At 41.3% G+C, this 144,179-nt stretch overlaps 3 protein-coding genes across 3 annotated transcripts; 1 reads left to right on the forward strand and 2 right to left on the reverse strand.

Annotated features, from left to right (window-relative positions):
- The first annotated feature begins 5,831 nt into the window (after positions 1-5,831).
- On the forward strand, positions 5,832-21,944 carry fh (fumarate hydratase). Its single transcript, XM_071898983.2, has 10 exons — positions 5,832-5,964; positions 7,312-7,443; positions 8,251-8,361; positions 8,542-8,718; positions 10,625-10,807; positions 12,804-12,969; positions 13,652-13,855; positions 15,718-15,845; positions 20,176-20,329; positions 20,922-21,944. The coding sequence occupies exons 1-10, from the start codon at positions 5,866-5,868 to the stop codon at positions 21,062-21,064; spliced, it is 1,497 nt and encodes a 498-aa protein (XP_071755084.1). The 5' UTR covers positions 5,832-5,865; the 3' UTR covers positions 21,065-21,944.
- A 14,184-nt stretch (positions 21,945-36,128) lies between these two features.
- On the reverse strand, positions 36,129-95,811 carry fmn2b (formin 2b). Its single transcript, XM_071901680.2, has 22 exons — positions 94,617-95,811; positions 94,124-94,565; positions 93,512-93,768; positions 87,708-87,895; positions 85,719-85,869; positions 84,194-84,205; positions 82,765-82,826; positions 79,729-80,118; positions 79,166-79,626; positions 78,340-78,484; positions 76,269-76,356; positions 62,412-62,473; positions 60,761-60,852; positions 60,410-60,539; positions 57,300-57,446; positions 56,668-56,727; positions 55,816-55,936; positions 54,642-54,734; positions 44,692-44,743; positions 39,987-40,136; positions 38,597-38,678; positions 36,129-36,189 (listed from the first exon to the last, which is right to left on the reverse strand). Exons 1-22 carry the CDS (start codon positions 95,809-95,811, stop codon positions 36,163-36,165), a joined length of 4,407 nt encoding a protein of 1,468 aa, XP_071757781.2. The 3' UTR covers positions 36,129-36,162.
- A 19,205-nt stretch (positions 95,812-115,016) lies between these two features.
- On the reverse strand, positions 115,017-127,437 carry chrm3b (cholinergic receptor, muscarinic 3b). Its single transcript, XM_071901681.1, has 5 exons — positions 127,332-127,437; positions 126,552-126,724; positions 120,905-121,200; positions 115,692-116,542; positions 115,017-115,534 (listed from the first exon to the last, which is right to left on the reverse strand). Exons 1-5 carry the CDS (start codon positions 127,435-127,437, stop codon positions 115,017-115,019), a joined length of 1,944 nt encoding a protein of 647 aa, XP_071757782.1.
- Positions 127,438-144,179: the final 16,742 nt, after the last annotated feature.

The following is a 144,179-nucleotide window of genomic DNA, read 5'->3' on the forward strand; positions in this document are numbered from 1 at the left end:
CTTTTTAAAAATGACAAACCATCGCGACCCAATTCACAATAGGCCTTATCTATAAATCGACTGCCATCACCTTATCTTATCTTGAATAGGTAAACCAGCCATTTCGAAGAGATATACGTTTGATAAATCACAACTTTGTTTTATGCATGTGTTATTGAAAGCATATACACGTTAAATACTTCATAAATGAGATCAAATAAATGCATTTAGGCGGAGTTAACAGGCTATCTCATTGTTTTTATTTCCTATCATCAGTAAAACAATATACACATTTTAACTTTATAAATGAGACAAAATAAGTGCATTTAGGCGGAGTTAACAGGCTCTCGTTTTTTTCCTCTCATCAGTAAAACAAACAATGTACGCTAGCCTTTCATATTAGATTCAATGTTATAAGTACAATTATCAGAACAATACGAACATTCAGTACTATCAAAAACATGCTTGTTGTTGAAAGTTTTTTGAAATGCTCATGCCTATTATCAGAACAAGTAGGCTTGTGTTTAAGTGCAGCTATTGTTATCAAACAGTCAATCAATCAATTCGAACAATCAACAATCAATTCGTTAACCACATCAGGTCTATTCCACGTCAAATCTCATTAGGCCCATTATGTGCTATTTACCTTGCTAATGTGATAACTGGGCCTGCTTGCTTTTTAGTATTGCATTCCAGTCCGGTGTACAAGAGGAGAGCGCAACGCGCATATCGGGTGCAGCGTTCAGTCTATTTCTGTCATCAATGGGTTGAATGTGACCGGTAGCAGGGGTCGGTTCACGTTCATCCTCATGCTGACTTCCCTCACGGGCGGTAGTTTGGCTAACGTTAGCTGTAGTCTGGTCTTTAGCTGGGCCTTTCTTTTTTATTAGCCAAGCATCCATTTCTTATGGCTGGCTGCAGAATCTGGTGGAAACCGTGAGTGTGGTAGAAATACCAACAAGCTCAAGGTGTACTGCAGATATAAATCTTAAATAAAAGCAAAGCAAAGCAAATTTATTTGGCCACCCAAATAAAATCTCCTGCGACCCACCTGTGGGTCGCGACCCAGTCTTTGGGAATGACTGATCTAGCCTATATTATTAGCTAGCACACACATAAGTCATGATGACAACGATTAAGCTAGAGAGGCTGTAACATTTGCTATCACTCACCAACACCGCAGCTCCCTGACTGAAAAAATAAAGCACGTTCTTCAAACCCTGTCTGTTTCTTTTACACCTTCACGAGGATTATTTCTTACTAACGTTTTTAACGGTTTAAAAACCGGACGTCTCAACAGAGCAGATGGCGATCCCATTCACCTCAATGTCGGCCGAACTGAAAGTTTTCACACTTGGCACCAATGCGCGTTCACGCGCTACGCAGTGACATAATGACCCTTCCTTCTTTTATAGTTTCCTTGGTTTCCGAGGAGAAGCGGAGGGTCGATGTCGGCAGCGGAGCCTCGTCCCTCCTCGTCCTCCAAACTTTGTGAACTCTGTGAAACTTGTGTGTTATGACCGGTGAGCTTAGATAACCTGTGCTTGTTAGTTTGCTGTTAGCTTCAGTGTTAACGCCAATGCTTTTAACCTTTGCTTGTTGGTTTGCTGTTAGCCTTAGCTGCAGTGCTAACCTTTTTCTCATATACTGTGTAAATAGTCCAGACCTTGTATATTGCTTAGCACGAAGCAGTAGGGGTGAATCGCCATTTTCTTTCATATACTGTTTTTCCCTTGTTTTTGTTTAGTTTAGGGAGTTAGGTTTAGTAAATGTCTTTTGTTTGTTTCTTTTGTTCACTCAGGGATTAGACAGAACTCTGGTCGCGAAGATAGTTTGGTTTTGTTTATTATTTTGGCCTTTGGTTCACCCTGAAGTCCAGCTTCATAGACTGTAGGAAAAATAACGTGCAGTCTAGCTTCACTGTCTGTAAATAACGCTCACTGTGTGTAGCAATAAATTGCTCACTTTTTGCATTCCTATTCGCTCTCCGTTTCTTGTCCTTATGTTGCGCTCTCTTTCCCCTAGACCGGGGCGTAACAGCAGGGCACATAATTCAATGGCAGTTATTTGGTTTTGTCATTCTTTCAGGTGAGGGTCTGTGGGATCTGTTGGACAGCCGTGTGGTGGAAACCAGACGAGCCACTGTCGAGGTTCGAGGTTTAATTCCAGTGATGACCCCGGTTCAGTTGCACAAGTACCTCCACTCCCCATTTAATAAAATGTTCACTGCCCAGTTCACAAGCACTTACACTCCCCAGTCTACAAGCACTTTCACTGTCCAATTCATCAAGGACTATCACTTCAACAAGCACTACCAAGCACTTAATTCTTGATTTAGAGTTCATATATGAAGCCTACATGAGCCTTGCCTATGAAATAATGGGTAAAGGACAATTAAGGCTAAATATGAATAAGCCTATGTGTGTTTCAGTCAGCAGGTTCACTATAAATACTAGATGTAGGCTATTCTAGAATTATAAGATGATGCTATTTATTTATTCATCTATTATTATTATTATTATGTTAAGTAATACACCCAAACGGCATGATTAGCGTTACTAGTGTAGCAGGGAACACTGTTTCTGACTTCACTTTACCATATATGGTAAAGTGACAACTCCTCCCATTAGCCAATTTTTCAATCAGTGCAGGTAGAGGGGGCTAGTTTGGTAGCTGGCATGCACTCTTAACTCCCCCTGCTCTGGTCTTTCTGTTTCATTCCTCACCTTGAGGTAGGTAGGAAGCTAGTTAATCATGCTACTTGTTGTTTTGTGTTCAATTCCTTTAACCTTTTCTTTGTAGACTGGTAGCTTTCCTGATGGTGGCCATTGCCGATGTCTGCTTTGAGTAGTAGCAGACGATATCTGTAGGCTGAGTGAACGCTGGCTGGTGCTTCATTCAGCTGAGGTAACAATTCTGGTTGTAATCTGCCCATGAAAGTCAGACTTGGTAAGTAGGGTGCTTTAAGTGCCTGAGGTAACATTTTGGTCTATGGTTGGCATGGAACCTTATTAATGGTATGTCTCTTTATAGGTCCCTGCCACCGCTGCTGTTTTGCCTGAGTTTAATTGCTGTACGAATTGTAACTGTCTGTAAACCAACTGATATAATATTTCCCCCTGGGGCATGTGTTTTGGATATTTTAGTACGATTCTACAGTGGAGCTGAGTGCTGCCCTGGTGGGGATTAGTCACCCTGGTGAGGTCCCTTCACTGTATGCTGAGTATGAGCACTGGGCACCTTGTAAAGTTTTGCTGTGGTTGTACGAATGAGTATTGCACCCCCTGGGCATCCGCCCTCATAGTCTACCCCCCCTTCAGTGGCCCTCACCCACTCTTGTGATTTACTATCATGCTGTAGTTTTAATAATTGTAGTTCTAGTTTTATCCAGAGACTGGAAGTAGTTTTAACTAAAAGAAGATACTGTGGCGGACTCTATGGACATTATTCACCATAATCTGTGGTTTGGGTATGTTTAACACACGCAGTTATATTGTGTGCTTCTCAGGGTTAAAGACGAGATGAAATGAAAAATGCCTTTTTAACCCTTTTAGATCACATCCCCGGTCATACTGTGCACCTATTTAACAATATATGCCAAAAAAAATACCAAAAATCAATTTCATTGTATTCTTATATCAAAATTCAATCATGTTTTCTTCCTGTAAAACAAAATATGCCGTGTGCTTACGTAAGCATGCCCGTAACTAATTTCAACCAATAATATCATGACATCCACCCATCAATCAATCTTCAACTTTTAGCGCACAGAGCTAAGAGGCTAAGATTCATTAGTTAGCTAGCTAGCAACAGCATGGTACTTCGGTGTGTCTTCGGGTGTTATGACACATCCACTTTTCAACGTTCAAATCAAATTCCTCCCAACGTTATGTCCCGCCTGTCTTTCCTGTTTCACTCGGAAATACGTCACGATACGGAAGTTAGATACTCTCGAAATGCCGTTTCATCTCGACTTTAAGGAGACACGGTCCCTTTAAGAAAGTCTGGTTTTCTGAGTCTGACGTCAACTTGACGTATGTTGTGTTTTTGAGTGCGAAGGAAATTGTCTTGCTCTGTGGTAAAAAATAAATGACACACAAGTTGGTGTCTAGTTTAATACATCCATGGTTGGTGTAGTCAACTAGAGAAGTTGTCCGTCTCAACTTTCCTGCCACTTCTACAGTTTGTTCCCTCTACAGGTGGAGCTTCAATCTATAGAGAGCCTAAGTCCCTCCCCTTCCGCTGTCCCCCATGGGACCTTATTTCGGAAAAAATATGTACGGTAGTCAACGGCGAGAGACAAATAATTGTTTGATCCCGTTTGAATTGTGCCATGACTTACACATATGATATTTTGTCAATTTAAAAGATAATTTTGCAAGTCAAGAAAGTCGCAGTTTGTTGTAAAACAGTACAGTAACGTTTAGTTTTGTGTGAAACCGCTCAGTGAACTACATCTCTCGTCTCGCACAATATACGTCACCAACACCAACATGGAACGAAACATAGGAAACACACACAGGCATCGCGTTAACGTTAGCCCCCACTGTACTAAAACTATCCTAAACCAGTTTAAATCCATTCTTACTGTCTACCTTCCAGGTTGTGTATAATACTCCTGCTATCTGAGAGGGACTTAGCTTCAGCGGCTCTGGGTAGTTTGTGGAGAGAGGAAGTTACGTCACTTGCGTGACTTTTGGGTGTGTAGTCTTTCTAATTACGTATTTTTACAGTCTTATAGTTCAACAGTTTTACGACAAACTGCGACTTTCTTGACTTGCAAAATTATCATTTAAATTGACAAAACATCATATGTGTAATTCATGGCACAATTCAAACGGGATCAAACAATTATTTGTCTCTCGCCGTTGACTACCGTACATATTTTTTCCGAAATAAGGTCCCATGGTGGTCCACCGGAAGGGGAGGGACTTAGGCTCTCTATGCCCATGCTGAGTAACTGCTCCAGCGCCTACAAGATTAAGCTCACAAACAAACTTAAAATGTTTTAATGCAATATTCAATAAAATACTTTAAATAATGACTTGTGCAGTTATTAATGCTGTGCAAATGTACAATATATACAATATAAATGTGCAAATAGTGCAAGTATTGGGTAATGAAGTGCGCCTTCCTTACATGGTCTGATATCCACAGTTGGTTGTCTCTATAAATGGACAACATACCTTATTTTACTTATGTGGATATAATTAATTTTATGGACAATCTGGATGTTAACATTTCTGACATTGTCAATCTTGTTATTTTGGGTAAATATCATATAGGCTACACACTTGTAAGTGGAAAGGAAGCACACCCTCTTTCACCTTGTTTATAATTGAGTTTGCCAACTACTTTAAATCACTGAAACAAATGAAAAAAATGAACAGACAGGCCAAAAAAAAAATGTAGATGTCCATGCCCCAGTCCTTTTTTAATTTCTCTTATGTGTCTTTGTGATTCTTGTATTGAATATTTTGATTGTGCATACTTGTTATTATTTTTATTTGTGTTACAGTTGCATATCCACCATTGTTGGTTATTTTATTGTATTTTGGTTTACTCTTTGCCTACATTGTTTTGTACATTTTCCTTGCAATAAAAAAACAAATTAGGCTGATATTAAATGATTGTTTTCTATTTCTTATTATTCAATAGCTATGGTAAAAAAAGATATATCAACGACGATAATACATATGCTATACGATTGATCAAAAAAGAGGTGATTGAAAATGAGTTTCCTTATATGGTCATTGTGTCCCCCATTTTCCGGTCGGCCGTGCGGAAGTTAATTCTATGTTACACGAATATGTTTCCGCCTCCTCACTGGGGTTTTTGGTTGGTTCACTAAGGTTCCACCCCTCACCTCTCCTGACACGGGCAGCCATGTATCGCTCTCTGAGAAGCGTGCAGCGGTTTAACTGCAGCCTCCTGACTTCCCCAAGGCACCTCGTTAACTCCAGGCTCATTACCCCGTCCAGAATGGTACGTTTTCTGACTTTGTAAGAGGACAGAATGATCTGTTACCCCGAGTGACCTTCTTTCCTATAGCTTAGCCTGTCGAAATGAATGAGAAGTGAGCAAGCAAGCTAACGTTAACTAAATGGCATGTCAAGTGAAAATGGTCAAGCTAGACGCGTTGGATTTTTAACCTTGCTTACGTTCCGCGAACAGTAACGTTTTGCAATTGCTTAACGCGAAACTACTTAATTAAAGTTTTATATGATCGTGCTGGTTGATTAGCTTGTCAGTGTCAACAAAATCGCCTTTGCTAACATTAGCAATCAGAGGTCAAAGTCAGTTTTCAGTGCAGCTTGCCTACCAGTTACCTAATGCCAGTTCTGAAGACTGTCATGCATACATAGGACTACGATTCTGTCTATTCATAGTAGTTGCCACGATATTATCCATACATGCATAGAGTTATAGCACATATAAATTCATAGTGTTATGATACAATCTGTACATAGTACCATTATACTATCCATATGAAACTAGGCATTTGAATTTTGATACACATGTAATAAAATATTTAGTTTGACATGTGTATTGCTTGTTGCTACCAGTCACATTCATTCAGTACACAGTCAAGTCAAAGAGCTACAGCACAGTACAATTTAAGCTAGGCTACTAGTAGCTACTATTAAGCTAGGCTACTCTCAGCCTTTTCACACGACCTAATAATTGAGTTGAGGGACAGTTTGCAAAGACATCCATGAAAACAATCATAGTTTTAGAGTCTGAATTATAGCCTAGTATTGGCAAGTAGTTAAGGTAAGATTGATTCAGACAGGATTTATTGAATTCATGGCTATGAGCATTTACAGCATTTACTAGACATCCTCAACCAATCACATTAGCAGTTTTTAAGGGCAGGCAACAACACTTGAGTTGAACATGTCACCATTATTGTTTTCATTTTTTTCTTTTTGTTTGGGACACAATATGTCACTCACCTACTCTACATGCTACAATTGCAAGTTATATTGCTTTCAATTCCAGAGCTTTCAATATCAATCTACATGAGTTTATGTGTCTCAACTCCCATATGGTCTGGCCTTTTTGAAGTTTGTCCACTAACCTATAAGTCAAAATCCACTCCAAATCAGAATTCCCATGATATTGCCCTAAACTGAAACCAAACGTCACAGTCATCATTTGTGAATGCTAGCAACTCTCCCAAAGCTAGAAAAGAGGTCCAAAGCTCTGGCTTTTTGCATGTAGGAACACCTGCAATTAGACTAACAGCCACACTAGCTAACCATCATGCGTCTAATAGATTATTTTACACTGTTAAATTGAGCATGTGTGCGTGCGTGTGTTCTTTTACAGGCCAGTTCAGAGTACAGGATTGAACGGGACACGTTTGGGGAGCTCAAAGTGCCAGCTGACAAGTACTATGGTGCCCAGACAGTCAGATCCACTATGAACTTCAAGATAGGGGGACCAACTGAGAGGATGCCAGTAAGTCAGAAATTAATGATTGAAATCACTCAATGAATGTCTAAATGAGTGAATGGTGATTTTATGTGTGTATCCATTTGAATTACCTAGAGTGTTGTCGAAGAGTTTTGGAAACACTTCTAAAGTGCAGACTTTTTAAAACAAACTCCCTTTGCCTTGATTTTTTTTTTTTACTTATGTTTGTATTAATCACGTTCTGTCAGAAACTAAGTTTGAGGTTTTTGTGTATTTGTTTGTGTCTTGATGCTTGGGTCTGATTTTTATGTTCGATAGGGCTGCAACTAACGATTATTTTCATTGTCGATTAATCTGTCGATTAGTTTCTCGATTAATCGATTAGTTGTTTGGTCTATAAAATGTCAGAAAATGGTGAAAAATGTCGATCAGTGTTTCCCAAAGCCCAAGATGACGTGTCTTGTTTTGTTCACAACCCAAAGATATTCAGTTTACTGTCATAGAGGAGTAAAGAAACCAGAAAATATTCACATTTAAGAAGCTGGAATCAGAGAATTTTGACTTATTTTTCTTAAAAAATTACTCAAATCGATTATCAAAATAGTTTGCGATTAATTTAATAGTTGACAACTAATCGATTAATCGATTAATCGTTGCAGCTCTAATATTTGACACGATATGCTTGACTGACATACAAAGCAGAGGCAGATATGCTTTATATGCATGTTTCTCAACATACTGGGCATCCTCTCATCAATCTCTCCACCACTCGGTCTGTTCTCTCTCTCTCTCTCTTTGTCTGTCTCTCTCTCCCTCTGCCTCCCCGCTGTTGTGTCTGGCTTTTTGTCTCAGATCCAGGTGATTAAGGCCTTTGGTATCCTGAAGAGAGCGGCTGCTGAGGTTAACAAGGAATATGGCCTCAACCCCAAGATCGCTGATGCGATCGTTCAGGCTGCAGACGAGGTGGAGTGGTTACACAAACGCACATACACCTCATATGCTTTACTTTCATCTGTTAATTTACACAGTATTCAGATATTACAGGCGGTCAACATGGATCAAGGACATGCAGACATAAGCCCAAGCACTCATGCATACATATACAGATGCCGGAAGACCCTAACATGAGTGATATGTGTGTAGGTAGTGGCTGGGAAGCTGGACGACCATTTCCCTCTGGTGGTCTGGCAGACTGGATCTGGAACTCAGAGCAACATGAATGTCAATGAGGTGATCAGCAACAGAGCCATTGAGATCCTAGGCGGAAAACTAGGCAGCAAGGACCCTGTACACCCCAATGACCACGTTAACAAAAGTCAGGTAGTGTGTGTGTGCTTGTTTGTATGCGTGTGTGTGTTCAAGAAACCATGTCTAAATGGGCAAACAGGGCAAGAAGACCCATGTTCACTTCATCAATCATTTGTGTCATTCAAGTTCACACCTAGCTTACACAGTATGTGTAAATCATTCTTAGCATTGTTTTTTTTTACTTGCATGGAGTGCTAGTCCATGGTGTGTGATGGGTGGGGTTTACGGCACCAGCATCACTTTCTGTAAAGTACTTTAGGGAAAGGCAAAAAACAAAAATACTAAAGTACAAGGAGGCAATTGGAAATGCATTTGAAAGAAAAGTGGTTAAAATAAATGCAGACAATGCAACACAATGTGGGACTCAAAAGTGAGCAGATAGAAAATAATACTTGATTGACTACTAATACTTTTGTACAATTGTGTAAACTTTCTGCCAAAGCCCACCTATCTGGCACTTCAAGCAGTTTAAAACAAAGGCTATGAAGTGTTTGCAAGTACTACTGGATCCTAATCAGTTGATGACTTGATAATAAACTTTATTTATTTATTTATTTATATAGCACTTTTCTTAACAATGTTACAAAGTGCTTCACAAAAGGATAAAATACAATAAAACAATAATAATACAATAATTCAACAATTCACACAGAGATAAAAGCTTTTCTAAAAAAGAATGTTTTAAGAAGAGATTTAAAAGCAGTGACAGATTTAGCAGACCTAATCTCAGCAGGTAAGTCGTTCCAGAGTTTGGGGGCCCGGACTGCAAAGGCCCGATAGCCCTTAGTCACCAGGTGGGCTCTGGGAATAACCAGAAAGCCACTATCAGCCGATCTAAGAGGGCGCCCAGGCACATAAGGGGTTAGTAGATCTTTGATATAATTAGGGGCCTGGTCATGTAAAGCCTTGAAGGTCAACAGTAAAATTTTAAAATCAATGCGACAATGAACGGGAAGCCAATGCAGGGAGGCCAGAATTGGAGTTATATGATCTCGTTTTCTTGAACCAGTAATAATCCTAGCAGCAGCATTTTGAACCAATTGAAGGCGACAGAGGGAAGCCTGAGTAATACCTGTGTAGAGGAAAGTTTGAGGAAATTTTGAGAAGTCTAGCAGTTGATATCAGAAAGGCAGGCGGTAAGTTGAGTTAGGCTGCTATGATTAGTGGGTTGTAACGGGACATATAACTGGGTGTCGTCAGCATAACAATGGTACTGTACATTGTGCTTATTAATGACCTGACCCAAGGGCAGCATATAAATGGAGAACAGTAACGGCCCCAAGATTGACCCTTGAGGAACGCCATGAGTGAACTGGGAAACAGAAGATGAGGAATTTCCAACAACAACAGAAAAGGTTCTCTTGGACAGATAGGAGCGTAATAAGTTGAGAGCAGACCCTTTTAGACCAACCCAAGTTTCAAGGCGCTGTAGAAGGATAGAGTGGTCTACTGTATCAAAGGCTGCACTCAGGTCTAGCAGGACCAGAATGGAGCTTTCACCTTTATCTGCAGCAAGGAGTAAGTCATTTGTCACCTTGACTAGGGCCGTCTCAGTACTGTGTAGAGCTCTAAAACCAGACTGATAGTTATCGAAAATGCTGTTAACATTCTTATAATCAATTAGTTAAGAGGCAATAACTTTCTCCAACACCTTAGACAAAAAAGAAATTTTAGAAATAGGTCGGTAATTGCTCAGAGTGAGCGAGTCAAGATTAGGTTTCTTTAACATGGGTTGCACAATTGCATGTTTAAAGGAAGAAGGAAAAATACCAGTGGCCAAGGAGCAATTGATGGTTAAATGTACTCCCATAAAAGCAAATTTTCTTGATTTCATGCTGGTATTCCAAGATAAGTTTGAATAACAGTAGATCACAATACAAAACAATAACAAAGATGTGGATGTGTGTCACCTTTCCAGAGCTCCAATGACACCTTCCCCACTGCCATGCATATCTCTGCAGCCACAGAGGTCCACCAGGTTCTGCTGCCCGGCCTGCAGACTCTGCATGACGCTCTGGCTGCTAAGGCTGACGAGTTCAAAGATATCATCAAGATTGGACGCACACACACTCAGGATGCTGTGCCCCTCTCACTTGGACAGGTACAGCAGTACAGGGTTCGGCCAGTAAGGTTGCCAGTACATGTGGGTTTTGCAATAACCTTTAGCCACAATAGAAGGCTATTGGAAGCCATAAAGTAAGGAAAAGGCTATATTGGTGCCAATTCAAACACCTTAAAGCAATATTCCACTTAGTTTTAACATGGGGGTTATTCGGCACTTGAACTCCATGAAAACCAGAAAATATATATAACTTGTCCCAGCTGTATCCGATCTTGGTGATTAGTTTATATTCTGGTTTTCATGGCGGTCAAGTGCCGAATAACCCCAGTGTTAAAACTAAGTGGAATATTGCTTTAAGGAAGGAAAAGACAAAACCTATAGTACATTTCCATATTTTCCTTTAGGTAGGCCACCTAAGCGTTAAATTGGTAAAGGGAACCCTGCATACTTGTATTGCAGTCCACACTCTCTCTCACACACATACACAGGATGTTTCTGTTGTTCTTACTGCTTGTATGGATATAAATGCAAGCATACACACCCTTGAACTGTCTTCCTGGACATGTTCATTGGTTCAGAGGGAAGCAGGATGCTCGTAATCTATTTGATGTGAGTGTTGGGTGGTCATGGGGAAACCAGATAATCAGGCTTCACAGATCATGCACTGTTTTATTTTGTAAACAGCCATACAGTAGGTTTTTCTTTGAATTGTACTGTGAAACACATTTCTATACTCTGAATACTGCTGCTTATAGGAAAATGGAAAAAATAGGAAATCTCAATCAGAAATGAAAGCTGCAAGCAGCGATGATCGGGCCCTCGCACCTTTGCACACTTCGGGGTGTGCCGCAGCCGCGGTGTCGTTACTGGACACTGACCGGTCAACGCGGCTCTGAATTTTCAGTCTAAAACATGTCATTTCCTTTTGCCAGTAGGTGGCGCTATGACTATGATTTAAAATCGGCCTGTAGATGTCTTCAGGCCGGGACCGTCATCAAACGTGTGAAGTTTGGGGCAGATTTGACCATGTATGGTGGAGTTACTGAGCACTTCCTGTGTTGCCAGTAGGTGGCGCTATGACTATGATTCAAAACTGGCCTGTAGATGTGTTCAGGCCGGGAGACTTATCAAACATGTGAAGTTTGGGGCAGATTTGACCATGTACAGCCGAGTTACAAACCACTCCCGGTGTTGCCAGTAGTTGGCGCTATGACTATAACTGAATATTGGCCTGGAGATGTCTTCAGGCCGGGAGACTTATCAAACATGTGAAGTTTGGGGCAGATGTGACCATGTACAGTGGAGTTACAAAGCACTTCCTGTTTCGTGGCGAAACATGGAAATTCGACGCCTCGCCACACCCACGCCGTTGGACAAAAACTCAAAATTTTGTAGGGGGCGCTATTGAGGCATTTTGCCATGCACATGCGCAAGACCCGTAAAATATATAATTTTTTACCACTTCTGAGGCGTGTGCAAAGTTTCGCAACTTTTCGAGCACCTTTAGCCCCTCAAAAATGCGATTCATTTTTACAAAGAAAAATAATAATAATTCCTTGCATTACAATAGGGCTTCGCACTGGTCGGTGCTCGGGCCCTAATTAATAGCATGTCCTGTGTTAAGTCTTGAAGAGCACAGATAATAGGCAAATCCACATCACACATTGACTTTACTGTGCAGCTGTATATTCTGAAATGCATGCACTCATGTTACTGGAAGGTTAGCTATTCCTGACCAGACATTTACCAGAGACTGGAAACCAACTATCACTGTTTGCATTAAAAAGATCTACCAGCCAATTCCGCATATATCACAACCTTCTGTTGAGAAATTATATATCCAATCCCCCCTTGCTAGACCAGGCTCTAAGGGAACTCACTGGAAGGTGCTCTGGGTTGTATTTCCAACATTTCCAAAAGCAGAGGTTCAGTGTCTTTCCGGAGAAATGTTGTCCTAGATTATTTATGTGTGTTTCTATGTGTGTGTGTGTGTGTGTGTGTGTGTGCGCGCGTGTGTGGATGCGAGTGTGTGTAGGAGTTCAGTGGTTATGTTCAGCAGGTGAAGTACAGCATCGAGAGAGTAAATGCAGCCATGCCCAAGGTGTACGAGCTGGCAGCAGGCGGCACTGCGGTCGGCACAGGACTCAACACCCGCATCGGCTTTGCTGAGAAAGTAGCCGCAACTGTTGCTTCTCTCACAGGTGAGCTAAGGCACGCGCACACACACACACACACACACACACACACACACACACACACACGCATTTTCTGTTGTGGAAAGTTCATGCAAGGCTCAAACAAATTACATTACATTTTCTTTTGATATATTTTACTGTATTTTCTATTATACTATACTATTCTATGATATACTCTTCTATACTTAATATTGACATCAATCTATTCTGTATTTTACATATATTGTTATTATTACAACTATTATTATTACCATTATTCTAACTGTTTATTTAAATTTTATTTGATACATCCTATCTATCTGAATTTCCCCAAGGGGATTAATAAAGTGCTATCTTATCTTATCCTATCTTATCTTACAGCTTCATTTAGGTTACATTATCATTTTATTACACAGTGCCTGATATACGACTTGCTAAATTCATTTGAAATGTAGCGTAATTGTAAATTTGTTAGAAATGACTGTTGGGACTGTTAAGCAGACCATCTGAGACTCGTGGCCAAAGACTTGAGCCTTGACTTGGACTTGCATTGGGTGACTTGTGAGCATCTCTGGTATGCAGACATGGTACTGTAAGATGCTTTGGATAAAATCGTCCACCAATGGCTTATGTTATGGCTTCCCACAACACCGCACAATCCACACACACACACACACACACACACTGTAACACGTTTTTGTCTCCGTAGGTCTGCCGTTTGTGACAGCTCCCAACAAGTTTGAGGCTCTGGCAGCCCATGATGCCTTGGTAGAGCTGAGTGGAACGTTGAATACAGTGGCTGTCAGTATGATGAAGATTGCCAACGATATTCGCTTCCTGGGATCGGGACCCCGCTCTGGGCTCGGAGAACTCATCTTACCTGAGAATGAACCGGGAAGCAGCATCATGCCAGGTCAGGGGACAAAGGTCACTGTTAGGGTTAATGGGGCTCATTCATTTGATTTTGATTGATCAGTATCGGCTACTTGAAGCCCTATCAAATCCTATTTATTTAATTTCTCTCCGTTTGCTCCGTTTATGGCAGTGGTGTTAAAAAGAATGTATGTGGTGTTAACAGCTGTTATCCACCACCACTTACGGCAGTGAGGCGCATGTTATGGAAGGAAGACATTTGTATGTTTAGACCCTTTCAGAGAGACCGGCAAAAAGGCGTTATTGGAAATGCTTTACTACCTCTACTTCCATTCACACTGCCTTTAGCAAGCCATCAGTGTGCCAGCTTGTATCCTTTCACACACAAGCACGACTGCTTTCGTTGATTACAAGCAAAGTTTTGTTTATGTTTTCAAAATCTTTTTTGTTTGAAAGTGCACTAAGGCAATGGAAGTTATACTTACAGCTACTAGTAATGCAGACCAGTCTTCTAAAATATTTGACTGCGACCAGGAGAGGATATCATGCAAAATAATACGTCAGGTGATGTGAATCTGCACCGTCATATTCATGACCTGGATGCGCACGGCATCCTGACTGGTATTAATATGGAAAAGATTTGTTAGTGATTTTGAGGCAAATTTGTTGCTCAAAGATAGCTGGATATGTGTAGCTAGTTTTGTGGAAATTGGACTTATGGAATAGGAGTTATGAGGATTCAAAGTTTGAAATGTTGACCTTTTTAATTATAGCGCCCCCAACAGGCCGAGTGGGTAAATATTTCTTGAGCAGCGTTTGCACATGAATATCTATCATTGGTCCAAATTTGATGTCTCTGCCATTTACCACCTCATAGCAATTTGAGAAACGGCAGAAGAACAGTAATGAAAAAAAATATCATTTTAATGAAGTTTCCTCTCTGTCTTTGTTTTCTCATTCTAAGCAACTTTCTGCCTTTGTCACACACAAACCCTCCTTATTCTCTCTCTGTCTCCCTGTTTTTATCTTTTTTTACACTCCTGCCTCCCTCTGCCTTTTTCTTTGTCTCCCTATTCTATCGCTCTCTCTCTCCACCTACAAGTGACCATCTATGGTAGCAGCTTCAAATTTCAAGCTGCTTATTTTTTTTTAGGCCTGGCCTTTTCTTCCTTCACCCCTTGACCTTTGGTGTATGCACACACGCACACACACACACACACACTCTCGCATAAGCTCTAGTGACTGCTGCCTTTCTGTCGTTACAGCAGATTGTTAAAATGTCTAGCAAGATTGCGGGTCAGCAACAACATAGTATGACACTGCTTTGTGAGTCCCGAGTGGCGGGGAAAGGGCGAGCAATCCTCAGTGATGTATCACACCCTCTCTGTGGTGAATATGAGTTGTTACCATCAGCCTTTGCGGACGTCCCGTGCCCAGAGATCCTTTATACCTTCCAGTATAGCTCTGTTAAACAAATCCTGATGATATGAGGTGTGTGTCACTTGCATTTTGTTGTATTAATTCTTGATTGTTGGTGATGTTGATGTGGAGCACTTTGTTGTTAAATGTCTGTCTTTAATTGTAATGTCCTTTCTGTTATGGTTGTATTTGTCTGACAGTTGCCACAGACACAAAGAGAATTTCCGAAAGGATAATAAAACTAACTAACTAACTAACTAACAGCTACCCTTGTAAACACATATTGTACACATATTGATGCACACTTTATGTTGCAATTGTATGTGTGTGTCCTCAGATGTACAGTTTACTGAAAGCACGACTGAGTCAGATTACGGTTCAGATTATGGTTTCGGGGGCTGGAAAACAATATTTTCTTCACAAATACAGTAATAAAAATACGTTTATGGATTTTGTTTGTATGTGATATACCTATATGTACAGGCAAGGTGAACCCTACCCAGTGTGAGGCCATGACCATGGTTGCAGCCCAGGTGATGGGGAACCATGTTGCAGTCACCATCGGAGGTAGCAATGGACACTTTGAGCTGAACGTCTTCAAGCCTATGATGGTAAGAAGTGTGTGTGTGTGTGCATACACGTGTGCTTGAGCACGAGTGTATTTGTGTGTGTGTGTGTGTGTGTGCACACAGTGGGCTTGTTTGTGGGAAGTGATTTCATCATATGTCAATGACTATGTTTACACAATAATCTGATTAAGGTCCTTATTCCAAGTAATACAGTAGTCCAATCAAGCCGTTTACATGAGTTGTGTGAAAACTATTCCATTCATATTCCTGTTTACATGCAATAGATTATAGTCCCAATAGCGATAACGTTGGACTACAGCACATCCCTAGATGCCTTCTGCTTTTTAAGCCACAGTCATCTTTTCACCAACTTTACTGCTTGCTGTAAAATGTCACGAAAACTCAGATTGAGAGTCATAGTGGGATTAAGGTGTTTACAATTCTAAACTGCCCTTAAATAACCTGACTAATGTTGGGATACCCCATGTGTTTTAATTGGAACATGCTTTCTCTGATTAAGACCTTATTCGGGCTACGGTAATCATAAAATCCTTTTACATGGTCCTGTCTTATTCAGAGTATTGTCTTAATCCAGTGGTCTCAAATTGTGTGCCATGGAGGGCCAAGAGTTTGCAGGTTTTCCTTCCAACCAAACACTACCCCAGCTGATTTCACCGATTGGCACACCTTCAAGCAGAGAAGGAGCAACTAATTAGTGAAATCACCTGGTTTTTGGTTGGAAGGAAAACCTGCATACTCTTGGTCCTCCATTGCACATGATTAGAGTTAAAATAACTTAATTATTATTGTAATTATAACTTACATGTACAGTTCATCTTATACATATATGTACATGCAATTCTTCACTACACAGTTGTACATTTAGTCAGGAATAACCAAATAACCAAGCACCATGACTGTGCTGACATAAGCTGAGAACAATTTACATAGGCTCAGAACAAATTATAAAACATTGCTTTGGAAATCAACATGGAGTTTGCCGCCCTCTACAGGCTTAACTGGCACCACTGAAACACAGGCACATGCCCAGGGCTTAAAGACCTCTGGCCAGGTGCCGGATTTCCGGCATATAGACGTTTTAGATTCACAAACTATTTTCGACAAAAAAAAAAAAAAAAAAAACTCACTCCACGTGGGTTTTTGTTTTTGATGCGTTTTATCCAGTCATATTCAGCAAAGCAATGTTTTACATTTACCAATGGAATGCGAGCAAGTTTTTTTTTTTTTTATCCAATGAACAGCAAGCTACTTTCTATCACAATGTAGCACCGATTCCGTAGTGTAGCACAGCTGAAATATGGAAACAAAGTTTATGAAAGCTGGTGAAGATACACGCGTCACTGAGACAGGAGTAAAAAACAAACTGTGATAGGTATGGATTGAATAAACAGGTGGAGACGGGAAACCGTTTGACACTTGGTGCGACAAATTAAGGGAACCGGGTATTTGTTCTGCACTGTGTGTTCAACCAGCAGAAAGAAAGTGCTCTTTCCACATGAGGTAAATCCCAGACACAACGCCGCTATGCGCGCACTCCGATATCTGACCACACCGGGAGCGATAGTTACAGCTGCCGCTCCAGCAGCAATGACAGTGATCTGTCTTTCACAATTTACAATCGTCATTCAGCATAAACATGTGGCATTGGATGGCAGTGGAGTCCTAAACCATGCCCGCGGATTACTAGACCGTGCATACGGATTTGTAATATGCATATTGATAACGTCAAACGGACACCACAGCGGCCCACAGAGTTGCATATACAATTTAATTAACATGCTTTTTCTACAAGCATGATTTACAGTGAGTAAATAGGTTTCATATTGTCACCAAAACACACATTGGATCATAAATTAGACCTACTGATGTGATTAATCAATGGTTATGGTTCACATATGGTCTAGGTGCCTAATGGCTATTACAGCTCACTATATGTATGCCAGGCGGTGTGTAATGGCTCTGGCTCACTGTATATAGGCCTAAAAGTCCCTCTTTGATGTTATCATCGTAGATATTACAAATCTGTGCGCATGGTTTACTAATCCGTGGGCACGGTTTAGGAGTAAATTGTAAGAAAACTGTGCCCACTGATTTCCTCATCATTTTTTTTTTGTACCAGGTGACCCCTGGGGGGCTCCACATTTATCCTTATTGCATTAGGTTTATAGATTAATAATGCTGTGTGTACATGCAATGCAAGTAACCATGTACAATATGTATGCACACAGAATCACAGAAATGTGCGTAGAAACATTTTTCCTCAACATCCCAACAACTTTCCTTCAAGTTAAGTGGACAAAAGAAATCCAGTTCAGGGCTCCAGACTAACTTTTCCACTGGTAGCACTGGTGCTACCAACTTTGTCAGTTGGTTGCACCAGCACATGATTTGGTCGCACCCTTTTTTTTTTTTTTCTTCGTAAATCTTCGTATTTCTCATACGCCACCATGCCCCCGGGAACCTCCGGGAAGCGTCGACCATCGCGTCGAAACCTCCATGCTTGTGTCTCTCTTTCCGCCGACAGAATAGAGGGCTGTCAGGTGGACAGAGCTAGGCCGGGAAGCGGCCGCAAGGCGCACAAAAGGTGGCCGCTCCCGAAAAGTGCTGCAGCCGGCGTTTTTTTCGTCAGAGCGGAGCGCTTTCAAAAGTTGAGAAATGTTCAACTTTTCAGAAAAGCGCTGGGTGACGTGAACCGCTTTTTTCAGCCGACCAATTGCGATCACAGAGACGCTGGCCGTTTCCCATAGCAACAACAAATATGGAGAAAGTGAAAGTGCCGGTGGAGAAATTGGACGTTGTAATTAAGTGAATTTCTGTTACCGCAACAGCGATCTTAAAGGCAGTATGGATTATACTGGACATGTATTGGAAATATCTGGTAAGCCTTTGCTTGTTGCACAACACTGTATAGTCTGCTAGAAGTGAACCAGCTGGTTGGTGAGCTAGCAGCTGCTCAGCTAACGTCAGGTGATGTTGCCGTGATCCCCTTTTTATTTCTCCTCACAAAAAGCGCTCCAGGCAGCGCTTTTTCCACATCAAAAAACGCTATGTGTGAACGCAGCCTAATAGTCCATACGTCCATACTGACCTCCGCTCCAGTGCGTCCCCCTCGTACACGCGCACTGATGATGAAAGTGCAGGTAGGGAGAGACCGACTGAGCCAGTGAAGAAGAAAAAGTACTACTTTCAACCACAATGGCTAACGCAGTACCCGTGCCGGAGGGAGACCAAAACAGCCGATCATCATGCAGTCGCACGAATGCGACCACGTGAAATTTTAACTCGCACACTCAAAAAATGGTCGCATATGCAACCATTTTGGTCGCAGTCTGGAGCCCTGCAGTTTACCCAACCTCAAACCAGTGTCAAATATTTCCAACATCAACCCGTAACTTGAAATTAGCTTGTGGCTGATGCCTAATGAAGAAACTTCCAAACGCAAAAATACAACCCAGATATCAAACGATACACAATATTGCCAATTTCTATACTCTAGTTCAATGACGCTCACAGAGGAGTGAGAAACCCAGTCCCTAAAGTAAAGGTTCATGATGAGGTTGGGGAAACTCTTTCCGTACTCTGGTTGGGCTGCAGAGTCAGCCAAGCGCCCCTGTAGTAGGTAGGGGTTAAGTATCTTGCTCAAGGATACATTGGCAGGTATGTCCTTCAGGCGGATTGAACCCACACCCTTGAGTTGGGGATGACCTTGCTAACCACTTCGATAGGGATGAGTAAAAAGTTCTCGTCAATATGAATGCAGACTTGGATTCTCAAGAATTGTTGAGGAAAAAGTTCTGGAGTCAGAGGTTCGTCTTACTTGAGTATATATTTATTAAAAGGAGTCTCTTGAGAGGAAGAGATGCACACAGCACATAGGCTACATACACTTCTTCAAAGGAGAATAGATTTGAACTGGTCTTTATGTATCTTCCAAGGACGCACAGAATGTGCTGACATGGGAACAGGTCACAGAAAAGGGTCACAGCATCATATGTTATGTCTTAGTTTAGAGAATCTACAGATAGTCTGGGACATCCAGGAGCCACTTGTGACAAGAGACCTCTGGCCTAGTAAGTTATGGCCCAAAGGTTACAGTGAGGTAACCATTCATCATGAAACAGTGCATTCCCCGAGGGAGACCAGTTAAGCTGTTACATGTATGTTAAATTTTCTTCCACAAGAATGACCAAATGTATTCTATTGCCTTGTACCCTAACTATGCACCACTCCTGAATTTAGCACAGTGCGTAAAGCATTGGCGTCATCCTACTCAAGTATATTATACTCTTGTATATTTTAGTCTATTCAGTTCTCCTTGTCTTACTTCTCTTACTTCTTCTCATCCTCTCAGATTAAAAATGTGTTGAACTCTGCGCAGTTGCTTGGCGACGCCGCTGTCTCCTTCACCAATAACTGCGTGGTGGGCATCGAGGCCAACACAGAGAGAATCAACAAGCTGATGAACGAATCTCTCATGTTGGTCACTGCACTCAACCCACACATTGGTATGTACAAAGACTTATGTCTTAATATTGTCTATACGAATGGCTATGTAGCTGTGGACACACGCACACACACCCACACATGCACACAGAGGCCTCAACCCTCTTTTGTACAGACCTGTGACCTCAGTTAGACCATAGTAAAATAATATAATTCAGTGGTTGTGTATGTGTGGGTGATTGTTCCTATATGTTTTTGTTTGGTTTTTGTCTATCTTCACAACAATATTGACGGAAGTGTCTTCAAGTACAGTAGTAGTAGTATAGAAAGCAGTTTAAATATATTTAATCAAATGCATTTCAGCTGCTATTTACATTGCACATAGTCTTACAAGTAGGTTTTCTGCTGTTCTGGCTCAGCATTTTTTCAGTCAGGAACACTGTAATCGTGAAGTTAAAACCATTATTGCACAAATGGTTATACAGTTGTATGTGGCAGTACAGGTTCTGCTCTCTAGGATGCTCCCCATATGAATCCAATCAGCATCCTAAAGATTCAGCAGGGAGCACAATTAATTGTGCCGTTGTTTCATAAAAAATCTCTTTCTCCCTCTCTCTTTCTCTCTCTTTCTCTCATGCATATTATCTCCTTCAGGTTATGACAAAGCTGCCGCCATAGCCAAGACGGCCCATAAGAAGGGCTCTACATTGAAGGCCACGGCTGTGGAGCTCGGCTACCTGACAGAGGAACAGTTTGACCAGTGGGTGAAGCCAAGTGAAATGCTGGGGCCTAAATAAACTCCAACAAAACAAGCAACAGCAGTGGTAAACAAAGAAACTGAAAAGTCACGGGAAAAACAGAACGGTGGTGTGTATTCTGTGTAACTGGTCTGTATTCTGAAAAACTGCCATTTTCCAAATAAAAACTTTCAACCCTCTGCAGCTACTTGGTGACAGCAATTTTGCATCCACCGGCAATCTTCAGCTTAATTCCGTTGAATAGAAGTGAAAACAAAATTTCTCCTATCCATATTAGTCCTGGGCCAAGTGGTATTTACATTTACTTTTTACTGTTTGTTTTAGTTTACTTGGGGTCTGCTACATGGGATGATGCCAGGAGCACCAGAACGTTGAGGCAATTACAGGAAAATATTTGAAAGTCTATTGCGTATACTTCTCTGTTAATGGTCTTAAAATGGTAAACCCCACCAATCTGGCACAGCAAGTGATACCAACAAACACTTGAGTATTATCTATTTATTATATTAGTATTATACTATTTGGCCCAGGTCTGTCACACATACGCCCATGTATGTTTTGTGAGGCAATTTAGTTGCCTAACGTCAGATTTATTAAGTTTGTCCAATGAATCAACAGTCCAAAATAAAGAATTTTGCTGCTAGAGAAGAGTTGGTATAATAACAGATGTTGATATATATGATAAAGTCCTTTGAAATACTTTGAGTTTGTTTTTGACTCCCTTCAGTTATTAGTTGGTGTTAGCTGGCACCTCCGAGACAAATGTTCCTATTGCCATTCCAAACAATACCAGATGGACTAGCTTTGAAAGAATTTTCATAGTATGTTGGATCATTGTTTGTACATGAGTGGTTCCATGTCTTATGTCTTTGAACAAAATAAAGTACTACATTTTCACTGAAACAAAAGTGTCTGGTCTACAGGGAATTCACATCCCATTACGCTATATTACTGATTGGCAGAGGCAGGGACTCAAGTCACATGACTTGGATTCGAGTCAGATTTGAGTCACAATTTGAATTGCTTGAGACTTGACTTGATTCATGAAGAGAAGACTTGAGACTTGACTTGACTTGTACTTTGATGACTTGAAAAGGTTTCTAAAGTCTTGACTTGAGATCTTGTGTTTGTGTAAATGACTTAGATTGAAAGTGATGAGATTTGTTCCACCAGACTGAATTTAAATTCTGTTTTCTGAATTTGTATGGAATGATTGAATTTATTGAAGTTGAAACTGATTATAGAAATCAAACTCATGATGCTCTTACCAAGTTTTTATCCTATTAAAACCATATTGCATTGAAAAGTCCTAGATATTTATTTTTCTTTAAAATATTAAATTGATTTGTTCTGACTTGACTTGCTGTTCTACATTTAGACTTGAGACTTGACATTAATGACATGGACTTGACTTGGACTTGACTTGGTAATCTACATTTAGACTTGAGACTTGACTTGAGACTTGTTGTGCTTCAAGAGTTGAGACTGACTTGGGACTCGAGCAAAGTTGACTTGGTCACACCTCTGCTGATTGGGTATTTTATACAATGTTCTACCTTGCTCCTTTTCTGTGGTTTTGGCTCCATTCTCCGGCATGTGTGGGAGAGTATCAAGGTGTCATCATGAGTCCAAGAAACACACCTGTGAAGCTTTTTTTTTTCAATACAAAATTGACTATCATAAGTGTGTGCAGATGTGTGTGTGTCTATTCAGTTCACAACATTAATTATATTAATACAATACAAATAATATGTCCACCCTGTCAAGTGAAAATGATTGATTTTAACTGTTAAAAATTGTATTCACTTTTCATATTTTAGCATGACAGGGGCTTGACTGGCTTGTTGAGCTTGACCATGTCAAACTACCAACATAATATGATGAAACTTAGAAAACTGAACTAAACTGAAATGTAGATATTCTCTGGGCTTACTGTTATGTCCCTTATCATTATTACCATTATTTTCCCTTACTGTTATTTTCCCTCCACTAAAGGAAAAAAAGTATGCTGGTTGGGATGTCAATTACAGAAAAGTGGTGTTTCCTAAAGGAGCATTTACCCCATTATGACAGGGTGGACAGCAATTTCAGGGACACACACATTGTTCAATATCATTATTAAAAATGCAACATAAGTGATAAAAAGGCTTCCATTTTGAGAGAACTTGTTTCAGAAAGAAAATATAGAACATTTCAGAAGTTTTAGAATTTCAATCTCATTGAAGTTGAGTGAGCAGTATTTGGGACATGGCAAAATCTCCTGCATCCAATTAAACATACTAAAATGTAATTAAATAAAATTCATCTTGTGGCTCATGTCATAGTAATATTGTCAAAAAAGGGTTACCCATTTAAAAGTAAACTTTTGAAATTGATGATTTAATGACTTAATGAAAATAAAATGCTTGATAGTGGGTGAACAAAAGGCAACCTATAGTGACATTGACCCCAACAGCAGAGCTCCACTACTTGTATCACATAGTTGTGACGCTCTACCTGCACTACCTGCTCCGCAGAGCACATTCAACTTTGGTGCGTTGTTTAGACTTCATAGCAGAAAGGAGCAAAGGGGAACTGATTGTACTAGTGCCATATTCATTGATATGGGTGAGCTTATAGCTTTGGTATTTTTTTTTTTTTGGCATTTCTGCTTTATTTTACTGTCACAGTAGAGAGAGACAGGAAAAATAGGACAGAGGAAGGAAAGAGAGAGGGAATGACATGCAGCAAAGGGCATGGGCTGGATTTGATCCTGTGCTGCTGCGATTAGGACTTTGCTTTAATGATATGCGCTCTACTACTCGCTTTAATGATATGTGCTCTACACAGCTGGGGCGCCACCGGGGGCGCCACCGGGGCACCCCAGCTTTCAAGGGTTGCTAGTGGAGCATGCCCTTGTAATTACATTACAAAACATCTAATATCAACTTTATTTCTCAATTTCATTGATTTATATTGAGATGATCATGCCTAATTGCACATGGTATTTCAGTCAATACAAATGGTCGACCAAGTGGCACTCTTTTACTCCAATATTTCATAATACGGCCCTCAGAACAGGTGGCCGTCCTTTTATTTCATCCCAATGGTCAAATGCTGGAGTCCGTTTCTTAGGGGACATTATGGATAGAAATGGGCTACGGTCCTTCCAAGACCTTAAAGAATCATTTAACTTACCTGGAAAATCATCTTCTTCTTTTTACATTTACAGCTCAGATCAGCTATGCTGGCTTAAGGCGTTCCATGGAACACGCAACTTCCAGTACATCCGGTTATTGAACTGATTAACAAATTAATTGATCTTCCCAATGGACATTTTTCAGTCATCTATAAAACATTACTAGGAAAATCAACATCACCTTTAGGAGTGATTAAAATTTGGAATTACAGATCTTTCTGACTATGCTCAATCTATAAATTGGGATAACATTTGGAAAAACTAGACCTAGACCATCAGCTGATCCATTTTAAGTTTATACACAGATATTAAGACACTTGATGAATTTAACACCTCTAACACCTAACTGCACTTTATGTTCACTAAATTATCTAGGAACCTATTTACATATGATGTGGGAATGCCCCCCCAGTAAAAACCTTTTGGACGGCAATAATTGATTTCCTATCCAAAGCAATACATACACCTTTGACTGATTCCCCAGTTCTGATGCTTTTAAATGATGATACTTTTTTCATGTCTTTAAATCAAAAACGTCTCTGGCTGGCAGGTTGTACTGCTGCAAAAAAAATGTTAGTCATGAGATGGCAACATCCACATGCTCTCCCAATACCTCAATGGATTCAGTTGCTATTAGATATTCTAATTATGGAATTATCAACAGCAAAACTCAATGAGGCTAGTCATGAAACAGTTGAGGCCTGGAAGAAAATGATCACAACTGTAACAGAGTTAAATCAGTGAAGTATTTTTTATTTTTATTAATTTTGTTTATTAATTTTTTATTTACTTTATTGTATATGTGTATGTCGAGGGCTTGGAGCCAAAGGGGCGTAAGTGCGTTATAGTAGATTTTACAGGAGAGCCAAAACAAATTTTGATTAAACTTGGATCAGCTGCCGTTACCACATACTAAGCACAATATTTTAACTTTTTGTGTTATCAGATTGAGCATTACTATAAAAACAGTACTGCTACAGTTTAAGTTGAATTATATTTGTTAACTTTTTTAAAAATGGCAAAAGAGTGAAATATGCCTTTTTGGCACAAACATTGTCCCAATACAGCCATGCAGAATATGGGCGTATGTAAGTAAACAATTGTAAAACACATTCATTTTAATACAAATCTAGCAATTACACTTCAATCAACACTGAAATATAAAACAAGATCAGAATTAATATCTTTATCTTGAAGTAATGCTCAGCAACTTTCACCAAGGCCTTTAAAATTGTAGGCTACATGGAACATATCAAATTGATTGATACATTTTTTCTGTTAAAAACTTTTAATAAACCTTTTTAATAAACCTCTATAGACATAAGAAACTACTTTTGATTCTAAACTACTACTTTTTTTTTCTTTTGCTAGTATAATACATTTTTGTATGTGTCCCAGGACACATCACTTATTGATGTGTCCTGGGACACATTCAAAGACCTGTAACACTCCTCATAACACTGAGGGATAACTTCAGCTACCAGCAGTCTTACTATCAGAGCTCATCTTGACCAGTTCACACTCCTAACATTATAAAATAACATTTTGAATCTATAGGCCTAAGTATTTCATGGGAATATTAACATATTTACATTAATCTAATATTGACCTAGAATATTAATTAGAATATGAATAGGATACTAAAAATGATGTGATCATGTGATATAGCATTACTTACGTCAGCATGCATTTTGATTTGACCTAAGTGCTGTTAGAATCCTCTACCCACAATGCTTGTTCAGTGTCAAAAGTGAGGTTTTGCTTGGTGTCAAAAGGGTGTAAGTGCAGTTACGTCCTTTTGGCAGCAAACAAAACCCTATTTTTACTGTTACAGCTTTCAGTTTTTGTTTAATTAAAACTTATGGGTCATGATTTCAGTTGTGTCCTTTTGGCACTGAAAAGATCTCACTGAGACCTTTCAATTGATATATAATACTCATATTCGCCCAAAATCGCACTTACGCCCCTTTGGCTCCAAGCCCTCGATATGTATATGTGTATGTATGTATGTGTACAACCCCAAATCAGAAAAAGTTGGGACGGTATGTTAAATTAAAATTAAAACTGAAAACAGTGATTTGTAAATTATCTTTGACCTGTATTACATTGAAAACTATACAACAGCACATTATTTGATGTTTTACCTCATAAATTTTATTGTTTTTTCAAAATAAACACTTATTTCAGTTTTGATTCTTGCAACATATTTATTTTTCTTTTACCACTTTGCAATGTTGCCATTCCTTTTCACAACACTTAAAAGACGTTTGGGGACTGAAGACACCAAGTGATGAAGCATTTCAGGTGTAATTTTGTCCCATTCTTCCTGCAAACAAGTCTTAAGGAGTGCAACAGTACGGGGTCTTCGTTGTCGCATTTTGCGTTTCAAAATGCACCACACATTCTCTATTGGGGACAGGTCGGACTGCAGGCAGGCCAGTCCAGCACCCGCACCCTCTTCTTCCACAGCCATGCCTTTGTAATGTGTGCAGAATGTGGTTTTGCATTGTCTTGTTGAAATATGCATTGGCGTCCCTGGAAAAGATGTCGTCTTGAAGGTAGCATATGTTGCTCCAAAATCTCTATGTACTTTTCGCCATTAATGGTGCCATCACAGAAGTGTAAGTTACCTTTGCCAAGGGCACTGACACAACCCCATACCATGACAGACCCTGGCTTTTGGACTTGTTGCTGGTAACAGTCTGGATGGTCCTTTTCTTCTTTGGTCCGGAGCACACGGCGTCCATTTCTTCCAAAAAAAGACCTGAAATACTGATTCGTCTGACCACAATACACGTTTCCACTGTGTGATGGAATCCCAGATGCCTCCGAGCCCAGAGAAGTCGACGCCGCTTCTGGACACGGTTAACATAAGGCTTCCTTTTGGCACAGTAAAGTTTTAACTGGCATTTGTGGATGTAACTACGTATTGTAGTGCTTGACAAAGGTTTGCCAAAGTAATCCTGAGCCCATGTGGTTATATCGCTTATAGATGAATGACGGTTCTTGATGCAGTGCCGTCTGAGGGATCGGAGAGCACAGTTATTCAGCTTAGGCTTGCGCTCTTGCCCTTTACGCACTGAAATTCCTCCAGATTCCTTGAATCTTTTAATTATGTTATGCACTGTAGAGGGTGAAATATCCAAATCCCTTCCTATCTTTCTTTGAGGAACATTGTTTTTAAACATTTCAATAATTTTCTCACGCATTTGTTGGCAAACTGGCGATCCTTGGCCCATCTTTGCTCCTAAAGGACTAGGCCTTTCCTGGATGCTGCTTTTGTACCAAATCATGATTACAATCACCTGTTGACATCACCTGTTTCAAATCACATCATTATTTAATTATTTTTCCTCATTACTAGCCCTAAATTGCCCCCTTCCAAACTTTTTTAGGAATGTGTTGCAGGCCTGAATGGCAGGAATGGATGTATATTTACAAATGAAATGAAGTTGACCAGACAAAACATGAAATATCTTGTGTTCATACTGTCTGCAATGAAATACAAGTCAAAGTACATTTAGAAATCACTGCTTTCTTTTTTTATTTGCATTTTCCATACCATCCCAACTTTTTCCGAGTTGGGGTTGTATATATATATATATATATATATATATATATATATGTATGTATGTATGTATGTACATGTATATACGTATATGTATATATATATTTTTTTCATTATTACCATTTCCTATTATTTATTGAAGGTGTGTGTGTGTGTGGGGGGGTACGTACAGGGGATGTGGGATGTGGGGATGGGTGGGGGCGGGAGGATAATATGGGGATAAATTATGGGTATTTTTATATATTTGTAAATTCTGTGGGTGATGGCGAGGGGGGGCAAATATGTTTTTCTTTTTCTTAAGAAAATGTAAAATGCCAATGTAAAATGTCTGAACCCCTTCTAAAGAGAAATTCAATAAAAAGTTGATCGCAAAAAAGATGAACATGCCATTCAGAATTGAAAATTGAAGCTTGAACTTGGACGCTGCCATTGGATGCAATGCAGTATGGGCAGTGGAGGAGCTTTCATTGATTCCAAAGGAAGCATTCCCTCTACGGCTGATGGCAATGCATAACACCCAATGTCTGTAGTGGAGCACATAGATATATAAACGTAGATACCTCATTGGCCGCTGCTGTATGTTGCAGCTATGCGTCTGCGCGTCCGCCATATTGGAGATTGCCATATTGGTCAAGATCCGCTAGTAAACAAATGCAATGTGTATGGAGAGATGCAGACTTCTCTATTAAATCGACTGCAACTCGCTTAATTCTGAACCGATTTTCACGAAATTTGGTTTGTTATAAACGTGAGAAATGTACATAATGCAGGTTACTTATTGAAATTAAAACTCAGTAACTGGGGACGGGTCTAGTCATCTCTATGCCAAAACATTCTTCTGAATAGCCACAACTTCCTCTGGGACATGCAGTCTCCGGTCTATGAATAGGCAACATCAAGCGTAATTATTTCGAATTTCAGCTTTTGTGAGTTTCTCCAAAATTTTGATTTCTATGTCTATTATATTGTTATAAAGCCGCTTGGTTGCTTGTTGTCATTGTATTAATAATTTAATTAATTCATTAATAAAATAAACAAGACTACACCCCTAGACACATAAGATAACTCCACTTCTGCAGACTGGACAGTTGCCATTACACAAATAATGTCACAAATATTGTAAATCTCAAATAATATTTTATTTTCATTTTCATTCATCTTCATTAATTCATTCAGTAGGTTACAATCCGTTTAAAAATTCTGAATTAAGTCTTAATGTATGCTACTCTGTAACATCTAATCTCAACATTTGAAAGACATGAAAATAGTCTTACCATAGTCCTAATGTAACTCCAAATGGAGTCCTGACCCAAAGTTTTGGAGGGCCTTCTTTATGTAGACATCATATTGGTGGGATTATTGACATTAGACACTGATATGTACAATGTAGTGCTTCAACAAGTGTTTGAGACCAATGTTCCAATATAGAGTGCATAGTCATATATAAACATAAAATAATTGGGCTCTAGAGCTACTAGGTAACAGAGTCAAAGTAGTTCCATGTCTTGGACAAACTCTATTCCTCTCCATCTCAAACTTTGCCACAACATATGAACATCTTCTGTTCTAAGGATTAATATCCTTGAAACAGTATGGTTTTACAGAGCTTCTGTCTCAAGCTACCACTTTGCAATTGCAGAGTGTGAAGTTTGGCAATGTGGTACTGCCTCAACTTGTGGAAGTTGCTGACAACTAATGAGATAATGCAAAAGTGATGATTGTCAATGCCGTTCTGAGTTTCAATAATATGGTCACCAAGATTGAACACATCCTCTGAGCCTATGTTGGACCGGACCATGTGGTTGACAAGGGAAACGCTGCATTGACAAGCTGCTGATGAAATGTTTGTGGTTTGTCGAATGCAGCGCTCTGCTGAGCGGATCACCTTGACAGTACCTATGGATGGAATCATCAGGCCTCCATTGTTCTTCAAGGTCAACAGGTGGTAACTGTCAGAAAATGATGCTGGCACAGCATCAGACACCAAACCGTTTCGGCACACATTGCATGAAAGCTGCTTCATCACCTGCCGAACAACAAATCCTCCAATATACACCAGTGAATTCTCCGTCAGACCCCCGAAGCGAGTTGGCAGGTAACTGTGGTCCAGTATCACACTACAGACGTCCTCAAATGGAGAGGAGTTGACCTCCTAGTTGACGTCCTAGTTGACCTGGCTTTATTGGGCACCTTTAAATGAAGTAAAAGACATTTAAAATCAATATTAGTAAAATCTAAAAGGGAAGTTTACTTTTAATATCAGGTTTTGTGGAAATTCCAGTTATGTTAGCAAGAGATAATTTGTATGCTCATCATTCCAGTCAGTTTCCACTATATATTAACACTGTTTACCACAAAGAACACTATAATCTTATGACTTGAAAATACACTAACTTTGTTAAGATGATCTGGAAAGGATGCAAAAACTGAAGGGATCACATATTCCTTCACACGCACAGTTTGCCCAGTTCTGTCAAAATCATCTGCCTTGAAATGACAGCTACAGAGAACTGTAGTGTCATTAGGCTCAAAATCCTTCCATCTGACAGCTATGGCCCAAGTTTTTCTTATTCAAGGATCCTTTGGGAACCTTTGACAAAAAGAAGGCCATCTCAAAATTACTTCTGGCATGTAGCTGAAAGGTGCAGTCAGTGCATTAGGCTAGCAGCATAAATATGGCCTTGTAGATCTAATTTAGGCTAGCTAGCGTGTATTTCATGAGCACAAACACATTCCAGCTGATAATTTTCTATAAAGTAAATAACACAAAGAATGAGGCAATTGTTAAGTAAATATCACTTTTACCCCTAGTCACGTTGTGCTTTAACAATTATTCAGTAACGTTATGTTTTCGTTAGTTAGCCATCATCACGACGGTGTCATGTCAGTTTCAGGACCGTCTGAAGCGATATATCACGTTCACTAACTCAGATAATAGTAAAATACAATAAAATTGCCACTTACTTGTGAAAAGTTATCCCACAATCCCTGTTTTGTATGTATCTTTTGTTTGTACAGCCAAATGCCGCACACGCTTGTGGCATTTTTCCAAGCGGTCTACTCTTGACTGCCCCAATATGGTGACCACGCAGACGCACGTCAAATCGCGAACGCGGTATCTATGTTTATATATCTATGGTGGAGCAGGGCTGTAAGAGATACCATCAAGAATTTTCTGCCACCATATTGGAAAGAGTATTGTATCATTTTGAACAAACAGATGCGTTATATAAATGATACTAGAAGAACCAGCATAGTAACTGAATCATATAATGGTACATTACGAGAAAATATGTATATATACACCAAATTCATTGAACAAATGAATAAATTATGTATACAGAATTTATATACCGTATTTCCTCTAATAGTGGCCCGGGCCTTTATTTACCTCAACTGCAGAGGGTACCAGGCCTTTATTGGAAGCAGGCTTATATTAGAGACAGGCCTTTATTTCTAATTCCCTCTGTTTGATAAGTATATTTGCTCATATTTTAGTACGAAGCCTCCTTGTTTTCTGATCTGCTTCTGTTGGGGTACGTTAGGTAGACGTTTTTTTGTTACTGCGATGCATTACGATAATTACGGTAATCGACGACGGCATGCTCCAGAGACTTCCGCCGGCCGAGCCATCTTGTGGCACTTGTACGTTACTACAAACTACAGTTACAAACAGGCACCAGGAGTTTACTGGTATCCACCGTTGTTTGCATGTAAGCTGAAGCTAACTGAAGCTAACTGAACCTGGGCGCCGATGTGTTCCCGGTGATCCGGCCGAGATTTCGGCGGGGGTCCGGGGCTTGGATCGGGAGGATCAATGCGGGCCGTGGGCGCGGTGGAGAGGCAGCGGCGGAGAGAGGAGACGGACACGGTGCAGCTATATACTAGGTTTTGACCTAGTCTTGTTTCCTTTGTTTTTTCCCCCGGCCTGTATTTGAGACCGGCCTTTATTTGTTTGTGTCGACGACGGCCCCGGCCATTATCGGAGACCCGGCTTTTAATTGACTACAGGCCACTATTAGAGGAAATACGGTATTGTGAGGCTCAAGTGTCTTTCTGAAATGGTTCTGTGTGCTTGCAGTAAATGTAAAAGTAACACTTTATAATAATGATTGTCATGAGCCATTTACAACCTATTACTTAATAATTAACTAATAATTAACAAATCATTAATACATGCTTTCAAACTGATTTCAATCTGAGTAATAATTAGTTATACTAATTAAACATTTACAAATTATTTATAGATGTTTTTAAACATTTGTAAATCATTTGTACATCATCAACTATTAATGCTAATGTGTAGTAAAATATTTGAGCTGCTTAGTGGCCAACAGGGTAACACTTTATAATAAGCCATTACTTAACAATCACTAACAAATAATTTATACATGTTTCTAAATTATTAATAATCAGTAATTATGTTAATAAAATATTCACAAATTATGATCAATCATTTTTGAATGTTTATATGTTCATAATTACTAATTATGAATCATTCAAAAACATGTATAAATTATTTGTTGATTATTAGTTCATTATTAAGCAATAGCTTATAAATGGCTTATGACTGATCATTGTTGTAAGTGTTACCATCTTCTAGTGTTGGCCACTGTGAGCTGTCTAGTACAACCAGTCTTCTACTCTTGTCAAGGATTTGAACAGACAATGACAGATATGACAAATATTTAGAGAAAAACTGACTCAGCCTTGTTGATAAAAAAAACATGCTGAAATTGCTATCAAAATAAAACAGTTGCATGAAACCAAATATAATGCATAATTTATTCCCTTTGTTTTACATAAATTACACTGCTCCCAAACCACATGCGTCCTGTTGATGTACATGTAGAAACACAATTATTGCACATGAAGTTGTTAAACCTCACTCAAGGTCCTGTTGACTATCATGCTGGGGAACATAGTAGGACATTAATGAAATAAAAAAAAACATATCTTCCAACAATTTTCAACAATTTATTACTTTACATCAATAAAATAATTTTTGCATCTCAAGTCAATAGCTGTACTTCACTGCACACATCACATCCTTCCTCCTTCAGATAGCTTTCTTACACAAAGATGTGATAAACCAGTGATGACAAAATTAATTAATTTAACTGGCCAGCCGTTACTCTTCACGCACACACACACACACACACACACTACAATTCCTATGGTATCTCTGGTAATGCTGAAGGCCTGACATCTCATTTCAGTGAATAAACGTGGAGTTATACATGTATAGTTTACAGTGACATTATTTTCCTGCCCATCAACACACTGCTGTACAAAACACATACCTGATTTCAGTTTTCCATCCCTATCTTTTCAGTTTTGAGAGGCTAAATCTGACTCAGCAGCCAGGATCTAGAATCACAAATGGCATTGTGGTTATATTTGAAAGTTAATGCAGCAGAGATGACCACGGAGAAATTGTTACTGTGCTGTTTAAAAGGATATGTCCATGGCTCTCGTCTGGGTTAACCCACATTTGTGTTACTTTTCAACACGTTAAGAATATGTTCAATTATTTATATATATATTTACATATATATATACACACACATATATATTAAATACATTGATTGTATGTTGTGTAGAAAAGTAAGGCAAATGTGTTGCCCCAACTAGACACACAACTGTGATGAAATAACACATCCTCTCTAAGAGTGCATATTTGTGCAGTTGGTGAAACAGAGATTGCTTGTCCAGATCCAGATCTAGTGTTTTGAGTTGAGTTTTGCTTTGCAGCCATAGGACACTACTGAACCCAGTGCTATGCATCAAATAATGCATGTGTGCCTTTACCATTCTGCTGACAAGCTTGAATAAGTGAGATGTTTGTTATTTCACAAGTGTATAAGACTGCAGAGCAAGTAAATTATTGTTCCATCTGCTGTATACTGTACATCTGATTTGTTTCTGTGAGTTGTGGTGATCCAAACAATATATGATTCCCAATGGTAGTGCATCTGTTTGACACAGTACAACAAATCAAGCACACTGCTGAGTTTAGGCATGGTGGCCGTGCAGCAGAATCCTTCCCTGGGTGTGTTTGATTCGTGCGTCAGACAGCTGGAGAGCAGAGTAACATAAGGCAACAGATCCAAACGGCAGGCAGAACTGATCAAACTAAGCTAAACTTCCCACTATTTTAGAAGCAGTAGATAACCTAGAAGCACCTATCACAATAGAAGAAGTTATAGACACAATTAGAAACAAAAGTCCAGGACCAGATGGCTTTTGCAATGAGTTTATAAACAGTTTATCAAGCTTATATCTCCACTATTGCTAGGTGCCTACGACTACTCTTTTGAGGAAAAAATATTGCCCTCCACATGGGGGGATGCAATGATAGCAGTCATTCAGAAGGATGGAAAAGACCCCACTCAGTGTGGATCATACAGACCCATATCAATTTTGAACTGCGATTACCGAATATTAACAACTATCCTGTCACATAGGCTAAAGAAAATTATCGGCTCCATCATTCACTCAGATCAGACAGGATTTGTGAAAGGTAGATTCTCCGGTAACAACCTCAGGAGACTTCTTAATATAATGGCACACTCTCAGAGAACAACAGATGAATCAATAGTCCTCTCCCTTGATGCCGAAAAGGCATTTGACCGAGTGTCTTTGGAATTCCTTTTTCAGTCACTGGTACAGTTTGGATTTGGCCCTAACTTCATCAATTGGGTCAAAATATTGTATTCCAACCCTAAGGCAGCAGTGCGTTTAAATGGTGTTACTTCAGACTCTTTTATTCTAGAGGCACAAGACAAGGCTGCAGCCTCTCACCTTTACTATTTAATCTATGCATTGAACTATTAGCACAATTGATAAGGGAAGATAAATGCATAAAAGGCATTAAAATTAGCAGAGAGGAACACAAAATCTCGATGTACGCAGATGATGTGCTCCTCTACTTAACAGAGCCTCATATATCAGTCCCCCACCTTATGAAAATGGTGAAAGAATATGGATACTATTCGGGATATAAGGTTAATGTGGATAAAACAGAAGCCATGGTGATAGGAGGCATTGTTTCCCAACACACTAAGGATATCCTAACCCTTAAATGGCCTATTACTGTTATTAAATACTTGGGTATTTTTATCCCTCCCCAGTTAGATAAATTGTTTGAGGCCAATTATAAGAAACTTTTAGATAGAATCAAGGTAGATTTGGACAGATGGAATATCCTACCCCTCTCTTTGATGGGTAGGGTGGAGACAGTGAGGATGAATATTTTACCGAGACTTCTTTACCCTTTCCAAATGCTACCTATACATATTCCCATCCATATTTTTGATTCACTAAATAAGATGACTTATTGTTTGTTTTATTTGGCAAGGGAAACGCCCAAGAATACGTTACAAAACATTGCTGCTCCCTAAAAGATGTGGTGGATTAGCTGTTCCCAATTTCAAACTCTATTACTGGGCAGCACAACTCAAATCACTAGTTGTATGGATGACAGACGATTTAAGTACTCGGTGGCTCAATATAGAAAAATATTTTTGTACCTCGGTACCTTTAACAGCTCTTCCTTTCTCCAATCCGAACTTAAGAGATCCTGATTTTAACAAATGGACTCTACTCACAATCGAATTGTGGAGAGAAATTGATTGTGAGTAGAGTGTGGAGTGTGGAGAGAAATACAAAAAAAAACTTAAAATGTCCACATCAATATCCAGTTTGTCCTCAATCGCTTATTTACATAACTTTCCCCCATCTACACTAGATGTTGGCTTTAAGAAATGGGCCAAATATGGCCTGATGTTTGTCCACCAACTCCTTCATGATGGACAAATGTTGTCATTTCAGGAGATTATGGATAAATATGCCATTCCCAAAACAGATTTGTATAGATACCTGCAGCTTAGACACTTTCTCCAAAAGCATAGCGAATGGAAAACTATCCAAACTCCCAACACCTTAGAAAAGTACTTGATTCAATATCAGGCAAAAACATCGACAGCTACTGGAATTTCCTCCCTATACTTCATTCTTACATCACTAGAGGAATATAATTCATTTTATTTAAAAACTAAGTGGGAGATGGAAATCCAAGAGGTTATTTCGGAGAGGGAGTGGAGGGTTGTTTATGCCGAGGTTGAATTAAAGTAACCAACTCAAATTCCTGTTATCTTTATTGTTTGTTTGTTATTCTCACAAATAAAAAAAAATGATTGATAAAAAAAAGAACTGATCAAACTGAAAAAAATAAACAAGGGTCCTGGTTTCCAGTGTAGACTCATCTGCAGGTACATGCAGTTCATACTTGTCCTGCTCCTGCTTTTTCTCTCCTGTCTCCTTTGTCTTCTACTCACTCCTGGCGCACAAAGTCAGTAAAACAAACGCGCCTCAAAGTCCACCGAGTCCTCAGATCTTCATGCCAAGCTTGGCTTTCTGGGGAAGGGAGAACATATAGGTTAACAAGGACACACAGTGTCATAGATGTGAAGCAGCCTACTCACAGTAGCAGTTTTGCAGAGAGGAGGTGAATGATCCTGGGTGTTCAGAGATGTTACTATTTGTATTAGTATCTGTATTTGTTCACCCACCAAATTCTTTGTATTCAAATAAATCCGAAAGTGGGGACATCTTAAACTAGAAGTAGGTGGTTTAGACTTAAACTTGTAACCCTTGTAATCATGGCCTTGCTATTGATGAGATATTAAAGCATTAAACTTGTAGTTATATCCCCGAAATGAGTTTCGGGGATATTATGGATTCACCCCGCCCATCGGCGCGTCCGCCGTCTCGTTCAGCACCGGGTCCGCTGTCGCGTGGACGCGGCGGCAGACGCGACCGGTGCTGTATCTCCCACACCGTTTGTCTGATTTACATGAAACTTGGTACACATGTCCACCTAACCGTACTCTACAAATTTGCCATGAGCACCTCAAGGTTTGCTTGGAAAGTTTTTGAGATATTTTTTATTTTTTATTTGAAAATCACATTTTTAACATCTCCTCCTACACAGTTGACCGATTACCACCAAAATCGGTCAGTAGCATCTATGGTCCTACCCTCTTTAAATTTTGTTCATAGATTGTTGATATCTACTGTTGTTCTGAAGATATTAACTCTTAAAGTTGTGAAGGAGGTGTGGCCTATAAGCTAAATTGTTATAACTTTGGGACAGATGGTCCAATCATCATGAAACTTGGATAACATGTTCACATATAATGAATGAACATGTGTGTGCAAAGCCATTTAAATATTGACCAATAGGGGGCGCTGCAAGGGCCAGAAAACTACACGAAATTCAGTACACATGCTCTAGGACCATGTCCTAGTCAAAATCTGAAGTTTGGTCGTCATTAGTGAAAGTAGGCGTGGCCTATGACATTTTGGCTTAGAACTAAAACAGAATTTCACCAATCACTATGAAACTTGATAATCGTGTTCCAACCTTTATGTGGAACATGCACACCAATTTCCATACAGATCTGACCAGATTTTGCCCAACAGCAGCATTTTGAGTGTACAGCTAAACAGAGTAAAGCCAATATGAAGTTGGATATTGACACCTTTTAACTTGCTATTACATTCTTCAGTATCAGAACTTGATAGCTTGGGGCCTGATGGCTCAACAGCCTAATATGACAAAACTGACAGTAAACTTAATGCAAACTTCCACGTTTCAGCTCTGGCTGCTGTACTGGCATTATTGGGGACAATCCCTTGAGCATTATATCCGTTCATTTTGGAGTGTTTAGGAGTAATAATAATATAATTAACTTTAGATTAGCCCAAGAAGGAAATTCTTTATTATTTGGCGAAATAAAAATAGTTGGGACATACAACCAATATAATTGGGAAGATTAACCCTGGAGTCTCATTGTGTGATTATTGAATGGCTTTTTATTACATTTGACTTAATGGGGCCTTCGAGGATTGGGGAATTTCGGGGATATACCCTTGCTGTCGGCCCCCGACAGCATCCTAGTTTTACAATGACATCAATAATAATGGAGTAAAAACACCAACCTAAATGTTATGTATCCTTAAACATAGGCTTTTTTAAGCACAGCCATAAAAGACCATACTCATAAACAATTTTAAACAGGAAAGAAAATCTACACGCTGAACGACCTTATCCTATGAAGTGAACACTCTGACAAGGATTCAAACCAACATCCTACTGTACTGAACAGATTCAGAAGACAGACAGGTTGGATTCAAACCAAGTGCCCCTTGCAAAGTCTATCAGCAGAGTAGATCAGACCCGTCGGGACAAGAAATAGAAAAAACGACTAAATTAATAATCAAAATACACTCCCTGGCCAACATAATTGGAACACCAGTTTTTCATAAAATATAAAAGAGCTGTCACATGTTTGTTAAGCAAAACCTGCAACCTCTGCGGTGTTTTGTGAATTTCAATTCATGTGCAACTTGGTTTTTTGATCATAAAACCAATCAAAAGCACTGATTCGGGGAAGGCCCACCCCCAGCAAAAGATGGATCTATTGGCTGAGGCCCCCTTGAAAGTTTTCATTTTAAGCTCATGTCCAAGTGGAGAGTGCCACATTCACCTTTGTATTTGTTACATTTTATTTTGATATTCATGTGCTGTATCTTATAACAAACATACAATGCTTCAAACACTACATTTTTATTCAGTCTTTATTGCTTGATGGTGGGTAGGATTTGTTTTAAAAGGGGACCTCCACAGAAAATGTTGCCTAGGGCCTCCAGCAGTTTAGAGCCAGCCCTATCCATGTTAGGAAGAGGTGGAAAGCGGTATTCATTTCCAATCAGAATCAGAAAACGGAATCAGAAAACTGAAGGTCAAAGGTTAACTTACGATGCCAGAGGCATGTTTCGGTTTGACGCTGTAGGAAGCCTTCTCCTTGGCCTGCCGGAAACACTCCTCTGCTGCTTTCAACCTGCACACACGCACACAGAGTATACAGTTAATTTGAATACATCAATTCAATTAATGCGCAGGGAATTAAAATGGCAAAAACATGTTCTAATGTAATGAGTACACAAGGGCACAGACACACACACATAAAATAACGGCACTACAGTTTGGCTGATTAAGAGGAAAAATGAATCACTGCTAGTCTCCTTGGTAACATCAGCTGTATGTGTAACTTGTACTGCATCTTATAGACACATACAGAATCATATACACACACACACGGGTTGTTGTGCCACAGAGCACTGATACAAGAGATCAACATCAAAAACACACATGCACAATGTTGCATAATCCTTCCATGGGTTGTGTGGTTCTGACAGCTGTGATTGAGCTGTAAAAAACAACTGATAATGAAAGTGTGTGTATGTGTGGTGTCTCATTATGTTCTCATTATGTCTCACTACGGTTTACCAACTTCTCTTTTCCACTTAATTTCCAAAGTTTAATGTCAACTTTTAGAAATTCAAAACACAATCCTGACCCCCACACGAGGGTTAGACCAATATATTCATTTAATTTGTATATTTGATTTATTTATTCATTTAATTGTTCAATAATGTATTTGTGAATTAATTCTTCATTTGAAGACAGTATGCCAGAGTTTCCCTGCCATGGGGTAGATGTGTTGGTGGTTAGGTGGGTGGGGGTCACCCTGCCTTAAAGAGCTGACCCTAAAAGAATTAGTCTGGGTTTCAATGGAGAATTTTGGTGTCCTATAATGTAAATGCTGTTTCAGATCAGGGTTACCAACTCTCACGCTTTTGGCTCTGTCTCATGCTCCCCAAACTTGTCTCACGCCAAATCCAAAAACTGCAACTACAAACAAAGCTGGGTTAGATTAAACAAATTATCTATCAGCTTGCTCGGAGGGAAATGTCAATTTTTGTCAGGCATAACGAACTGAGATTGGTGAATTGGCTACCTATCTTGTGCAGCACCGCCCTCTTTGATGCAGAGAGCAGCAGGCTGCTGGATTATTCATTTGGATGTGGCCAATTTTTTTTATTAACATTTACATTTTGAAGAAAATCTACTACTAACCTGGCTGATGCAGCAGCTCTTTGATCTATGTTGGCAAACACACGATAATGAGGTGACTTTGTCATATAATTTAGGATCATTGGAGTTCCAAGTTCTCAATTCAACGAATCGTGACCCTGGCTCTTCTATAGCTCTGCCCTGCTGCCACATGGGGCACAATCATGCCAAAACACACCCTGCTGAAAGAAAGAAAGAAAGAAAGAAAGAAAGAAAGAAAGACTTAATGTACCTCTCCTTGAGAATGATCTTGTTCTCCTTCTTCCACTGGTCCTTAAAGTCGGAGGAGAATTCGTGCCAGATGGAGAAGAAGGTGTTGGGTGAAACCTCCTTCTCTCCTGACTTGGCCTTCACAGAGAAGAACACCGTCAGCTCCAGGAACCTGGCAGGACACAATCTTAGTTTGTAGCTCAAGTTTTCTTGTTGACATCATTGTTGACATTGTTGACTTTTTTACATGCGTAGATAGAAAATATGACACTTGGACCAAGCCAAACATTGCAGACTTTCCACTGGCTGAACACCTTCACAAGGTGTGAAATCATCATCATCAATTCGCAGTTAATAACAAGGAATGTTCCCAATGAGGCAAGTATGAACTAAGTTGCTATTGACATAAACCTTTCCTCATTGTTTACATCAGGGGTCTCAAACCATGTGCCATGGAGGACAGAGTATGCAGGTTTTCATTCCACCCAAACACTATGACCCTGTCTCAAACCCAAGGAAGCTTCCTATTTAGTTGCCATTTCTAGTTAGGAAGTCAAAATTTTCAGGTAGGACACATAGGAAGCATCGTGTTAAGGTACATTGTTTTGGCCTTCCTCTAAAATTAATGGCGGATATTAGTCCGCTATTCAGTAGTGTGAATAGGTACTGATTGTGTCTGATATCAATATAAATTAGCGTTGGCTTCACTGAGAATTAAAAACGGGGCACCAGATAACAGACAGTGTCAACATCTGAAGGACTGAATTCCGAGCTTGCTTGAATTTAAACCCAAACAATGAACACAGCAGATGACTTTATGTAAAGGAATATATTTATTATTGAACTAAAGCACACTCAAGATCAGTTAATAAGTGAATATGAGGTATACCTATGGTCAATGACACAGGAATAGATGATCATGTGAACATACAATACTGATGATGACGCCGATGAGTCTGTCTTTGGAGACAAACTTTGGAACAAAGTTGTTGTCAAGACTCCTTTAGCACGTGTTGCGACCACGTAGCGCATGAAGTCCGCTTGGGTTGAGTTGCTTGTGGGTTTTTTTGTGATCAGGTTAGGGGTGTGTGTATGGGCTGGTACGTCTAGTGTTATGGCAGGAAACGGCTCATTACATATACGTAAAACATACATTTTGGCTCCCAGATCTATCCAATATAACTGACCATCGTAACATTGACACTACTATACTCAGCGCAAATTCCTGAGCATTTTGATATTACACATGGCTATCTAAGCCCCATGTAAAGGTGAAGAAATTGAATATGATACAATATAACTTTATTGTCAGATTTCTCTGAAATTTGTTATGCGTCATAGCAGCTCTATTTTAAAAATGAAATACAAATACACAGGGTAAAGACACAATCACATCGCACATAAAACACATAATCACACTACACTCAATACATAAGCAACAGAAAAGCAGGTACCCTGGGTTACCCCTATATTGCACCCTCCTCCGAAAATCTTGGTATAGGTATTGCACATTTCACAATTATTGCACAGGGCTCCCTGTTTGCACTTTCCTGACTGCCCTGCTGTCTTGGTTCAGTAACCTAATTGACTGGGCAATAAAATAATTCCTCAGTCTATTGTGTTTGGACTGCGGAACTCTGAACGTGAGTCTGTGTCAAAGATTTCTCATGATTTTGGGCACATTCTGATGTGTCTCATCCCAGACTTTCTGGCTCTTTGGGGACTCTCAGAGACAGGGCTGTGTATTGGAGTTTTATGGCTGCTTACAAAATCTGTTCATTGGTACCATCTTGTAGGGGTGGAAATGAGGTAATTTATGTTGAGGTCAATGTCCTTTCTTTATGATCCCATGGTTTTCCCCCACAGTGCTGATCTGTTATCAGGAGGGGGCTCACAGACAGGATGCAAAAGGAATCTGCTTTTAGGATCAATTCTAAAAAAAATCAATTCTAAAATTTACTAGCAACCAGTGTAGCTATAATAAGGGTAATATGGTCAAGTCTCATTTTTTGTTAACAGCCTTGCATTCTGTTAGCTGCAGACAAAGGAGATGCTGCTCTGACCGCAACTGGGTTCTACATGCTTCCCGTAAATCTCCCTTTAAACTTGGAAATGGAGACACTCTCTTTTCTGCTGACTACAGCAATTGCACCATCACCAGACGTTGAGCATATTCTCCAGTTATGGACGCGATGAGGAAACTAGGATTAAACCTTCCTATTATATTCTGCTAGGCTGAAGCTGATTCAAGGTTCCATGCAACAAGTATTCAGCACTCACGAGGATGCGGAGGACGTACCTTAATTCAAAGTTTTAATCAAACAGTTGTCATGAAGTGGACAGAAAGGGAGTCTGCGCAGCATGAAAAGGCCTATTTGGTGAAATTTAATAGAGTGGACTCTTTGCACAAATCTGTTTGCAGTGGACCTGAATGCACTAGGAAGGGTGGTGAGGATTGTAGTGACACAGCTGAAATGCATGAGTAATTAGTGTAGGGTGTGTATATAAGCTGTGTTTCAGAGCTGACCAGACAGTGAGAGCCGTGGGACCAGAAGACCTGCCTAAAGAAGGAAAGCTGACTCCCCGAAAAGGAAGGAAGGAAGTATATGGACAACTAGAGTACAAACCAGGAAAGTAAACTGCTGTGCTTGTGACCTCTTAATCAATTAATAAAATTGGCTTTTATCTTTCTGTCTGTGGTCCTGTGTTTGGTTTTTTTAGTCTGGTATGGTTCCCAACTGGTCCAGCTTTTAGAACCTTTTAACTTCTGTGTCAATTCTACTGGTAATAGTCTGACACAGTGGCTACTATTTGTCCCACGGAAACTTTATATTGATCGCAAACCTACCTTCATTGGACAACCTGGTAGGCCAAACTTTTTTCTTTTTTTTCTCTTCTTTTTATTAGAACATAAGGACATAATGGACATAAAGGTCTACTCTTGTACTTTTTATGTTATCTCCTGAATGAAGAGGACAATGTTTTGGGTTCCTTTATGCCAATTTATGATTAAAGGACTTCCTGGTAGGCCATATGACCTTAAGGTCATACGGGCATACTGGGCTACTTTCTTATTATTTATGTGATCTCCTGAATGTAAAGCACATCATTAAAGACGACATGAAATGAAAAATGCCTTTTTAACCCTTTTAGATCACATCCCCGGTCATACTGTGCACCTATTTAACAATATATGCCAAAAAAATACCAAAAATCAATTTCATTGTATTCTTATATCAAAATTCAATCATGTTTTCTTCCTGTAAAACAAAATATGCCGTGTGCTTACGTAAGCATGCCCGTAACTAATTTCAACCAATAATATCATGACATCCACCCATCAATCAATCTTCAACTTTTAGCGCACAGAGCTAAGAGGCTAAGATTCATTAGTTAGCTAGCTAGCAACAGCATGGTACTTCGGTGTGTCTTCGGTGTTATGACACACCCACTTCTCAACGTTCAAATCAAATTCCTCCCAACGTTATGTCCCGCCTGTCTTTCCTGTTTCACTCGGAAATACGTCACGATACGGAAGTTAGATACTCTCGAAATGCCGTTTCATCTCGACTTTAATGTTCACTTTGTATGTGGGTATGTGTGTGTGTGTGTATAAACATACATATATATATATATATATATATATATATATATATATTAGGAATAGTTCACCCAAAAATGAAAATTCAGTCATTATCAAGCTTTTTCAGTTTATGTGAGGTAGCCCTATGACTAGGAGTGTAAACAAGGAAGTGGAGGAGATTCACGACTGCACACACGCAACCGTTTTTCTAAATCCACTGGCTGTAGTGAAGATTTGCTCGAAATGGCGTCAATATCCGTCTCGTTCACTCACTGTACCAATCGGCAAACCAAAGTAGCAAAACGGACATTTATTTATATGGAAAAAATTGCAGATTATTACTTTAATAAACACTGGTAGCCTGTACCACCAAAGGATATTGGGTAATGTATTGACTTTAACAAAACCATGATATGTAATGATCTCAATTATCTTCATCTTGTGCTTATTGGCATAGAAACTGTGCTCTCAGTAGGATTTACACAATAAATAAAATACACAATATAGAATTATCATTTTGGCCACACTGCTCCTTAAAGGTCCCACATCGTGTAAAACAGGCTTCCCCTTGCCTCTGTGATGATAAAGGAGTTGGATGGTCTATCTAAACATGGTGAAAGTATCAAAACGCACGGTCGCCAACTAAATCCACACAATCCATATTAGAAAAGCGAGCCTCTAAACGAGCCGTTTGGACTTCCGTAACTTTGTGGTGTCACAAAGGTTTGCTCATTATCATTTTTGTAAGAAATAATAGTTTTTTAGTGTGTTTTTTAGTGTGTTTTTTTTTTCAAAGCGGTTGAGCGGTTGTCATTGTTTATTACCGGAGAGTTTTCCCTGTCTCTCGCTGTCTGTAGCTGCCATGTCTGTGGTGTCTCACGTTTCACTCTTGAAACGGTTAGCCAATCAGAACAGAGGGGTTGTTAATATTAATGAGCCTTAAAGGCACAGCAACAGAAACAGCCTGTTGTTGGCAAGGCTCAGAGAGATGCTGGAAAATGAACATGTAAAAATGGATTGAGAGTGTTTTTGGTACATGACACCACACACACAGCTTTGAATGGACCTCAAGACAGAAAATAAAACACTGGAAACTGTAGAATATGGGACCTTTAAGACAGATAAAGAAGGAGGTTGTTCTTACGTTTTGTGAGTGCTGCCAAGTTGAGCTTCCTGAATCTCCAGTTCACTTTTAGCTAAGAAAAGAAGAATAAAACATAAGGTCAATAGAAAGGTAAAATATGATTAAATAGTGGTATTTTTATAGCCTGCAACTGCTGATGTAATTGCCCAGTATCCATCTTCTTTGATAAGAAGATTGATTGAACTGATCGATTTTAGTTAATATGCATTTGCAATACAATTTAGATACATACAATGTGTGTGTGCGTGTGTTAGTGTGCGTGTGTGTGTGTGTGTGTGTGTGTGTGTGCATGAATTGATTCCCTCTCTATGGCAGCAGTGTTTGAAGTGGTAGGAAACCAGGGCAATTCTTCACTGTAGCTAAAACACAACAATCACAGCAATGGCAGCAGCTTTCCCACACTGTGTGTGTGTGTGTGTGTGTGTGTGTGTGTGTGTGTGTGTCTCCCCAAAAACTTACTACTCTCCCAGCTTCCCATTGTCTCACATGGATTCTCTCTCCCTCTAGCCCATTCCTAGCCTAGAGCTCTCTGGCTCTCTCTCCAGCCCAAAACCACTCTTCCCCAAACTCCCATTCTTTTTCACACCTATACACACACATCGATTGAACTTGTACTGGTTCATGTGTAAATGAGCTGAAATTGAAAAATGTTTTGTTCATGGACTGATTTGTAAAGAAGAAATGCGAAAACCATTTAAAACTTGCTCTAGCTCAATCGCTAGAGCGCAAACCCTTGCCCTGCTGCGTGTCATCCCCTCTCTCTGCCCTGTCTTTTCTGTCTGCTTCACTATTCAGAGAGCAATGAACCTGCCACCAGCTTGTATCTTTGTTCTCTCCGTGCACAAATCTGTGCACTTTCGTAACAAGAATTGAGACTTAAGCTGCTTTTGTCCGTTGGTGAAGCTGTTCCCATCCAACTAAAACAGAATGTTTTCTCTAACAACTATTTAAACGGACAAAAATGGTTAATTCAAAGAAACTGCTTCTGCTGTGCTCTGAAACTATTGAATAATTATTAGAATTTAATTACTGTTACCTCTCTGCTTGACTGTTCTGATTATTCGTGGTTAAAGCCACATAGTGCTAATGGGGCACTATAATTAAAGGTCCAAAATTTAAGCTGCCACACTGTATTGCTGCTATCTTGGCCAGGGCTCCCTCGAAAAAGAGATCTTGTAATCTCAATGGGACTCACCTGGTTAAATAAAGGTTAGTAGTAGAGTCCAACTGACGCAAAACTTGGTACACATTTTATTCTCCTGAGTGTGCCTAAAGTTTTCTTTTGACTAATTTACATAATTTAAAAAAATGTCCCTAAGGGGGACGTTTTTCACCTATTAACACCAAACTTGGTACATAGCCAGAGGGCCTTGAGATACACTTTGTAACCATTTTGCAGCAAAGTCTGACAACCAATATGGCTGCCATGAGCGAATGAAGTTCGCAATGGCCTAACACAAAACTGGCCACAGCTCAAAAACCATTGGTGCAATCAACACAAAGCTTGGTGAACTTGTTCACAAGAGGACAACAAGCATGTCTGCAATGGCATTTTCAAATCAACCAATAATGCCATTGTTGAAATTGCATGACATTTGGTACACATGCTCTAGGACCATGTACTAGTCAAAATCGGTAATTGGCCTGTGATGTAACCATGTAATAGCTTGCAAATCAAAGTTAATGTGCACAATCAGTACCTTGGCAGTATTATCTGAAAAGGCATTTCAAACATATGTACCACATTTCATGTAAATCAGCTAAAAGGGGGGGCTGTGGTGACATTTTGCAATTTCAAAAGGCTGTATCTCACAGAATTCAGGTTCGACTGACACCAAACTTGGTAACATGATCCAGCTGTCCTAACTTTATCCATCTGCCTTGGGACCACCTAATGGCATGACAATGTTATATCATTTTTAATACTGTGAAAAACTGTTGTTTCCACTAAAGCTTTTTCATCTGCCACTAGCAAACTTGGTATACAGCCAAAGGGAATTGAGATAGACTTTGTAACCATTTTTCAGCAAAATCAGATAAACAATATGCCCACGAGCAACCAATTAACTTTACAAGGGGCGTGGCCTAACACAAAACCAGCTGTAAGTCACTGAACGTCTTTCCAATCATTACAAAACAATACAAAAACTCTTCAGCAGAGATCATCAAGCATGTCTGCAATAGCATTCCAAATCATCTCATAGGGGGCACCAAAAATGCCATGAATTTTTTTCTCTCTGGATGCATGCTGTAGGTGCAAGCATAGTCAAAATGGCAAGTTTGACTGTGGTTGTTGCATGTGGGAGTGCCCTCCAAAATATAGCTGAAATTGGTGTAAAATGCCATGAGTGCTTGAACCACAGAATCGCTGCTTGCGGCTATATTTGGGATTATTTTTCATATTGTCTATAATCAATTGAGAAATATTCATTTTTCATATACTGGCTATTTTGTAGTGGAAGGTCATTTGAGCTATCCGGGATAACTATTCTTAGTTAATCTGTTGACAGGTTTTGCCTAATCCTAACAAATACAGTGGTGTTTGTAGCACTATGTGCTCGAAACCCTAAATGTAGCCACAAGTGGCGATTGCAGGGTCCAGGCACAATATAAAAAGACAGATAGACAAAACATTACAGAAGGTAGAAAAGGTAACCAGACAAGCAGACAAGTTTAGTGAAGTTTGGACACGCAGTTGATTAGTTACAGCTAATTTTGTATGAGCATGTGACTTTTGTCAAGTTTATAATTTAATTGTAACCACATTGTTCATGGTATATTGTTCAAGTCATTCATAATGAGCCTTGTGCTTGGCAGTTTATGACTTTGGAAAAAACAAGCTTGGATTTTAACCAACAATCTTCCACATAAGAGGCTGACACTTTACCTACTGAGCCAAACTCCTGTTATGGTGTTGCTTAGAAGAAAATAACTAAAGGGAAGCATATGCTACTTAATCACATACAACTTTATTGTGCCCCCATTAATGAATAAAACAACACTAAATCACATCAGCTAGAAAATTGCACTGCTGTCTATGGGTTGAAATTTTAAAGCCTGGCCACACTCCAATCAGTGATATCAAATCAGGTATTTTGCCTTTGACAGATGATGCCAAACACCTGCTTTGAGTTTAGAGAGTTTCCTGCACTATGTGATTTAGTGTTGATTCACTTTTCATGAAACTTAAAAATGACTTCAAACTTCACAAGCTTGGGTTAGGGTTAGGGTTATTAGCACTATGTGCTCGAAACTCTAACCAGTACAAAAACAACAAGGTTTCAGCAGTATGGGCTCGAACCCCTGATGAATAGTAATACACCAGCACAAAAACAATAGGCTTTCAGCCCTACAGGCTTGAATTCCGGTCCGGCACGAAGCTCCTCCCGGCCCATTCAGTAGCTTTTCATTTTTTTAAAACTAGCTTGGCACCTCCCTCACCGTTTAAAAGCGGCCCTCACCCCCTCCCATTCATGAAAAAACATTGTTGTAATGGCGGAATCGATGAAGCGAGCGAGTAAACTTGTTATAAGTGCATTTTGTCAACATTTTGTCAACAGTAGTCAAACCAGCTATATATCAGTGTCTTCATCAGCTAAGCCTTTAATAGGAATAGAGTAGGAATAGAGTCCTCAATGATTCTTATTGCCTTCATCTTACAGCGAGTGGCATCTCCTTTGTGGTAATTATGTACCTATGACTTTTTATGTTAATTTTACAGTTCTTTTCAACAGTATGTGACTTTTTATGTTAATTTTACAGTTCTTTTCAACAGTATGTGGTCTCAGTGAGGTGCCAAACCACAATGTGATGCCTACAGTGAGGATGGCAAAACAAGTTTGGTTTTGTTTTGGCAGACAAGCCAAATTTCAGGAAGTGCAGTCTCTGTTGTGCCCTCTTCAGGATACAACTGCTGTTGACAGACTAAAAGCGGGAATGTGAGATATAGATTCCCAAGAATTCCTAAGAAGAAGTCCCTAACAATTTCAACATATGCTCCATTGATGGATATTGGGGTGAGAGTGACTTCGGACTTTGTGAAATCAACAATGATCTCTTTTGTTTTAACAGTACAGTCCAGCAACAGTACAGATAGAGTAGAGTCCAGCTACAGGACAGAACAAGTCCAGCTACAGTAAAGTCCTATTACAGAACAGATACAGTAAAGTCCAGATACAGTAACATTCAGCAACATGACAGATACAGTAGGCCTCTAAGTAGTAGCACATGGATGGCAACATCAAATGTCAGCTGCCTGGATGAGTGAGATCAGCTTCACCACAGATCAACACTCCCACACTGAAGTCATATGGATTTAACAAGAGAAAGAGAGAACAATGTGTTTTTGATGTACCCTCTTTTACAGTATGATTGGCCTGTGCATGTGTATGTGCACACGCTGTGTGACAATTTGTGCATACACAAAGTGGCATGTTAGAGAAAATATGTATAAGTACCCGAACTTTTTTAAAAACCACAAGTATTGTCCAAAAATATTGCAATATTCAGCAAAATTAAAAATATTGGTAGCACTTTACATTACGGTACACAAATTACAGGGTAACAACTGTGTAATTACATAGAAATAATCAGAAAGTAATTTGCAATTTCTGGTAATAACGAGTGACTATTTGTAATTATGTTTAAATTCTCTGTTAAATGCTGATATTTACTGAAATACCGGCAGGTATTTTGGCAGACATGTAGTAAAAAATGTAGACAAGTTAATAATAAAACAATAGTGCACAGATAATGATAAAGATAGACTCAGATAAATTAACACACAACAATAATAACCCGAATCTAAAAACTGTCAGAGACCATCTAAAAACCATCTAAAAACTATCAATGAAAAACAGGTAAAGTGCTTAGGTAGGTTCTTTCGATCAGTTTATGAGAGTCCAGGACAGGACAGCAACAGGAGACCATCCTACAGTCCTTTAATAGGGAGTAGGGCCTTCCTATTAATATAGGTGAGTGGTGGGGATTGGAGGTAGAGAGGGAGAAGGGTTGGTGGGCAGAGCAGTTAAGCCCTTTAGTCAGGGTAGGCGTATGTTTGGGGGACCCAGGGAGTTTAGGAGCCTTACAGCCTGGGGGTAGATCAGCCTGGCTATTCTAGCTCGGAGGCTGAAAAACCTCCTTCCAGACAGCAGTGGGACAAGGAGGCTGTGGGAAGGGTGGGAGGGGTCCTTGACAATGCTGAAGGCTTTTCGGATGCAACTGTTGTGAAAAATGTCCTGAAAGGAGGGGAGAGTGTTTCCGATGATGTTTTCTGCTGTACTCACTATCCGCTGCAGGGACTTACGGTCGGAATTGTTGCAGGTCCCGTACCAGACAGTGATGCATTGAGTCAGTACACTCTCAATGGTAGCTCGCAGCTGGCGCTGCGCGAGTAGCAACAAGCAGTAGTGGTCTATCTTGTTTTAACGTTTTGTACTGTTTAAATGTCGTTAGTGAAGAATCAACCAATCTGATTAAGATCTACGTCCGTTGCACTGTTCGTTGCTCACTTTTTAGAATGGAGCTACTGTTTTTTATCGTCACATGGACTTTGTTTGCTGTGGCTCATGTTTGTTTGATCCTTGCCGTATGCACACAGGCAGGATCCAGTACTCTCGGAGATTTTTACTGAATCTAAGGGATCGACAGCAGCCACATATGCACTTGGACTTACTTACGGAAGACCACTTAATAGCGGACATCTCCCGTCACCGTGAGTACTTTAATACACGGGATAAAAAATTTAAAGTGCGGAAACGGGGAAGACGGGGAGGTGTCAGACAGAGGCTTAAGCGTCTGAATCTCCACCGCATACCCCTCCCCTCGATACTACTTTGCAATGTCCAGTCCATCAGGAACAAGGTCGACGAGATCCAAGCTAACGTCATTCACCTGGAGAAATTCAGAGACGCATGCATCATGGCTTTCACCGAGACCTGGCTTACTCCCGCGGACCTGGAGACCGACTTAACTCTCAGCGGTTTTGGTGCGCCGATGAGGCTTGACAGAGACGCTGACGTCACAGGGAAATCCCAAGGGGGGGGGTGTCTGCCTCTATGTCAACCAGCGGTGGTGTAAACACATCACTGTCAGAGAGACTGTGTGTACTGCGGACATTGAGCTGCTGTCTGTGTCTGTGCGCCCCTTCTACCTCCCCCGCGAATTTCCCCAAATATTTGTTACTGTTGTGTATATACACCCCAAAGCCAACGCAAAGAATGCAGTGACAACTATTCACAAGGTTACACAAAAGCTACAGTCCCTCTCTCCTGATGCCCCTTGTCTCATCCTTGGTGATTTCAATCATTGTAATCTGAAATCAATGAGCAACTTTTATCAGTATATTTCTTGCCCTACCAGACTGAACAAAACTATCGACCTATGTTACGGTTCAATTAAAGGTGCGTATAAGTCTGTAGCTTTGCCCCCTTTCGGCTCCTCCGATCACAACACTATCCTTCTTATCCCAATCTACAAGCCACTCCTTAAAAGGGGTAAAGTAGCCACCAGAGAAGTGGAGATGTGGACTGGAAGTGCTGTTGAGGAACTCAAGGGAGCCCTTGAAAGCACAGACTGGAATGCTTTTAATAATTCTACTACTGATCTTGATGAGAGGGCTGAGGTGATATCCTCTTATATTCTTTATCTAAAAGACTCAATCATCCCAACTAAACGTGTGAAGGTGTTTCCAAATAATAAACCCTGGTTAAATAAAGCAGTGAAGGATGCACTGCACAGGAAACATAATGCCTTTCTACATGGTGGGGATGGGGATAAGGCAGAAGCTAAAAAAGAGGCCAGATATGAAATTAAGAGGGCTAAACTCCAATATAAAAGTAGAATAGAGGAGAAATTTCATAGTAATGACCTAAAGGCAGTGTGGGATGGCATGAAAGCCATGACAGGCCAGGACAATAAGAATAATAGGTCAATCACCATTGATGGTTTTGATTCAAATTCAGAGCTTGCAAATGCACTGAATGATTTTTATTTACGTTTTAATGATGAACATGATTTTACAAATGTGCATAGTGATCTGTTTGATATGATGAGTGACTGTTCTGCCACCTCTCAGCCATGATCACTGGCAAATTTCTTAAAGTTTGTGCAGATCAGTTATGTGATATTTTTACTGATCTTTTTAACTCGTCACTTACCCAGCACAAGGTCCCGAAACTGTGGAAGGAGTCTAATGTTGTACCCGTGGCCAAGAACAAATCCCCCAAAGAGCTCAATGACCTTAGGCCTGTGGCTCTGACCTCACTAGTGATGAAGACTTTTGAGCGATTGGTCAAACAAATCCTGACTGATAAGGTTCAGGACCTGCTCGACCCGATGCAATTTGCATATCGGGTTAATAGAGGGGTGGATGATGCTACTACTACTTTATTTAATTATCTGTACAAGCATCTCGAGGGTACAAAAACTCATGCAAGGCTTTTATTTGTAGATTTCTCCTCAGCTTTTAATACAATCCAACCACACATTTTAGCTAGTAAACTACTGTCCACTTTTAATCTTGATGCTGGCATGGTGAAATGGGTAATGGACTTTTTAACATGTAGGCCCCAGGCAGTCAGGGCTAATGGTGCCCTATCCCAGAAGCGGTTGTCATCCACAGGCTTGCCCCAGGGGTGTGTCCTGTCCCCATTATTGTATATTCTATATACAAATGACTGTAGGAGTAACTACGACGACAGGCATCTCCTGAAGTTCGCAGATGACACTGTTTTAATCAGTCTGCTCCAGGATGGAGAGGTCGATCATGGGCCAGTTTTGAAAGACTTTGTAGAGTGGTGTGACAACCACTTCCTGAAGTTAAATGTTCACAAAACTAAAGATATGGCCATCAACTTCAGGAAAACCTCCCACTCAACCTTCCCAGCTACAATCAAGGGCTCACTTGTTGAGACGGTTGAGTGCTACAAGTACCTGGGAACAGTGATCGATAAGAACTTGAACCATGACCTCAACACATCTGCAATCTGCAAAAAGGGCCTGCAGAGACTTCACTTTCTGCGCAGACTGAATACTTTTAATGTGGACAAGACACTGATGGCTTTATTTTACAAATCCTTTATTGAGTCTATTTTAACCTTTTGTTGAATTTCTTGGTATGGGAACCTTACAGTGCAAAACAAAAATTGTTTGTTCAATATTGTTAAAGTAGCCAGCAAAATAATTGGCACGCAGCAGCTTTCTTTAACAGATATCTATGACAGACAAGTTTTGCGGAAGGCACAGTCGATCTTGGCCAGCTCTGACCACCCACTCTTGGAGGAATTCATTCTTCTCCCCTCTGGGCGGAGATACAGGTCCCCCAGGGTAAAAAGGAATAGGTTTAAATTTTCCTTTGTTCCAAGTGCAATAAATGCGCTTAATTTGCACTAAACCTTGACTGCACTGCTCAGCAGCACTTTATTATAGCTACCATTCCAATGGTTTGATACTTTTACCGAACCGATACATTTTTTTGGTTGTTTGCTGTAACTGTTGTGATTAATGTACCATGTCCTCTTGTATGTTGTGTTTGTGTTTTTGCCCTCTACTGCAAATCAAATTTCCCCTTGAGGGACAATAAAGATCTGAACTGAACTGAACTGAACTGAACCCCGACAGAATGTAGACAGGATGGGGGGTGGGAGTCTCGCCCGCCTCAGTCCCCGCAGGAAGTTGACACACCGCTGAGCTTTCTTGACAAGGGAGGTGGCATTATGGGTCCAGGTAAGCTCCTCTGCGAGGTGACTCTTTCCACAATTGAACCGCTGATATGCAGTGGGGTGTGATCAGGACGGGCCTTCCTGAAGTCCATGATCATCTCTTTCATTTTACTCACGCTAGCTCCTCTGTGAGGTGACTCTTTCCACAATGGAACCGCTGATATGCAGTGGGGTGTGATCAGGACGGGCCTTCCTGAAGCCCATGATCATCTCTTTCGTTTTACTCACGCTAAGAGATAAGTTGTTACCCTTGCACCAGTCCACTAGCTGCCCCACTTCTCCAGTTTCATCATCACCACTGATGAGGACCATCACAGTGGTGTGTCAGCAATGTAAACAGCAATGGACTGAGCACACAGCCCTGCGGGGTGCCAATGCTCATTTTGATGGCGATGGAGATGTTGTTGCCAACCCTGACTGACTGTGGTCTCCTAGTCAGGAAATCCAGAATCCAGTTACATAGTGCAGTGTTGAGCTCCAGCAGGGACAGCCTCCCCATCAGCTTCTGCGGAATGACTGTTAAATGTTGAACTGAAATCAAGTGTCTTTTTTGTCCAGGTGTGACAGAGTGGTGTGCAGAGCAAGGGATATGGCGTTGCCCGTGGCCCGGTTAGAACAGTATGCGAACTGGAAGTAGGGAGATTCGATTTTATGTGACCCATGACTAGCTGCTCAAAGCATTTCATTATGACAGGTGTAAGTGCCACAGGACGATAGTCATTGAGTTGCACAGTTGTCTTCTTCGGCACCAGTATGATGGTGTCAGTTTTGAAGCACTCTGTCAAGCATTGATGTCTGTCAAAACATCTGCCAGTTGGTCTGCACAGTCTCTGAGCATACAACCAGATATACTATCGGGTCCTGCAGCCTTGCGTGGGTTAACTCTACATAAAGTACTCCTGTGGACAAGAATTGGTTCCCTCAGTCTGGGAAAGAGGCGTCACTATCCCTAATGCGCAGGCGATCTTATAATCTGTGATGGCCTGAATGCCCTGCCACATAGGACGTGTGTCTCTGGTATCACAGAAGTGGCCGTGGATCTTCTGGGCATAGGCCCGCTTAGCTTTCTTTCTTGATTTAACCAAGAAAAAACAAACATTCTGATAATTTCTATGTAATTACATAGTTATTATCCTGTTATTTGTGTACCATAATGTAAAGTTCTACCAAAATATGTGTTTTTTATCACCACTGTGAATCCCACAGTACTGTGTGTGTTTTGTGTTTTACCTTGGCTGAGGAAGTCGTCCATCTTGTCTTTGAAAGGCTGCAGGTTTTCCTCGTCTGAAACCTGACACACCTTCTCGACTTCCGACGTACACGCTGATAAAATAATGGAGAACAAAATTACATTTAGAATCCAGACATTTATTTACTCTTACAGAGTACAACAATAGCAAAGTTAGTGTCTGTGAATCCCATAATAGGTTAGGATGTACCCTAGGAAAGAGTGCAACAGTACAATGCTCAGTACTAGGTAAAGGAAGAAATCTGCACAGAACAGTTGCAACAAACCAATTGGTTTAACAACTAGTTCGTCAAAGTTAGCCAAGATATGTGAACCTACAATCCAACCTATGTTAGTGTCTCTGAATCTCAATCACATGAAACCTGGTGAAGAACAAGGTTAAGAGCTAGAAATGCAGAGCTAAGATAGAAAGCAGACTCTGCTTTACACCGCTACCTTGCGATAAATAAAAATACTAGATACGGGTGGCATTCATCATCAGATACAGCTGGGATTCGCAAAAATCGTGTCTGCAGGCTTCATGAATCCCACGTTGGTTTTTCGTAGGCATGTTTCTTAAGAACAAAAGCAAGAAAAAATTAAGAAAACTTTTGTGAATGAGGCCCATTGTTTTATATCTTTGAATCAGCTCATTCAAAGATATATATTTTGTTATTTTTGGAACTCTAAAGATCGGTCCTCAAAGACTTCAGTTGTTTTGGAGAAGGCTGCTACAGCGTTGTGCTGGAAAGCTCCGGGAGCTTCACCCATGTTTCAACTGGCATGGTAGAATTTTCATTTTTGGGCGAACTATTCCTTTAAAGTTTGATGACCTTGATTGTGATTTTGATAATTATTGCTTTAGGTTTGAATAAAATATTGGGGACTTCCATATGCAGTTGGTCAGTGTATAGAAATTGATCTAAATCGATCTCTAATGCGCCTGATGTGCGCATCATGTCATGTCTGTCATTTGGGGATGCACAGACAGTAGACCAGCAGCATTGAACTCAGCATTGTAATCCAACAGAGTCTCTCGGTGTGAATACTAAGGTGAAACTTACCACAATTTGCTCCAAACTCACCTGTGTTAGTAACAGTGTTAGTATGCGTGTGTGTTTCTGTGTGTATGTGTGCGCGTGTGCGTGCGTGTGCGTGTGTGTGTGTGCGTGTTACCTCTCAGGTCCTTTCTAAGTCGAGCCAGGTCTTTCTGAAAGTCTTCAAACTTCATCTGTGAAGCCTGGAACAAGTCCTGAGGCTCAGGGAGAGGATAGACACATGTCTCCCTACCAGCATCCTGGTGTTGGAGAGACACAGGCAGGCAGGCAGGCAGACAGGGAGACAGACAGGGTGCTGAGTGAGAAAGCACTGACTAAAGGCTATTCTGCTGTCTAGAACCAGTGAAACAACATATCTAAAAGGAGGGAAATGCTCTTCACTTAAAAGCAACATCAAAATAAACATAAAAACATCTTGGGTGAATTCATTCCATTTTTTATTTTCATATTCAATTGCAGACACACACACCAATAAGACCAATAAGTGATCCTGCACAGACCCAGGTTTCACACAATGTGAATAAATGTGAATGCAACACAGTGGAACTAATCAAGTCCCTGACCCACCACTTATGCTACCTTTGGTCCTGTTGCCCCCCCCATGTGAACTAGACAGTTCACCCCCCTGAAAATGTTTTTCTCATCATTGAGACAGTTAAGAGGGTGATAAAATTGATGAAACATAGGAGGGAATGTTGTGGACGGATTCAATCCAATGCATGCAATGTCAAAATCCTGCAGATGTTGGGGAACACCTTTTTTGTGTAGCTACTCGAGAGGCACCTAGCAAGAGCTTTGTTGCAGTCGAGACTGAATGCCGAACCACACAACTTTGTGGACAAATCCCCACTTCTCCCAACTCTGAATATGTGCCACATAGAGGAGGCTTGATATAAGGCTATACAGGGAGAAATAAGAGACACAGAGTATAAAGACTAAAACTAGAAAAACTAAGAGCTATACAGCTTACCTCGTCAAAGTGTCGGAGATAGTATGCAACAATGTAAGCCAGAAGACTTTTCATGTTGTCCTGCAAGTGGAGAGAAGTAACAGTAAGGACGTTTTGCAGGAGGGGAGAAGTCATTCTTATGAATATGATGAAAAGACAACATGTTGAATAGATAGGCTTGGTCCATCTGGGTACATGCAGGGTACAATTAACTAACTACTTCCAGGTGCTTCCAGTGTTTCTTTTTTACGCCTGTTAGCACTGGTTTACCAACAATCCATAAATGTAGTTTTGGATGAGAATTTATGAGCAGAGGACAAATGGAAACCTCACTCTTGTGGTTTTCCTGCTTTGTCCCACCTCCCAGGCACAATATTTCCCTCAGAAGAGATGGGAATTTGTAAATGAGACATGGAATAAATGCTATAAGGGCTACTAGGATCAAAATCATCTATCAGAACTAATTAGTATACTAATTAGTATTGTAGGACTTAATATTTTTATGACATCTGCTAATGTTAACAAGTTATAACAAGTAACAAGTTACTTATAAGTGCCCTATTACTTTAGTAATCACTTATTACAGCTACTTATTTTTTTCCACTGCTTTGTTGAGATGTTTCATTCAACAGCATTCTTCCTCCTCTACTCACACTGCTCTTGACGTCTTTGAGTTTAGGCAGGATGTCCAGGTTGAAACCGTCGGCTTGGCCTCTGCTTCGGTTACCACCGTTCATGAAGTTACCAAAGGCCAGAACCAAACCCAGAACTTGCATCACCCCCCCACCAGCCTGCAGCATCTGCAGGAGAGACAGAGTGTGTGCGTGTATCAGAGAGAGAGAGAGAGAGAGAGAGAGAGAGAGAGAGAGAGAGCGAGAGAGAGAGAGAGAATACAAACAAAGAGACAGAGAGAAATAGGGGCAAAGACAGATATACAGTAAGTGTAAATGAGTAAATGACACACACTAAAAGACAGTATTCACACACACACACTTCATTTAATTGTTTGGTGGTGTATTTTTCTTATACCTGTGGATAACTTGCCAAACATACACAAGGTATACGTCAAAGACAGTATTCACACACACACACACACACTTCATTTAGCTGTTTGGTGGTGTATTTTTCTTATTCCTGTGGATAACTGGCCAAACGTACAAGGTACACATCATGTTGAGATATTTCCAGCACAACTACAATGGAGTTTGATAGCAGCAGAATTTTTCAGCCTTCTAAAATGTAAATAAACGCAAAGAGCACGGGCTTCTTTATAAAGTTACCATTTTGCACAGACACTCAACAATCACAGGGACAAATCAATTGTAGAAGAGCAGAGATACCAATTTCTCCACCAGCAATAGCCTCAATAGACTGGAATGCAATGCAGCCACAGCTTGCATCTTTGTGGATCTGTTGGCGTAGTGTATGAAATTCAACGGCCTCTTCAACAGCGTCACACCACGGTTCTCTCTCCACTCTCACTTTTTCTCGACTGGAAGAACTTACTACGCTATCGCACTTTCCACCTACATGTAAACAACACGGAGGACCCCCTTCTCTGGGGGTGGTCAAAAAGGAAATGTAAGAAATCACTAACTGAAGTAGCAGTAGAGGCAGGTTGCGGGAAAGTGCGTACACCAAAAAAGTAAATTATAACACTTCATCAAAAAATAACTGAAAATCACAAATTCATGATATCTAACAATGTACGAGGATCCGAGAGTGGATTTTTCCTGTAATGCATCATTGCCATTATCTACAGCTGTTATTCTCCCATCAATCTATGTCAGCTTGGGGAAAACAGAAGAGAAAATGGTACTTAATAATCATATTTAAAGGATAAGGCTGGTGTTTTTTAATGCATTGCTTACTGTCAACAAATCCTATGAAAATAACAAAATCAACAATGCGTTTGCTCTACTCCCGTTACTTTCTGACTTCCCACGTATCGTTTTTAGCCGTCAACCCGGAAGTCATTGGCTCCAATTGTAAGCTAAAAACCTTGAAATACAGCTCACAAAGACATAGTTTCAATTTTAAAAATCGCTAACTGTTACCACGAAAAGTCAGGCTGTTGTAGTTATTACCAAATCAAATGGGAACAAATTCTTCATTACGCCGGGGACTATTTTCGGTGCTATGGAACTACTTTCCTGAGATCGCAAACGCGTTTACAGCCGGCTTATTAAGTTGTTTGTGGAAAAAGTCGGCTGGCCCGGTGCATCGCAATGATGAAATATGCTGCCCAGAGCAACGGCATGGCTCTTTGACGTGTTTTTTATCGTTTTTTTAATACAATGGAGTTCTATGGCTGCTGGGACATGGCTTTATTGGGCACCGGCTACATGGACGAGACTTGTTGGCAAGGATTTGTTGACGGTAAGACATGCATTAAAAACAGTGTTGGGGGTAACGCGCTACAAAAGTAATGCGTTACAGGTAATATATTACTTTTAGCAGTAACGAAGTAATATAACGCGTTACTAATAGGATTTTGGTAATATTATTACAGTTACTATGTCAAGTAACGCGTTACCACCCGAAACACACCGCACGCTGGACCGCCACCGCCAGAAAAACCAAACCAGGAAAAAAACAGACGCAGTTTGAATGCAGACTAGTTGCTTAGATTGAACAGCGCAAAGCTAATCAATATGGCAGATAGTACTAAGATGGAAGACAAGACTGTAACTGCTGGACCCTCTGCAAAACAAAACAAGAACCCTTTAACAGAAGAGGCTAAAACAGTTAAGAGGGAGAGGGAGGGCAGCGCGAGACCCGGAGCGCCCGGTAGCCCCGCGGACCGATCGGCTTGAAGTTCCCGTTCCCCGGCCCCCCGCAACACGGCAGACCGGAGACATCGCTCACCAAATCCCGGGAGCCCGACGGACCCATTGGCACCGAGCACTAGTTCTATAAGAGACTAAAAGAGCTACGAAGGAGTGTGACAAAGCACGGGGTCAGACCGACCAGAGTTAACCGCGACCGGGCGTTCACTCGTCGGAGAGCTAGACGGGAGCTGAAGAGGTTTAAGACCGACACAGAGCTGGCTTTCTTTCTCCTAGTACACATGTAAGTGAAATACCAATAAGGGTCTCAAATTGTGTTACCGAAGCTTTTAACTGGCGGTGTCGTACTTTTGCAGTTATTTTGGTGAAAGTAATGCAAAAAGTAATGTAATAAGTAATGAGTTACTCTACACAGACAGTAATATTGTAAAGTAACTTATTAATTTCAAATGAAAGTAACTAGTAATATGTAATACATTACATTTTGAAAGTAACTTGCCCAACACTGCCTTATCCTTTAAACACTGTCTTACCAAAACAGGCCACAGACCAAAACCTCAGGAAGCCCTTTTTGTCCATTTATGCGGTGTGTGTTCATACACGTTGTGAGTCTATGTTTGTTTCTGTTTGCACAGCTTTATGTTTGATATCTTTGGTTTTGTATGAATTTATTAACCCTCCCCAGCCATTTTGGAAGGTAACCAATCATCTTTGGGGAATTCTTTTCTGGTCTAAAAATAATAGTGAGTTAGTCCTACTCACCATTACACTAAAATTCTTCATTAACTGCCTGTGCATGCTAAAAACATAACACAGTTACACACCCATTCACAAAACAGTTACAGTAGCCATCCACAACAAAGAGCAACACTTTGAACAGTTATCAATGGGTGATTTTAAGGATTCCGTTCCTGCTTGTGACAGAGGATATAGAATAGCATCAAGTTTCCTCAGTATGGATGAGATGTACTTACCTTGCATACTCTCTGCAGTGTGTCTAGTTTCCTCAGTATGGATGAGACGCACTCAGAAAAGCTGGACTGGAAGAGGATGCAGAACACTCTGCCAGAGAAGTTGGGAATCTGGGAGAGTTGGTAGAGAAACCTACAACACAAGAGAAACACTGTCTGGTTTGAATCCCGCTCTGGACCCAACTCATGTCTTCTGCCAGCTCTCTACCAACTCTTCTGCCAATGTGTGCAGCTACAGCATGAGCAGGATAGGCTTAGAAATAGCTTTACACACTTTACACAATGACACATAACAATCATCAATATGCCTGCACTATTAGAGTGTTCAGCTTCTGAGGAACAAAACCAACTCACTGTTCAGGTTTGTCCAGAGGCTTGGCGTTCTCCTTGTCTTTAGAGGACTTGATGTGCTTTTCAATCTTCTCCATCTCCTCCTGTTGTGCTCTCTAGGGGAAGAAGACAAAACATAGTAACAACAACTGTAATCCTGGAATTATGACATGAAATTAGCAAACAAGACTTATTAATCAGATCCGGGATTACTTTCTCATTACTTTATCATAATTTTGTTGATATGATAATGAAAATGTAAAAAAAAAAAAAAAGAAAAGTCTTGGCGTAATCATCAAAGGAACTCTGTCTACATTCACGTCTCACATCCATCTGTTTCAGGTCAGACCATAGATTTAAGCACCAATTTCTGCATCATACAGGTAAAAACTTCCGTATGAGAAAACTTTCTGAAAAGCACTGTGATGGAAAGACTGCAGATTGATACTTCAATAGAGCAGTTAGTATACTGATAGTCTTCATGTTACCATACCACAGAGGACAACACATTCATATCAGAAGAAGCGAAAGGATGTGATGACATCTCGTTGCTACAACTTGGAAGCATTCACGTGTATACTCGGAGCGCCCAGAACTATTTTTATTTATGAAATTTAAAATCAACCATAAAGAAACTGCAGCAGACATTACTTACTTTTCAAAAGTAGGCGATTGTACTATTGTGAATATAACTGATAATCATCGCTGGATTTGCTTCAGTGTGATGTGAATGGTTTTTCCTAGTTGGGAGCTCGTATTTACGGTAAATCTGACATGACATGAACGCAGCATTAGCTGGTGGAGGTGGTGAAGAGGTTCAGCCATAGTGAGTCCAGCTTTCTCTGGACGGAGCATTCACTCACTGCTGTTCAGGAGACACTTTTGGATTTCACTCTTAAGTTTGGATTTGTGGAGAAGATTTCCCACCAGTGACCACACCGACACCAGAAATGAATCTGGGCAAATAGGGTGAATCTACAAAGTTTGAATTAGGGGGGATGGGACGCTCTTCTCTGTTGTAGCCCCTCTTCCTGATTTGGGCTGATAATATGGCTGCAGCTTTAATGATTAACATCAGGTATAGCAAAGCCAAAATAACATTTTAGAAGGCAGCAGTAATAATTACTATTCTACACAAAACCAAAGCATAGCTGTTTCTTCAAGATGTCAAACAAAGCCAATTTAACAAATTTACAGGACCAGTTCCTCCAGTCAGAGAGCCTTCTACAGGCACTTTCACTAGGATTTAATTATTTCACTTTAGGGTTTTTCAACAAGTTTTATATATCTGAAGTCCAAATTCAACGGAAGAGATTCCATGCAGAATACACACACGTAATTCCACACATGCAATCAATCACACACATAAGTACACACATGCAAACATTGACATAAGTACACATACACAACATGCATAACTACACATAAGTAAGTAAAAGAATGAGGAAAATGGAATGGGAGTAAAAGTCCCCCAAAATCAGAAGAGTTTTCACAAAGAAATTTGTACAAAGGTCAGTTCAGCTCCAACTAATCCTAGTGAGTGACAATGGCAGAGTGTATTGGGGGAATCCACTGCATTGCTCTTCTAAAGCAAGAAATAATTTGCCATATCCACATATTGTCAGACAGACAATACAAACTGATTGAAAGACTGTGTAGAGTGCGTGTTGCTTACATTTTCGTAGAGTGCCTGCAGGGTCTCCAGATCTACTACTGTGTTGTCCAGGTTGAGGATGGCTGGAAAGCAAGAGAGAGGGATCATTGGTCATTACTATTAACACAGATAACAGAATACAATAATGGTATTATCATGTACAATATAATGAAATATTTTATAGAAAAAAGGAAATGCAAAGAAAGACAGGCTGCAAGAAGAAGATGGGCGAAAGAAAAATCGGCAGAGGGAACAGGCTGTTTCTGTTGTTGTGTCTTTAAGGCTCATTAATATTAACGACCCCTCTGTTCTGATTGGCTAACCGTTTCAAGAGTGAAACAATGACAACTGCTCAACTGCTTTGTAAAAAAACCACTTTGTTAAACTATCATTTCTTACAAAAATAATAGTGAGCGTACCTTTGTGACGCCACAAAGTTACGGTGCATTTTGAAGGTCCAAACACCCCCCAGCCAGCAGACTTGTGTCAAAAACTAACCATGCCAGTAATGGAAAAGTGGTAGTGACAAAATCACATTCTCAAAACAGTGACATGTCCAGATCAGGCATATAGAAATCGATGTGCAATGATGCTGGTGATGTGTAAAAAAAAATTATGCAGTTATGTACAGAGTTATTGATGCAATATTAAACACAAATGGAAAACTGAAATTTGGGACAAATACATTTTTTGGAATAAGTTGGGACACATTAAAAAGGTCTGAAATATGTGATTCTCCTGCTGCATAGCCAGAATGTACACATGCCAGAGGCAGTGGACACTGGCCTTTAGATAACGTCAAAAGTTATGAACAGACTTGCACGAAACTTTGTGGAAAGTTGGGTGACGGGGCTAGGAAGAACTGATCAACTTTTCACACCAATTGGCCAAAGGGGAGCATGGCAGTGGGCATGGCTTCTCATAAAAAGGCACACAACTTCCGAATGGATTCACACAACACCATGAAACTTGGAAATATTAGTCATGGGGCAAGATGACTGGTTAAAAATATCATAAACACTGTAGATAGCTGACTCGAGCAGGATTTTAAATCTCAGAATGAAATCCCATCAGGGCCTACCGCTTTATGAGCTTTGACATATCTAAAAACTTTAACCACACCATTCTCTGTCATCTGCAAAGCCATGTCACATACGTGGTCCGTCTCGTTTTGTTTTATAGTCTGTGATCGTCTGTACCCCCCCTACACATGCATCTCGGATCATAGTCCCTGTAATTGTGCTCCAGTTTATCCCGTTTATTGTTGTTTTGTGGTTGCTCTGATGGCCTTTTCAAGGTCATACCATGTCTTCTTGTACCGGTCCATGTCCTTCAGTTGTAGCTTCACAGTGTTATTCATCCAAGGTTTTTGATAACAGGTGGAGTGAATGGTGCGGGTGGGAATGAAGATGTCTACAGTGCATGTAATCTGTTACTCAGTCAGTGCAATCATCAAGGTTCGAATTGGTCTTCAAAAACTAAAGAGTCGGTTGTCTCTAAACAGCTCGGAAGTGTGAGTTGGAAATTATTTGCACGTCCGTGTACCATGAGTTATTAATAAAAAAGCAGACACCACTACCTTTTGACTTACTAGTCATAGCCTGTGAGCAATCTAGCCTGAGAAGCCGTCGGGTTGTAGAGCTCTGTCAGGGGTATCTCGGGTTAGCTAAGTTTCTGTAAACAGAAACACACAGCAGTTCCTCATGTCTATTTGGGGTCTAACGCGGCAGTGAAATTCGTCCAGCATGTTGCCGAGTGATTGAACATCAGCCAACAGGATGCCGGGGATCGGCGGTTTATTTGGCCTCCATCTGAGTCTCACCAATATGCCTCTCCTCCTTCTGCGTCTCCACCTGCTCCGACGCTGATGTCGGTGAGTGTAGCTTCAGGGTTCCGGGACAGTGCAGACGATATCTCTTGGTATGGCTGGATTTGTCCACAAACGTGGAACATTCTGCCGTATGTCCAGTAAACATTGCCAGTCATAAATGATACTGGTCGTAGCTAGCTGAACACAGTAACTGACAAACAACACAAGCATCTAGAGCAGAGTAGCTCTTACGGTGTTGCCATAGGTAGATGCCATTTTGGTCTAAAGTGTTATTTGATGTTACTTTGAACCATGTAAACACTTACCAACGATCACCTTAATCTGATTATTCACAGTGACCAGAGTATAGTAATAACAATAATAATATTCTCCTCTATATTGCTCCTCCTCTTACCCCCCTCCCCATCCCCAGGGAGGTCAGGCTCAGCTACAGAACAGCACCCATGGAACTGGTAGGGATTCAGTGTCTTGCGTAAAGACACTTCAGCTGGGTGGGGGTTTGAACCTGGGTCTTGCTAAACCAGGGGTGGGCAATAATGTGCCATGCAGGGCCCAAAGCATGCAGGGTTTTTCTTCCAACCAAAGTCAAGTCAAGTCAAGTCAAATTTATTTATAAAGCACATTTAAAAACAACTCACGTTGACCAAAGTGCTGTACAAACCAGAGCAGGCAGTAAAATCACAAAAAAGACTAAAAACAAAAACACCCACATAAGCGTCAATACACACAGTGCATGGGTACAAATCGACAAATCGATTCATTGGCATAGGCACATATCAAACCACATCAGGAGGATCCAAACGCTAAAGAATAAAAGTATGTTTTGAGCCTGGACTTGAAGGAATCAATGGAGGGGGCAGATCTGATATAGAGGGGGATGCTATTCCACAGTCTAGGGCAGGGTTAGCCAACATGGTGCCCGCGAGCGCCTGGTCGCCCGCAGGGAGCCAGTGAGTCGCCCGCAGGGCACGTTCTAAAAATAGCATGAGTCACCGGTAGAGCTCGGTCTAAAAATAGCCTAAATTGTCTTTATTTATTTATTTTTTTCAATAACACTTGCATGAATGTAGAAAATAACTAGTTTAACATTGCATATAACATTTTAAAAACATAAATTTATTATGTATGTATAATTTATACCCCGTCTGGGGTCAAAGTTTAGCTTGACGTTACGTCGCGCGTCACCTCTTCTCACCTTCTCACTCGTTGATTCTATGCCAGCTAGCTACGATGATGAGCTAACTAAGTTAGGCTATTAACGGCGTGAACAATGGCAGAAAAGCGGAAGAAAAAAACATACCACTTTCACGAGCAGTGGGAGGAAGAGTTCTTCTTCACAACAGTGAAAGAAAAGAGTGTATGTCTCATTTGTGGGGCGACTGTGGCGACGGCGAAGCGACACAACATAGAGAGGCACTTCAGTACATGCCACAAGAACTTCAATGCTAGCTACCCGCCAGGTAGCTCATTACGGGTAGAAAAAGCCCGTGAGTTAAAGGCAGCTTTGGGCAAACAGCAATCTTTTCCCAAGTCCCAAGCAGCAACGGAAGCTTCGTTTAGAGCTGCACATTTTTTGACAAAGAACAAGAAACCTTTTTCGGATGGCGATGTACTGAAAGGAGCAATGACAGTGATCGCAAACACCTTGTTCAAAGACGAGAAGAATGGGCCCGAAGTCATCTCCGCTCTCTCCGACGTCCAATTGGGGGCAAGTACAATCGCCAGAAGAGTGTCAGCTATGTCCGAGAACTTGACAGAGCAGCTGGACCGAGATCTGAGTACGTGCAGGTGGTTTAGCATCCAGTGCGACGAGTCAGTGGACACCAGCAGTACGGCGCAGCTGATGGTGTTTGTACGAATGGTATTCCATGATTTATCCACGAAAGAGGAACTCCTGACACTACTGCCCCTGAAGACAACAACAAGGGGGGTTGATATCTACGACGTGGTGAAGGGGTATTTCGTGGAGAAAAAGGTACCGTTGGAAAAGCTGGTGTCTGTGACAACAGACGGTGCCCCCGCGATGACCGGCCGTCACACAGGCTTCGTCGCGCAATGCAAAGGTGACCCAGATTTCCCCAAATTTCTACATTACCACTGCATCATTCACCAGCAGGCGATATGTGCAAAAGTGATGGGCTTTGATCACATAATGACTCCGGTCATAAAGATCATAAACAGCATCCGCGCCAAAGCTAAACAACACAGGTCATTCAAGGTTCTGTTGGAGGAGCTGTCAGCTGAATATGGTGACCTGTTACTACACACTGAAATCCGATGGCTCAGCAGGGGAAGGGTTTTGCAGCGTTTTTTATCACTTTTGGGTGAAATCAAAGAGTTCATGGAATCCAGAGGGGAGGACACCTCGCTGCTTCAGGACACTGAGTGGATACTAGACCTTGCATTTCTAACGGACATCACTGGGAAACTGAACCATTTGAACTGTGAACTGCAAGGCAAAGGTAAGACTGTCTCTGACATGATCAGTGCTGTAAACGCATTTAAAGCCAAGATGAACATTTTCTCTGTGCATTTACAGAGAAAGAAATTGCTGCACTTTCCCTCTGTGCAGTCAGTGCTGAATGACAATGCTTCTGCATCTGGGGCCTTGGACAGGGCTGCAGAAAAGTACTCTCAACTCATAAATAGACTTGGGCAAGAGTTCGAAGACAGGTTCTGTGACTTTGATAAGCTGGAGCCATGTGTGTCATTCATTTCAAATTCTTTCATGCAAGTGGACATGACATGCATTGCTGAGCAACTAAGTGCAGCATTCAACTTGGATGCTGGTGAGGTAGAGATGGAAATTCTCACGTTGCAAAGTGACATTCACCTCAAAGCCCACCAGGGCTCGCCAAACTTTTGGTGCCTTGTGGACCCAGAAAAGTACAAAGGTGTATTCACAGCAGCTATGAAAGTTGCCTGTCTTTTTGGTTCAACCTATCTGTGTGAATCAGCCTTTTCTGTTTTGTGAACAGTATGCAATGCCAAGCTTCCCACTAAAAGACCTTTACAGCTAACTCTGTCTATCTGCCATTTGGTAGTGTACAGTGGGTTTATCAGAGCTTATTCACTGAAAAACACGGTTGATGAGAGCAGTGAAAGTGAAATGTTTGTGTTATGTGTGAGAATATGGGAAAAAAACTATGCCATGTCTGAATTATTTCAATCTAATTGTTGAGATTAACAGAGAAATCATTAAACTTGCATGTTTAAATATATATATCTGTGTTTTCCTATGATCACTTGGTAAAACATTATTAATAATGATTGTGAGGAATCATTAACAGTAATTAGTGAACATAGACAGACAGTCTCCTAATATATGTAACCTATTAAATGCATAATATTCATTATTTAAAGGTAAACTGAGCAAATTTATATTATTCGGGAAGATTATATCAAACAAGTAGCCCTCCATATTACTCTCTACCGTTCAGGTAGCTCTCAGTCTCAAAAAGGTTGGTGACCCCTGGTCTAGGGGCTGCAACAGCAAAGGCGCGGTCACCCCTGAGCTTAAGTTTAGAACGCGGGACAGCCAGGAGCCCCAAGTCAGACGACCTGAGGGACCTGGAGATGGAATAAGGGGTTAAGAGGTCTGTGATATAAGAGGGAGCCTGCCATTCAGGGCTTTAAAGACAAACAGGAGAACCTTGAAATCAATTCTGAACCGCACTGGAAGCCAGTGGAGAGAGGCCAGAATAGGGCTAATATGGTCTCTCTTCCGGGTACCCATCAGGAGCCTGGCAGCAGCGTTCTGGACCAGTTGCAGGCGGGACAGGGACGACTGACTAATCCCAGTATACAGGGAATTGCAATAGTCTAAGCGGGAGGATACGAAGGCATGGATGACCTTCTCAAGATCTTTGAATGAGAGAAAAGACTTGATTTTGGCAATAGTGCGAAGCTGGAAGAAACTGGCTTTTACTACTGTATTGACCTGCTTGTCAAACTTAAAGGCGGAGTCAAATATCACACCAAGGTTTTTGACATAGGGTTTAACAAGAGTGGACAGGTTGCCTAGGCTGTTGGCGATCAATTTGATGGAGTCAGGGGGGCCGAATAGGACAACTTCAGACGTGCTTTCATTCAGCTGCAGGAAGTTTTGTGCCATCCAACACTTGATATCATCAAGGCAGTCCATGAGACTGTTTAGATTGCACCGGTCGTTTGGTTTCAGGGGGAGATAGAGCTGTGTATCATCTGCATAGCAATGGAAGGAAATGTTGTACTTTTGAATGATTTGACCAAGGGGAAGTATGTAAATAGAGAACAGAATGGGACCTAGGATGGAACCTTTTGGGACCCCGCAGGAGAGACTAGCTGGGGGAGAGGAAAAATTGCCTATGTTGACGGAGAAACTTCTATTGCGGTCAAGAAGAATCAGGACAGCACAGTCACTGGAGTCGATAGAGAGGAGCAGGTCATTGGACACTTTCAACAAGGCAGACTCTGTGCTATGGTAAGCCCTAAAACCTGACTGAAATCTTTCCAGGATGTTGTTTTGGTGTAAGTAGGGCAGCAATTGACAGAGAATGACCTTTTCAAGAACCTTTGACAGGAATTTAAGTTTAGAGATTGGTCTGAAGTTACTAGGCAAGGTGGGGTCTAAATTGGTTTTTTTCAGGAGGGGCTGGACCACTGCATGCTTGAAGCAGGTTGGAACGGTACCAGTGACCAGAGAGCTATTGATTATAGAGAGGATGCTGGGACCGGCTATGTCAAAGACATCCTTCAGGAGAGCGGTGGGGACAATATTGTAACGTCCCTCAATAAGCAGACGATGAGACGTTAGCTGGTTTCGCTGCGACTTTATTATCAAGGGGGCAGGTTGCAGATTTCATAGAAGAAACAATCTCTATAAGGGAGGGTAGCGTGATGGGTTGGAAACAGTCCAGGACAGATGAACAGACCAGTGAGACGGCTAGGTCACGGGTGGAGGGGGAAATGTTCATTTTGATGTCCTCAACTTTGCTAATGAAAAATTTTAAAAATTCTTCGCACTTAGTTGGGGACACATCTAAGCTGGTACTGGGGGCGGGACAGATGACAGAGTTAATGGTACTGAATAGGACTTTGGGATTATGAGAGTTGTTGGAGATGAGGTCAGAAAAGTATTTTGCTCTCACAGCCTTAACTGCTTCCTGGTATTTGAGAAGATTGTCCCTCAAAATTTCAAAGGAAATTTGAAGCTTATCACACTTCCACTTCCGCTCTGCTTTTCTGCACTCCCTCCTTAGGGCTCTGGTGGTGTCAATAAGCCAAGGCAAACCTTTAGGCTTAGACTTTTTCAATTTAAGGGGGGCAACAGAATCCAGAATAGAAAAGCAGGTGGTGTTAAATAAGGAAATAAGTTCCGCAGTGTTGAGATGGGGAGGAGAAACCTCAATAGTACAGGTATTGGGAGCAGCTATGAGGGCCTCGGAGAATTTATTGGCAGTCGAAGAGTTAATGTAGCGAGAGCAATGTACAGGGAGCTGAGATTTAGTAGGTGAGAAAGGCAGGAATGAATCAAATACAACAGCACTATGATCCGACAGACAAGCATCAATTATTTCCATATTGCAAATCTGAAAACCAAACGATAAGACTAGGTCGAGTGTATGGCCTAGCTTGTGAGTAGGGCCAGTCGTAAGCTGAGCAAGATTAAATGATTCAACCAGATGCATAAATTCACTCACAAGAGGCTTAGAGGGACAGCAAACATGAATATTAAAGTCACCAAGAATCAGGACTCTATCAAAGTCAGGCATGGTATTTGAAAGAAAGTCCGCAAATTGTGGAATAAAGTCTTTATGCATTCTTGGCGGACGATACACAAGAGCGATTAAAAGGGGATTGACCAGGCCTACTTTAATTAATTGCACCTCGAAGCTGGAGAAATGATCAGAGTTTAATAGGCGGCAATTAAAATGCTTCTTAAACACAACCGCTAGACCCCCGCCGCGTCTGGAGGGTCTCAGCGTGCTAAAAAAGTTACAGTCATCAGGACAGAGTTCAACAAGTGGAGCAAGCTCATCAACGTTAAGCCAGGTTTCCGTCACCAGCAAGAAATCCAATCCATGGGCGAAGAAAAAGTCATTAAGAATAAAAGTCTTATTGGATAGAGATCTTGCGTTGATCAAAGCCATTTTGACTGGGGCAGCAGCAGATCCATAATCCGACAATGGCACCCACGCCAGAGGGCGGAGGTTCTGGTAAACTACCCCACCGCGCTTCACAGATAGCCTAGCGGGGAGCCCGCAAGGCAGTATCCTGGTGTCCAGGTCTATGTCTGGGGTAATCGGTCGAAGAAAGGCGTACCTCGTCTCCAGGGAACGCTGAGGAATGGAGTGACATAGCCGTCCAGGTCCAACATCACAGAGCTGGAAAAGGTAGGCCGGTGCCGAGGGAGAGCGAGAGCAGGCAAGACTCCTCAGCTTAACTGAGGCACCTGCACGTTTACTCCGCCTCCTAGCTCGTTTCCTACGGTGACAGCCGCGGTGCGGAGCCCATGTACCTTCAGGTAGTTGGGGAAACAGAGAACGGTGAAAGATCCTTTCTTCGGGATCCTGAGTGTATAAATCCACAACAGAGGCTCGAATATTCAGTAGTGTTTGGCGATCGTAGACAATAGTGGCTTGGCAACACGCATACACAAAGACACAAACAGAGCCAGGACAAACAGAAGCGGCAACAGGCGACGACAAGCAGCCGAAGACAGAGGCGCGGCCATCTTGCCTGTCCGCTTGCCAAAGACTACTTCGGGTGATTTCACTGATTAGTTCCTCTTTTCTGGTTGGTGTGTTAATCAATAATATCAGCTGGTGTAGAGTTTGGTTGGGAGGAAAACCTGCAGACTCTTGGCCCTCCATGGCACATGGTTGCCCACCCCTGCTGTCCTGTGTATGTGAATGTTACTGGTCATATCACATTGTTAAAATGTGAGACATTATGAAAGCTCAGTTTTCAGTGAAACTACTTAAGCAAATTTAGTGATTTCCAGTTTTTTCCAATATTTCCAAAATATGGTTGCAACCTGACCGAGAGAGCAAATATATTTGGCCGAGTTTACAGAAAGCTCACTGCTTCCCTTTCTAGAGAATCCACACACAGTTCAACACTCCTGTTACGCTTTCAATTCCTGTAACAGGTGCGAAAAATCTGGGCAAGGCAGGCGAGGTACTTCTTATAGGGCCTGATCCCAAACAGGACTGATTGGTCATTCCCTGGGTCCCACTGGCTCCAACATTAAGTCATCCACAAAAAATGTAGGTGTGACCATTGATCCTCATTTTAAATTCAATATGCATGCCAATTCTGTGATCAAGTCCTTTTCATTCCACTTAAATATATAAAAAATCTGGTCAGCTGTCTTTTCAACATATGCTAATATTAATACTCTCCTTTATATCCTCCTGCCTAGATTACTGTAACGCCTTATTTACCTGCCTTAGACATGCCATTATCCTACGGTGACCAGACGTCCCGGTTTGTCCGGGATTGTCCCGGTTTCAAGATGGGTGTCCCGAGTCCCGACAAATATCTGTAAAACACTAAAATGTCCCGGTTTTCAACATTCACTACCAAATTGTCCCGGTTTTCACCACAATTAAAATAATAATAATAGTATTATACTTGTTTTCAGCGCTTACATAGACGTTTATCATGTTCTGTCCCGCTCATTATTACCTAACCCAATCAAAAAACATAAACAATGCACCACACATCTGAATTCAACACTGATTTGTCTGTGTCAATCAATCAGTGTGTCGTTGTCAAGGCTGTTGCTAACCTATGACGCTTGTGGCTCTGTCTGACAGAATCTGTTAGTATGCTAACGGTTAGCTGTCATGCCGAAGAGAAAGTCGGTCTTTTCTAAAGACCTCCAGAAGGCTTACTCTTTTCTTCGTGAAGTAGCCGGCAACGAAAATGCTGCGTTCTGCACACACTGCAAGAGTACATTTTCGGTCGCGCACGGTGGAAATGTCGACATAAAAGATCATATTAAGACGGCCAAACATAAGCGGTGGCTACAAGCTAGTGGTAGCACCGTTGCGACCTACTTCAGCGGGGCAAATGTATGGAGATTTTTTCCTATCTTTATTCAAGAGCGTGGTCTTTCAATTTGAGAGCATGATTTATTGATTTCACGTTCAGATTTTGTAATGCTTTCCCTCAAACCTTGCCCTCGCACTCAAATATGTCCTGCTTGCACTTAGATTTGCTCTGCTTCTGCTCAAATTGTATGCTTGCACTCAGATAATGTTGCTTGCACACAGATTTCCTGCGCTCCAGCTTCAGCCCTTCTCCTCGCACTCAGGCTGCTTCTGTGCACTCGTGAAACGTCTGCTCTCAGATTTCTGCTCTGCTCTTTTTGTGCAACAACCCTGTCAAAATTCCCCAACCAATAGAATGCCAGGTGTAGTGTTGACCAATGAAATGATCCCTGCCTCGTTGCGGGCGCGTTCGCTTTACTTCTTAGAGCGTCCCGTACGGGCGGTTACTGTTTAACCGGGTTCATCCACTCCCGCCCTCCGGGGCTTTATTAAATACGACTTTTGGAATAAAAGGACAGTTAGTGTATATACCAGCGCCTGTACTTTTTCTTTTACTATAATAGCTACATAAAATAGTAGCCGTATAGCACACCGGCCTCCCGTCGGTGTGCTAGAGGAGAAAACGATGTCACCTTCATGACTCAGGAGCGGGAGTCTCGCGGATCACTGGCCAATATGGACCGCCAAAGTCAGGGACCTCAAGTTTTTTATTTTAATGGTGCTATTACTTCCTTCAAATTGAATTGGTTAAGTCATATTTGCGGCACAAGAATACATCCATGATAATATGCTTGGCTTTCAAGTATTGTACGTTATGGGAACATTGTTGCTAGGCAACTAACAACAAAATGGACACCGCCGTGTTTCTTTTTTTCCTGTATTTTAGTGTTTAGGAATGGGGAAAGTACCAACAGCAAAAGTAATCAGCTAACACATTAAGACAGTAGAAAACAAAAGTAAATTCAATGAGCTACTACATTTTAAAAACGCAATTGGTGTATTGTGTATATATCCTTCTCTTCAAATGATGTTTACCGTTGCTGTGTCAAAGTCTGCTCTATCAGAAAGCTTTCACATATTGGAAATACGGTAAACACGTCCCCACTTGCAGGTATCATATTCATATCTGTAACATATCTACAATTAAATCAGTTACATTGCAGACATTAAGCACTAGCTTTCCAGTTGAACAACGAGGGGTCTGTTACTGTTAAAGCTGAGGAAATCCTTAAATTAAATTCTGGGGACGTGTTTACCCAGAATTTAATATGTACGTAATACGTATGTTGATTGGTCAGTGAACGTGACACGATCACGCATGAGAGACGTAGCAAGATTCTACGAGAGTTAGTCAGTTAAGGTTGAACAGTGCTCGTGAACGGCTCATCGCATGGACAGCGCTAGCTTGCTGTTCTGTGCCCGAGCTAGAGTACACAACCCAGCATAACTGTCTTCACTGTTGTAAACGGCTGTATGTTCTGGAATCACCTGCCGAAGTTCAGTAAAGTCCATAAACGGAAGATCCCTTGTCGTGTGAAGTGATTTACACCCACGCACATCCAGACGAAGTAGCCTTGCTCACTTCAAAAGGTCCAAGCACGACACTATGTTTTGGTGGATTTTTGGAGACAAAACACCATTTTTCGTTTGCTGAGGCGCTGTCCATGGTGTTGAAAGGTGCAGTCACTAGGTGTGCTAAGCGCTGAAATAATTGTCCCCCATTCTGATGAAAACGCCTATGGTGCGTGCATAAGCGCATACATGTGCGCGTGCATGAACGTGCGGTACACTTAAGGGTCCCGGTTTGGGGGTTTGAAAATCTGGTCACCCTACATTATCCATTGTTTACAATTGATTCAGAATGTGGCTGTGAGATTACTTACCAAAACTAACCACGGATGACATATCACCCCTGTTTTAGCCTGTCTGCATTGGTTACCTGTAAAATTCAGAATAGATTAATTACCTACAAGGCTTCACACTGCCTAGCATCTTCCTATATTTGTGACCCACTGACTAAAATCTAGAGCTGATTGTGCGTTTATGGTTAAGGCCCCTATAAACTCCGGAATACTCTCCCATTATCTGTCCTTTTAGCAGATTCTGTTGAGTTTTAAAAACTTAGTTCACACTGGCTTTTCCTATTTTTACTTTTATTTGTGTGTGTGTGCTATTTTTAATTGCCTTTTACATTGCTCTGTGCAGTTGTTGTGTTACACAGAGGTGTGTATGGCAGCAGAGGTGGTGGCAACTGGTGGAATCTGCTTTTTTCTCGTTCGTTTATTTGCTTGAAGTGTGATTTTGAGACCTGTTTTGCCATACTATGGCAGTGAATTAAAAAGAAAAAACGCAATTCTCCAATGGCCTCTTACAGAGCACTGGATAAAATAAGACAGTGGCAGTGGTGGCCTCTTACAGAGCACTGGATAAAATAAGACAGTGGCGGCCTAAAGGTTAGAGAAGCGAGCTTGTGACCGGAAGGTCCTCGGTTCAATCCCCCGGACCGGCAGGATAAATCTGGGTGGGGAAAGTGAAAAGCAGCGTTTGCCCCTCTCTCATTACCACCACTGAGGTGCCCTTGAGCAAGGCCCTTAACCCCAACCGCTCCAGTGGAGCTGCTCAGTGGCCAGCAGATCAGACTGTGGTTGTACTGATCAGCTTCCAGGTGTGAATGTGATCAGGGCGTTCCTGAAAAAGAGAGCAGTGCTCTCAGTGAAACTCCCCTGAATAAATAAAGGTGAAAAAAAAAAAAAAAAAAAAAAGACAGAATTGCTGATTTTGGGGTTGTATCATGGCCAGGAAGCTACACAACCCTTTAACATTGACAGGACCCTGATGACAATGGTTTATAGAGCATTTATTGAGTCAGTGTTATGTTTTATGTTGGTTTGGTAACCTGGGTGTTAAAAGCAAAAATGCATTGAACCGTTTTGTTAGCCAAGGTGGGAAAATCACTGGAGCCAGCCAAGAAGAGCCAAGTCCTGCAGAAAGCTCAGTCCATCCTCTCGGACTGTGACCACCCCCTCAACTCTGAATTCCACACTCTACCCTCTGGTACCCGTTTCAGGCTGCCCAAGATGAAAACCAACAGATACAAACACTGTGTTGTTCCCGTAGCCATCACCTTGATTAACGGACATCATTAGAGAAATCCTGCTATTATTGCACACCACATTATACTGTGGACTGGCAATTATATATTTTTTTATTTATTTAACTGTATTATATGTTTGTGTGTTACTTGTCATTGCCTACTTTTCTTTTTTCTTTTTGTTGAATGTTTCTATACCTGCCTGCAAATCAACTGCCCTCTGGGATCAAAATAAAGAACTGAACTGAACAGATTTCCTCTGATAGGGGCCAGAAATTGGTCAAATCCAATACATCAGACTAATTTGACTAACATAGTCCAATTGATTGAACCCACACGCAGACTACTTTGTCAGCTTGCCAACTAACTGGATTCAACACAGAACCGACTGAAATGATTGTTTTGATTTGCAGTAGCAATCATGTCTTGAAATGTGAGGCAAGCAGCACTTTTCAATAACGTCATCACCTCCCTTGCTTTGATTGCTCAGGAATTGCATTGGGGCAGTCCAGTCACCGCTCATGCACCTGTCTCTGTACTGACGTCAGAGAAAGCCCCTTAGATAGACAATTCCACCAGACCTAAAGAAAACAAACGAGTGAAACCCAGAAATGAGGCAGGGCTGAGGCCAGGCTACTGAAACCCATCTAATGCAATGAATGTGTGAAACAATGGAGAGTGGAGAATACATTCTGCTATATTTCTGGAATATGAGTGTAAATTCCCTGATATTCCCTGACTTCTCCATAGAACTTATTAAACTCCTTGACCTACCCCATTTGAAATACACCTTTAAATTACATGATGTTCCAGAGATTCCATGAACAATGGGAACCATGTACTACTGTATATGGAGTGGGTATTGGTATGGGAGTGCCTAGCTATTAAATAGCTACTGTTGTAACTAATTAACTCACCATGTTGAATGTCTTTCATATCAAGGTGCAGGGAGGACATGAGGATTCCCACTGCCTGAGAACGCTTGTTGTTTAGGAGCTTCACAACCTGAAAAACACAGATATTGGGTCAGAGTCATATTCATAATACACAAGGACATATGGGCCAGTTTCTCACTGAAACCCTAACGAAGTCCTGTAGAAACCTCATATGTAGCTCAGCCAGTGTTGCACTGTAGCATCAATAAACCAAGACTGATGGAGTGACACAGATAAACCTACGGATGAAGAAGAAACCAAGGCTTTGTTCAGACTGCAGGCAAATCTGATTTGTTTCTCAAATCCGATCTTTAGGACAGACTGTCCACACTGTTATTTGCAAGTGATCATGTCGGACTTGTGTGTTCAGGCACCGCTATCTGCATTGGTTGCTGTGGTAATGACGTACGCATGTGTACGTACAGTAACTGATGGCCCGTTTTGCACACAGAATGGAGATGTATCATCTTTGCCTTCACGCCATAGGACTAGTTGTGGTGCAGAATTCCTCCATCACAGCAGACAACATCAGCGATGGAGGAGATTGATATATGCAGCAGTCATGGCCAGCACTTTGCTTCTGGCACTCTGGATTTGACGCCAACGTCATGTGTTGCATTGTCAGTGACAGAAGTCAACCAAGCTTCAATCAAATCCCCACTGATAAAGAAATAATTTTAATGGAGTGTGAAAATGTACGAAAGTTAAAGGGGAAATAGGTAAAATAACCCATTGTAGCCTGATATTCTGACTGAATGGCCATTTTGTTACCACTCCATTATTCAGCATGTATCGTCACCCTCATAGGCTAAACCTAGTGCTGGCAGCTGTGGTGTGGACTTCAGCTGATGCAGCCACTTTTTGTAATACCATCAACTCATTGCACACCTTCATGAGAAGCAGCCAGCATGTTTCCTCGAAGCACAGAGAGAGATGTACCCAGATCTCAGACCGATTTGGAATTGGAACGATGTGACTGTCAGAATATGCAGAACCTAGGGACTTTGCAACCTACAGTCCATCAAAGTATCAGTAACAGACAGTAGATTCAACTGAAAATCTTACACAATCATTTGTGGGTTATGTTAAACCAAATATTAGATTGTCTGCTTAATAAATTAAACACCAGGTTCCACAATGACTCATAAGGTTTGATGAAATCAGCAGCGACTTTACAGGTTTCTTGTGACAACAAACTGACTGATTTGACAACATGCTGGCTAACTTTTCATATCAGCCTGATAGTCTGAGTCAGAACTCGTTCCTCCAGCACGCCGCAAGGTAGAAGGCAAGGAGAAACTTTTAAAACTCTTACTGAGGTCATAGACATATGCAGTGAAGATATTCTCCCCCATATTCATTCCTTCTTAAAGGCAATTGGCACTGTGCCAATGAAAGCATGCACTGTTGAGTGCATCTTTTCCATGTTTAAAGGATAGAAACTGTGAGCAGGTCCTCTATGCTCGCCACTCACCTGAACTTGCTCTGTCTACTCACGTCTGAAAGAGGTCTGACTGAAACCGTGGACTATGATACATTTTCAAAAGCAAACCCTGCCACCCAATCTTGTAGGGTCATGTTATGTAGTCTATAAGCGGTACGCGTGCACAGACACATGCTTGAGAGACTTTATACTGATGTTGTAACTTGTAAGTGCATGAAGCAATGCCTATATCAATTTATGAATATAAATATGAATCATGTAAGTAAAGGTTTTGTTTTGCATGTTTTTTCCTGATGTGTGCAATGTGTCCAGAGATGTAGTGGAGGATAAACCCACCTAAACTCAGTTCAACCTTTTTATTTGCAGAATAGAAATTAGCACTGTTTTAGGCTGATGGAAATCTTTGAGGTAAATTCATAGTATACAAGTTAGAAGATGAATATGAAGCATAAATTAATGCTTCTCTGCAAATCTAATTGATTTTGTTTATATTGGTGTTTATTGCCTTATGCTGATCACCAGCTGGAGGTCATAATTTACTCTCCTTTTTATTTATTGCTACATTACTTCATATACATGTACGGATGCCAGCAACATACGCATACTGACCTGTTTGGCCTTGGACTTGGTAATTGTGTCAGACAGCGGCTTCTTCTTCTCCTTAACAGCCGTTTTCGAGAACAATTCCACAAACTCCTGGAAGTCCACATCCGGCTCCTCCATTTCCTCCCACACCAACGCAGAAGCCGCCTCCCTGAGAAACACACAGCGGCAGCAATTAGAAATGGTAATTAAATTAAGCTTATAATGATGAAATCCCTGATGGACAAGGCCAACTGGTCACATAACTTTTAGATACATTTATATTTACAGCAATAATGTATCATCATCACCAGTTAGCCTCAAGATGGTGCTGCAATTTTGCATTTACTTGAGTGTGTATCTTGAGTGTGAATGAGATCCATTCAAACCCTCGGAGGAAATCTGACTACATACTGTGCAGCAGGAAGTGACTGGTCTAAGACAATCTGATACCATGGCTTCCTCCTCGAGCAAATCCAAGATTTGGAAAATAGACACTCAAAAGTTTTATTTTGTTGTTAAAATCTACTCTGAACATCTCAGAGTGCTACACAGACCAAACCCAACCTCACTTTTATTTTTAAATTTAGTTTTGGTGTGCTAGATGCCACATGGTCTATGAGAACAGTGCTTGTGCAGCAGGGTGAATGGTGGTCTTGAACATGGAGATTTCTGTTTCTGAGATGTTCAAAGTGGATTTTAGCAAGCCACCGTATCAGATCCCATCTTTGTGCAGCCACTTCTTGCTGCACAGTATGTGGTCAGATCATGTTTGGACTCAAGATGCATGTAAATGTAAATTAATTGCAGCTCTGTCTTGAGGCCATTTGGGCTACATCAGCACCATCTTTACTTTTTGGCTTGCAGCTGGATCCTGGTCCAGTAGAGAGGCTTCATGGGTCTGGGCGGCTCCACCACAGCCTTCCTGGGGGGTTTCTCCTGGGCCAGACCCAGAGCATACAGCCCCAGAGGCAGAGGAGGAGGCAGGGAGCCCAGGGCCCCTGGAGGAGCTGGAGGACAATAGACGCCTCCCGGAGGAGGAGGGGGAGGTGGAGGCCCACAACCAGGAGGTGGTGGTGGAGGAGGAGGAGGAGGTGGGCCTCCCATCCCTGGTAAGGGAGGTGGTGGTGGAGGAGGAGGGGGAGCAAGGCCACCGGGGAGAGGAGGAGGAGGGGGTGGAGGTGGGGGTCCAGGCATGCCTGGCAATGGGGGGGGAGGAGGAGGAGGAGGCGGAGGGGGGATGGCTGAGCCAGGGAGTGGTGGAGGAGGTGGTGGCGGAGGAGGTGGCATTGCACCACCTGCTAACGGCAAAGGAGGAGGTGGCAGAGCAGGAGGTGCCACTGTAAGTCCTGGAAGAGGAGGAGGTGGCATTGCTCCTCCTGGAAGGGGAGGGGGAGGAGGTGGGGGAGGTTGCTGCTGCTGTTGGCATGAACACGGAAAACCTGCCTGACTGGCTGTGGGCTGCAGCAGACTACTACCACTCACTACCACAGACTCACTACAAGGCACTTTGAACTTAAAGCTGTCGTCCATGGGCGAGGTCTGGACCGACTTGGCCTCCAGGCAACTTAAACCCATCGCTGCTTCTGTCTGGAGGTGAACGTCACAAACAGCCTTCAGAAAGTCTTCCTCTCCTCCACACTCCTGGTCTCTGGTGCTGGTTGTAATTCCATCCCTGTCCAACAGAGGAGGCTGCTGCTCCAGTTCAGCGATCTTGGTCCTGAGGTCTTCAATGGTTTGTTCTAGTTGTTGGATGATGCTGACGTGTTCCTCCTTCAGTTTTACCGTCTTTAGAACACATTCCTCCTGATAATAAGGGAGAACGTTGAGATGTGATGAGGGAGACATGCTGTATATTTATAATACATAAATGTTCATTAAAAATAACTTCAGAAAGAATAAAGTGGGTAAAAAGAGCGTAAAGGATTAAGAGCATAAGAATTTTTTTTTTTTTTTTTTTTTTTTTTCATTTTCTTCTTTAGCTTCTTCAGTCTGGGAGCCCAATTTGAACAAATTATATTACTACTAACTATACTACAGTAAAAACTTTATTATTCTCCAAACAAAATTGGTATTGATTTTATGGTGTTGCCAGGGGCCTGTCAGTATCACTACATTTTTTACACAGTCTAGATTTCCTTTGAGGTGTTTGAGGTGTCAATATTGTCCCGTTAAAAGTCAGTGCCATCCACCTCTGGTATGACCGATATGATACAGTTTGATTGATTATGTATTTATTGTAGAATTGATCAATACTACACCACTTGTTTATGAGAAGTATTTAACCTGAACTGGTTCTAATGAAACATTTTGATCAGATTTCATACAGGTATGCATGAATGCTTTATTCTTAACATCATCCTGGGTTTCAATGGAGAGCTTGTCCCGTGGTCTAAATGCTGTGAAAAAATGGGTGGGGCCTATTTTACAAAAACTGCCATAACTCATGAATGCATTGTGCTATCATAACCAAATATGGGGCAAATGTGCAGATAGGGACTCTGAGGTAACATGGAATATTTTTATTTCCGATTAATTGATGGGAGATTTACTTGTACGAACGCATACAAGATTCCTGTGGTTGTGGTATCATATACTTTCTTTTGAGGAGAGACTATTGTTGAACCCACAATCTTCAGCTTGCAAGAAAGATGCTTTACCTACTGAGCCATACACTTCTGACAGCTTCTTTGAAGAGAAAATAACTAAAAAGGGAGAATTATTAACACTGCAGCATATGATTGAAAGCGCTGACTTTATAGAACTTTATAGTGCTCTCCATTAAAGAGTAAATCAATGCTAAACCACATGGGGCAGACAATTACTGCTGCACTGCTCTCTATGGGTTGAAACTTTAAACCATGTTGCACTTGTCAAGTCATGTTTATTTATATAGCCCTTTATCACAAGCATGTCTCAGAGGGCCTAACATACCATCATATACGGTACATGTCAATTACCATACTACATGATATACATGCTACATATACTGTACTAAACAAGCACTCATGCCTAAGGGGCAATTTAGGGTCTCCAATTCACCTGACCTGCATGTCTCTGGACTGTGGGATGAAACCCACGTGAACACGGGGAGAACATGCAAACTCCACACAGAAAGGAGTGGAGCAGAGACTCGAACCTGTAAATGCAAAAATTTACTTCACCCGTTGTGGGTCAAAATGACTAAGCAAGGTTCAAAAGTCTTCTGTGGATTCTTTATTCAGACATGCATGGTTCAGTTCAGTGTTCCAAACAAGCAACAAAGAAGTGACAAAGAACGGAGTTCAGGATCCACTTATATAGGTTAAAGTAAACAAAACTATAAATCTTGGCCCATAGCCAAACCTACTTGGCTCAAAACCAACCCACTAGTTCAGACTTTTAACTGCATGTCCACCTATAGAATCACTCAAAACCACACATAACCATATATAGTGATCATGCATGCATTCAAGCACTGATTACATCATTATAGTAAGCAGGACAAAAGACACTCCACTTTCCAGAACAAAGGAAAGCAAGAACAGAGTGTACTATCCATACAAAAAAGCACAATATTAATTTTATTTCTTACAAACCCTTAACCCTTAACCTTGTTGCAGTGAGTGGTACCCACCTCTTTAACGAAACTGCAAAATCTATTGTCATATACAATATTCTGATAGCACTTATTGTTTTCGGTTTCTTGGATATTCATGGTTTAGTGATGGTAGGTCTGGGATTTGAACTTACAAACTTGTGCTTAGTAGACCCGTGACCTTAACCACTAGGCCTACACCTTTGGTGTGCCTGAGTGGGAAAATACAAGTTTTGTGACAGTCCAACCTATGTTAAAAGCCTCAGAAAGAATATTATAATATTACTGTATAATATTATGCATTAGTGCCCTCTACTAATCAATTTAAACATGACTTTACAGACATCATCTTGAGAGTACAGACATCGTTTGTCTTTAGTTTGATAGAGATTGATCAAACTGTCTTGAATGTCACATTGTCAATTTATCAAACTATTTGCAGCTGCACATTTCAATCTACCCTACGTTGAGTTTTCAAGATGTCATTACATCTTTTTGTCTGTTTACTAATTAAGGTATTACGATTTCGGTATTACGAAGTAATAAGCCTCTTTCATGTGAATCAGATGAACAGCTTAGGACAAGTGGCAAAAACAAGTAGGGCAATTCAAAGTGAGCCCGCTTTCTGTTTTGGTTGATACTTTATTTTTGTGCCGCAAGTCAGTCCTGCACATTTTGCGCTAAATCACACCCCGGCACAAACAGAATAAACGCATAGCGAGCAACACATAGAATTAAACTTTTTACACTGTAATGGTCTCATTTTTCTACAGCCATTATACTATGCTCTCAAATTAATTTGAGAATGATATATTGAGGTAAATATTCTACATGTAGGGGCTTTAAGTAAAGGAGTGAAAATACAAGAGACTGACCTGAAGTTCTTGGATCTCCTCCTTCTGTTGTCGCTTCAAACCCAAGATGGCTGCTTGGTGTTCTGGACAGACAGACAGGCCAGCAGGTCAGGTCAGGTCACTAGGCTACTACTAGAAACACTATTCAGATGATTCTTATGATTATTCTGTTATCTATGTAATTGTGAATAGGTATGTACTCAATATTACATTAGCATTATGGTCCATTATACATGTGAGAAATGAAGGACCAGGTATGGGAGGCAGAGATATTGTTAGTTATGAACTGTTCAATTGTGTTCTGTTGATATAGCCCATTTCTGGATTTTTAAATTTTTTTTTATTTTATGAAATGAATTGATCAGATTGATATTACTGTGGACAAAAGGAAGAAAAGCCCCATTGGGCTAAAAGAGATCCAAGTCAAGTAAAGTAGGGCTCTCATGGAGAAGATAATTGATTTTCCCTATCAACACAAAAAGGTAAAATGCAAAAAAAGGTGGCACACAGTTTTGTTGTAGTAAAGGAGGTTGGTTTACTGTGAATCCACTATCAGAAATGTTTTACAGTATTTATTCCCACATAGGTGGGAATATTTGAAATTCCCAGATAAAGAGGTTGGTATAGTTGTGTATAACTTACACAACACGACTGGCTGCACACACTTCCATTTCAAAATTCCAGACTTTTTGTGGACCTATATTCTTCACTGGATTTGTAACATGGCCATTGATTAGGCCATATCACTCTACATACTGAACAACAATGGTTTTCCATACTTCTTATTTTTCTACATTTTCCATACCTGCGTAGGAACCTAGAATTACCTGCCAGCCAATCAGCTGCTTGCCTAGCCAGATAGCCACATATTGATCAACTGGAATACCATCTATACCCTATAGTACAAAGAGTATAGAGGAGTATCAATGTCCTCTGTACTGTTTTGTATTGATGACCCAAACAGGAAGAGAAAGAACAGGATACGAGTGACAGCAACATTATACCAAGAGCTCATAAACAGCTTTACTACATATGCTGCACTCACAATGGAAACCATACCACACCACAGGCAGACATGTAGTCGTAACAGGACATGTAGCATGCTTTACTTATGAGGAACCTGGCTAGACATTTTGATTACTTCACACTACAAGCAAAAGAAAAATGCAATAAATAAATGAAATCAATCAGATGATTTGTGGATTAAAGTATTTAAATGTGAAATTCCTAGGGAACATGCAGTGGGTGTTAGTCTCTCTCTGTCACAGTTTGGGTTAAAGTGAGGACAAAATGCTGCTGAGAGTCTTAACCGTCTTTGGCTTCTCTTACGGTCACTCATTGTTGCTGTGCTACACTGACAAAGTTCAGATGAGACAAAGCAAAAACATAAGATGAAATGTTCAACACTCAATGCAAAAACAAATAACAATGTAGACAAATTATTACTCACCTTCATTGTCCTCTAAAAATGCCAAAGCATAAAGACAGAGAAATTCCATTCAGAAAGTAAAAAGCAGACAGGAAAAGGAAAAAAAAATAAATTAAAAAACAAAAACAAAAAAAGTAAGTTTGTAAAAAAAAGTACAAAGTACTCACATAAAATTCAGTTGAGCTCAGTTGTCAATAAGCTTACTCTCTCTACAAATCTTTGATGCAATGCATTCCACAGTGCTACTCATTCAGTTCAATTTAAAATTTCCTTCTGAAGTCTATAGCCATGCATTACAGCACTACATATTTGCATTAAGAAGGTCTACAATCAGCCCTGGTTAGAGAAGGGGAGGTCTAGGCATGCAGTGTTTTTTCCCCTCACTTCTGCTGCACTTCTGCATTCCAGCTGGGTGGAGGGCTCTGAGAAAGGTTAAATGAGTAGGAAGAAAAGAAATGAAAACCAAAAAAACTCAAAATAGAGAAGTGCATTAATGCTGAAAGAGTGGAAGTGTTCCCACAAGGCTGATGCCATCCCAATGTAAGTGTTTGCCCCCTGTCTGAATTTCTGCACATTTTTCACATTGTATTTGGTCAGATTTTATTGTGGATTGTAGTTGTATAGAGAGAGTTTTGCAGGAAAATTGACACAAAAGTTTGGTGCTTCTTTCATTTCTTTGGTGTGCAAGGTATCAATTATGCAATCTTCAAGTGTGACAAAGTATTCCCCCCCCCTTTTAACTGCATCCTTGGGCATCGTTACAGGCAGTCAGAGGTCAAGCCTATCCAAAAATACAGCTTTCAGATTAATCTGACATTAAAAACTGGCAATTTGCTATTGGCTGGTCTTTGTGCCAGGTGATGTCACCACCTGTTGTACTCTATGGAAGGTGACATCACCTGGCACAAACACCAGCCAATAGCAGATGGCCAGTGCAGTACCCTACTTTTCACCATTAGGTGTCAGGCTTCACCACAGATTTGGGTTTGGTGTTTAGTTACTCTTTAAAGAGGAAATGTGCTCAATTTTCCAAAGAGCTCCTTCATCACTTGGTAGTTGGTAGTCCAGGTAAAAAAATATTTTTTCTTTTTTTTCTTCCTACCATTGGATTACAGATTTGAAACTCATTGGTATGCATGATTATGTTGACTTTAAAAACTCCACCTGTTTACACCAAAGTGCTATGGAAGCACAGTGTTGTTGAGAATCGCTCAACAAAATATATAATTAATGCGTTGACTTAGCAAGTACAGTTAGAAAACCAAACTAGTACCTGGCATGTGAATGTAAGGCCAACCTAGAGCTTAGTATTGATCAACAACCCTACCCCCGCAGATAAGTCATTTTGTGATACAAGTTAGTAGTGCACCTTTAAAAGTAATCAAGTGAGACGGTGACAAGTTGAGACCAGTTCAACACTGTAAAACACTGAACAAGAGCAAAAAAAATGGAAATTCCTGCTATATAATCCGGTTGTGTGTGTTAATTCCGGCCTGTCAACTAACCTGCATGCCACATATAGGCTATGTGTATGTGCTGTCCTTACCAGCCTCAGTGTATCTGAGTCCAGTCCTGTCGTCTCCAGCTGGCCTGGCTGGAAGCCAGAGGCCCCTGATCTGTCCTGGTAGTTTCCCCTCTAGAGGCTCCAGGGAGTGGGGGGGCTGGCTGACTGCTGCCCATGTATACAGCTGGTCTTGCTGTGGAAACAAAACACAAAACTGTTTCAAATGGTTTATTGTTTTAATCGCAATTGCACCGCCACTAATTCCAATTGATGCTGTAACCATGACACAGTGAACCAGGAACAGAAATTTTAAATGCAATACTCTTTTTGACAACAGGTAAACAGGCTGCCTTGACTGCAGCTGTTATGTCTCTGTCATCTCCTGCTACTGATGCAGGAGTGGGAGGAGACTCCTCACTGCCACAAACAGAGGAAGCATCATAGCATCCTGTGAAGCCAGTATGAATGAGATGTCTGTATCCACTGCTGTCTTTGATGCCAGTGAACCAGCTGTAGCCACATGACCAGATGTCCTTGCCACCTATGTCAGAGGAGTGGCCTCAGTCTCTGGGTTGCTATTGGAGTCTGATTCAGACCAGGTTTCCATACTCTCCTTAGACCAACACCGCTATTGATTAGATTGACTTCATTGCACCATAGTGGAAACCTGCATTTGGCTTCTCCATGTATTAAGTTGGTACATACAAAAAGTGGTAGGAGTTCCTAGAAACCCTGTCTCTATGTTGATGATTACAAGGTTTAATCAAAGTTTTGCAGACTCCATAACCAAACTTAAGAGAAGCATTTTAGAATGCTAGTTCACTTGTGTTGTGCTTGGTTTTTGATGTATGAGTCAACCCATTTCAACTGATCCCAGGAGCAATCCCAGCAGGGGATCAACAGTCAAAAAGTGCTAAGATCAAACAGTCATCAGGGATGGAAAAGGTACCAAAATATCTTACTCAAGCAACAGTATTGTTACTTTCCTGAAGTTATTAAGTAGTTACTTATTTAAGTAGGAGGTCAAATTACTGGTGTTAAACTCTACTTAAGTAAAAAGCCCCTCATTTAAAATGGACTCAAAATAAAGTTACTTTTTACAAAAGAGAACATTGTTAGATGTGATCTTTTCCATGCAATTCTAAAAGGGCCGATGAGACAGAGTTCAAACTAGATTCATTTAATTAAAAAAATAAATAAAATAAAATAAATAAAAAAATGCCAGATTACTCCTCTCTTCTCAGCTGGTCTGTTTACAACTGGCCAGTTTCTGATGCAATGGTTATGGAAAGCCTACAAAATGTGTACTCTGTGATTTCAAATGTAGCAATGTACTGTAGTGATGTGGACCGTTGCCCTGTTGAAATTGATTGACAATCAGACTGATTGAGTTCAACTGTATCTGATTGCGGGTGCTGTCAGTGACTCTGGGAAACTGATAAAGGACAGAGCCGGGCGCCTGGGGGAGAGCTCTAGGGAGTGCTTGGTGGACGCCATGGGGTTTGTTTTACCCAGCCTGTACCCAGAGACTGTAAAATGGGCAGCAGATGCCAAACTATTTAACAACTGACAATTAGTAAAATCAAACTTAGGAATCAGACTGCAGTACAGCATTGTTTCCTGTAGTTTATTATGGCAGATGTGGTTGTGGATATTTGGTTGTGAAATCCAGGATCCATCCTGGTCCGTTCCAGGATCAGTTACAGTAGATTTTGCAGTGGCTCTTATCTAGATATTTAGATCATGATGTGTGCAATAACTGATCTTATGGGTGGGCTGAGGCCAGATGATGAACTTTCAATGCATTTATCAATACACAGGATCTGATGTTAATATCCCTTGTGCCATAATCCAAGGTGAGCATTGTCTCATTGTATCTACATTGGCAACCACAGCTAAATGAATTGGAATTAAATAAATTAAACATTCGTTTGGGGCAAAATATATATTGCCTGGGGACACTACTAACAACAAATTTGGTATTAGAAAGGGAAAATGATGAAGACTGGTTGGTGGATTGACACCACGTACATCAAACTTGGCTGTTGCTGTGGAGGTGATATGGGTAGTGCTGCCCCCTAGCTGCTCTCTGAAGCAGTCAGTGAAGGGCAGTAGGAGGCCCATGGCCAGGATCCTGGAGCACAGCCTCTCAGGGTCCTCTGGCTCCTCATGCTCCTCCTGCTCCTTCTGGAGGAACAGCTTTTCCAGGAGTGTTCGACCTGGACATACAGAAAAGAGAGGGATTAGATATTACAGACAGTGCATTCATAGAAGAAAACTGCATCTCCAAAAGAGAGGGAGGGATGAAAGAGAGAAATCAGCCTCTTTAGCGCTAATCACACAGGACTAGTGTTATGTGGGGACCTCATGTAATTAATGAATTATCCCCCAACCTTTGTTTTGTGAAACTCTTTTGCAAATAACTAAATTCGCTTAAATTACTGATTATTCGCCACAGGGATCAACAGTTTCATCTCATCTTAAAGCCTCTATGTGTAGAATATGTACTGTAGAAAAATGAGACCATGGCAGTGATTTATTCTGTGTTGCTTTCTATTCGTTTATTCTATGTCTCCCCACACAAAGCAAAAAGCCACCACAGAATCAAAAGTTGGTCAACGTATAGAAATTGATCTAATCGATCTCTAATGCACCTGATGTGCACATCACGTCATATTTGTCATTTGGTGATGCACAGAGCAGTAGACCAGTAGCGTTGTACTCAATCCGACAATCTCCTTAAAGTCTACTTAAAATTCCACAATTGCTCCAAACTCAGATGTGTTAGTAACGGTATTAGTAAACAGCAACTTGATAACACGTCTTCTGCTGCCCTACAAACTTTATTACAACGTTATTACCTTGTGGTGTTTTCTTATTTTTATTTTCTTATTATTTTTATGGCATTTCTGCTTTATTAGACAGTACAGTTGAGAGAAACCGGAAAGGGGGAAGAGAGAGGAGGATGACATGTGACAAGGTCCCGGGCCGGATCCGAACCCAGGACGTTGCGGCTACATGGTACGCGCCCCAGCCAACTGAGCCACCAGGACGCCCCTACCTTGTGGTATTCAAGTAACATTAGTGGAATAACCGATAGCCGTAACGCAATGCTTCAGTGCATCTCATTGAATTGAACACACGCTGTGGGCTTGTATGTTCATGTTTTCTTGAGAAAAGTGCCTACAAATAACCAACATGGGATTCATGAAACATGAGCCACCCTTCGATTTTGTGCGTACTGTCATAACTGTCATATCTGATGATGAATGCCAATTGTTGGTAAATTGGATGTGCATGTCTGCTGATGTTGATCAGCACTAGTAGATGCCCTGGCAACCTCATAAATGGCATGCTGCTTTAAAGCTTCTACCAGTAGAATTTTGCTTTTACTTGACAGTAGACACTGGAAAGAGACAGCAAAGATTAGGAGAGAAAGGGGGTATGAAATGCGACTAGGATCCCTGGCCAGTTTTGTTAAAAATATCAAACTGCTCCCAGATCAGCAGATAAACTAAGAAATGTTGTAAATGAAATCTACATTGATGCACTGGTGCTCATTTTCTAATTATTAATTATAAAATTTTCTAATATTGTTTTTGTTGACTAAAATCATATGGCATTTTAGTTAGCGATTAATTGAGAATCGCACCGGCAAGGCTAAAATCTGACTAAATTTAAAAAGGACTTAGGATCCTGGAGTCCCTAGTCCCTAGTGAAAATTATCACTGGAGACATGTGGTATTCTATTATAATTGATATAATTGAGAGCGAATAGAGGAGAGTTAATAGTGTGTAATACGATATATAAATCCACACAGTGTATACACATGCACACACACACACGACAAGCTACTGACCATACACCATCACTTTTCTACCCATGGATCTTTCTTCCAAGGCTTCTGAAACATTAATACAGTCCCATCTCCTAAGGGTGCTATAGATGATGTCACCAATCAATAGGAATTCTACATCAGGGCGTCCTGGTGGCTCAGTGGTCTAGGGAGTGACATCCACTGAGGCACGTCCTCAGTGGATGTCATCGCCAGTGGCCTCAATTGAACATTTTTATGTCGTGCTGGAGCCAATAACTTCTTCAGCCTATCAGAGCACTTCTGTACTTACTGCATCATCACCAAGAGCAGTGGCATTATTCCCAAAGTGTAGCTAGTCCCACGTCCATGTTCAATGCATTTTGCAACATCTCACTAATTTCAATTGAAATGTGCAGCCAGACGAGACCCTGACACACCCTGACCTGCCTCAGGCCCACAGCCACAGCCTCTGAGGGACACTGGGGGCCCTAAACATGATTTCCATTGATACAGAGACCCCAACCACAAATATTAAACTGCCACCTATTGATTGTATGTTTATGAGCAATGCATTTAGTGAATATCATCCAACTAAGATACAGAGCACTACTTATATACTGGTGGGGCAGGGGAGCTTCTGTACAGACATAGTCAAACCTTTTCAGTTTCATACATTTCACCATTTAAACATTTTTTTGGTCCTTCATTCCTGCCATCTGTCACCTCGCCTCCTTAAAGCCACAATCTACAATCCAAATGTAAGCAAAAGGTCGCCCCACCACCTAAAACTAAGGCTTGCTGTGGGGTTGGACAAATTTTATCACTCTCAAATTGAATGTGCAAGCTCTAGATACAAAGACTGGCAGTTTGAAACGGCTAAAAATAAGTTTAAAATGTACTTTGAACCTGTAAAAGGTTTACATTAGTATTGTTTGTAAACAGGCTAGTATCTTGAGTTAAGGTGTGTGGGGGCGTACAGAGGGGAGGGGGGCCCAATAGGACGTGTGTGCCCAGGGGCCCTGTGGTTGGTTAATCCAGCCCTGCAACCAGCACTCAGTTATATTAGCTGCTATGGCACATTACCTCTGTAGTTTATTACCTATCAACTATCTATCTAGCTATTTTCTTTCTTTATGTGTGTAGCCCTGCTGTACCATTAATATCTAGTACTTGGATCTTGCAGTCCACTCATTTGCTGCTTCAGGGTTAAGCCAAACCCGATCAGACAGAATAAACAACAACACCCCTGTCTTTTATTCTGCTTTAGATCATTGTTTCTACAGTGTTGTGTCACACTGCTGTAATTATTTTTTCTTTATATTTCTACTCTTATTCGTTTGCGATTGTCTTTGGAATTTCTAGTTTATTTACAGTTTGTATTGTAATGTACAGTATTGTAATGTACAGCATTTACTTTTCACTTTCCTGATTGTCAAGCACTTAGAAACATAATTTGAAAAGTGCTACACAAGTAAAGTTGCTTAAATTAAAGGCTTATTTTGTACCTATTACAGCCAAAAGAACTAACTGAGGATGCAATCACTACAACACAAACATAAGTAATGTATGGAAATCTTGTAAACAGGAATTCGCATTACAAATGAATATGAGTTACTTTTCCAAGAAAATCTAATTGAATATGTAAATTAATGATTTCAGACAGGAAAAAAAATCCTTAATTAATAGAGGGGCTAGTAGTACACTTCAAAAATACCTTCATAACCCTTTCAAGGAAAACCTTCCCTTGTTCTGCATCCTATTATATTTTGTTTCTAGTATTTGTTTGCTGTCCTGGGCCCAGTTTTTAAGAACTGTTAATCTGGATCAGAATTACAGATTTTCGAATCTTTTTTGCAGTCCAGGATCAAACTGATCTTGCTGCCTTTGAGTCAGTAAAAAAAAATAAAAAATAAAAAATAAATCAAGATAGGATCATTTTGATCCAGACACAAGATCACACAATCCATATTTGCAGTCTTCACATAGACGTTTATCCTGCCATCTGTTGGACAAATAATGTTATAACATGTTGTTAGGCTGAAATCACATGATGGAGTAGATATGTGTTACTCAAAGTTTCATTGGATAACTCTTATTCATTAATTCAAGAATCCTTTTAAAAAGTAGTCACAACAGCATCTCTCACTGACTGTCTAGCTGGTCCAGCAATTGGTATGAGACTTTGTTTTGAAGGGTTTGTTCACTTAATAAAATGTAAACATTAAATACTATTTTCAACAAATAGCCTATTCGTGATGTGTAGGCTATATTATCCCATCCTCACCAGTTACATCACAATTTAAAATCCTTCATGTTTCTAAATCCACCCTGACTCCATCCACTGCATCACAGAAGAAGTGGGAGAAGATTCAAGAGTTTTAAACAACGCAGAAACATTTAAGATTGATTAAAGGTAGGATTGGATTACCCAATCCATTTGGTTGTTTTGTCTGTAAGTGTCTTATCTGTTGTCATGCTTTTATGTTTTGTGTGGACCCCAGGAAGAGTAGCTGATGTTCTGCATCAGCTAATGGGGATCCTAATAAAATCCTAAATCCTAAATCTAAAACCCACTTATCTGTTTTGAAAAACCCAATTCAGATTCAATACAATCCGATTACTGAAATCAAATCAGATAAGTTTTGGAAAAACTGGGCCCTGAAGACAGCAGGTTCAGGTTCAGCACTCTGCTATAGGGGGTTCAGCAGCTCAAAGTGACTCTGGACTAAAAATAAACCAGCCCTGCAAGGCTTTCTCAGCAGCTTCTATTAGCCTACAACACAGAGAGAGCTAAAGTACACTAGTGTGGAGCAGAGAGTCCTCTATGCCCAGTACACACGCATGATGTGATAAAGACAGAGAGACAATGTGTTGCTGTGTTTTAGTAAATGAGACAGAGTTTTGTTCTCATATAGGAAATGAGCCTGTGTGCTGCTGGTGATTGTGGTTTGGTTTTTGTCCTGCACTGTGATGCAACACTGCTGCAGTCAGAGCGATGATAAGAAGAGGTGGGCCAGGTTTGATTACAGCGCTATGCTATTGCCTCCTCTCTAGAAACAAAAATTTGGGAATCTCATGCGATTTGAGAACATTTTTATTTAAATGGTTTGCTGGCATAATTGAGTTACAAGTTACTCTGTAATGACAACTGTGAAGCTTACAAGGAAGCTACTCCAATTATGAAAAGCTTATGTTGTTTGTGTTTGTATGTTTCGTTTGTGTGGATTTCTGCCGGGTGCTCCGGTTTCCTCCCCCAATCAAAGACATGTATGTTAATACTCCTGTCAGTGCCCCTGACCAAGGCACTGGCAAAAGAACTGGAGTTAGTCCCCGGGCGCTGTACTGCGGCTGCCCACTGCTCCTAGTGTGTGTATAGGATGGGTCAAATGCAGAGGACAAATTTCCCCACGGGGATAATAAAGTATACAAATATATTATGTTTGTGGCACCTGTTTTCTTTTATCATGCTGTAACCAAATTGAGTAATAGGGGGGGGGAAATCAAAAGTCCCTTTCACCTCCACTGGGTCCAACAGTGGGAAAAGGGATTTTTCGGGTTGTGTGTGGTGACCATAGTAACCTCTGACCCCCTACCAAAGGTCAGGTCAATTCACTTCCAACTCAGTCACTTCAAGAAGGGGATTTTCTTCAAAACCTAGCAAAGTGTTTGTCATTCCAAATAGGTTCTAATGTCCAGTGTGTACAGAGGGTATTTTGAATCAAGGCTCTGTAATTATTACACAAATTGCAGTTGTAATTAATATTTTGAGTGAGCTGATAAGGAATTGTAATACTAATAATACTAATAAGAGCCTCCATTGTTCTCTGTAAGGAAATAGTCTTTTCTCGTGGAGGTCAGAGGTCAACGTCAGCTACAGAAGAGCACCTCTGGAGCTGGTAGGGATTCAGTGTCTTGCTCAAGAACATTTCAGTGGGGTGGGGGGTTTGAACTCAGGTCTCTTTAACTGTTAGACCACCTTGCTGACCTAATCTGAGCCTAACCATGCTCTCTACTCACCAGTGAAGACGTCCTGAAAGCCGCAGGTAGAAACCTGTCCACAGGAAGACCTTCTGGTAGCACAGATGGGCTGGCTGCCTCCTCTTCCGTAACCCCCCAGGTACTCTCCTGATCCCCCAGAGCCTCCTCCATCCTCATCCCTGCTCCTCAGCCTCTTCTCCAGCTCAAGCTCATCCGTCCAGTCGGCAGAGCGGCTCAGCGGCCGGGAGAGGCTTTCAGAGCGTTGTCTACGGACTCGCCGACGCTCAGCTACCGTCCTGTCAACATTTACAACCTAATTAATATCCCTTTAAAAGTGGATCATTCATACAATTACACATTACAAGGTCCAGTACAAACAAAGAAAAGAAAAAAGGACGCCATTTGAATGATTATGGTGCTGTCTGACCAGAATATATTTAAAATTCATTAAAATGGCATTTCTAGGTATAGATATAGATAAAAAAATAGTTCTAACAAGGTGGATGCAATCCTTCTGCAACCCTGTCTTACATCACCTGCTGAAAGTAGATTTTATGTTGAAAGCGTATTTAAAGTGCTGCCATACGTTACAAGGTAGAATAAAATCAAAGATTATATTAAAGTGCTGCAACACTACAGGTAGAATGTTACCTGTGGAGGTGTTGGTGGGCTTTGCGCTGGGACAGGGGGCTGTGGGAAGGGGACAGGGCTGGGGATTGTCCTGGGGAGCTGAGCTGCCGGGTGGTGGTCTTGATGTAGGACGGGAAGATGGGGGGGTAGGGTTTGACCGTGGGGCTGGAGGCAGAGGAGAGGTTGGACTTGAGGAGGCGTGTGGCCAACGTGGGGCTCTCCTGGGGAGGCCACTGGGAGAAGCAGACACTGCTCTTCCTGCGCTGCTGGATGGAAAGGGAGGCGCTGGTACTGATACCACTAGATTGGTCGGGTTCAGACCCAGCGCTCAGGCAGTCCTCCAGGGACTCGGCACTGGTCCCTGGGCCCAGAAGACCCTCACCTTCTTCAGACAATGTCCCTGAGCTCAGTCCCTCTCCTGGTTCATGACTCCTGGAGCCTTCACTGTGGCTGTCTGCAGGAGGTGGTGGCACATCCAGGCCAGGTTCCCCCTCCTCCTCCCTCTGGGTTTCATCTTCTTCCTCCTCTACTTCCTCCTCTTCCTCCTCCTCCTCTGGGGCTTCCACAGCACTCTCAAACGAGGCTGTGAGATCAGGGAAGCTGTTAGCACTGGTCGTCATGGTGACGGGGCTGACTGCTGTCCCCCCATTGGTCGCCGTGGCGATGGCTGTATGAGGGGGCTGCTGCACCCAAGCATGCTGGTCCTTTGTCCCTGTGGCAACACAAAGAGAGGCCTCTCTCTCTTTCTCCTTCTGCTCCTCTCCATTTAGTTGCTTTACCAGATGATGATCCTCCTCCTCCTTCCTCCCCTCCTGCTCCTCTGTGCTGAAGGGGGGATATAGTGTTGGTGGCTGGCCATTAGGCCTTGCAGAGCCAGAGAGAGTTCCTGTCTCTAGGAATGACAGTGCATCAGATCCCAGCTCTAACTCTGGGGTCAACTCCAGCAGCTCAGGAGGACTTAATTTAACCTCTGCACCTCCACTCTGCTTCCTCCCTTCTCCTTCTCCCCCCCCCCAGCCCAGCGCCTCTCCTCCTGCCCGTCCTTCGGGGATCGAGTTAATTCCCCCCTGCTGCTGTTGGTGCTGGAGCCTGATGGTTTGCTGGATGTCCGCTAGCAGATCCTCGTGGTCGGCAGCTGAGTGGAAGCTGTAGATATCCGTGTCTGACCCCGAGCTCCCTCCTTTCTGCCCCCCCTCCTCCGTGGGAGAGGTTGCTTCTGTTGATGCTGCCTGCTGCTCCTCCTGCTTCCTCCGTCCTCCTCCATCCTTTTTCTCTCGCTCAGTTTTCCTTTTCTTCTCAGCAAAAGTAGCCTCTGTGTCCGACTGCCCCAGTTCATCTGCAGACAGGTCTGGTGTTTTGGTGCCCAGAGAATGAGCACCGTCCAGTTCATCATGTTGAGATGCTAAAACATCTTCTTTTGAGCTTGTTGTTGATGAACACGCTCCTCCTTTCCCCTTGAGGTTGCTCTTTCTCTTCCGGATGGAGAAAACGGATGACTTGGACTCTGATTTGTTTTTCTTTTTGTTTGTCCCTGTACCGTGCTCCCCCACGCCTCCTCCTGCTCCTTTACCTCCATGCCTGCCGTGGGCTTTCTTCACTCCCTTTTTTGTCATGTCCCCCCCTCCCTCATCCAATGCAAGGTTGCTACCATCCCCCGATGCTGCTGCAGCCGCTGCAGCTTTCCTTAGCTTAGCCTCCTGGTTGCCCATGTTGGTGGAAGGCGTCTGACAGCAGCCTGCCTCTCCTCTCAGGCCATGCCTTGGAGAGCTACTCCTGTCTGTACAAGCTCTCAGCCGCTGGCGCTTTTGTGTAGAGGATTTCTGGGTGAGGAGGTGCTGTTGATAGTGCTTTTTATCTCTGTTGTGCGACAATTCTTCCTCGTTGTTTTCTGGTGACGAAAGCTGGAGCAGCAGTGATGTGGACGCTGATGCAGGAGAAACGTACAGCTCGCTCACCCTCCTCTTTCTCCCTCTTTCTTCCCCTCCTTCTTCCTCCCCTCCCCATCTGCCTAATGGAGTGACGCAGGCTGCATGCTCAGTGGAGCACTGAGAGGAGAGCAGACTGGGAGAACTGGGGAGGGACCGGGATGCTGGCGGGGGCTCAGGGGGAAACAGAGCCAGGCTTGGTGGAGATGGGGGAAAAGAGAGCTGAGAGGAATAATGATGCTGCTGGCTACTGTGCTGCTGTGTTGGTGGCAGGGGGGGCTGGAGGTGGGGGTGGAGCGGAGACTGTGGATCCTCCTCTGGGTTGGGCAGGGACACATATCGTGGTCTGCCTCTGCCACTGATGAAGCGCTTCCTCACCACATTTCCCATGACTCTCCTGCCTACATAACCCAGAGTGCTAAGTGTGGGGCAGACTTTGATCCTGCCTCTAAAGGGAGCCCTGATGAAGCTCTCCTTCACTGCAGGAACCTGATTCTCGACTGTGTGGATGGCCTTCATCTTCTGCTAAACAGAGAGACACAATATGGATACCCTTTAAATAATAATACATGAATTCATACATTGCATTTTGATTCTATTGGATAACTGATAAAAGGGGGTGGTAAAAAAAAATCTACCCTTTTTTAACACTATTAAAAAAAAAACACAAAAAAACAGGTATTGTCAATGTGCCTTATATTTCTGGGTCCATTTTGTTGTTGGTGGTGTATTTTTATTATTCCTGCAGATAATTCTTTTAAGGACTTAAAACTCTTCCCTCCCTCAACAACTACTGTTGGGGTGCCCTTAAGCAAGGAAATTAACCCCCAACTGCTCCAGTGCAGCTGCACAGTGGCCAACAATATAAGACTGTGGTTGTGCTGAGTAGCTCCCAGTATGAATATGTAGAAGTGCATGAGGCATGTTTTTATTACAAAAGCACCACCTATCCGCTGCTCCCCTTTTAGAAACCTTTCTTGACAGGAGAGATTGATTTATTAATTTCATAGACCCACTAAACCAGGTCTGACTGTGAAAGTAAGGAAGATGAGACATCACCCACTGCAGCCTGGCTTGAACAGCAAAAGAAGGCAACACCAGTGAAACTGTCTTTGTTGAGAAGCTTCACACTTTAACAGTAAAATTAATTCATTCAAGTGTTAATGAACCACCAAAACTTTATGGCCTGTTGGGCTGTTCGTTAAAGTTGGATGCTCCCGAGTAGACAGTTCCACATCTGATGAACATTTTCACTTAAGATGCAACGTTTTGGTTTCATGTTGAAAAAGTTATGCATTTTTGAAGGTTTACGTTTCACACTATTGACATCTATTGCATATAGCATATATATCTTTTGGATATCATTAATAACCATTGTGGTATTTTGTTAATCTGTTGAATTAAACTTCACTTTTGGGCTGAAGTCGATGCCCACTGCAACACACTGAGCATCGGATGTAGGAACTATAGGCCACAGTAGCCTATAACATTTTCTAGGCTACCCCAGTTGTTAGTCTGGCTTTATTAGCCTATGTATTAGCCACTGGGGTTATTTGTTTGAATTCATCTATGCAGATTAAATAACATACAGTGATTATGTCACCGTAACCATGACCCACATAAGCGGCTAGAAAATTTGAATAACCTGAACATTTCAGTCTCCTAGATGATCTCCATTTGCGATGTTAGAGTCAACATTTGGATTAATTTTGGCTGCTGTGGACAACCTTGGGAGAGTGACAAGACTGTCAAGGGACACACGCACACACGCAAGCACACACCTTCACAAGGTAATATCTTGCCTTGTATGTTACGGTTTTCAATGCATTGCCTTGGTTTGTTGTTAACTGTTTCAATAGCCTTCATAATCAGCGAACACCCTAAAAAGACACACACACAAAAAAGGAGAATTCCTCCTTGGCATTTCAAGAGTCTGATGAACCCTTCAAAGACATATTGTGCTGCAAGTTCTTCTCTTACAGGAGATTTTAGTTGTTACTGAAGATGGATTCACTTTGTGCTGTTGATAAAAAGCTGCTGCTGCTCTGATGTCATCCCTGCTGCCTGAACAAAAATGTTAGACCTGTACTCTCCAACACTGCTGTAGAAGTCAAATAAACCATACTGAGAAACTGTATGGAAACAAAAAGATCTATTAATCTGTCAACTATGCATGGATTACAGCCTGTAGCTCAGATAAGTCTTTTGGAAATTTGTCAAAAATCAACACCATACCTTTGATTACAGTGACAAAAAAAAGGAAAAGTTTCTGTTTCTATATTAGAGATTCATACTTTTCAGTTACCGGTCTTCCAAATCATATCAACACAAGAGGCTTGGCCTCAGTGGCTGATAGCTCATTCAGTCCTAATGCAGTAAAAGTTTCCTGTATCCAATCCATAATGCTAAATTTATAATGTGGCCGACTCCAGCCTCCTGAATATCATTAGCACATAGGCTTGCAGCTATTGTTTGCTTATACATACATGATGAGGGAAGAGAACCACAGCCATGTCTGTTCCTGTCAATCAGCTGCTGATGAGTCCCACCTGCTGGGGTTAACTCTGGAGGAGGAGGAGAGGAGGAGAGGAGGAGAGGAGGAGAGGGGGAGAGAGGGAGGGGGAGGGGGGGATCATCACAACTCTTACTTCTTCTTCTTCTGTGAATTTCATGGCAGATTGCAACCAATTTAGTAGGTGCATACCACCATCTACTGTACCGGAGTGTGCAGCATCACAAGTTAATTGTTCTAAAAGGGGTTACTTACATTTTGTTATCCAATCTTGTAGCCAAACAACATCAAAAAAGGCTCTACTTCACTCCCTGATTTTCTAACCCATTCCTAGAAATCCCTCCAAACTCCATCCTCACCCATAAATAGATATTGTCCTGTAATCCTCTCCATTGCATATAGACTACATCTCAAAACCTCTTTGCCTCTCCTCTGCTCTTCCTTTTAAAAAAACCTTGAACCTTGACGAATTCACATTGTGTTTCTCGGGAACCAGGGTGCTGGACTGCTTGTCATTTTATAATCTCACTTCCGTTTTAGAGCGGAAGTGAGATTACAACTGCTTTGTTTATGGTGTACTGTGTCTACTAGCTCGTTAGAAAACAGTTATGGGAATTGCGTTTATCATAGGCGGTTTTACCATAAGGCATAGGTAGGCAATTGCTTGGGGCCTCGTCCGCCAAAGGGCCTCGTGAATTTTTTTTTTTATGAATTCCACCTGTTCTAAATGAATGCGCGTTCATGAGGATTGTGAATTTGCATAATTGATGGCCCAATAATGCCGTATAAGGTTAGGGGTCCGGCCCATATGTCGGGAAGCTTCATTCATAAAAATGACATGGAAGACTAAGGAGAAATCTACCAGCTCTGAGACTGAAGTCCTACTATCAGAAATAAGTCAACCAAAGCATATAATATTTAATATAATTCAATAGTGGAATCAAAGGCCCTGCTAAAGCCAAGGAATGGGAAAAAATAACTTGTGCTGTTAATGCAGTGTCGTCTGTTGTGCGTTCCCTTACGAAAATCAACTATAGGCCTATTCCTATGCTACATTTTAGATGAATACTAAATAAATATCCCAACAAATCTATAATTCCCTATAGGAATATTATAGTGATACTACAGAAGTCACTATAAACTCACTAGTGAGTATCACAGACACTCTAAGTCCCTATCGGAGTATTATAGGAATATTATAGGACTATAGTGATTTGTCGTTAGGGCACCGTCACAGAAATAAAAAAAGAAATGGCTTGACATGAAATTAGATGCAAAAAGCAAGACGATCCATGACTGCAACAGGAGGGGGGCAAGAGGAATTCTCCGTTACACAGACAGATGAAAGAATAGGCCTATACCTGCCATAATTGGCGATGTGGCTGTGCCAGATGTTCAGCAGAGGATGTTGCCCTGGACAGCGACTTGCAAGCTGCTGCAGCATGTGATGATATAGGTTTATGCATGACTCTAATGGTAAGACCTAAAGCCATTTCTCTTTTTAAAATTTAGATTCACTTGCACTTACCCACATTAACGTTATAAACTGGAGTAAAATAGCCTAAATCAGATTCATCTCCCTCCATAATGTATTTTCCCCAATACAATCTAACCTTGCCTTTGTCTGACCTGAGTGTTTATCAAATAACCTGGCAATTATTAGTGTTTTTTGTTTTGTCTTTGTATTGAGCGCACTTATAGGCTACTATGTATGGATATTTATGAGATTGCTATTTTTCCTGTGACTATAACCACTGTAGTTAATCTCAACATGATTATACAGTGTCATTTATATATTCAAACTCAAAATTTCTTCAAAGTGACAGAGATACAATCTATTAGTCAACAACAAAGTATTTTTTTTGCTTTGGAGAACGGCAGGTTGATTGTACGTGACTCGTACGACAGGTCTGGACCACTCGTACATTTTGTTCGTACCTAAGAGAAAATTGGTGAATGCGGCAAGTTCTCTTAAATCGCTCGTACGAGCGATTTAAGAACGAATCTGTTCGTACGAGTGGTTCTTGCATGAAGCTCATTGTTCGTAATATCTCACTAGGACATTTTTCATAGCACCTCGGCCCAGTTATCAATTCTCATATGTACAAGAGCCAATGTATTGTTCCGTAGTATAGTATCCCTGTCTGCTTCCCTCATCTTGTTCTCCACACCTAGCGGTCGCGGTGCTGTGCATCAGATGAAGAGCTCTGTGTGTGTGTGTGTGTGTGTGTGTGTGTGTGTGTGTGTGTGTGACTGAAGGTCATTTGAAGTTCTTCAGTTAGAACAGTTAGAATTCTCATTTGGGTCTGTCCTTTAGTTCTGTGGCTTTGTTAACTGAAAAGAGCTGCCTCCAAATAGTTTTTGTTCACTAGCTATGATTGCGTTTAGCAAAATGGAGAAGGGCCTCACACATTGGTCTTTGCCTGGGGCCTCCAAATCACAAAAACCACCCCTGGCGTTTATAATATTGCTGTTTAAACAAACGTTTTCGAACCAACTACCCGACTAGTCTAAAAAAATAAACGAGGCCAAACTGATAGATCTATGACACATAAACATTTATACGCAATCAAATACTGCTAATCTAAATTTTGATTAAAACATGTTTCCCATTTAGACTAAATGTAGGCCTATAAACACATGGAAACCAACTCATGGCTTATTAATGGTATAGGCTTATCATTAATACTTTTATCCTACATTTTGCCATCTTATGCCGTCTTTACACAGCTAACCGGGAGCAGAGCAGGCATAGAATTAATCATGATCAATTTCCACAAGCTTCTTTATCCACCTTTCACATATATTACATACAGTATATTTACACTACTACCGCAGCAATAAACTTTACGCGGATGATTATTGTGTGATATTGTTTCAAAACAAGGCCATTTAGGCTATACGTCTGGTAGATTCAAGATGTTTCTGTTAATATTGTAGTTGTGCATGTATGAAGGCAAATAAGGGCCATAAAAAATTGAATTTTAGCAGCCACTGAATACTTAATATTGAAAATTAATCACAGCTGAATTCATAACATTGAAATATTTTACGTTGAAAACATGTATCTGAATTTATTGGTTCTGAATTCACCTCTTTGAACTTAAAATATGACATTTCTTGATTTGCAATTTCAAAAGCTGAAATTGAAATATATTTTTTTCAATGTTCACAAATTCAGATCCAAAAATTCAAGTTTCAGAATTTCAAATAAGAATCAGAATTTCAGGTTGCTCACATTCGATTGGTCAAATTTGGTTCCAGAAATTCAAGTCGAAAAAATTCAAATAGAACATCATTCAAATTCGACTGGTCAAATTCAGATCCAAAAATTCAAGACGAAAAAATTCAGTTTGCAACATCCGGGCTACCAAGGACAGGCTAGGCATTTGAGTCTGAATGCAACTGAACCGACTTCTGGCATATCAGAGCACGGTCCGTCAGCCACTTGATCCAAGGAAGTTCTATATTAGGCTACTTGATCCAGGAAAAAGGCTGTCTGCTCCAGCAGCTAATGCAGGATTGGACAAACATGCTGCAATGGTACGGTATATGTTGCTGCATGGATACATGATTTTGGATAGTTTATTACATTTTGTGTGTGACTAATATCTAAGATATCCAATTTAGTTTGATTAGCTATTTATAGCTAGCCTGAAGCTAGCTAGCTGATATTTGCTAGCTAAGCTTGTAAACTGTTGTTGACATCTTAAAACAGTTCTACATTTAACCTTAGCTTTGTTCTATCACATTGGTGCTTTGCTAATAGCTAAATAGTAGTTTGCCAAATGTAGCCTCTACTGAGTCTGTGCAGTAATGCTACAGTGGCTAGTGTCAGTAGCTAAATACATAGGCTACTGTTGGAACTTGGTGTTTCGGCTCCTCAGTTATCATGTATGTGCCTTTGCAGATTCAAGAAGAAGTGGAATCATAACTAACTCTGTTCTGCATGTGTGTGTGAGTGAGTGTGAGTGAGTGAGTGCGTCCATCAGTCCTCCTTCAGCCACAGACCTCCACAGTTGAATGAGGAGGTCAGAGCAGCTTGATGCTCCACTAGGAGGAAACATCAACCCCACAAGATGTTTCAGTTGGTCCTGTAACTCCCTATATTTCAACCACTGGCCCATTCTTACAGCGCAAAGATTTTACACAGTAGCCACAAATAAAACTGTATTGGCTGTGCACAACTTCTCTGATGCCCTCACTGCTCTTGCTCTCTCGTACTACTACCTAACCCTAATAGATAATATATGGATACTATGGATCAGCATTTTGGATGCCACTGAACCAAAGGGGTGCTACAATGTTTATTTATTATTGTGTAATTGTCTATACAGTATACAACATAATTGTCACACAATATCTTTGACTTTACTTATGAATTTTAATGAAACTTACGGACATATGATGTATGTCATTGCTTTATGTAGGCATTTTCAAAATGGCCCTACAATATGATATATTGAATGCTGTTGATTGTTTATTGATGAAACTAAGATTTGTTTGCTATGCTTCATAAATGAAGCATAAATAAAAATGCCTGTAAAAGTTATATTTTTCTGTCCTGATTTGTAGTAAAGCTATTTGACTTTATTGAAGAATATTTGACAAATAAAGGTAGTAGTAATAGTTGGTTGATACACCATATGAGGGTATATCGATATGAAACCATATGAAACAATGTAAAACAGAGTTACTGCCAAGGATAAACACTATAATGGTGTTTGGAGTACATGAGAAAAGGGACTAAATATATCATACTGGTGTCTGAAATGCCATAAAGTAAGGTATCAAAACACCATAGTGGTGTTTGGATTCCATCAAAGTCAACTATTGAAACACAATAGTGGTGTTTTCAATCCATTCAAGTAAGGCATCAAAACACCGAAGTGGTGTTTGGAGTTGAGGAAAATAAGTTTTTGAAAAACGCCTTACTAGGTTTTAGAGTTCCAGGTTTTACAGACTTCGAAACATCGTGCAGTCTTTCGAATATCAGGGGTGTCTCCAATACTGGAAAAAAAGAGTTTGAATCTCTGAAACGTGTTTAAAACCACTTATCTCATTGGTGTATCCATGCTCCATATCAGGTTTGAAAACTCTGTGACCTCAAAGCACCATTTTCAGATCTCAAAACAGTAACGAGAGGGTGTAACACTAAATGTTGTCTTGAAACGCCAGTGTAAACTGGGTTTTAACTCCCCTATAATAGTGGCAGCAGAGTTGCCACCACTTTCTGGTTTCAAAACACTTTCTTCTAACAGTGTGCTTGAGCACCTGACCTGAAAAACAAATTAATCACTGGACCATTCTATACATGAAATTGGCATTTCTTATCATATGCGTATGCTAATGGTAATGATAATATGATAATGAAAATTGTGGAAATGGCATATAGCCTATACCCTGCATATATGTTTTGATAAAAATAACTCCTTTTCTGTCCCACCACTTTCACATTTAATCAAAACAACTACTACTATAGGCTACTACTACTGATTGTGCTCTACCACGTCATGTTGTTCGTCGCAGCCATATGCTTATCTATCTCTGTTACAATTACAAAATGGCATGCTTCAGGCTCTACTATTGGGAAACCTGTTGGAAGGAAGGAGACGACGCATGCAGTTGTTGCGGTGTGTTTGGATGGAGCTGAGCCGCTGTGTCCGGCACGTCTCCAGAGTGTCACCGTTCATCTCCTGTATTCCTGATGAGTTGCACTGTAGAAACTCGGAAGCTGTGTGGAATAGCCTACCAGCTTGGTGTGCACAAAAACACAGACGTTTGTGTGCCTATTTGGCAAGAGCAGGACGCTGATTGTGCAATATTTAATCAAGGTACTGAGGTGTGCGTAATTGCGCAGCGATTTGAAAATGCGCACCACATCAAATTAGAGGCTGCAGATGGAACACACACAACTGTCAAGCTGCCTTTGGATGGATATAGCGATGTCAACTGAAATATATCCTACAAGCTGTTGTGGATGATAGATATTGGTAAGAATAACCCCCTAATCTAGCCCAGTACAGACTACAATTAACTTTTACCTTCACATGGTGAGCTGGACACATGCGCAAATTGGTCACAGTTCAAGAAATGTGACTATGGTGTATTTTAATTATTTGTTTAACCTTTATTTAACCAGGAAAAGCCTCATTGAGATTAAAAATCTCTTTTTCAATAGTATCCTGGCCAAGACATGCAGCAGTGCAACCTACCACATTACAGACATAACAGATTACAGTTTGTATTGTGCGTATGTAAACGTAGCCACTGTTGTCTGTTTTTTCCATTAAGACTTATATAATATCCCCCACGGAGCAGGTTCTGGAAGTTTTGGTCAGCAGTAAATTAATTAATTAATTTATTTTACATATTGTCGATTTCTACTTTTCTTCTACTTTCTTCACATTCATATAGTTTCAAAAATCAACGACACTTCCACCTCTTGCAGCAGGTCTCTGGATCACGTGGCAGGGGCCTGCTGCTGCAGACAGCCTTTTTCCTGGATCAGGTGGCTGACGGACCGTGCTCTGATATGCCAGAAGTCGGTTCGATTGCATTCAGACTCGATTGCCTAGCCTGTCCTTGGTAGCCTGGATGTTGCAAACTGAATTTTTTCGACTTTAATTTTTCTGAATTTGAATGATGTTCTATTTGAATATTTTCGACTTGAATTTCTGGAACCGAATTTTTGGAATTTCAATTTCAGCTTTTGAAATTGCAAATCAAGAAATGTCATATTTTAAGTTCAAAGAGGTGAATTCAGAACCAATAAATTCAGACACATGTTTTCAAAGTAAAATATTTCAATGTTCTGAATTCAGCTGTGATTAATTTTCAATATTAAGTATTCAGTGGCTGCTAAAATTCAATTTTTTATGGCCCTTATTTGCCTTCATATGCATGCTTGAATTGAAACAAAGTCTCCATCAAACTAGCTTTGATTTTTTGGGTTCTCCCTCATCTCAAGTAGACGGCAATTGACTGTTTGAATGCCGCCGCGGCTCACCTGAAACAATAAGGTAAGTAAAAGTAGGTCTGTCTGATCAAATCATATCGATTTAGCCTCCACAAATTTTCAGTCTTTCACTTGAATGGTCCATTTTTGTTAGGGAGCATATCCACATCCTGTTAACAGTGTATGGAGGACCGTAACTGCCAAAATCAAAAAGAAATAAATTAATGACTAAATAAATACATTAATATGCCATTAAATACACCAAAAATAATATTAAAAATAAATGTAGGCATTAATTAATTGATAAAATGTGAAATAAATTGATATTTCTGTTTTAATTAGCTTCTGTATTTATTTACCTTTGTATTAATTCCCCTATTTATTTACTTTCCCATTTAATTTTCCATTTTATTTATTAATTTATTCATTTTTACATTTATTTCTGTATTATTTTCCCTTTGCATTTCTTTATGCATTTCTGCTTCATTATGCAAATGAGGGGGCTGTCATTCAAAGTGTGTCATGGGTCAACTTTTCGCCTATTGGTTGATCGACATCAGAGTGCCTAGATCGACTACATGTCTTGCTCCCACACCGGTGGCCAGGCTCACTCATTGAAATGTATCCTCCATAACAGTGAGGCCCGCAGCAGAAAAAAACCCGCTCAGCAGGCACTGTGGTAGCCTAATGCCGACCCTAATAGGCACTGATTTTAGTCAACGACTAGTGTTCTTTTTATTATTATTATTTTGTGGCTTTCTTGCCTTTATTCAGTAGTAGTAGTTCAGTAGAGATTGACAGGAAAGTGAGGGCAGAGGGAGAACAGGGCAAGGATTCAAACGGGCCTTTGCCTTAATGTTTTTTGACTAGTCGGTTAAACTCTCCCATCCCTGTTAGAAGAAACACGCTAGTTGTTCGCTTGCTAAAATTAACTATTTAGTCAAATCAATTTGCTTTTGTAATTCCTCATAGCGGCACCATCCACTCTAAGGGACAGTACAAAGTAATTGAAAATGTCCCCGTAGGTTATTTTCGGGCCACTTTCGTATGTCATCCACCCAGTCAGTAATAGTAGATGGATGCGGCACAGTTACGCCATTCGATCGCCGCAGTTTAGATAATGTATGTTCCCATATTTCATTCATTGTTTCCATATTGACATTATATAAAACATTATATATATGACATATAAAATGTAAAATATATTTTGTGGGGCCCCTTGAGTATTCACAACCCCCCCCAGAGAAGCTTGTCCATGCCTTTATCTCCTTAAGTCTGGACTACTGCAATGCACTCTTCACTGGGACGCCTGGCAGGAGCATCCAGAAGCTCTAGTATATTCACATAAGTGCTGCCAGGATCTTGATGAGAGTGCGAAAACACGAACACATAACACCGACTCTGTTTTCATTGCACTGGCTCTCTGTCTCCTTCAGGGTTGACTACAAAGTCCTGCTACTCACCTACAAATGCATTAACGGGGATGATTAACAGGGTTTTTGTGTTTGTGATTTTGCAATGAAAATGTGGATAGAAGGTACATCAGCAATTTTTTGTAACATGGATCAGTCATAAAGCACACGTAATTGTACGCACAACTGTGCATGGAGTACATTATATGAAAATGGATAATTATGTTAAATGCATTACATGGAACATTAATGGCTGTGGGAATCCAATCAAAAGAAATAAGATTTTGACATACCTTAAGCATAGACAGGCTGATGTAGCATTTATACAGGAAACACATGTCAAAGATACTGAAGCTCTTAAATTTAAAAGAGATTGGGGTTGGACATGTATTCTACACATCATTCTCCAGTTAGCAAAGTGGGGTAATGATTCTAATTAATACAGATTTAAGTTTTGTAATGCTCAAAGAATTTAAAGATAACGCTGGAAGGATTATTTGTATTGAAGACTTCAATGGTATTAAAGTAGTGTTGTGCAATATATACGCACCAAATAAAGAGGATTCCGATTTTATCAATGAGATAAACAATACTCTGGGAAACATGGAGGGACAAATAATATTAGCAGGCGACTTTAATCAAGTGATGGATGCTGCTCTTCATAAAAGTAAATATAGGATATCACCAGTACCAAGGGACAGGATAGCTGTCCATATGTTAACAGAGGATATGGGTTTAGTTGATATTTGGAGGTTGGTGAATCCATGTGAAAGGGAATATACATTTTATTCTCATTGTCACAAGTCTCATTCAAGAATAGACTTTTTTCTAATATCAAACTCTGATTGAACAGGTAGTAGACTGTAAAATTGGTGCATTTGCATTGTCAGACCACGCGTCTGTAGAACTTTATATTAATTTAAATGCAGAAACAAGTAGGAAAGGAAGATGGAGGATGAATACCATACTATTACAGGATGAGACATTTAGTAGAATGCTGGCTGAGGACCTGACTTTTTTCTTTGAACATAATAAAGGGACTACAGAAAAGTAATCTATTGTATGGGAAGCCTCCAAGGCATATATAAGAGGGAAAATGATTGCACAAACATCTAAAAGAAAAAAGGATTGAGCATTTAAGGAAATTAGAATTAGAAATCACTACAATGGAAAAAGATTTGGCAAGGCACTATTCTGATTATCTGTACAGGGATATATGTAAACTCAAATTTGAATTGCATAATATATATAATACAAAAGCAGAATATGCATTATTTAGATTGAGAACAAACTACTATGAAGGGGGCGAAAAAGCTGGTAGACTCCTTTGCTCGATAGTTGAAACAACAGAATGCCTCTAATATTATTCCGGCAATAAAGAAGGGGGATTCATTCATTCATACTCATCAAAGGAGATAAACAAGGTTTTCCAACAGTTTTATGATCATTTATATACATCTTCAATTAGCCCTGAACAAGAGCAGTTGCAACATTTTTTCTCTAATATAGATATGCCTAACTAGCTCGCTGTTTTTATTTCCTGAATGAGTATGGACTGCGATCTCACTGGTGCGAACCGTTCCACAGTTTGCTTGGAACCGTACTCAGACTACCTCATACAGGTGAACTCGGGTGTGGTTCCTTGGTCCGCAAAAAAGCTTTCACATTGCCAACTTAAGACACAAACTGTACCTGGATTTGGACTAAAAGGCCAGTGTGAAAGCCCCCCAAGGTTGATTTCCAAAATGACAAAGGGACCCTGTTTCGTAAAATCTTGTTTGCAGGCTGGGCTTCAGAACTGAGTGAAGATTGATGATCACTGCCCACATTATTTTAATCTCTAGTTCTAGTTCTTATTCAAAGCCTTTTTGGAAGGCGGTAAATTCTAATAAAACCTGCTCTTGTCAAATTTGATGACTGTTTAATTTCTGATCAGAAAGAGATCTGCCTTGCCTTTAACAAACACTTTGCTGCTGCTGGACATCTATTTGAAAATGAACATACAGGGCTCCCTCTTATTAACCATATGCACTCTTTTAGAATGAATCTCCAATTTCCACAGTTCTCTTTGTATAATTGAAATAGTCAGTCACTTCAGTCATGTAAACAGGATTATAATGGGGAGTTATCGGTTTGTGCAATCATGCAAACAGAAACAGATGATTGCTTTACAGGAATAGGCATTATCGTGTGCATTAGCAAAATATGACTAATTGAATGCAACCTTATTAATCATGTAGGTAAAACAAACTGCAGGCAACTGACAAAATAATCGATTTTTTTTTTATTGTACTACAAAATTAGTTGTAACTGCACGTTGCTTTGTTGTGAATCATTGTCTTCCAAAATAAAACTGTGCGCATCATTATGAACGGAAAACATAGTGACTAGGCTTTCAATATTGCCAGAAATGTGATTTCAGCTTTCAAGGGAATAAATCTGCCCTTGAGGTGCTGTATATTCATATTTGGGATGCTGTATATTCACGCCTTGCGACTCTGCACCTCCCGGACAAGACCATCAGTTTCCTCTTGGGAGAAGCCAGTCTGGACTCTCCTCTCCATTATGAAACTGTCAGAACGCCATGATGGGGAGTGCACTGCTTTTAAAGGGAATGAGAGGAAACTGATTTGATTGGCCATGATTGATGCCAGCCCCTACCACACCTACTGATAATGTATTCTTCCTAATCCTAATCCCTCTCCCACCCCTCTCTTACATTTAATCAGATTTTTTTTTACCACTGCCTGCGTTTGCGCCTTGATTCACAAAAATAGATGAAAGCTTATGAAAGATCTGCTCACTTTTTCTGAACATTGGAACAATGTGAGCCCTAATCAAGAAAATAAATATCTTTACTAAATTACCTAGTTCTGGCAGAACATTTTAAATCATGCTATGCTGTGTCAGCTGACACACCTATCGCATCTACACTGATTTGGTGGTCTATTTAAAGGCCTTCACACTCACATTCACTCTGTACACTGTGGGGCGAATTCACAAAAGGATTGCGCGGCTTTTGCTGACGCTAAACCTGTGCAAATAAGACAAAAAGAAACCGTGTAATTCACAAACCACTCGCAAAGGGTGAAATGCACCGCTAACTGCGCTGCCACGCAAATAGCCTCGGTGCTCCTGTGCTATTTGCACGTATTTAAATTAAGTAATATGCATACATTTGGCACAAAATTGGCCCCTTTCTATGCAAATGAGCCTCATTGCAAAAACAGTCCAATTCACAAAGATCTGCGCTAATTGCCACACGCAGAGTGAAATTATTAGCGTCTTCAGAGAGTTGGTGGTAATTGAAGCGCATTTATAAGGGGTGTCACGCAGACTTTCCAGTGATCATGGCAGCAGTGATTGTAGCCAGGTGAAGGCATCATAGGAGAATATCACTTGTTGATTTAACTGAGAATTGAATTGAATTGCAAATGTCTCTGCAACAATTCCACCTTTGTGTGACCTAAAAAATAAAATTGTCTGTAAATACAGTCTGTAAATAATATTTTGACATTATTATTATTATTACTATAGAACTTTAACACAGATTGCTTCACAAACAAAAGCAAATAAATCAGTACAACCAAACAATCAATACAACTCAATTTCTCACTGAAAATATTTTCACTTATCTCACTAGTCAGCACAGTGGGCTTTATTTTGGCCTAAAGATTCAGCACCATGGACAGCCCTGCTCAAACTCATTTATTACCTCCGCCAAGGAGGTTATGTTTTCGGTGCCTTTGTTTGTGTGTTTGTTTGTCTGTCTGTCTGTCAGCAGGATTACGGAAAAACTACTGGCCCGATTTTCATGAAACTTCGTGGAAGGATGTAGCATGGGCCAAGGAAGAACCCATTAAATTTTGGAGCGGATCCGTATATTGGTTGCGCTTGCACATTTGCATATCATAGAAGACTGGATTGGCCTTGGCGGAGGTCTGCGCTCTCCGAGTGCCCTTCTAGTTTATTTTGGGATGCAGTGAGATGCAATGACAAACAAAGGATGCAGTGACAGGATGCAATTGTGTCATGAAAAATAAATGAATAAAGCTCCCCTACATTCTCCTTTGTTCTCCGCTTCAAATCATGCCATCTTCTTTTGCAGTCTGAAAGTGTGCGTTTGGAAACACCAACAGCACTGACGGACTGGGATATTAAATCCCAAATATGGTTTCTCGCAGTCCCGGTTAAATTTCTTGCTTGAAGTTTTGAGGAATGCCTCTGCACCTCGTCCGTCAGGACTTGCAGCTTGCGGTCCAAAAATTTCATTTTTCTCTTTCTCTCTGCCATTGTCCTGCCTACTGTGTTCTTGGCTCAAAGGCAACATTTATACTTTGCAATCAGACGCAAAACAGGGGCAAATTGCACTCAGTTGCAACAGGTTATGGGCGTGTTTACGCTGGCATATCATTAGCGCAATATCTTTTGTGAATCGTCCTTGAGACGGAGCAAATAGCGGTTGCAAATGATACACAATTCATGGTGCTATTAGCGGCCGCAATCCATTCTTTGTGAATTCGCCCCTGTGTGTTTTGCCGCTGTTGCAAGAGCCTCCTCCACCCGAGTGGTTCTGCTCTGTTTGTATGCACCCTGGAGGGTCTTTATTCCTAAATAATTTATTATCTACTATGTATTACTATGCTGTTATGCTGTATTACTGCAGCATGGAGCATCCCCGGAACCATACTGCCAAGTCAAACTTTACTGCCATCTCCATTTGCAATAAATGGTTAAGACGGTTAAGATGGTTATGACGTGACTGATTCCTGACAGAAATGACTGAATCATTTACATGTACTTGAAACTGATTATGGATAATCCAAATTCATCACTATGAAATAAAGAGAGTAACTGTGTTATAAATTTAATCTGATTTTTTTTACTTCCATTTACAGACACATTGACAACAGTTTTCAGAGTATATGTTCATGGGACCTCTGAAACTCAAGGCACACTCAAATGCTACATTCACACTGCAGGCGGTCATACTTAATTTTGAAATGCTGCTTATATCTGTTTTTTTTTTTGGATGACTGTTCATATCTATTCTAGGATGTAGCTCATACCTATACCAATATGAACTGACAATGTACAGAGTAACAGTTGACTGAATTGAAATACCAATCAAGTCATTTGTCTTTTTTTGGGTTAGTCATTGTTGTTGTCCTCCAGCTGGCTCAACCAAGCTCACAAAATTGTCTCAAGTGAATGATATAAGATTTACTTATTGTCATGGCAACGCAGACAAATTCTGATTTGAGCATTCAAATATAGTCACAAGTAAGGTTGAAAGCCTCAGGATCTGATTCTGTACCATAAATCCATGTGGTCCTGATAGGACTTGAAAAAAAATGCAACCCTGCAGCTTTTTGCAGTTCACACAGGCTATGGTTACACTTGTCATTTCAGTACAACTTTCATAATCCAATCACGCCAGGATGCAACACACACAATAGACACAGATTTAAAGAAATCCAGCCACAAGAGATGGATAAAAGCCATTTTCACGCCAGACCAGCACAATGCCTTTGAGTGTCCCTCTCATGACCGCCGCTATTTAGTGTTTATTATACCCTTAATTTTGTTTTTAAGTTTTCAGAACTCTTGTGCACTTATATGACTGACATATATTGCTGGACATCAGAAAGGTTCACCATGAACTAACTGTTAGTCTCCCAGACCTGGATTGCGTTATCCACCCAGCCTCAAGCCAAAGAGGCCTAACATCCCTGCCCTTGGACGGAGAACGCAGCTGAAGGGGAATTCGACTGAAGCGGAGACGAGGCGAGCAAGGAGGGCTACATGCTAGGCTAAAGTCTCCAGCTAGCCCCCCCCCGCCAAGCATCCTCCTAGCCAATGTCTGCTTGTTCTGAGCTAGACGAGCTAGACAAGCTAAGAGACAGGTTAATGTCTCAATGAGAAACTAGACACTGCTGTGTCTTGATATTACGGAAATCTGGTTGTCTGAAAATACACCAGACTCAGCTAGCCAGGGGCATCATGCACCCAGAATTTTTGAAGGGGCACATTTTCACAACTTTGTGTCCACAGTGACATTCAACTAAATAAGAAGCCACAACTCAAAAGTGAATTGTGACCTCAGCAATACTGTGCTAAAAAGGGTATAGCAGTGCCTCTTACATATGAGATCATCCACAGCCCAACAGCTTGTACAGAGAGGTATTACCTGATTTAGTGAGCAACCCATCAAATCTTTATCTGCTTCACAGTACCCACTGTATCAACAGCTGATAACATCAACTGTGTCAAACCTACTGATTCGAGAAAGAGGGAAAGGTTTATAGAAGGTACCCATACACACACCAGTGTTTTATTACATTTATAGCAAAGCTTTTCTCTTTGTTGACTTGTTGACTGGCACAAGTTTCAAAAATGACAAATCAATAAGAAGTGATATGTCCTTCACATACCAGATTAAAGATGACAGAAATGCCAGAGGTCTCAAATTTCTTGGTCATGACTTCATGTTCAAGCTTTCCAAGGGTGGGGATGTAGTTTTATGTTTCAACCACTTGATAGAGCTATTGCACCATCACTATTTTCACACAACAAAGATCTATTTAATTGAACTGAGTTGTATTATACAAAACTAAACCTTAAAATCTTTTCAGCATTAAACATAAAGACACATCGTTGATACAAAAAATATGACAATCAATTTTGTAGAAACACTAAATTGCACACATAATAAACACATCAGTGCAAAGTTTGTTCTTAAAACCATGTACATCCAACCTCACACTGTCAACAGAATAAAGCAGTTATTACAATGTCAGTGTTCACAATAGCATCTAACTCTTAGCAATATTTTCATCGTTATTGTCATTGTGAAAATGGAGCAGATGTGGATCAGATAGGATTGGAAAATCCTTTTAGGTTCTTGGTAGCATTTGATATCATCTGGCAGATGAGGCAGATGGGACCAGTTAGCTATGTGAGTGTATGGGAGTTTCAATTTAAACATTTGTTCAATTATCTAAGCTGGAAAACTCAACAGAGCAAGGAATCTGAAAGGACTTCCATTTCCTTCCACTGCACTTATAGTGGAAGCCATTGTAGAAGACTCCCTGTTTATATATCATGTACTGTGGAAGTTTCCAAACTGTGGGTGTAGAGTAAGAATGCAACAGTGCTGCAGCAAGTAAAAAGTGGGAGTTCTACAACGGATACATCTCTAAAACCTCAACTAACTACTATAAAATGCCAAGGATGGAAGGAGTCTAGCAAACATTTGGGCCTGCTTTTTTGAAACTGTCCTAATAGCAATCAATACCGCATACAGAGAGAGAAAATACCACTTCATAGTTCATAGTTCCGTAGAAACATGAAGATACACGTTTATACTAATTCAGTCATAGTTCACTCACTAAAAGCCCTCTTGTCTACTGTACAAACCCAACCTGAACTCAACTGGCCCAGATTCAATCTTGTTCACCACGATAGTTGTTAAGTTCAGTCATAGTCAACTGTAGTTCAGTTTCACCTTAACATATAATACACAGTGTGTGCCCATGTAATTCCAGCACAGTGCGGTATGGTATAGGTTCTCAAGTGTGAATACATCACAGGTACACTTAAGCTGAGCTCAAATTGGTTCTGGTAAGATCAGCATTTCAAAAAACTCCATAAGGCTCACTGAAAGCGGATTGTGTGAAACTAAAAACACAATACTGTAAGGCCAGGCATTAATGCCCAACTTCATAGTTGGGTTATGTTCAGTGTGGTTAGGTAACACTATAAGGCTCCTGTAAAGAAGCTGATTTCTTCTAATATCAGTCTAGCACTCTATAGCTTCTTCCTGGAAGGAAGAGGCTAGCACACTCCAGCTCAGACTCTTCACCTCTGCTCAGATTTTTTTCCTCAATACAACATCCTGTAAGGTTAGAACGCTAAATCCCAGCTGAACCTAGTTAGCTTTGGGTCAATTCAGTTTAGGTCAGCATCTTATTTCTGAAAGCAATATACTTTCAGCAGTTCCTGAAAGGGAAAGGGGAGGTTTGCATGCTGCATCCCAGCACTGATGAATTTGGACCAGGAAATCCATCTTAAAACACAGATCCATCCTATAATCTGTCACAGTGCTCTACAATGGATATTTCTTGTGAAAAGCCACAGCCTGCCTCTGCTGAAACTGAGGCTTGTTCTTCTTCTTTTTATCCCACTGGCACATCAAAATATCCCTGAATGTCGTTCGGAAGGTCTTGTTACACAGGGCATAGCACATGGGGTTGACTGTGCTATTAACATAACACAACCAGTAGCCCAATGCCCACAGAGTTTCAGGGATGCAGTCCTGACAGAAAGTATTGACCAACACCATAATATTATATGGTGTCCATGTAATGATGAAGGCGAACAGGATGGCACTGAGTGTCTGCGCCGCTTTCTTCTCATTCACCTTCTTTTCATTCTTACGCTTGTTGATCTGTGTCTTGGCCTTGGAGGCCAAGCGCTTGGCCATTGCCGCATCTTTGATAGTGATGGCTGCAGTTGATTGGTCGGCAGCCAAAGAGGAGACAAGGTTTGATTTGGACTCTATTTGACCTTTGTTGGATGATGACAACCCTTTGTTTCTCTTCGCCTTTCCAGATTTCTTACCATCTAGACAGACAGACAGACAGACAGACAGACAGACAGATCAATAGATAGATAGATAGATAGATAGATTATTTGGTATGTATCTTTGTATTAGTATACATACATAAATGACATTATATAGACAGGACCTGTTAGTATTAGTAGTATTATTAAGTCCAACCTGTGGAAGGCCTTAACAGGTCGTCCTCCATCTCATCGTGGCCCTCCGATGAGGTCAGTTGGGAGCCGTCTCTTGACCTCTGATCTTTCACCCCAGGAAGATTCACAACGATCGAGTAGATTGCCTTGGTTGACCCCTCCCTCTCAACTTCCTCCTCTGAATCCGACTGGTCCACAGAGGCACCGGTTTCATTGTTGTTCCAGCTGTCACTGCTGCTGTGCTCTGCCTCGTCCACCATGGTGGTGGTGGTGATGGACCTCTTGGATGAATGGCGGCCTGGCAGCAGTGATGAAAACTGGAGCAGGAGCCCACCCCACCTCCCCCTGTCTCCCCTTCCTTCTCCTACCCCAGCCTTGTGTTTATGGTTCTTCCCTGAAGTCAACTGACTCAGTTCATAACTGCTGCAGCTTCGGGAGCTCCCCATCTGGGAGAGCATGACTGACGACACCTCCTGACTGCTAGTCCCACCTCCTCTACCTCCTCCTCCACCACCACTCCCTTGATTCAGACCCTGGTTTGGGGTGTTGCCTGACCCGGATCCCCGGAGGCCTGCTAAATCTTTAGCCCGGTTCTCTGTCTCCTGGTAGATCTTCCAGTATAGGATTGTCATAATGGTCACTGGCAGGTAGAACGCAGCAATAGCAGTGCAGAATGTGATGATGGGCTCGGACAGGAACTGGATGTAGCACTCGTTAGGCTGGACGGTCCGCTCACCCACAAAGTACTGCCAGAATAGGATGGCTGGGGCCCAGAGAATGAAAGAGATGGACCAGGCTAAGCTGATCATGGTCATGGCCCGCTTGGTGGTCCGCTTGGCCCGGTAGGTCAATGGTCTGGTCACAGAGAAATACCTAAGAAAACAAGAGAGGAGAGGGATGAGACAGAGCAACTGTATGAAGAAAACTGAAAAGGAAAAAAACTTTGACCCACTGAGGAGGACATTTTCCATGACCAAAAATAACTAATCCAGTACTGTATATACACCCTAAAAAAATAAATACACTAAATAAAAACACTGGCGACATGGATAATAAAATCATTGTGTTTTAACGTCCATTTAGACTTTTTTTTATAGCTTTAAATCCCGACAACTCAAAACGTTGCAACACAATTTATCCGCTAGTCGGCTGTGTACCCTATTTCGACGCCTTCACACATTCTTCTATCTTCTGTTGAATGACAGCAAGTTCACCATGCTTCTCTTTCACGGTCCTCCTCATACTGTTAGACTTTGTGATTAGTGTAAGGTGTCCCGTTGACTCTGCCTTCTCCGATGTTGTTAAACTGTCTATGTCAATTTTGAGATGTTTCTTCTGTCTCAGTTACTCGATTTCCGCCAAAGAGGATTTTCGCTTCTCGGAGACCAGTTGCTTTTTTCTCTCCTGGGCCATGTAACGTTGCCTTGCTCCAGAGGCAAAATACATTTTGATTTCAGTGTTCAGCACCCCGCCGACAGAGTGAATGTGATCTAATATAATGCGCTGTGATGCCATAGACTCTTTGCGCAACTTCTCAACCTCCAGCTCCTTATTAATATAAAATCCACGTTCCACACTTGCCTGGCCATGCGAGAGGAGCAATAGGCCGTGACATACTGCCCATATATCTGAATAGGAGGCATTACTGGCCATGCAACCATGTAAAAGTACATCCACTCTGTCACTTAATTGAATTCTTTGAATTCAGAGGGTGACTCTGCTACAGTGTTGTCAATGAACTCGCCAAATTGCCTTAAGCCCTATTCGCACGGGACTAGTATTACCTGGGGACCTCTAGTAATTTGTAATAATTGCGGAGGTCGTCTGTGATCTTAATCCCGTGCAAATCTGCCATATCCGTAATTTGTAAAGTAAAAATTCCACCGCAAATTACCTACCATATTTCGCCAAACACAGAGGTCATGTGATAATATTAGTCCCGTGTGAATCGGCATCTCGGTGATTTGGGGTCGTATTTTTTTTTTTTTTTTCAAGGTTTTTTGTTTTCTCCGTGCCTTTTTTCTGCCTCTTTTCTGGTCGAGAATTATGGAGGCTGCGTTGGCAATTATAAATGAAAGTTTTGACAGCATTTTGGGTGCAAATTCAGGAGGCTCATCTCGCTACACAGCATGGAGACCCATTCGCAGAAAGAGCAAGCTCAAATCCATCAGAAGAGCGAAATCTCGAAAGATGACGAGATGGATGACATTCATGGCAGCATGCGGTAAGGAACATTTTTCTATCTTTCAACAGGCTCAACAGTTATTATGTGGTAGCCTATTAATAGTAACGTTAGTTCTATAGCTAGCGACCAGACACTTTCCAATCATTATTTCTCCAAAAATAGTGCACAAACAAGCCAGGTGATTCATATCATAATTCACGGTTAATGTTGGCTGGCCTGGGAAGTGCCACGATGCTTGATAATAGCATGGGTGATGTGAGGTGATGCAAAAATTATTGTAACATTAACCTTGAATTATGATATGAATCACCTGGCTTGTTTGTGCACTATTTTTGGGAAAATATTGATTGGAAAGTGTCTGGTCGCTATAGCTCTATAGGCCTAACGTTACTATTAATAGGCTACCACATAATAACTGTTGAGCCTGTTGAAAGATAGAAAAATTTTCCTTACCGCATGCTGCCATGATGTACTGCTCTCTCCCCAGCAGAGCGCATCCAGGAGGCCTTGGTAGTGCATATCCGCAGAGCCTTGATATCATATCCGGGGGATAAATGTCAGTAAATTCGAGTAAAATACAGACTTCGCTTATCCCGTGCGAATGCGCCGCACGAAACACAGATGTGGGGGGGTAATTTCTAAATCACATGAGGTCCCCAGGTAATACTAGTCCCGTGCAAATAGGGCTTACGTGTGTCATCACATATAACAGCAACTTTCTTAGCATCAACTAGAACTTTTAGCATCTTCTTTGACTATTGTACTCAAAACATTTCTACAGTCCTTTTTGAATTCAAGCACCCGGAGTTCGCTAATTTTTTCCTTAGTAAGCAACTCCTTTAGAATATTTTCTGCCACAAATCACACATACATTTTTTTCAAATTAGAGTGATTTTCTTTTTTAGGTGTCGATTTTCATTAGCTTTACTACAGTTGGTGCTTCTTTCAGGATGGGTGATTTATAAATCTCTGCATTAGTCCCCTAATCATGTGATGCATATCATCACATAGGAATGGTAGCATAGGTGCGTCTGTCTAGTCAGCCATGAGAAACGGAGCAAGTAGCTTAGCTACCAAAAGAAAAAAGTTCATTTTAGCTGTCATTTCCTTGACTACTTCATAGGATTTCGTTTTGGGGTCTTTTCGTTTCTTCTTGTTTATTTGTTTGATATATGATTGATTGATTGATGATTTTATACAGATAGAAATCATACATTCTGATAGGCTCAAAAGTAAGTCAAGCTCCTACAAACAGAACAGGCCGCAAGTTCATACTGCTAATCAACTTTAACATTGCAATAAACATACATCAACATACAATTTTACGAACCCTGTATAGAGGGAACAGAAAAAAAACAATGTTTTGGTTCCACTTTTCAGTCATTTCGAACAGTGTGTCCAGTCACACTGACATTTCTCAAAAAATAAACAAATAAGTAAATAAACACTTGCAATATTTTTTTGTTTCTTCTATAGAGCTGGATATGTAAATTTGTACACAAGTATCAAATTTGTTGGAGCCTACACAGATGTGAAACACACTAACCTACATTACTAAAACAATCCAAAACTTGAAACTGCACTCCATCATAACCAAACTGTTATTTTACTGTGCCCTTAGGGAGTCAATTAGGAAGTAACTTATTACATGTGATGGAATTTTGTTAAATGAGATTCCAAAAGAATGATAACAGTAACCTGCCACCGTTACAGGAGGATAGAAGAAAAACATGGCAAGACAGTGATCAGATTGCACATACTCTTGAAAAAAGAATTACTTTACTTGAAAAAAGCCATATTTAAATCTGAGCTTATAGACACTAACATAATTTTACAAATCTTGAAATAATGGCTAAAAGTGTTTGCAGCAGATGATAATATTCTAATCAAAGTAATCCAAAAGTAATTGAAAGCAATCACATTATAATACTTTAGGTATTCAGGTGGATGGCAATACTTGCAATAACAATTTCAAGTAGGAAATCAGCAACAGATAAAAATTTTAAGCAGCCTTCCCAACCCTGCCTATGTGTATTTATACACGATTGGGAGGAGTTTTCCACTTTTTTCTTTGCTGTGATCATTTCAGCCATCTCATTTGTTATAGCCCCTCTGCAGCAGTACCCAAATTGGGAGATCTTCTCTGTATCTTCATCTCTGGATGACTTCTTAAGTTGTGGTCACTTAATAAAAACTAAACAAACACAAAAATACTTTGACAGCACCTATTTTCAGGAATGCATTGTTTATTATGTCACCGTAGAGACAGTTGTAGGTTATACCCACCCTATTGCTTCTTCATAATCAACTGACAAGCAAAAGAGATGGAAGCCAGGCATGACGGGATAATTATTATGGTAGATCTTTGGCTAACAATGAGATGTTTGTCCTCAGTTGGAAGGTGTGCAAGACCTTCATACACAATATAATGAAGCCTATAGAGTCTTGAGAGGGAAGCAAAACTATCTGTTTTTAGAATAGGCCTCTAACTTTGGGCCCTTTTTTTTGCAGAACCAGAAGAAATGTTGTGAAAAATACAAAACACCTGTAATTATAAAATGGTTATTTGATTTTCAGCGTCCTTATTAGCGCACAATAATTGTAAAACTGTGAAACCATGATTTTTCCTCACATTATAATTGTACCATCAAAATCTCAAACCATTGCATCCCAATACGAGAGGAGATTTTGACCTCTGAGTAGTGCTTTAACTTTGGGTGTTCGATGTCTAAACTTCCGTGGATTTATAGTAGGTCTATTTATGACACAATCTTGTGACCGATGTTTTTCAAATTAGGTACACCAGTCTTACCATAGAACCCTGCACACCTTGCTGCTTCATCCTGCTGATGAATTTGCATTTGATGTATTTCTACTTCCACCTTCTTGTTTTCCACAGGTGTTTCTTTGTCCTTCTTCGTAAGGGATACTACCAACCATACATGACAAAGCTGATGGCTAGGAGGTTCATCATGGATGTCCCTGGCCATGTAGTCTATAACCAACCAGCTACAAATTAAAAAATATAAATTAATTGAATCCTTATGTACCTGTCAAAGCTGATGACCAGCAGGTTCATGACTGAGGCATTACTGGCCACATAGTCTATGGCTAGCCACAAGTCACACACCACTGGCCCTAGAGCCCACTGGTCCATGATGATGTAGGTGGTGTACAGGTTCATCGACAGCGTGCCAATGGTCAGGTCAGCAAATGCCAGGCTAAGCAGGTAGTAGTTGTTCACAGTCTTCAAAGCCTTGTTGATCTTGAATGACACCAAGACCAGGATGTTGCCAGTAACGGTGACAAGGGAGAGTGAGCCGGTGAGGAAGACAATGATGATCACCTAAAGATTGAGATTAAGAGGGAGGAACAGTAAGATGAACAGAGGAACAGAAGGGAGGAACATTAAGGTGCAAAATGCATTACAATGTATAGTTGAAAGTTAAGACATGTTAACTACTTGTCATGGGGTCATAGTGATGTCAAACAGTGTCATAGAAAAAGTATAAATATGATGGAAAAGGCAACAAAAGGAAAACAGAATGTATAGAGTGGGTAGGAAGGAGAGATGGCACTGAAGGATAATTGCACTGTTTAATAAGGCAAGAATGTGATGTTGCTAAATATTGCTGATGTTTGTGTGTTTGTCAGAGAACCACTCAGGCCAAAGAACCATCTGATCAGAATGTGAAAAAAGTAGGGCTGTGAATCGATAAAAAAAAAAGTAACGCATTAATCGCACAATTTGCTGTTTCTTAAAGCCCCTACGTGTAGAGTTTGTATCGGATTATATTATCCTCCATTTTGATACCATAACAGTTTGTCAGAAGAAAAATGAGACCATCGTGGACAAAATTCGTTTGGTGTTGCTTTCAGTCTGTTCATTCTCTGTATCCCACAGGTACGATTTGGCACGAAAAGTGCAGTACTGACTTACGGCAGAAAGGAAACCAAAACCAAACCAGGAAGACAACAGCCGCAGTTTGAATGCAGGCTAGTTGCTTAGATTGAACAGGGTGAAGCTAATCAATATGGCAGATGGTGGTAACGTGGAAGACAGGACTCTAACTGCTGGACCCTCTGCAACAAAACAAAAGAAGAAGTCTAACAGAAGGGGCTAAAAGAGTTAAGAAGGAGAGGGAGGGGAGCGCGGGACCCAGAGCCCCCGGGAGCCCACGGACCGATTGGATTGAAGTACCTGTTCCCGGCCCCCTGGTACACAGCAGCCCGGAGATCCCAGGAGCCCCATGGACCCCTTCAGCACAAAGCACTAGTTCTATAAGAGACTAAAAGAGCTAAGGAGAGTGACAAAGCATGGGATAAGACCAGAGTTAACCGCGGCCGGGTGTTCACTCGTCGGAGAGTTCTGGGAGCTGAAGGGGTTTAAGACCAATATAACCCTTAACCTGAATTCTAACAACAAACTACTTCATAGTACAATGCTGTCATTAGGAATAATACAGAAACTAATGCTTGAGCTACAGTTATCTGCAGCAGTACTTTGTTTACATATTCCAGCTGTATGGAGGGGGGTGTTGCAAACGCACTAAGACATTGCAAAGACATTTGCAACGGTGTCTTTTTTTGGCACTACCACTAGGAGTCGCCAAATTTAACAATTTTCAAATCCTACACATAGGGGCTTTAAGACTGAAACTTAAAGTTAAGCTTAAGTAATGGTTTAATCCAATTTCTTCTTTCAGTATAGCTCTATGAAAATATTGGAATTTGCAGTTGTTTGGTAGGTTATATAGTTCTTGTAGCTGGTCGAAGGTCAGGAAACGGCAATTTTTAAAGAGGTATATAATTCTGTGGTGTTTCAAGATGGTGAATAATAGTGGTTGGTTGTTAATTTTAAACATAGGTTGGTGTGTTTTATTAGTGGCTGTTGCAGTGTGGCTAATTTGATTCTCATTTTTTTGTTTTTGATGTGACCAGATATGCAAGATATGTCGGACTGTGCAAAAAGAGGTTTGTGGATTTGATAGATACAAAAGTATGTCATCTGCCTATAGGCTTATTTTGTCTTCATTTATTGGAGCCTCAAAAAAAGTGCAAAAAGCGGTGGGGATAATGGACATCCTTGCCTTGTGCCTCATTTTAAGTGAAAAGGTAGCGATGTCTGTCCATTGGTTATACGGATGCTACGGATACTGCGAGTAAAGTATTTTGATCCATGTGGTGAAATATGGTCCAATGCCGAATTGTTCCAGAACAGAGAAGAGGAATGGCCAGTTTGTTCTGTCAAATGCATTTTCTGCATCAACAGTAACACTCATGGATGGGACTGAGTTCTCTTTTGCCATGTGTATTAAACTGAACAGCCTCTGAGTGTTTTCTGAGGACTGTCCTCCTTTTATGAAACCAGTTTAGTCAGGATATATCACCTTATCAATAACTGTTTCTAAACGGTGTGACAGGGCTTTGCTGTATTAATCAGAGATACATTCTTTTCACATAGCACTTAGCCCGGGTGCTAAAGGCTTCCTTAGCCGTGGGCTAACTTGTGTTTCAGCCCTGGGCTAATGAACGTTTCACACAGGCAAATTGCAAAGTGGGGTAATCCCGATTTTAGCAGCAGGACCAACTTTTCAGGGTTATCCCCAGAAAATAATTTAAAAACAGGGTTATCTGTTAGCTATGTGAAAAGGGTTAGAAGACTTTGTCCAATTAAATAACTCCTTCACAATGTTGCTAAGCAACACTGCATGGCATTCCTGGGCTCAAGTGTTATTACCACAGACCATTATAGTATTGTGACAGCAGTCAAAAGCAAAAATAAGAAAAATAAAAAAAAATAAAAAGAAGGAAAGGAAAAGAATGGAATAAACAAAAGTAAAAGAAAGCATGTCAAAGAGATCTAACTGTTCGCAGGCAGAGACAGAGTTATTTTTATGTTTATGGACAGCAAAATCCATCCAAGATAGACAGGATGGGACCTGCCGCAATGAAAATGTTATAAGTGACGTAAACAACAGCATGTCAGAGACTTGCCACTGGTTGAATAAGCCTCTATCTTCTCAAAATCTCTGTTCTCCATTTTTCTCTCTCTAACCAATGTCTTCATAGTTGCATTACACCCCAATAACGGTAACATAATTGTTGCTAGTTAGTAGGCTGTGGAGGAGCACGTAACAGTAGCCTATTCATGTGTCATTCGTGTTATACCTGGGCTATGAAGAACTCTGTGTGAAACATTAGCCCTAGGCTAAGAGTTAGCCATTGGTTAAACTGCTACACCAGCTCCGTTATTGTTTCATCCGTGGTCTGCCTGTTCTCTTGCGCGTATCTACATTTTACCTACATGGGTAAGTGAACACAGTTATCTAGTTTTGCTTATTTTTCCATAAACAACTCAAGGTGTACCGTGAGGAACATTAATGTACCATACAGGGATGCTTATGTCAGATTTTTTTGAGAGTGTAGGCGTACTGTTGCCAAATACAAGGCTTCTCAACAGCTATCCATGGATAACCTCATCTCCAACATTTATTTAAGCGACATTGGTTCATGTATCCTCTATTTTCTTTACTGACATGGTGATAAATGACCACAGTAAGCGAAATCTTTGCATTTATATACATTTATATGGCTAAAATATGGAACAGACGGATGCGTAGTCCGTCAAAAATAGAAGCCATGCGTGCCTTCCACCATCCACTAACGTTAAAACATGCCAATCAATGGCATAAGTAAACTAGGCTGCTACAGCTGGCTACAGTGCTACAGAGAACATTGGCAAGTATTGGAGATGTTATTGACATGCCATCCCTCTGACTAATACATGGAAATAAGGTTGAAAATCTGTGATCCCTGGACACAAACAACCAGTACCATTTGTGTCTAGGTTATGAGTCACCAGGACTATATCTGTGTGCCAAATTAGGAAAAAAGTTACCAATCTATGCCTGAGTTATTTGACTGAATACAGAATAATGCAAAGCATTGTGGGTATTGGAGTCTTTGTTATCACAACAGTACAGAAGTTCAAATGGCTGTATTTCTTTCATATCTCAAGATATCAGCATGTGGCTTTTGAGTGACAGGTGCATAGGAAAAAAAACAAAAAGGTAGATACAGAGAAAGAAATATAATCCCGCACACTGTCACACTTGCATGATACTTTAATGTGACGTTTCGGTCTATAAGGCCTTCATCAGTAAGCATGAAACAGCCACAATCATCACAGAATAAATAGAACAGGGTAAAGAGGTACAGACCAATAAGGAGAGGTTATACCAAAGGACACACCTGTAGGCCATCCTCAATCTAGGTCACATGGCACAACAGGCGCACCTAAGGTATGGGAATGTATGGGAATACTGAATCTCATAGCCAAAGACACCCTCTAAAGGCCATCTCATGAAGCATTGATGACTCACTGACTGACTGACTGACTGCCTGACCTGAATATGCCTTGTGATGCCCTTGGCTAGAAAAAATTAATAGAGCCTGTTTAAGATCCATTATTCGTGCATTCCGAATAATATTTGTTTACATCCCTAGTACCTACCCCTGATTCTGAAGTCACCACACTCTAAACCATAAGTTACAGAAAACAAACAACACGATTTTTTTAATCATCATTCCTTCATTAGTAAGCAGAAAAAAATTGTAATTTCTTGAAAACTGAGCATACGATAGATCAAAATCTCCAGCTGCAAATAGTTTGATAAGGTGACAATGTGACATGTTCAAGATAGTTCAATCTTAATCAAACTAAAGACCTGATGTCTGTACTATGTCTTAACTAAAGACTTGATGTCTGTACTATCAAGATGATGTCTGTAAAGCCATGTTTAAATGTACTAATGGAGGGCACTAATACAGTTATACTATTCTTTCTGAGGCTTTCAACATAGGTTGGACTATCGTGAAACTTGTCCCTTTGTTTTGTTTCCCCACTCTGGCACACCAAAAGAGTTGGTCCAGTGGTTAAGGCACAGGACTGCAAAGCACAAGATTGTGACTTCAAATCCCGAACCTACCACCATTAAGTCAGCCAAATAATCAAAAACAATCAGTGTTATCAGCATTATGTATATGATAAAACAATTTAAAGTTTCATTGAATATTAAATCACATAGGCCAGAAAACTCGCTATGGATTGAAACTTTAAGGCATGTTGCACTTCTGGCAGTGATCTCAAATCAGTATTTTGCCTTTGACAGATGATGCAAAACACCTGCCCCATGTTATTTAGTATTAATTTACTCTTTAATGGAGAGCACTATAAAGTTCTATAAAATGGTTATCATAGGCTGCAGTATCACAATACTTATCCCTTTACTTATTTTTTCCTAATGAAAACTATCAGAGATGTTTGGCTCAGTAGTTAAAGCATCTGTGTGTCATGCTAAAGCTTGTGGGTTCAAATCCAGGCCTGTCTGTTTCCAAAGGCATAAACTGCCTAGAACAGGAGGCATTTTTTCGAATAGCAAGTATAGCCATTGTGAATAACAATGTGCGATGAACAATATGGCCGCAATTAAATGCTAAACTTGACAAAAGACACAGGCTAATACAAAATTAGCCATAAGTAATCTACTGTGTCAATATCTTCACAAACCTGTCTGCCTTCCATAATGTTTTGTCTGTCTGTCTGTCTGTCTGTCTGTCTTTTCAAAGTGAGCTTGGACCCCTACAATCGCCGCTTGCGGCTATATTTTAAAATAGAATCATTGCCATTGTTACCTGCCAGATAGTATGTCCTCCCAATGGGTCATACTCCTCTGGTGGCAGGATTAGCGTCCCGTTAACTGGTGAACCAGTGAAGTTCCATCCTTGCCCTGGGACATGACTGACATTATGCTGCTGCCACCCACCAACACTGTCAGATAACATGGCCGACTCCTGGTAAGTGCCACCTGAAGTTGTGACAAAACATTCATAATATAACAAATGAAATAACAAAATAATACACTCTTTAAAAAGATGAAAAAAGATTGAAAAAACACCAGATGTGTTGTCCCCAACTGAAAAAAAAAGGCATAACATGCATTAAGGCAAGGGACCACAGGTGAATAGTGAATCATTTTTTGATGAATTATTCACAATATACTATGTATATGGTAAAAGATCTTTTTCATTTTTTTTTCATGTAAAATACCCCATAAAATAGAAATGACCAAAGATGTGAAAAAAGTTCTATTTTCCTGAAAATGCATCAGGTCAAATTTGGTCATATCTACAAGTTAAGTTGAATTTTATGACCCTACAGTAGTTAAAGAAGCAAAATATTACAACATTTACTATTCCAGTCAAAACCACCATTTTCACCTGTGGCACATTAAGGAGGGTTTGTATTAGCACATGTCTTTTGTCAATATACTCACATGTATTTAATCAGAGACTCTGCATCCCATGTTATTTCAGATCAGATAGATCTTTTGTAAGACTGCTGCATTAATATTTGTATTACTTATTTATTACAGAGTTACTAAGCACTGTTGAGGAACCAGATTCCTCCAGTACCTAAGATGGTGGACTCGGCTACGATGGCGGTATCAGGCTGGTCTCTCATACCAGGAGAGCTGTTGGTGAGGAAGAGGACTGGATCAGAGCTGAAGTTCAGACTCATGATGGCCAATGGACATCTGGAGAGGAGAGGAGAGGAGAGGAGGGGATGTAAAAAAATGTTTTTATTTATTTTTCCCATGGCGCAGCCGAGGGCATCATGAGGCAAATTCAGGTCAGGCAGTCAGTCAGTCAGTCAGTCAGTCAGTCAGGTAACGCTTAGTGAGATGATGTGCTCTGTCAGATGGCCTCTAGAGGGCGTTTTTGACTGTGAGCTGCAGTGTTTCCCATACAGAGGCACAAAATCAAAAGTTGGTCAGTGTGTAGAAATGGATCTAAATCGATCTCTAATGTGCCTGATGTGCGCATCATGTCATGTCTGTAATTTGGAGATGTACAGACGGCAGACCAGCAGCATTGAACTCAATCCACAGAGTCTCCCGGTGTGAACAAAAGTGAAACTTAACATCCCACAGTTAGTAACGGGGATTTGCAGACAACTCGTCTTCACTGCCCTACAAACTTTAACGGTAGGTGACGTCATCTTGTGGTATTTAAGTAACTTTAGTGGAATTAGGTAATTTAACCGTGTCGCAGTGCTTCAGTGCATAAAATTGAACACACGTGCCGTGGGTCTGTACAAGATCTGTGCTTGTTTTATTTTATTTTACTCTTAAACATTTTAATATCCTCTTGTCTACTAATGCATCTAGTTAGGTTCTCTGGAACTAACTTGTTTAAGCATTTGTAAACATGTTTAAGATAGGAAAAGTGAAAAACTATGTAGATTGTACTTTTTCAGGATATGGCAGTGATGTCACCAAGTTTTTTATCTAGTATTTTCAATGATTGGTTGTATAGGGAAGTCATGCATTTAACTGTAGATTGAGGTGCTTGACTCCAGACAGTGATGCAATAAGTAAAATTGGAATCATTGCATGCCTATCAAATTTAAGTTGAGGCTCTAACACTACTCCTAAATACTTAAATTTGTTGACTTCAATTTCTTTGTCTTGTAAACAAACTATAAATTTACTTTATGTAACTTGTTTCCTAATGGACAAACACATAGACACTGTTTTTGTTAAATTCAGTGTAAGGTGATTCTGTTGAAGCCACTCATACATACCTTTCATGCTACGTGTCTTAGCTGGTGCATAAATGACAGTGTCATCGGCATAAAGCTGACAACCCGCCTCTGGACAGCTTGAGGGTAAATCATTTATAAACATGCTAAAGAGCAATGGGCCCAACATTGAACGAGGTGCGTCAAATCTGATGTTACTAAGGGCTGGCCTATGTTGCTCAATTTTTACACATTGCTCTCTGTTTTGGAGATAAGAAGCAAACCAATCTATTGTCTGTTCAGAAATATGAAATGAAGACAATTTTGACAGCAGGATGTTGTGGTTGACTGTATCGAACGCCTTTTTTAGGTCGAGAAATACTGCAACCACAACATTAAAGCTGTCCATAAAATGTTTAATATTTTCAATAAAGTAACAATTAGCTGTAGAGCATTTTGGTCTAAACCCAGTTGAAAATTGAATTAGAAGCCCCTGACTTAAAAATAGGTGTGACAATTGCCTTTTTCCAGCATTCTGGAAATGTGCTGGTTTTGACTGTTAGATTTATAAGATGAGTCATGGGTTTTATCAGTATAGAGCTGTACTTTTTAATAAAACAGGTGTCTATTTAATATAAATATTTTGCTTTAGAATCAGCTAGTTTCCTAATGATATCACTTATTTTACTCTTGTGTACCTCTTGTAAATTGAAGGTGTCAGTGAAGTTTTCAGTTGTATTATTAACTTTCAAAGTTATGTGCTAAATCTTCAACTGTTTGTATAAAATATGTATTGAACTCCTGTGCAATTTGAGCGCCATCAGTGATGAGGGGTCCATCTACAATAATCCCTTTAATCTTCTTTTGAATGTGAGATTTGTTAGTCAAATTATTCATGTATTTCCAAATAGATGATCTATTTCCTTTGGCATTATCTATAAATTGAGTATAGTACGAAGTTTGTGCACTCCATAATTCTTGAACAACTTTATTCCTAAATCCTTTGTAAATAAGATGGTCTGTATTCAATTTGGTTGATAGAAACGTTTTCAAGGCAAGATCCTTCCTCTTGAAAACAGTGGGCTTAACTTGTGCTTATATTTAAGCTCCCCACATCAACACAGCCTCAGCTCACCCTGCAGCAATTCACTGACAGAGACAGGATATGGCATTGACTTGTACAGCATTTGATTTAACACACACTCTTAAAAAGGAGGCAATTTTCTGGACACTGTCCATTATCCTCTGGACAACACACATTTGTGTTACGTTTAAACAAACTATATCCAAAGAGTCATCCAAAGAGCACATATCCACTGTTTGAAAAAGTGACACTGATTTACACAGATTGTTGGCATAAAAATAAAGCACATTATGGGTTTCTACTAAAGTTGTGAGTCATCTTAAGACCTTTGATTACAATAAGTTCTGTTTTTGAAGATACAATTGTCTCTGTTTTTGAAATATTATACAGACTGAATTTGAGGTAGCAACATTTTTATAAAACTGATATACAGCATTTTGGAATGAAACCCGTAAGTTAATAACAGCACATCAGGATTCGTTTTATTGGCCAATTATGTTTGCAAATGCAAGGAATTCAACTTGGATTGGGTGGGTTGGTCACAAAGGTCACATGAAATATAAAAACACAAAAATTCTACAAAAAAAAAAAGTAGTATATCAAAAAGCAGAAATTTAGGGAATAGAGCCTTTTCTGACAAATACAACTGTATAACCATTTGTGCTATAAATGGTCCAAACTCCTTTGACGTAAGTGACTGACTGAATTAGTATACTAACTAGTATACTAATAAAATAAACCCCAAAACCCAAACATTTCCCAGTTGCAACCAGATCATTCCCATCTCATCAGTCCTCCTCATGTAGTGAACCCCTGGCATTGCTGCCATGCAGCTATATTTTGTTATTATTATTATTACTAGTAGTAGTAGTAGTAGTAGTAGTAGTATCACTATTTTCTTTATCATTTATTAATAATAAATGATAAAGATACTACTACTTATATATTTAAAATTTGATTTTTTTTTTTATGTCATAATGACAATGACAAAAAATTACAAAATGTCAAAAATCTAAATCCCATTACTTTTAGGTCCTGGAAAGCAGTGTATGTTTAGTGGATATTTCATGGAATAACAACCCCCACCCCAACCCCAACCCCCATCACCATATAACATTGCCTTTCCCTGAATGTACTCATGTTGCTGTAAGGCACTTTTACCAAATGGCTTGTATTGGTTATTTTCAAGCCTATAATAAATACAGACCCATTACTTTGCTTGTGTGAGTCTATGCTGACCCTCTGCCCCCATGGAATCTGATCCACCTTCACCTCTGGCACTGACTTCCACCAACATCAGCTAAAATCCATTTTATGTTGGCATCGGGGCACCAAATTAGCAGAATGGACACTGCCAGTATCACTCTGATGTATTACCTGTTGGAAATGACACAGACAGCTTATTATACTGTTTTAACTTATACTCTGTAAAGGCCTCAAGCGGAAATGGAAATGTTAGCATTGTAGCATTTGAATGGTTAGAATCAGTTATCCATGCTGGTATAAGAGAGATATAAGGTATATGGTAGAGAACGCACAGTAACTACTGTCTGCATTCAGACTAGTCCAGGTTTCCATAGACACCTCCATTAATTAAAACAAACATTTTAGTCCAGGATTTATCCTAATCCATGTCTGTCAAACTATGCTGAAAGTCTTATTTCTGTGCTTTTTATCTACAAAATAATTTCTTAAAATGCAATTGAATATAATTTATTGTCCTGAGGGAAGTTATGTATACAAGGCAAGCACAGAAAACAGTGTGCATCATACACAACATACACACATTCACTAGTTAATAAAATCCACAGATTATCAGTCCCATCAGTCTAGTAATTAGACAGACATATTTTAAAGACCACAGGATACAGGCTGACTCTGGAAAAACCATTTGGTTTGAAAAGAGGAGAGAAAAATGTCCAGGTCTGAAGAGAGTGGAGTGCCATAGTGACACAGTTACTGCCGGAAACTTCCGCCGTGAAGACAGGCAGCCATCCAAAGCTGCTGGAGAGCTGCTCATGTGCTTCTCTCAATAGCCGCATTTTAAAAGCCGTTTAAAAGCCTTTTTTACTGAAGTGACTGCTGAGAAATTTATATCTTCCACCTAATCTACAATCTACCCACTTCTGCTTGAATGTTTTCAGAAATTGCCAGATGCAAGTAACTGTGAGTATGTTTACATGCACACTAATAACTCAATCTTAACCTGATTAAGGTAATACTCCGACTGTTGAAATTGTCATGTAAATACCATGTAAACATCAAAATCAAAATATTGCCTATAAAGCTAATTACTCCTAGTAGTTGGGGTATTGGTGTGCATGTAAACAGACTCATTGTCAAGTAGTCTGTGAGGCCTCAGGTTTAGAGAAGTAGGCTGGTGAACTTGTAACCGTCTCCCCTTCCTCAACAACTGCCCTCAGGCAAGGCATTTAACCTCCAGTTACTCCAGTTTAACAGCTCAGAGGCCACCAATAGCAGACTTGTGTTGTACTGGGCAGTTCACAAATGTGAATGTATCCAACTATATACGTAGATCTGAAGCAGAGTGTCAAAAGCAAAATGACATGTGTGGTCAGCAAATCCTCTCTAGATAATTAAAGGTTAAAAATAATGTAAAGTCTTATCTCTATGCTTATAAAACAGTTGCCATGGAACTGAAAAATGCAGCTACTGACAAGTAACAGTGGTACACTTTATGTACAGTGGACATGAATAGTCTTTGAAGATGTAGTAATATTTGTATTGCCCCTTAGCACAAAATGACCATAATACATCTGCTGGGATTGATAGGGTTGCTGATCAATACCAATACTTTAATCTCAATACCTCACCCTTGATGGAGGACTTGCTCATAGCACTGTTGTATTTACTACTGGTGGCCAATAGAGGTCGATAAAATTGATGATTACAGTAATGATATACACTTGGGAAAACCCAGAAAGACATAGGAAAAGGATTGACTTGATGTATAATACATGATGAACATCCTGTTGAAACTGGTTTCTCAAACTCTCAGTGAATTGTAAACCTTTTAGTTGTTGATTTAGTATTGTATTGTAGAACTGTCTACACTGCAGGTGGGAAGATAATAATGGTGGTGGGAAATCTCCACACAGGAAGTGACGAATCCAAAAGTGTCTCCGAAACAGCAGTGAGCGAGTGCTCCATCCAGAGAAGCTGGACACACCAATGATGGCTGAACCTCTTTACCATCTCCACCCCCACCACATACTAAGAAGACATTTAGGGTGTATTCATTCATCATGCGGTTTATTCAAACTTATTCAAACTATTCAAATGCATTATGCCATTTGAACTCAAATAACCGCACCAAGATGCCTGTAATTGCACATCTCAGTCCTGTGGTGCAGTTTGTTAGGAGTGAGAAAGTAATCTGAACCAACAACAGGAAACAACCCCAAAGGGTATAAGGAGACAGATGTTGACATCTGATAGCCAGCAGTTCCTCATGCTTGGAAAGCCTAGCATAACAAAATGAAAATATAGCTGCAAGCGGCGATTCCGTGGTTCAACTACCAACTTGAGCCATTGGCATTAATAGTAAACAAGTTATACTAATTGTAAATAGAACTGCTTATTTAGAAGTTTATAACATATTTACCAAGTTTCATAGCAGTGTTCATTTTGACAAGAATTTGAAATGTAGTTTTAGTCTTAGTCGCTTACTGAAAATTGTAGTTGGTTTAAAGTCACATTTTAATCTTTTTTTTTGTTTTATTTTAGTCAAGATTTAGTCAGTGGAACTCAGTTTTAATTTTAGTCTAATTTTAGTCAATGTTTTAGTCATAATTTTCTCAGACAGTTTCATGATACTGTAATGGATTTTGCTGAAGGATATTTCTCCTTGCTGTAAAAATTCCAATGAGAAGTAAGCATACCTTGAACTATGTGTTTAGTCATCTAGGCTGAGAATGTGTTACTGACTTACCGTACTTCTTTCTTATACAGTATCATATAAAAATTAATGCCTAAAATTTGCTAGAAAAAGTGCAATACAATGTTGCGCCCGCCACAATATCAGCAGCACTGACCGCCACAATATATTTTTTTTCCACTCTTTAATTGTAGAACTGCGTTTAGCGCATTGATTCGCTCAGCCCCTAATTGCTCTGCACGCTCTCTCTCTCGCTCTCTTTCTCTGTATCTCGCTCGCTCTCTCTCTCTGTCGCTCACTCTCTCTGTCTCTCACTCTCTCTCTCTCTCTGTATCTCGCTCGCTCTCTCTCTGTCGCTCACTCTCTCTCTCTGTCTCTCGCTCTCTCTCTCTCTGTATCTCGCTCTCTGTCTCTCGCTCTCTCTCTCTGTATCTCGCTCTCTCTCTCTGTCGCTCACTCTCTCTCTGTCTCTCTCTCTCTCTCTCTCTCTGTATCTCGCTCGCTCCCTCTCTGTCTCTCGCTCTCTCTCTCTCTGTCTCTCGCTCTCTCTCTCTCTGTATCTCGCTCTCTCTCTCTGTCGCTCACTCTCTCTCTGTCTCTCGCTCTCTCTCTCTCTGTATCTCGCTCTCTGTCTCTCGCTCTCTCTCTCTGTATCTCGCTCGCTCCCTCTCTGTCTCTCTCTCTCTCTCTCTGTATCTCGCTCTCTCTCTCTGTCGCTCAGTCTCTCTCTGTCTCTCGCTCTCTCTCTCTCTGTATCTCGCTCTGTCTCTCGCTCTCTCTCTCTGTATCTCGCTCGCTCCCTCTGTCGCTCACTCTCTCTCTCTCTCTGTATCTCGCTCGCTCTCTCTCTCTGTCGCTCACTCTCTCTCTCTCTCTCTCTCTCTCTCGCTGTATCTCGCTCTCTCTCTCTCTCTCTGTCGCTCACTCACCAGGGGGCAGTGAGAATTTGACTTGCACTTGCAGATAAATGATTGGTTAAAAAGGAAAACAACCAATGCTTTGAGGTTGTCCGCCCGAACAGAGCCAACTATTTTGTCTCGTCTTTACTCGTCAGGGCATAATGAACAGAGATTTTGTCATAATTTTTGTTGTCAATATTTTTTTAATCTAAGTTGTGTTACAATTTAGTCATGAAATAAAATTACGTCAACGAATACTTATCGTCAAAATTTTTATTGACAAAATGAACACTGTTTCATAGCAATCAAACAAGCAATCTTTAAGTAATGGCCATTTTTATTATACTTTGTATTTTAAAATGCGATTGGCTGGATCTTAAAAATGTTATTGTATGGCCAAATTTGATTGGAGCTGCATGAACTCCTAACCCTAACCCTTGTTATGCAAGTCCCAAATAAAGGTTCGCACATGATCCTTACCTAGTTTCATAACAATAACTCAAATTGTCTTTGAGTTATAAGCCATTATGTAATAGGCCAGGCCCACATGCGTGAATCTCAACCAAACGTGAGTTTTTCCCACAGCACAGTCGAGGGCATCATGGGGCAAATTCAAGTCAGGCAGTCAGTCAGTCATCTGTCGCTTCGTACATATTAACCCATCTTCTGCTGCCCTACAAACTTTAACAGTAGGTAACGTTATTACCTTGTGCTATTTTAGTAACGTTAGTGGAATTTGGTCATTTAACCGATAACCGCGTGGCAATGCTTCAATGCATAGAATTGAATTGAATTGAATTGAACACACGCGTCATGGGTCTGTACAGGATCTGTGCTTTTTGTCTACTACCTGGCCCTAGACTATGTGTACCACATTTCATTACTATGGTCAACCCAGATCAGATATATTGATTTTTGGTGTTTGTGGCACCCCCTAATGATTGATCTTGACCCACTTTTGCCCACATGCTCAATGACCTCTATTGAAGATATACACCAACTTTTATGATGACTGGACAACGTTGTGTTGAGTTACAGTCAATTGAGTGTTAGGCCACGCACCTCATACAAGTTCATTGGTTCACAGGGCCACCATTTTTTTATTGGATATGGCTGGTTTATGCAATATGTGTGCAGGTTAGTCTGATTACGCTGTGTGCCAAATTTGGTGTTTGTGTGGTGTTTTGATTGGTCAAAATTGGAAAAAACTGTTTTCAAATTATGCAAAATAGCAAAACATCCATCTAGACTGACTTTGGTGGTCCAATTGACAAATTTGTAGAGCACAATCATGAAAATATGTCATGTCAATCATACTTACAGTGTACAAATTATGGCCTTTCAAAATTGACTAATAATTGCAGCGCCACCACCAGGCCGATTAGGGTAATATTTGCTGTGAAACCAATATCCAATACCAATATCAATCATTGTACCGGTTTTCTCTAGTATGTGTCATCTCATGGTAATTTGTGTTGCAGCGGAAAACAATTGACTGTGATCCCACAGCATTGTCCTCTTAAACCGTCTGTTACAGAAAAAAATTGAAATTGTCATACCTTCATTAGTAAACAGACAAATTTTTATATCTTGAATTGAGTGTACAGTAGATCGAAATGTCTAGCTGCAAATTGTTTGATGTATTTGACAATGTGACATGATAGTGTGATCAATCTTTATTAAACTAAAGACAAATGATGTCTGTACTCTCAAGATGATGTCTTTAAAGCCATGTTTAAATTAATTAATATGGGATACATATATATATTCTGAGACTTTCAGCATAGGTTGGACTGTCTCAAAACATTGTTTTGTTTCCCCACTCTGGCACGTGAGAGCCAGTGGCCTTGTGGTTGAGGCACGGGTCTGCAAAGCACAAGATTCTAAGTTCAAATCCCAGACCTACCCTCACTGAGTCATACATAGCCAAGTAACAGAAAGCAGTCAGCACTTTCATTAAAGAGTCAATCAACACTAAATCATATAGGGAAGAAAACTCTCTAAACTTAATGTTTTGAAACTTTCAAGCATATTGCATTTCTGGCTACACCCAAATCTGTGATATTCAAGCAGGTCTTTGGCATCATCTGTCACAGGGAAAATACCAGATTTGACATCACTAACTGGGGTTTGGCCGCAAGTGCAGCACAGTGGCTCAGCAACAAGATTGTGGGTTCAAATATCCACCCTGGTCTTTTCTGTGTGGAGTTTGCCTATTCTGCCTTTGTTTGCAGTAGATAGATGCAAATGAATGAGCAGAGAATTATATTGCAGGCTACCATATTGACAAAATGAGTTCAATTTAATTGTTAAGTTTTGTCACTGCCTCCTTTGTTCAAGCATATTCCATGAACAGTGGCAAAAGATATTCTTGGACATTAAGACCACTGAAGATCACTAAAATGCATCAGCTTTTCAAGCCATGCACTCGTTAAGTCATAGTGTGAGCAACACAACAGTGGTGTTACTCCCTCACTGGTTAGTTAATTTAACAACACTAACTTCGAAGCCAGGGTCAACCAGGGTAGGGCCAGCAGGTCCATACTGTGTGTTGCAGTAATGTAGGAAGAACCCTAATCCTAACGTTAAGGACTGCAGAAGTGCCTTCTTATATCAAAGCTATTAACATTTTGACCAAATTACTTCATGAATACCGTATTTCCTCTAATAGTGGCCCGGGCCTTTATTTACCTCAACTGCAGAGGGTACCAGGCCTTTATTGGAAGCAGGCTTATATTAGAGACAGGCCTTTATTTCTAATTCCCTCTGTTTGATAAGTATATTTGCTCATATTTTAGTACAAAGCCTCCTTGTTTTCTGATCTGCTTCTGTTGGGGTACGTTAGGTAGACGTTTTTTTGTTACTGCAATGCATTACGATAATTACGGTAATCGACGACGGCATGCTCCAGAGACTTCCGCCGGCCGAGCCATCTTGTGGCACTTGTACGTTACTACAAACTACAGTTACAAACAGGCACCAGGAGTTTACCGGTATCCACCGTTGTTTGCATGTAAGCTGAAGCTAACTGAAGCTAACTGAACCTGGGCGCCGATGTGTTCCCAGTGATCCGGCCGAGATTTCGGCGGGGGTCCGGGGCTCGGATCGGGAGGATCAATGCGGGTCGTGGGCGCGGTGGAGAGGCAGCGGCGGAGAGAGGAGACGGACACGGTGCAGCTACATACTAGGTTTTGACCTAGTCTTGTTTCCTTTGTTTTTTCCCCCGGCCTGTATTTGAGACCGGCCTTTATTTGTTCGTGTCGACGACTGCCCCAGCCATTATCGGAGACCCGGCTTTTAATTGACTACAGGCCACTATTAGAGGAAATACGGTAGGCTACTACTAGAGCAAGCAACTGTAGACCCATTAAGTCTCATTACAATGACTTTCATACTTTTTGTTTTATAAAATAGTTTTACATGGATGTTATTCACTTCTAATGTACCTTGAGGTGTTCAAATGATAAAAAGTTGAGAGACTGACTTTGTGAACAGAGTAAACACAAAATGTTTCAGATTTTACAACAATATGCCCAACATCAAGAGCATGAACACAAGTTCAGATTTGCTGTTGCAACTGTCTGATAATGTAAAAAGCTATGATTGCTTTTATAATTGCTTGATTCGTGAGAATATATGATGTGGTAGAAATAGGAGATATAATTGAGTAGAAATGTTATCGTAGTTCTTTTTAAATTAATGATAGATGTAGATGATTGCATTTAGTGTGATTGAAAAACTTGTACGGGATATTAAAACTATTTTTTGGATTATGTTTGCACTAGTTCACAGTAGAGATTGACAAGAAAGATTAGTTGTCATGGCAGCCACCTGGCACCTCTCCTTCTCTCTCACTCTCTCTCTCGGTGTGTGGTGGGCATATAGGTTGGACCTGCATTCCGCACGTGGGGAGGTGTGTCCGTCAATCAAGCTGACTACTTATTCCCTGCTGTGCCTGCAGTCTTTGTCAGATCGTAGTTTCTAGTGTGGTGTCTGCCAGCCGCTAGACTGTTGGTTAGTGACCCGTCTTATGAACGAATGTTTATACGCTTTAAGCCAAGTTAACTCTAGAAGTTCTAGTCATAGTTTCGATTGTGTTGTGTGCCTGCTGTCCGAGTCTGATTCCTCGTCTCCTTGTCACAGACTGCCTCCACTGCCACTCTGCCTGGTCCACGCCAGCCACAGCACCTACAGCCTGACCCAAGCCTGGGGACACCGCTGCGCACTCCGCCTCAGCTGCCACTCTGCCCGGTCCACGCCGAGCCACCGCTCCTACAGTCCAAGCCGGGGGACGCCGCTGCTCACCCCGCCTCAGCTGCCACTCTACTTGGCCCACGCCAGCCACAGCTCCAGTGCCCGACCTAACCCGACTCTTGCCCCGAACAGTCTGTCTAAATACACTGCTTGAAAACTAAGCTCCTGTCTGCGTGTCTGTCTTTGGGTTCCCCTGAACTCGTGTCAGTACGATCTGACCAGAATGCACCCAGCAGACGCCAATTCGATCCACCAAGCCATCTCAAACCAGGGAGCGTTAATTGGGCAACATGATCAAGCGCTACGAGATGTCGTTGAAGGTTTACGTGATTTATCTGCTAATGTCGCCAGCCTGCGGAGCGAGCTACACACATCTGTCGTTCAGGGCCAGTCCCCCGATGATTTAGCTGCGCCGGTTTCCAGTGCTGACTTACCTCCTGCTCAGACGTTTCCTCATCGTGAGCCCCATGTTCCCCAGCCGGAGCGATATGATGGAGACCTGGGCTCCTGTGGTTCCTTCCTCCTGCGATGTTCCTTGGTGTTCGAACAACAACCTCTGTCCTATCCTTCTGATCGTGGCCGTATCGCTTTCCTCTTGGGATGTCTGAAGGGAAAGGTGTTGGAGTGGGCGCGTCCGGTGTGGGAAGAACAGTCACCCATATGCTTCTCTTACGGAGCCTTCACTCGGGAGATGAGGAAGGTTTTTGATCATCCGGTTAAGGGCAGGGAGGCTTCGAAACGACTGCTGTCACTCTGTCAAGGTTCCCGAAGTGTAGCGGAGTTTGCTATTGAGTTTAGAACTCTCGCTGCGGAGAGCAGCTGGAACGAGGCGTCACTCCAGGAAGTTTTCCAGTATGGCCTAGGTGAATCCATAAAGGATGAGCTAGTTTCACGGGAGGAGCCTGACAGTCTTGACGCGCTGATTTCTCTTGCCGTTCGCATTGACAACCGTCTCCGAGAACGCAGGAGGGAGAGGAGCAGCTGTATCCTGTTTTCTTCTCGCCATTCGCCGCCTCGTGCTTCCGTTTTCACCCGAGGCCCGTCGACCCTCGAAAACGCCCGAGAGCTGCCGAGGAGAGAGCCAACTGCCCAGCCGGAGCCGATGCAACTCGGGAGAGCCCGCCTCTCTCCGGAGGAGAGACAACGCCGGTTGCGCAATAACTGCTGCTTCTATTGTGGTAAACCAGGCCACTTCATTGACTCCTGCTCCCTGATGCCGCTAAAAGATCAGGCCCCTCAGTAACTGGGAGGAGATTGATGGGCCAAACTACGTGTCATTCCTCCCGTCAAAGAACCCTGCTTCAAGCCTCCTTGGTGTGGAAAGGTAAATCCAACTCTTTTCCTGCTCTTGTTGACTCTGGAGCTGACGGAAGTTTTATTGATTTCTCTGTAGCTGAGCAGCTTAACATTCCCTTGACTGAATTAAAGGTTCCACTTGAAGCCAACGCCCTTAATGGAGAATTGTTAGCTTGTGTCTCTAAGAAGACTGTGCCTGTGACCCTCCACCTGTCTGGTGTCCCCCTGGTTCTTGGTCATCCCTGGCTTGTGATTCACAACCCCCACATTGATTGGACTTCAGGTACTATCTGCAGTTCTTTTTGTCATTCACACTGTCTAAGATCTGCCTCCTAAGATCTGGTCCCTGCCTCTCCCTGTCAGTCCTCCCCAGGTGCTGTGCCTGACCTATCTGCTGTACCTCCAGAGTATCACAACCTCGGAGAGGTTTTCAGCAAGCAGCGTGCCCTCTCACTCCCTCCTCACCGGCCTTACAACTGCGCCATCGAGCTGCGGCCTGGAGCCCCACTGCCTGGAAGCCGCCTCTACAACCCCTCCCATCCTGAACATGAGGCTATGGAGGTCTACATCCAGGAGTCGCTGACTGCGGGTATAATTCGTCCCTCTTCGTCACCTCTAGGGGCAGGCTTCTTCTTTGTGGATAAGAAGGACCATTCCTTGAGGCCTTGTATTGATTTCCGTGGACTGAATGACATAACCATAAAGAACCGCTATCCCCTTCCACAAATCAATTCAGCTTTCGAACCTCTCCATGGAGCCACCATCTTCACCAAGCTGGATTTACGCAACGCTTACCACCTCGTGCACATCCGGGAAGGGGATGAATGGAAGACTGCGTTCAACACCCCCCTTGGCCACTTTGAGTACCAGGTCATGCCTTTTGGGCTCACTAACGCCCCCGCAGTGTTCCAAGCCATGGTCAACGACATCTTGAGGGACATGCTCAACCGTTTCGTCTTTGTATACCTTGACGACATCCTCATCTTCTCCAGGTCTTTTCCCGATCATGTGCAGCATGTCCGTCAAGTCCTGCAGAGGCTCCTGGAGAATAAGCTGTTCGTCAAGGCAAAGAAGTGCGAGTTCCATGTTCCGACCACCTCCTTCCTGGGCTTCATCATCTCTGAGGGACAGGTGCTCATGGACCCGGCCAAGGTGAGAGCTGTATCCGAGTGGCCACAGCCAACCAGCCGTAAACAGCTACAGCGTTTTTTGGGATTTGCTCATTTCTACAGGCGCTTCATCAAGAATTACAGTCGCGTTGCTGCCCCTTTGACGGCCCTCACCTCTACCTCTGTTCAGTTTCTTTGGACCCCTGAGGCGGGTGCAGCCTTCCAGGACCTGAAGACACGCTTTACTTCAGCCCCCATCCTGATCCAGCCAGACCCTTCCCGGCAGTTCGTTGTGGAGGTAGACGCTTCCGACATTGGGGTTGGGGCTGTCCTGTCTCAGCGTTCAGCCACAGACCAGAGGCTTCACCCTTGTGCCTTTCTCTCCCACCGGGTTTCTCCGGCAGAGAGAAACTATGACGTGGGGAACCGTGAGCTGCTGGCGGTTAAGTTGGTGTTGGAGGAATGGAGACACTGGCTGGAGGGCGCTGAGCACCCATTCGTGGTTTGGACTGATCACAAAAACCTGTCCTACATCCAAACTGCCAAGCGTCTGAACTCTCGCCAGGCCAGGTGGGCACTGTTCTTTGGACGCTTTCATTTCACCTCGACTTACCGTCCCGGGTCCAAGAACATCAAGCCTGACGCCTTGTCTCGCCAGCATGCTGCTGATGAGAGTAAGGGGCCTGTGGAGACCATCCTGCCCACCTTCTGTGTCGTCGCCTCGGTTACCTGAGAGATTGAGTCCGCCATCTGGGAGGCCCAGCGCACCCAGCCTGATCCCGGAACTGGTCCTCCCGGGCGTTTGTTTGTCCCTGACTCCGTGTGGTCCCGAGTGCTCCAATGGTCTCATGCCTCCCGTCTCAGCTGTCATCCCGGCGTGAGTCGCACTCTGGAGGTCCTCCGCCGTCACTTCTGGTGGCCTACCTTGGGGAGGGACACTCGTGGTTTCATTGCTGCCTGTTCTGTTTGTGCCCGGAATAAGACTTCCACTCAGCCCAGCTCCGGTCTCCTTCGTCTCCTGCCTGTTCCTCGACGCCCCTGGTCTCACATCGCAGTTGATTTCGTCACCGGATTGCCACCTTCAGAGGGTAACTCAGTCATACTTACCATCATTGACCGTTTCTCGAAGGCTGCTCATTTCGTTGCACTCTCCAAGCTTCCCACTGCCAGAGAAACCGCAGATCTGTTAGTCCAACATGTGCTCCGCCTCCATGGCATTCCCGCTGACATCGTCTCTGACCGTGGACCTCAATTTATCTCCCAGGTATGGAAGGCATTTTGTACTGCGCTGGGCACTACTGCTAGTTTGTCCTCTGGCTTTCACCCTCAGACCAATGGCCAAGTAGAGTGGCTGAACCAGGAGTTGGAGACCACCCTTTGTTGCCTTGCCTCTTCCAACCACTCTACCTGGGCGTCGCAGCTTCCATGGGCGGAATATGCTCATAACTCCTTGATTAGCTCCGCCACAGGTATGTCTCCCTTCCAGTGCTCTCTGGGTTACCAACCTCCGTTATTCCCAGCCCAGGAGGAGGACATCGCAGTCCCGTCAGTGCAGGCCCACATCCGTCGCTGCCGTCGTACCTGGATAACTGCTCGCTCGGTTTTGCTGCAAGCCTCCCAGCGTTACCAAAGGCAAGCCAACCGGCGTCGGACCCCAGCCCCGGAATACCAGCCTGGTCAAAAGGTATGGCTGTCTACCTCTGATTTGCCCTTAAGGACTGAATCTCGTAAACTCTCCCCCAGGTACATTGGTCTCTTCGAAATTGAGAAGGTCCTTAATCCCGCTGTGGTCCGCTTGAAGCTGCCCCGGACCCTCCGGGTTCATCCTGCTTTTCATGTTTCTCGGATTAAGCCTGTCGCTACCAGTGTCCTGTCCCGCCCCCTCCTCCTCCTCGGCTAGTGGATGACCATCCGGCTTACACCGTCCGCCGGCTCCTAGATGTCCACCGCCGGGGCCGTGGATTGCAGTACCTGGTGGACTGGGAGGGGTACGGTCCGGAGGAACGATGCTGGGTTCCCAAACGCCACATCCTTGACCCGACCCTCGTCCGGGACTTCCATCGGCAGCACCCGGATCAGCCTGGTGGGGCACCTGGAGGTGCCCGTTGAGGGGGGGGTACTGTCATGGCAGCCGCCTGGCACCTCTCCTTCTCTCTCACTCTCTCTCTCTCGGTGTGTGGTGGGCATATAGGTTGGACCTGCATTCTGCACGTGGGGAGGTGTGTCCGTCAATCAAGCTGACTACTTATTCCCTGCTGTGCCTGCAGTCTTTGTCAGATCGTAGTTTCTAGTGTGGTGTCTGCCAGCCGCTAGACTGTTGGTTAGTGACCCGTCTTATGAACGTTTATATGCTTTAAGCCAAGTTAACTTAGATTGTGTTGTGTGCCTGCTGTCCGAGTCTGATTCCTCGTCTCCTTGTCACAGACTGCCTCCACTGCCACTCTGCCTGGTCCACGCCAGCCACAGCACCTACAGCCTGACCCAAGCCTGGGGACACCGCTGCGCACTCCGCCTCAGCTGCCACTCCGCCCGGTCCATGCCAAGCCACCGCTCCTACAGTCCAAGCCGGGGGACGCCACTGCTCACCCCGCCTCAGCTGCCACTCCGCCTGGTCCACGCTGAGCCACCGCTCCTACAGTCCAAGCCAGGGGACGCCGCTGCTCACCCCGCCTCAGCTGCCACTCTACTTGGCCCACGCCAGCCACAGCTCCAGTGCCCGACCTAACCCGACTCTTGCCCCAAACAGTCTGTCTAAATACACTGCTTGAAAACTAAGCTCCTGTCTGCGTGTCTGTCTTTGGGTTCCCCTGAACTCGTGTCATTAGTTACTTCCCAGTCAAGTTTATTTAGTGATTTTAAGCTATTTTATTTTGATATAGGCATGACATTGCAAAGGCATTTATGGAAAATGTATGCAAAGAGGTGGCATTTATAGAAAATGTATTATATGTCTGGAAAAATCATTTGGTTGCTGCTTCATGGCACATGGAGTAACATCTTGGAATAGATATAAAAAGTGAAGTCTCTTTATTTCATTGTGGGTGGTGCGATACAACTTTCATGAGCCAATGAGCACTCAGCTCAAGGCATTTCCCATCATTTTCAGTTGGTGGAGACCAACTGCAGTGCCTTGCTCCAAAGACTGTGTTCACCTTGGCCCCTTGAGATTTCCATGGCTCACACAGTTCATCATGTGTAAA

The sequence above is a fragment of the Centroberyx gerrardi genome, chromosome 20 (genome assembly GCF_048128805.1).
Source record: "Centroberyx gerrardi isolate f3 chromosome 20, fCenGer3.hap1.cur.20231027, whole genome shotgun sequence".
Classification (NCBI taxonomy): Eukaryota; Metazoa; Chordata; class Actinopteri; order Beryciformes; family Berycidae; genus Centroberyx; species Centroberyx gerrardi.

What these genes read in the sequence shown, in the direction of transcription:
- fh (XM_071898983.2), top strand. Translation starts at nt 5,866, where the DNA reads ATGTATCGCTCTCTGAGAAGCGTGCAGCGGTTTAACTGCAGCCTCCTG. An exon ending in GACCAACTGAGAGGATGCCA is followed by an intron (nt 7,444 to 8,250) that starts GTAAGTCAGAAA and finishes TTTTTGTCTCAG; the next exon opens with ATCCAGGTGATTAAGGCCTT. An exon ending in ACCACGTTAACAAAAGTCAG is followed by an intron (nt 8,719 to 10,624) that starts GTAGTGTGTGTG and finishes TCACCTTTCCAG; the next exon opens with AGCTCCAATGACACCTTCCC.
- fmn2b (XM_071901680.2), bottom strand. Translation starts at nt 95,811, where the DNA reads ATGGGCAACCAGGAGGCTAAGCTAAGGAAAGCTGCAGCGGCTGCAGCA. An exon ending in CAGCAACAGCCAAGTTTGAT is followed by an intron (nt 85,870 to 87,707) that starts GTACGTGGTGTC and finishes TTGTTTCCACAG; the next exon opens with CAAGACCAGCTGTATACATG. An exon ending in CCTCTGGACAAACCTGAACA is followed by an intron (nt 60,540 to 60,760) that starts GTGAGTTGGTTT and finishes CTTGTGTTGTAG; the next exon opens with GTTTCTCTACCAACTCTCCC.
- chrm3b (XM_071901681.1), bottom strand. Translation starts at nt 127,437, where the DNA reads ATGAGTCTGAACTTCAGCTCTGATCCAGTCCTCTTCCTCACCAACAGC. An exon ending in CTGGTCATCAGCTTTGACAG is followed by an intron (nt 116,543 to 120,904) that starts GTACATAAGGAT and finishes TTGTTTTCTTAG; the next exon opens with GTATTTCTCTGTGACCAGAC. An exon ending in CCTGTTAAGGCCTTCCACAG is followed by an intron (nt 115,535 to 115,691) that starts GTTGGACTTAAT and finishes CTGTCTGTCTAG; the next exon opens with ATGGTAAGAAATCTGGAAAG.